The 144179-nt window shown below is 42.3% G+C and overlaps 2 protein-coding genes across 2 annotated transcripts; both read right to left on the minus strand.

The window, feature by feature from the left end:
- Window positions 1–3774: 3774 nt before the first annotated feature.
- LOC126235467 (odorant receptor Or2-like) lies at window positions 3775–82766 on the minus strand. Its single transcript, XM_049944189.1, has 6 exons — window positions 82735–82766; window positions 47703–48469; window positions 36740–36839; window positions 31174–31275; window positions 20604–20759; window positions 3775–3831 (listed from the first exon to the last, which is right to left on the minus strand). Exons 1-6 carry the CDS (start codon window positions 82756–82758, stop codon window positions 3775–3777), a joined length of 1206 nt encoding a protein of 401 aa, XP_049800146.1. The 5' UTR covers window positions 82759–82766.
- Window positions 82767–109546: 26780 nt separating this feature from the next.
- LOC126234732 (dehydrogenase/reductase SDR family member 11-like) lies at window positions 109547–128114 on the minus strand. Its single transcript, XM_049943478.1, has 3 exons — window positions 127989–128114; window positions 120581–120727; window positions 109547–109875 (listed from the first exon to the last, which is right to left on the minus strand). The coding sequence occupies exons 1-3, from the start codon at window positions 128103–128105 to the stop codon at window positions 109834–109836; spliced, it is 306 nt and encodes a 101-aa protein (XP_049799435.1). The 5' UTR covers window positions 128106–128114; the 3' UTR covers window positions 109547–109833.
- Between the last annotated feature and the right edge of the window lie 16065 nt (window positions 128115–144179).

Genomic DNA, 144179 nt, shown 5'->3' on the forward strand with positions numbered 1-144179 from the left:
TCAGTAGATGTAATTGTTTTTGACAACAGGCTAAAGAACACACGTTGTTAGGATAAGGTATATATTGAGTGGTGCATTAGAAGTCAGTTGCAGTTTAGCCAGTGTAATGACGCATAGTCTGTAATGGTTGCTGTTTTATCAGTTATATTGGTAGAAAACGGTTTATATGTGAACATCTTTCTAAATACTTTCGGAAGGTATATCTGATGTTAAAAATATCATCAGTGTGTTGGAAAATATTACTTTAACATCCAAGTTTTCATCACGTCCGAAATCCTAGGTAATCTGGAATATACATTCCATAATGGACGTTATTGGTGGAGCAGAATCGATGGTTCAATGCTAAGTATTCCATTGCAAAAATTATATCACTTCCATACTACAATGGATCCCTCGTAAAGAGAGGTATTTTAAATAGACTGCAGTTGGAGTAAGATCAGAAGGTGCATTCGTTTACATTAATCTTCTTTGTGATGTTTGCGTGTGTGATTTTGTGTTTCCCTTGCACTTTCGATGTCTTTTTGAAGTTATACAGTATTCTGCCTCCTTCATTGCACAGAATGTCACATGCATACAAACATAAGAGAAATTTTTACCTAAGCAAATACACTTGAAAATGAAATAAATTCTCAAAACCTGTTGTGCTAAGCGTGAAAAATAAATAACCGGCGTAATTTTAAGTTATTTAGATAATGAAAGACACAGTTGCAGGCTTTCTAAAAACATCGATTATAATGAACGAAATTAAATTATTTGTGATTTAGTATTTACTATCTCTGGAAGGTTTTTGGAATATCTTCCGTGTAATATTTGTATATTCTGGAATTTCTTACATTTGTGTATATACCAGTGTACTGGAAGATTAGATGTTTCTACAAGTAGCTGCACTCCCTCTCCAGGAGGTCAGTTCGGTTCTAGCTGTACACTCGTGTTCGTAAGAAACTTGATTTCAATGCGAAGTCTTCTATTTGAATGAGGACCCAACTTTCGGATTTGGGCATCAGTGTAGTTAGTATGTATGTATATTTAATCATGCATTTAAGTAGTCCTTAAGTGCTCTTAGATTACATAATTGGTTATAAAACATTATAGTTATTAATGAAACTAAAGCAACCCCTACTTATTGGAAGACTTCTCAGAAACAATTTCATGCTAGACGTTTCTTTACTGAAGCAATTACCACACTATTGGTTTGAAAGTTGTTTCTATTTGTCATTTAAATGCTGTAAAAACGACAGGTTGTTGTCAACATACTTTCTGCATATAGAGAATACGGTAGAATTGCCAGTGCTGGTTGGGTGATTCATACAGCCTTCTTCTTATTCTCATTTAACAGACAAAATAGTTCTCGTGACCTATATTTTCAAACGACAATTTATAGTCTTCTGTAACCGCTCTCTAGTTCATGGCATAAGATAAGAAATTCGAGATAAAAAAAGAATCTGAATTATCACTAGTTGTAAACCACAGTTAATACTCATTTAATTCATTTAGCTTTGCATGAAAATGGTTTACAAAAACTGCCAATGCTATATTCTAGGAATGAGATTCCAGCTTACAATGTAGAGTTTGATAGTAAGAGCTAAGTTGTAAACAATATTTTACATTAGCATAATTCTCGCAAGTTGAGTGATAAATTGGGGGACTGATACATTAGCATGCTCATAGATTCGCTTTACCAATGAAAAATTTATTAAAATGTTAAAATGTTTGTATATGCCTGTGTTAAATCGAAATTATGAAACTCAGTATTTTCTCTATTTAGCACACAAAACTTTTTGTACTAGATTATCCAGCATTCATTAATGTGTTCTGTTTGTTCAAAAATAACCGTTCGTTAAGAAGTTACTTACATTTTTCCTAGAAAAAATAAACATAAAACTCAAAACAGCATTTTCTATCAAGGAACAAAACTGTACTATAAATTACCGAAAGAGATACAAGAAATTGCAAAAATACTCTTATTTAAAAAGGCAGCTAAAACGTAAATGTTATGCAATACATTTTATACACTGAAGGTTTACTTAGATAAAGCAGCACAGGGCTTTGGTAAAAAAGAAATGTTATACAAATACATCCAACATTCCACATAACACCTTCTCACTACGTTTTTTTTCCTTTTCTAGAAAAACTTACCCCAAGCTATGCATTGCGCAATACTAACACCTCTTCCTCTTTCTGAACTCAACGTCTCACTCATTATAGACGGATGCTGACTCAGTTTTTCAGGATAGCAAATGTGAAGCTGTGGTACAGAAAATGGCCCAGAGATCACCAGTGTGTGTGTGTGTGTGTGTATGTGTGTGTGTGTGTGTGTGTAGTGAGTGCAGTGTCATGAAATAATGTGTGTATAGGGTGTGCAGTGACTGATAGAGAGACATGAGTGAACAGTGTGACATTACATTATTTAATAAGTTATTTGTAAAAAAAATTATTGTATACCAGAAGTAAATCTAATGATTGTTTCTAACTAGAAGTCTGTGAATGTATGTGTACACGAATTAGCTTAATTTAAATTGGTCTGTACTTTTAAACACTTTGACATGTCCTATATCCTTTTAAAAAGAGCTCTATGGATGAATAAAGTTACTACTAAGGAAAACTTCCAGAATTTCAATATATATATATATATATATATATATATATATATATATATATATATATATATATATATATATATATATATGGTAACAAAAAGAACTTCACGAAGTTTTCACTGACATTTTCAGTAGCACCAATTATGCCAGAAATATTCAATAAAGAACTGAAGCTGGTCCTCTAAATCACATCCTTTTAACCATTTTACAAGTCGTTATGAATAAAACCTGTTATTTGAGTGTTTATAGAAATGTTATTGAGCAATGCTAAAAGTGATACTATGAAAGCTGCAAGCAGACTAAATGAATGCCAGTTGTGGCTTAATTAAATGACATTGATGATTTAAATGACAAAGTAGTGTTTTATGGTGGAAGAATTATACCGGTAATAATGGTGTTATGTTCAGGATAAGAGTAATTGATGTGACTGTAGGTCTGAAATAATGAAAACATTTTTCTTGTGTAACTTTATTCGAACTACAAAGTATACTGTCTATTTAAATAATGTTATAGAACAACTCTGAACTATTTTTTATGAAATCTAATGTTAATAGTTTTTAGTGGAGCAAAGTGGAAAGTGGCTAGGCTCAAAGCACTAAACAAACGAATCCCATCTCAAAACACAATTGTATAAGGTAACAGTTAAACATCTTCTTGATATTGTGGTGACTCAAGGTTTAGCACACATTAAGTTACATAAGGACAGGGAAGAAAGTCAGCTGTGACCTGTTTAAGTATATAAATTCAGCTTTTTTCAAATTTATTTACAGAATGTTCATGATTGACCAACTAGCTAAAGAAATGATGAGGCGGTTTTCATTAATGAATTGGAATTCTATAGATGTAAATGAAATACGTTTTGTCAAAGTTTTCAGTGTTATAATGTCATTTTAATTTTAGAAATTCAGTTCTTAGACGTCAGAGTGGCCAAAGCAAGACTCTCTGCTGCCATGTTTATTTCCCATCTTGCAGCGTATGTTTCATCCTGTCATCCTGTCTTGCAGTGGGCTCTGGTTGAGGTTGTTAGACTGGCTTACGATCGTCACAGAGTCAGCTACAAGTTGGACCATACATTCTGCATATCGCCGGGTGCTTTGTGAAGGGTGTTCTGTTAGCATTTTGGTTGTGCCATTCTTCCTGCTCCACTTGGTCAGCTGGAGACCTATGGCCGTGTGACTCAGTTGCTGTCCAGTTGCCTCAGCAACGTGTAGTACGAGTAGGAGGCTTTCATCAGCTGCAACACAACAGCACAGGTCATACACCAATGTAAGTTTTTTATTACAGGTCCATTTTCGTTTGTTGATCACATCACTATAGTACAACACAACGTTGACACAGCTCTATCTGTTTATACAGCTTGTAAAACTACTATCGCTGTACTAATAGTAAAACTGTAAAACCATTGTGTCTGTCTGTCTGTTTCAACAAGCTAATCTCCAAAATCACTAGACGAATTTTTATGAGTTTTTCACGGTTAACGTGAGCGTGGCTTGGGTCGACGTATTGGCTTTATTTAATCAAAATCTCAACACGGAAAAAAGGATATCTTAATTTAAAATTTTGTCTAAGTCCATCTGCTCAGCTAAGTATTTCAGATGCTTAAGGATTACAAATCACGGCATAGTACATCAAAGAATGGCGTTGTTAGTTTAGTATTGCACCAAAGAACCACTAGATGGCGCTGTTAATTTTTTTAAACGTAGCGACAGGAATATTTGCGGAAATTTACACCAATGACAGAATTAAATGCCGCAGTCTTATCTTAACGAATACAGACTAACAGAAAATTTACTTGGCTAGGATATATGGATTTACTGATTTCTTTTTGTGTCTTGAAAACTTAACGAAATTGTTTTGTTTCTTTCCCTAGACTTTGTAAATATTATTTGCTAGAAAACCTAATTTATTAAGTTTGCTTCATGATTTGGGTGCCTACTCATCATATTTTGATTTCGTTTTGTTTGCAAATAAAAGCGTCTAGAAAATGGTCGAGTTTTTCTGAACACAACAGAATGGCTAAAAGACTGAGGACTATGCATTCTCAAGAATCCAATGAAAATTGTGAGCCGAAAGTTGGTGTAGCTCGAGAACATCAGGCTTTAACTCGATCTTTGGAAACTCCTTCCAAAGGTGAGGCACAACATTATTTCGCGCCTCAGAAGCCTTAATTCAGAGAAGTTTTAAGCTATTTGTGTGTGATGTAACTTCATAGAATCGAAATTTTGACAGGAAATGGCGCAAACGAGCGTGTTTTTATACCCCGATTCCCACTTATTCCCAGTGAGTTGACGTTGTGCCATAACTATAAACAAAGCACAAGGCCAGAAGCAGCATGTTGTGGGTATGGACTAAAGTGTCAGTTGCTCTTCGCATGGCTATCTCCTCATGCTGTCTCCCACGTCAGTGAAGTAAACAAACTCTTCATTCATTTCCCCAATTACTCTACTTCAAATCTTAAGTCAAAAGTAAATTCCTCTCATATGAAGCCTCAGGCACAGTTATAAATAAATACCTGGGCAATTCCATGTTCCTCAGCTGGTATACAATATTTTGGATTGTTTGGAGGAGGTAAAGAATAATGTCACAAGTGCAACGTTTCCCCTGTAGGAATCCATTGGGTTTTGACGCTAGTGGTGAGGTGGTTTTCAAACTGTTGCGTGATAAATATTGTTTTAGAGATGTTGCTAAAAATATTATCCATCACCATTAATGCACAAATGGCATCTGCAAGCTAATAATTGTATAACACTGTTGGATATTATGCACGACCACCTGACTGGTCCATATGCTCTGCCTAATACGCTCAACAGAGTATATTACCATACTGTGAAGTACTACCAGAACTACAACTGGAAATATTGGAGAATTTACCACCAGTAGTCAGGCAATGATTATGGTTCCAACGTGGGACTAGTCACACTAAGCTGCTGACGTAACAGAATTTTTAGGCAATGTAATCCGCAGTTGTCATATTGGGTGGAGTGGTTCAGTGCTGTGGCCACCATGTTCTCCTGACCTCACTTCTATAATTTTTTTTTTTTTTGAGGTGGAGATGAAGAGTTTGGTGTACGAGACACCAAAAGATATCCCAAAATATTTGCTCGTTTTACTGAAGCCTCAGCCATTGTTTGTGATACACTACGTTGTTTTGATTGTGTTAGACAATCATTAGCACACAGATGCCAGTTGTCACTAAAGTAATGGGCGACATTCTCAGCAATATCTCTTAAACAATATTCATCATAAAGATGTTTCAACACTGTGTCTAAATATCAACACTATCACAAAATTCATAGATAAGTTGTGGAGAAACGCTACAGCTGTGACATTTTGTCACACAAAAGTTTCTATTTACGTCTCCTCTAAATATTTGGAACACACAGTTTTTTTACGTCTTGTTTAATCAATACGATCTGCAGTTATACAAAGAAACAGTATTATACACAGAGCCATAAATTCATTTTACGTTCCAAGAACCAGTATTCAGTCTTTCAATGAAACCACTTTTTGCGTAGGCTTTAACTGTACTTTAAACAAACAATTACTTCACACGAGTGGCCATTTTCAACGCCGATCTCATTTTTCAGTCCACGTAGGTAACACATCAACAAAAATGAAAGCTAGGAGACATGGAACAAAAATATAATGTAATACCAAAGAGTTGATCATCTCATAATGCCTAATTTAGTCTTTCACCTGTAATTTTAATACACAATTTACGTAAAACGTTATGTGACACATTTACTAACATTCTGGGTGAAATATTGCATTACGTGATGATCCAGTTTTTGGAAGAAAGCTGTCTTAAGTAGAATATGTGCCATGGTGGTGCTCAACAATTTTCACTGCTTTGAGAGGGATAAACTGATGCTACACCGTTCATCTTCCGCACTCTAGTGTACCAAAACATGGGTGTGGCAGGATACATTGTGTATTGTAAAAAGTTTGTGAGAGCTGCGTGAAACCCATTTCGTACCATTTAGACAGCAACGTACTTCATTTGTGCTTTCCAGAAATTTTGGCAATAATATTCTCGTTCAAACAATCGGTCCCTTCAAATGTCAGTGAATATCTGATTGATGAAATGTATATTTTTGGAAACTTTCTGATGCTTACAAGAGGCATAAAGAACAAAATGTTTCAAATGGCTCTGAGCGCTATGGGACCTAACTTCTGAGGTCATCAGTCCCCTAGAACATAGAACTACTTGAACCTAACTAACCTAAGGACATCACACACATCCATGCCCGAGGCAGGATTCGAACCTGCGACCGTAGCGGTCGCGCGGTTCCAGACTGTAGCGCCTAGAACCGCTCGGCCACAGCGGCCGGCCATAAAGAACATATTCGTAGCAAACTGACTGCTGTGTTTTACAGTTTCGTACCATAGAAGTTTTAGTAGTAAATTTCTTTCTCCTTTTATTATAGTGTAAGTACTTCCGCGATTTGTGCATTGTTTGTATATTCTTCCGTTCACTGGCCTTCTCCTTACATTCGCCAAACCTCAGGTACTGACTGCAGTAACTTTTGCTTACAAGGACCTGCTCGACCATTTACTCCATTCTTTCTATCTACGCGCAGTCATTCTGCTAGCTGGACTATTGGTAGCACTTTGAAACTTACAAGTGATATCTTCCATCAGTTTCATGCTATTTTCTACAACCACCGTTCACAGTGCCCGACGGTCCCTGTCCATCAGTACATAAGGTCTGCCTGGCCTTTATGTCGCACTTCACAATAACATTACCAATAGTCAACTTGGGTAACTTTAGAAAGGCTGCATTGTCCCCGATGGATTTATTACTCAGGTAACATCTACTGCCCAGTCCACATTTGAAGTCACCGAGGTCTCTGGCCAACCTAATCTGCTGTTACTACTTCTCTAGTGGCAATACAATACGGCTCACATTCTTTTATAATGGCGCGTCCTCCTGTAGTCGTGACATCTAGTGGTGGAATCCGCATTAAACGGGTTTGTCGGGATACTTTTGATCAGATAGTGTTTTGAGCGGAGCATATACAGAAAGTGAAACATTCTAGCGACGACAAGGAACGCAAAAGGGAAAATCCATTGACAAAAGCGACCGTAACAACAGGCAGACTGTTTTGGCCTGGCACCTCGGAACGATCATCTAAGAAACGACGAAGCTGGTCGGTTGTCCTCGTGCTACTGTCCAAGGCACTTACGGAAAGTGGTTGAAGCACAGTGAAACCACGTATGGCCGGCAATGTGATTGACATCCACACCCATCGAGATTGAACCACCGCTCAATTAAAATGTGTCGCATGATTGGATGAATCGCATTTCTTTTTACAGTAGGCCGACGGCCATTCCGGGATACGCCGTCGTCCAGATGAATAATTACTCGAAACACGCACCACCCCACGGAGGCAGGCTGGTGGTGGCAGTATTATGCTACGGGAGACATCCATCTGGTCTTGCACATGTGACAGAAGCCTGGAATATGTTTGAAGAGAAAATGGACGGTCACAGACGCCACACAATTAAGATGCTGTAACGACGCAAAAAAGGGTCTGAGTAGCAGAAGCACGCTAGAGAACAGGAGAATACGAAGGAGAGCTCAAGATCGCGACCTAATTTCCCACTGCTTTCACATCTGTCAACTTCTCATAGGCACTGGAGTCGGAAAGTGCTGGTGTTAACCCCCACAATTTTTCACTTACCTAAAAATTTCGGTGAATTTCGACAACGCATACAAACTACGTTTAAACAATTACCGCGACACCTCCACATCCATAGCCGCCGCATACGGTAAAAAATTTTGAGTTTCAAACGCTAGTAGAGTTCTCACATCAAAAAATGCAGTGACGACCAGTCACATTTAATTCACAGCCCACCGCTTTAAAAACAATTAACACAGGATAATCGATAGTGGATGGCTAAATGTATAAGTAACCCATCATTTAAACAAGTACATTTTAAACGGCAGAAAGCACGGTTCGCTCTGTAGCAATTGCCACACAGGCTTGGAAATTACCGAGATTACCGTCCAGCCACCACAATGATTTAAACAATTCCACCATTCTATTGAAACATTGCGCATAAGTATAAACCATTGACATTGTCAGGTTACCCTCCATTCAGAGGCTGTTGCACGCAGCGTCTGTTATATTGACTTGTAAATAATAGATTTCAGCTATGAGTCGTCCTTTGGAATTTTATTGGCGGATCTAGATTTCAGCTAGAAACTAGCCATTCTTAATTTACTATCATTTTTGATCAATGGTCGGGCTTCATCCACAGTTCATTGAATACTAATTAGTATTCAATGAATTGTGGATGAAGCCCGACCAACAGGCATTACTCATTAGTATTCAATGAACTGTTGATGAAGTCCGACCAACAGGCATTACATGCATTTATCAAAAATGATAGTGCATTTAGAATGGCTAGTTTCTAGCTGAAATCTACATCTGCCAGTAAAAATTCCAAAGGACGACTGATAGCTGAAATCTATTATTTACAAATTGACATTGTATTGTAACAGTACAACTGGCCTATTGCAATATGGTGAGAATTAGGTTAGCAGTTGTTTCACTTCATTTAAACAATTCACTCGTTTTTCCGCATATATACTTCAACCAATTTACAAAGCGAAATTGGACTAGCAACAGTGTGATGTCATGTTTATTTTATACTTTATTTAAACTAAGCATTGTGCATAGTCATGTCACAGGCATATACTTCACGACATAACAGTTCTAGAATTGAAACAATTGGAGTGACAGTGCATGATGGTTAACAGTTAAGCACATGCAGGTGCTACAGACGCACCACATGCACACAGTAAGTGTAGCACCGACCAAGGTAACAAGAGTAAATATAATATATTGCAGCCTCAGAGCAGCCAATAAGCTTTCCCGTGCATCTTCTATGCATGTACTTCCTGACATGACAGTTCTAGAATTTAAAAGAATTGTGGCAGATCTAGTCTTACACGACATGCATCGAAGTAATTAGGAAGCCTTTCACCGAAAAGTATTGAAGTACAAAATTTTACACACTTACTGCATCCACACTAATATACAAAATTAGTAACATTTAATAAGAAATTTTTTAAATCACACAGTTACTGGCATTTACCAACAGCTGTGACACTACGTTTTAAGAATTATTTAAGCTAGTCATTTGGTGTGTACCATCAACTACAAGACCTGCCAGTGCAATGGACTCATGAGTCAGTTGAAGCGACTACATTGACAGGAATAGACTTAATGACTGCTACCATTGTGGCACTCACGTGCGTACTCTTTCACATGAACATAAATATATGACTTTGAAAAGAGACAGTACTGAACGTATTAAAGCAAAATTAATTTAGGGTCGTCTTCATGGGTGAGGTCATTATTAATTTTGTAAATCGTTCACAAACACCATTATTCATACCATAGTAAAGAGCCTTACATGCGTTGAGAACTTCAGTACTGTTTTTTTTTACTATAAAGGTAAATCATTTTATGCTTGCCAGGTAGGCAGTACGTGAGAATTTCTAATGTCTGAGTGGCAATTACTACACAGTTCCATTAACATTTGTAAATAAGTGCAGCGATGCGAGAATTAAATTTTTTAGATTTAACAAGGGCAAATGAGATATTCAGAATACGCATGTGTCACGCTCGCTGGTTATTACATAGCAGACGCTCTTAGGGAAAGAATACTCCCCCTTTCAGAATCGAATTAAAGCATACTGGAAAGCAATAATCCACAGCAGATTCATACATGTAAGATCACACTGCAGTAATCTCGTGTAAAAAAAAAAAAAAAAAAAAAAAAAAAAAAAAAAAAAAAAAAAAGACTCAAGGGAACACAATTTAATATGATTTTTGCCAGGAAAATACACAATTCTGTTACCAGATTGCCTGTATGTGGGTAGTGGACACTAGCTTTCGTATCGTAACAATCAGAATTCGTTACCTCTTGAAGAATGACGCATCATATGTGAGACTTCTGTTGTGTACACCCAAATGTTATAATCCATCACAGTTGTCACTTTATTAATCATGCCCTGATTTATATGTATAGTAAATAGACTTAGGATAAATAATATATCAAAATTAATCAAAATTTTACAATGGCACAAGAGTCCAGTCACAACAAAGAAATGAGTTCTGCGTATAATAAGACTAAGTTCTTTGCAGACTTTGATCATTAAGGAAGGAGTTACACTGATCAGCCAGAACATTACGCCAACCGACCTGCTATCTATAGAAACCCATCCAGGCGATAGCAGCAGCATCTGGCGAGGAACGCTGCTGGTCAGAAACACGCATGGTGCAGGAAGTAACAGTGAGCATGCTGACCACGTGTAGAATTGGGAAGGCGCGCGATCTATCTGTGTTTGATCGAGGGAAGACTGTGTTGGTCTGAAGGCTCGGCACGAGCATTTTGTAAACTGCACGACTTGTTGGGTGTTCGAGGAGTGCTGTGTCGAATGTCTTCAACACATGGCGAAACCAAAGTGAAACCACATCCAGACGTCATGGGGTGGGGCATCCACCCCTCATTACAGATGTCGGACATCGTAGGCTGGGGGAAGACAGGTGAAACAGGACAGGCGGCGAACTGTGGCAGAGCTAACATCAGACTTGAATGCTGGGTGGAGTACAAGTGCGTCTGAACACACAGTGCATCGAACACTCCTAACAATGGGCCTCTGCAACAGAGGACCCATGCAGGTGCCAATGTTATCACCATGACATTAGCAATTATGACGGAAGTGGGCACAAAACCATCGACACTGGCCTTTGGTTCAGTTGCAGAACATTACATAGTCCGATCAATCCTCTTACCATCTACATCATGCCCATGGGATTGCGTGAATCTGTTGTCTTTCAGGGTAACAGCTCCTTGACACCTATACTGTGGGATAGGAACAAGCTGGCGGCGGCTCCGTTACGCTCTGTAACATTCACATCGGCATTCGTGAGTCCAGTGGAGCTTATGCAAGGCACCGAGACAGCCAGGGAGTATTGTACACTGGGCGCAGATCACGAACAGACCTTCAAGACAATCATGTCATAAGGGCTGGCGTATGATGGAGTAGTTGGAGGAACACAGTGGCAAGTTCCAGTTGATGTGTTGGCCCCCCAACTCGCCAGATCAGAACACGGTCGTAGACATATGCGATGTGGTTGAATGTGGCGTCAGACCTCAGCACACACCTCCCCAGAATTTGTGGGAACTATGTGACTTGTGTGAACAGATGTGGTGCCAGATCCCTCCAGCTATCTGTCTAGGCCTCACTGCTTCCATACCATGATGTGCCGCTTCTGTTATCCATGCCAAAGGTGGACATAGCGGCAATTTGGTAGGTGTTCACAGTGATCAGTTTACATAAATTCACGATTATCAGAGAAGCTTGTGTATAACTGAGAGGAATAAAACTCATGCATAAAGACAACATTATCTCCCATAAAGTAACACATCAGTACCACTTATTGCAGAATGCTAGGCAATGGCTACCACATTCACAATGTGAAAAAGTGACCAACACTCTTGAACAAATGCACAAGGTATGCTATAGCTTCCAATCTCAGACAGTATCCAAATTACGAAGTTCATGGGTTGAATAAATGATATAAACACTAGCTGTAAAGCTACAATAATGTGGTATATCATGTCACATATCTGAACCATAAGTAACAAACAACACCAAATTTCACCCATAAGCAGACGTTCTGGAGGAGAGAGTAATAGTATACACGAGAACCTAGTAGTGACAAACTATTAGGTCACCTGAATCATGCGAGGGGGAGGAGGAGATTAGTGTTTAACGTCCCGTCGACAACGAGGTCATTAGAGACGGAGCGCAAGCTCGGGTGAGGGAAGGATGGGGAAGGAAATCGGCCGTGCCCTTTCAAAGGAACCATCCCGGCATTTGCCTGAAGCGATTTAGGGAAATCACGGAAAACCTAAATCAGGATGGCCGGAGACGGGATTGAACCGTCGTCCTCCCGAATGCGAGTCCAGTGTGCTAACCACTGCGCCACCTCGCTCGGTGAATCATGCGTTACAAGTGTGTATCATCAGGTAATATTCCTAAGCATAGAAACTGGTGTTGTATAACATCAGTTGCTAACATCAGTGTACAGAATGTAACTTGAACTATTGTTTTTTTTTATTGTTGAGCGAATCACCGGTGCCGGCCGCAGTGGCCGAGCGGTTCTAGGCGCTTCAGTCTGGAACCGCGTGACCGCTACGGTCGCAGGTTCGAATCCTGCCTCGGGCATGGATGTGTGTGATGTCCTTAGGTTAGTTAAGTTTAAGTAGTTCTAAGTTCTAGGGGACTGATGACCTAAGATGTTAAGTCCCATAGTGCTCAGTGCTATCTGAACCATTTTGAATCACCGGCTTGTGGGCTATTTACCTCGTTGTATAGACATGTGTCTCCTTTCTGTCACCCACTAACCGTGCGGCTACTACGGTCGCAGGTTCGAATCCTGCCTCGGGCATGGATGTGTGTGATGTCCTTAGGTTAGTTAGGTTTAAGTAGTTCTAAGTTCTAGGGGACTGATGACCACAGATGTTAAGTCCCATAGTGCTCAGTGCTATCTGAACCATTTTGAATCACCGGCTTGTGGGCTATTTACCTCGTTGTATAGACATGTGTCTCCTTTCTGTCACCCACTAACCGTGCGGCTACTACGGTCGCAGGTTCGAATCCTGCCTCGGGCATGGATGTGTGTGATGTCCTTAGGTTAGTTAGGTTTAAGTAGTTCTAAGTTCTAGGGGACTGATGACCACAGATGTTAAGTCCCATAGTGCTCAGAGCCATTTTTTTGTCACCCACTAAACATGCTCACATGACATGTCTGAACGCGCAGAGCAGTCCAGAGACGTACCTCACACTCACACATAAGATTTTAAGTAAGTGATCTGCTTCATCCACACTTCATTGAATTCAATGAACAGTGGATGAAGCCCGACCAACAGGCATTATATGCATTAATCAAAAATGATAGTGCACTGAAATGGCTAGTTTCTAGCTGAAATCTAGATCTGCCAATAAAATTTCAAAAAGACGATTGATAGCTGAAATATATTAGTTACAATTCCGGCGAGTGGTCTGTCTACCCGTTTGCTCGACTTAAATCCCGTAGAACACGCGTGGGAGGCGTTGGAGGTGCATTGCAACACGTTCATACGAACCAGCAACCTAGCTGTTGTCAACCGTGGTGCAACGCCTTACCATAAGAACTCCTTAGCAACATTGCGACCAGCATGGTAGCACGTAGCAGAGCATGCACTCCCGTCCACTCACTGTGATCACATACGCTCTTAAGAACCAAGTCCCACATTTTGTAATATCCCTGGGACCTTCATGAATCGCAATGACTTCATTGAGATGATTGCCTTTCAACAAAAGTGTCATTTCTGTTCATCTATAATAATTTCCACAACGAAACCTTGTCCTGAAACCTGGCAGAAAAATCAAAGAGATTCCGATCATATATAAAGTATGGTAGCTGCAAGATACAAGCAATGCCTTCTCTTCACGACAGCAATGGAAATACTATCGACGATAGTGCTGCTAAAGCAGAATTACTAAACACAGCCTTCCGAAATTCCTTCACCAAAGACGACGAATGAAGAACAGCTGCCAAAGCAATTTAGAAGTAGATAGCCGAAGAGTAGGACATCTACTCTAAATCACTTAATAAAAGCAAGTCTCCCAGTGTTGACTGTATACCAATTATGTTCCTTCCAGAGTATGCTGACGCAATAGCTCCATACTTAACAAATATATACAACCGCTCGCTTGGCGAAAGATCCATACCCAAGTACTTGAAAGTTGTCCAGGTCACGTCAATATTCAAGAAAGACCATAGCAGTAATCCACTAAATTACAGGCCCATATTGTTAACGTCGATATGCAGCAGGATTCTGGTACATGTATTGTGTTCGAAGATTATGAATTACGTCGAAGAGGAAGGTGTACTGACACACAGTCATTACGAAATTAGAAAATATCTTTCTTGTGAAACACAACTAGCTCTTTACTCACACGAAGTGTTGAGTGCTGTTGACAAGGAATTTCAAACTGATTCAGTATTTCTAGATTTCCAGAAGGCTTTCGACCCCATACCCCACAAGCGGCTTGTAATAAAATTGCATGCTTATGGAATATGGTCTCAATTATGTGAATGGATTCGTGATTTCCTGTCAGAGAGGTCACAGTCAGTAGTAACTGACGGAAAGTCATCGAGTTGAACAGAAGTGATTTCTGGCGTTCCACAAGGAAGTGTTATAGGCCTTCTGCTGTTCCTCATCTACATGAACGGTTTAGGAGGCAGTCTGAGCAGCAGTTTTAGATTGTTTGCAGATGACGCTGTCATTTACCGCCTAGTAAAGTCATCAGAACATCAAAACAAATTGAAAAACGAATTAGAAAAGATATCTATGTGGTGCGAAAATTAGCAATTGACCCTAAATGATGAAAAGTGTGAAGTTATCTACATGAGTGCTGGAAGAAGTCCGTTAAACTTCGGTTACACGAATAATAAATCAAATCTAAAGGTCGTAAATTCAACAAAATACCTAGGAATTACAATTATGAACAATTTAAATTGGAAAGGACACACAGAAAATAATGTGGGGAAGACAAACCAAATACTGCGTTTTATTGGTGGAACACTTAGATGATGCAACATATCTACTAAAGAGAATGTCTACGCTGCGCTTCTCTGTCCTCTTTCGGAGTACTGCTACGCAGCGTCGGATCCTTACGAGATAGAGCTAACGGAGCAGATCGAGAAAGTTCAAAGAAGGGCAGCAGGTTTTGTACTATCGAGAAATAGAGGAGAGAGTGCCACGGACATGATACACGATTTGGGGTGGACATAATTAAAGTAGAGGTGGTTCTCGTTGCGGTGGAATCTCCTCACGAAATTTCTTTCTTCTCCGAATGCGAAAATAGGTTGTTGACGCCGATCGTCATAATAAAATAAGGGAAATCAGAGCTCTCGTCGAAAGATACAGGTTTCCGTTTTTTCCAATCGCTCTTCGAGAGTGGAATAATTATTGTAAAGATGATTCGGTGAACTCTCTGCTAAGTGAGCTGTAGATGTATTTCTTTTAGTTACCTTCTGTACTGTAGCATTCATTCTATGTGTGATACAAGTTTCATCGAGCTGTGCTACTTGCCAATGACGCATCATTTGAAAGTTATTTTCCTCCTTAGGTTTTCCATACCATTGTACATGCCTATCAGACGAGCATACACAATGAATTGTTCTAGTAAAGTGAAAAATAAACATGATGCCATGCTGTTGCTAGTCCAGGTGTTTGACGTATATGTGTGTAACGATCTATGAAGTGTTTAAGTAAAATGAAACAATTGCTAACCACATTCTATTCCTACCTACAACATTATTGCAGTGGTCAGATTGTGCTGTTACAATAAACTGCAATTGTTTACAGCAATGATCTGTGTTTAAATAAAATGGTGCAACTGTTTAAATGACTGTGGTCGCTGAGTGATAATCTGTAATACCAAAGCTTGTGTGGCAAGAGCTATGGGGTATGTTGTGTGTACAACCGTCTAAGTAAAGTGTAATTGTTTAAATGAGGTGTAGCTATTCACTATTGTGTATGCTGCGTTAATTGTTTAAATAAAATTATGGGTTGCGAAGTGAATATATGGTTTGTCGGCAACCAGTTGCTTAAATTAAGAACTCTACCAGAGAATGCAGCACAAAATTGTTCAAAGTAGGCATGGTGTTAGTGGTGTTTGTGGTGGTGTGGCGATTGTTTAAAATGTAGTAGACATGCTGCATATTGTGTCGAACTTTGTGAAAAACAGATGAATTTTACGAAAATAAAAAATGCTGGGGGTAAAAAACAGAACCTTTCGATTCCAATACCTATGACAAGTGGCCAGAGGGAAAGCATCGTGAAAGTAGGTCAAGGCTCTCTCTGAGGGCTCCTCGTAAGCTACTGAGAAGTATCGACACTAAAGTAGGTCTGGATCCAGTTTCTATGGGAGAAACTAGTGGAAATAACAAAAAAATTGGAAAAATCGGTGAAATGTTTTTTTGAAATGATTTGTCTAAAACTGAGAGATAAAACAGATTAGAGAAACATTATGCGCACCTAATTTGCTGTACGTGACTTCGACCATCATTCAGGAAAGCTCGTCAAACGTTTGTACAATCTGTTTCAATTACCACTTTCGGACAAATCACTACACAAAACATTTGACAGATTTTTCCAGTGTTTCATTTTCAAGTTTTTATGAGAAAGCATGATCGTATTGAGGTATTTGTGTTCCCAGAATCATCTGTTTTTGAAATGTCCTCAATTTAGTACTTGATTCGAGGATAACTATTTTAAACATAAAATATTACACCATGGAACGTCTTTTACGCAAAATAACTACGTCTTGAAGAGACGAATTTATTGACACCTCGTTTGCACATCTCGTTATGCCTTCCTACTGTATTCTGCTCTCTAAATGTCATAAATTCAGAAACTGATTCGGGGGGAAATCTTTTTGCCACTTAAATAGGACACCAATGTAACTTTTTATGCAGAAAATAGCCAGGGGTTGAATGGATGATCTTGACACTTCTATCACGTACGTAGCAGCAATTCTTCGTAAAACATGCCAATTTTCCATCAAATCATTAATTAAATTTTTCCTAATTAGCCTAATTACTTTTTTCATCAAACCTAGGAAGTTTAATATGTAAATCTGCCACTCAGGGCATAACAGTGGTATAGGACACGAGTGAATAACAGCGTTTTGACTTTCCACTTTCACGCATATGCAGGGAAGTTAGCCATCTAGATTTGCTACGAGATGAATTGGATTGTATGGTTAAACGGTAGGGGGCCCAGGTCTCAGGACGCATCGTGGTTGGCTCAGCCAAAACGCCGTTGCTGACCCAGTCGCAGTGACTACCGCTGGCGAGCCCAGGTGTGGGTACAAAGACAAATGTGTAATTTAACAGTGGCTGTTCGCTTAGAGGACGAGAAATTCTGGAATAAAACACAGTTACACAATAAAGCAAATCCGAATACATCTACGATCTCAGAAAAACGAGGCGCATCCAGTGACACAACAATATTTTCAATATCTGTAAAATTACAAAAGTTAATATTTTATGGTGACTAAATATTTTCACAACAAGCCTCAGAATCAACAATATTTAAACGCTTCATGTGATTTCAACAAGCGATGTGTCAGGTGATGGCGTTGGACTATAGCTATCATCCCTGAAAGCTGCCTATGTATCTATTTTATTTCTTTTTTTTTTTACATTTTTTCGTTATGCAAGTGTTCGTTAGAACATCGTAATCTCCACACTAACACAGCAAATTTATGCACCGTGAATGCCTCATTTCTTGTCATGCTTGAGTTTTTCATTATCGAATATGTTGCCATTTTTGCCATATTCTTACTTAAGTAATGATTATAATTGCTAATACATAACATGGCAATTTAAGAAGTGCTCAATCACATGTGTTAGCTGACACCACTGCTAAAGAAAGTGCAAAAGACGATTATCTTTAGCATGCTTAAGTAATTGTTTAAACAACATTTTACAATAATCTGTTGTTATTTAATGTGGGCGCACTTGTGCAAGACTGCCAGCTTATTTAATTTTGAACAAAGCTTTATTTGTAATCACTGTGAACGGTCTCAGTGTGACTGAAGGTTTATAATATTAATCTACTTGAATAATGTCATAACATGTTAGTTTAATGTGAGAAATGTTTAAGTTGAGTCAAATCATGTCTGTAAAACAAAAGAACAACGAATTTTTGGTGGGAATGATGACCATTATGCAATGGAAAGGTAGGCAGTGGCGGAACACCATTGGAGTCAAGTGGAGACAGACACTTTTTCGAGCGGTGTACTCACGGGAGCGATTTGGGGCTTGTAGGTGAGTTAGTGAAGATTATAGACATACATGTGGTAACAAGAGTGAATCCAGAACACACATAATAAGAGTTACTACTTTTTTTATTTCGTGTGTTTTGTAAATGGTAATGCTGAACTCTGAATTACTTGAGCTGGCAAGTATTTCGTGTTTCGTGTTTTGTGATCAAGAAATCGACTTAGTTTGCGCGCGTGTTGGATGACTATTTAGCTTGGGGAGTCTGCTACCATTCTCATAACACTCTCACTGCAACTTTACTGCAATTGACATGGTTATTGTCTGTCTGTATTTTAACTGGATTTCATAGGACCACTTTCCATTTATTTGAGATGTACTTCCTCGAAAAAAAATTATTCAACGTAATTCTCCGTCATCTACATCAATTAGAGATGTTGGAATAGGACCCTTTTTTTATTAAATTATTAATTTATCTTTTATCTTATATGTTTGTGTATGTTATGCATTCGCAAGTCTAACTAATGCATAGACAATGTGACGACACGATCACAGCTATAGTGAGTTAGCTGCTGGCAAGAAAGCAGACATGTGTGGCTCGACCCTATGACTACATCAAGCTACACTTTTTTAACAGAGCCGTGCATAACCAAATTATCTAAGGTGCGAGCAACATCAGTCAAAATAACAACTGGTTTTCGCATGAGGGATGTTGTTTAGAGAGCTACCACTCAGCAAGAAACCCTTTAGTTTACGTCACACTGAAATGCTGATATATTTTGTGGTAAAGTCAGTTGGCGATTTTTTTCGTGGTTCTAGGGAATGTGGTGATGCCAGGATACGAGCTGTTAGCTGTGGTGTATGTCTGCAACTATGGTTAGAGGAAATGGTTCTCGCTGTGTTCAGATCAGCCTTTCTAGCGCAGGCAGATGACTTTCGCTTTGTCAGTGTGAACTGTCGAAGAGGTCATATTGGATTTATGGAAAGGCTGCTGTAGCGCCTAATGTGCTAAATTCTGAGAATTAGCTTTTGTTGTCTATTGTATTCAGATAAATTTGATCTGTCTTTACGGCTGGAGTTGATTGAGTTAATTTTCTCATTTATTATGGGCTGTGGTCTGCATTAGGTATGTTCTATTATTTATGTTTTGTTCTCTTGTTAACTGAGTGTAAAATATTAGTTTAGGAGGTCGGCATTTCACGGTGTACATGTTGGGATACTGTGTTCTGGGCTAAGATTTGAACTGTGTGTCTTTACTGTCACATTATTGTCATACTTTGACGGTTTTGTTGTTATTAATAGTATATTGTTTTGTGACCACTTACTTAGTGCTGAAGATGTTCAAAGGAGCAGATGATTTTACCATGTGATCTATTGTGTTAGCTCTCAAGTTGTGCTTTGAGGAAATGTGAGCGCTGGATTCTTATGTTCTCCTTGCGCATGTGCTCGGGTTTGATGAGGCTCATTAATACATGTAGAAACTGTTAAAAACTTATGCCAGCACAACCCCCAGACACTTTCCACTCCATTGTTTCCTGCATCACAGTATTTACGCAATTGCAAATTGTTGCTACTTCACTAAGTCATGATTTTCTATATATACACAAATTTTCTTCATGCGTCCACAGATTCAGCGTACTATCTCTGAAGTATAGCGTTCAGAGAATCGGATGTACGAATTTTCGTTAACATTGAGAACACACACAAACAGACACACACACACACACATACATGCACACATATACGTATACATGGTAAAAACCTGTAAAGAAGACTGACATGAGCACAGACTTAGTCGTCTTCTTTTCAAAGGGATCATACCAGCATTCATCAAACGAGAGGCCCGTTGGGGGCTGTAAATTAGAATCGCTCCACTGGGATTTAAGCCTCAAAATTTTCATATTGGAGTCAAATGTATTAATCCTAGGGTCATCTTTACGGTTTCCCATGATGTGCCTTCGTCATCAAGGTTGAAAGAGCTGCCACGCAGCTAGGTAACTACCTCAAATTAAATTGCTCAGCAGTGCGTCGCGAAGTGCTCAGTTCACTATCTGATAAAACTCTCAAGAGTTTTGGCAACATTCGTTAGATGAAGAAAGCGTTAAACACAACCAAGAAAATACAGATCGTGAGAATTTGGACTGACCGCTACGAAGGCAGCTGTATTGATGGGGTAGAGGCGGCCTGCCGTGATCACCAGTGGCTTGTGGGCGCGTGCCATCAGAATGGAGAGGGCCTTCTGGAAGCTGGTGCCAGCGCCCACCCAGCAGCTGCTATATGCCGCCAGAGACAGCCCCGCACCCTGCGAAGAACAACAACACAACATGATGCAAAGCACTGTCTCACAGTTTATGCCAATGTTCACCCAGCGCAGCTGCTGTACGCCACCAAAGACAGCACTTCGTGTTACAGTCTACAACAAATATGTTGGAGAAGAGTCTCTGGAAGATGCTGCTAATGCTCACACATCTGGTACTGTACGGCACGAGAGACAGAGCCTCCCCCTGCGAACTATAACAAACACCACTATCGAGGGCACTCTATGGAATCTGACCCAGATGCTGCTGATCGTCGCCATAGACACCACCTACAGGCAACAACAACACTACGAAAAACACTCTCGAGAATGAATCCAGTGCTCGCCCAGCAGCTGCTGTGCGCCTCCAAAGACAACGTCTCACTCCACAAATAACAACATAAAGGAGGGCACTCTCGGGAACCTGACAGCACTCAGTGACTGTTGTATGCATGGAGTATAAAAAGGGGAGTTGTCATGAAGTCACAAAATTGAAGCCGACCTCCATCATGGAAGTGTTTCGATAAAAAAAAAAAAATGTTAGCTTGCATCATTAGCAGGTGTACTAGTCGTTCTGATTATTGTCTAAAGTGTAAAGGAATCACATTTCCTTCGTAAGAGTACTCGTTCAAGCGATATTTTCTTTTATACACATGAATTTTAGCTGTGCTGATTGCTTTTACTGTTGTGGTTTTATTTCTGGTATTTAGATTTCCTATCACTCCAGTTCGAAAATCTCTGTTGCGAACGCTCTTTGAAGAAAAGACTGGAAACCAATGAAATGTGTCAAAATACATTCTCAGCATTTTCGGGAAGACGCTATAAAGGTAACATGACTTTCATCAGTTCGTATTAAGAAAAATGCTGGATAATGAAAGCAGCCTTTTCATATTACATTCTTGGTTATTCGAAACGTATAACAAAAAGAAAGTTACATTAACGGGGCGAAATGCGTCGTATTATGGGATGAAACAGACACTTAAGACACGAAAATCGTCTGATAATGCCTTCCTGATGTTGCAAGACCCACACAAACACTAAAACATTTACTGTTTAGAACAACTGTTGCCTGCACGCGACGGAGATTAAGAACAAGAACCAGTGGTCTGCTAATGTTTTGGAAAAACTAATATAGCAACGCACGACGTAAGGCTTTAGCGTCATCACCCACATCTTACCTCCACGGTTATGTGTCAGCAAACGCAGCAGCTCACCCTACAAACAACGACAATGACACGGTGATGAGCTCTTTCTGGAAGCTGTTTCTTTCGATGACCCAGTGGAAGCTATACGCGGCCAGGGACAGCATCTCGACTTACAAACAACGACAACAACACAATGGCGAACACTCTATTTAAGCCAATGCCACGGCTTACCCAGTGACTGCTGCATGCCGTCAGATGGCGTCAGAGACAGCGGCTTACCCTACAAATAGAAACGACAACACGATGCAAACTTCTCTCTGATGCCAGTGTTCAACAAGCGACTGCTGTTTGCCATCAGAGACAGCGTTCCACCCTACAAATATCAACAACAAAACCCAGTAGCTGCTGTATGCTGCCAAAGGCAGTCAACAATAACAAAACTGTAGAGAACTCCCTGAGGAAGTCGGTGCTAGCGCTCACCCCAGTGGCTGCTGTACGCTGCCACAGACACTGCGCGCCCACACATCCAGCACCACCCACAACACCATCAATAACACCAACACGACACAGAATACCGCTGTTTCCTAGCCAGTACCTGGTAAATGCTGCCTCTGATACTGCACCCTCCCCCCTGCAAACAGCAACAATAACTACAACACTGTACAGGTCTACTTTTAGCAGGGCTGTCATATTCCTTCCCTATGTTTCCACTGAGAAGGCAGCTGTTACATACTTGTCTTCCACTGCATCTTTCTTGTTTCTGAATAATTCATCAGCCCTTAGATGCAGGGACAGTCACTGTTTCTGGAAAAATTTTAAGAAATTAGATATTATAGATGTTAGTTACAATTAAACTTTCATTACTTGAGCCAGTACTCACCGTGCGGGAACCCAGCTCTATACCAATGATGTTCGGACTGTGCACTGCAGGACTTGCGTTGTTGACATTGTCAGTGTCATGACTCGCTCTTAGGCATTGGTACTAGTATAGTGACGCAGGGCCGCGCGGAGTGGACGTGCGGTTTGGGGCATGCCACAGACTGCGCGGCCGCTAGGATCGAGTCGTCCCTCGGGCATGAGTGTGTGTGTTAGCGTGAGTTAGTTTAACTAGTGTGTAAGTCTAAGGACCGATGACCTTAGCAGTTTGGTCCCTTAGGAATTAACATACATTCGAACATTTAGTGACATAGGAGGATCTCGGAGCACAAGGACCAAGGACATGAAGCATGAATGGAACACGTCACTGTGATCTGCTTCGCCAACATATGAACCCTGCTCTACAGGAGAGAAATGCTTTGGACGCAACTGTTTTGATGCACGATGGAGCTCCACCTCACACGGCTCTTGAGACCACTCGGTTACTCTGTAATACATTCGGAGAAAACCATATCACTGGCTGCTTTTTCAAACTGCGTGGCCTCCAAGATCATCTGATTTCAAGCCGTGTGATTTCTGTCTGTAGGGTTACCTGCAGGACAGGGATTATCAACGGAGCACTAACACACATCCCATATGAGATGTTCCGGATACCAGAAGACCAATCTCGAGTGCGGTTCCAGGCTGCCGTTCATGCAGATGGTCATCACATTGAGCAGCGTTTGTAGGCTGGAACTAAACATGTTACGCAGTTAACAAGTTTTATCGTCTATTGTGGCAATTAAAATGATATTTTTTCAATGATTTATTCGTTATTTCTCTGCCACATGTCCTCACAAATGTTTCGACAAAGTTTTATTGTCCTACGATCACTGGTTTCGGCATGGGGGCCGTCTCAAATAGCGAAAATTTAAATAGAAACAGCCCTATATTTCCACTTTGTTTTCTGATGTCAATTTGGTCTTAGCGAATGTCAAGACGACATTGACTGGGACCTGTACTGTTCACAGGTGGTTAGTATTCAGCATCACCATTACTCACTTGCAAAGGACAATGGATCACAGAAGAAAGCGATAGAAATTCGCAAGTAGTATGTTGTGTCGAAAAACCAGCCGGTACTGAGCATGGCTACATCACGGGGTAATGGATGAAGGGAGTGAAGCGGAGACTACTGTGGTTCTTTGACGTTGGGTTCATCTTTTCATCTCGGCACACGCTTCAGGAAAGAAATGAACGGTAGAAACGACTTGGCTCCAAGTAAACTCCACACAGTTTCAAAACTAATTTCTTTACATTTTCTAAACACAGCTTTTCAGTCGATGTTTATTACCTGCTTTCTTTTACAGCAAAGAGAGGAAGATATTTCAAAAACTGTGTGTTATTAACTGATCAATAAGAAGATGCATTGTAACACATCATTTCAAACCTCATTTCTAGAGCCGGCAGCGGCGGCCGAGCGGTTCCAGGCGCTTCAGTCCGGAACCGCGCGACTGCTACGGTCGCAGGTTCGAATCCTGCCTCGGGCATGGATGTGTGTGATGTCCTTTGGTTAGTTAGGTTTAAGTAGTTCTAAGTTCTAGGGGACTGATGATCTCAGATGTTAAGTCCCATAGTGCTCAGAGCCATTTTGAGCCGCATCTCTAGAGACAGCCTCTGACTTCCATCTGCATCCCGCCTGGAGCTGACGCGTCCAGTAGCATATTTCTGTAATCCGTCTGAAGTAGTTTGCGACCAGAGGCTCATGTGCTAGCTTAAGAACTAGACAGCCTTATCGTCGTAGCAGATTATTTCCGCTACCTGTTAGGTATAAACTTGTGGAAGCCCTGGTGGGAAACAGCACTCTCCAGAGAAGTGCTATTAGCTGGAGCAGGAGTTAACGAATGAGAGTGCTTGCATACTGCTCCTGAGGATGAGCACCATGAAGGCCCAAACGTGAAAACAATTTCTTGGAACTGACCGTAGACAGAGAAATCAGAGAGTCTGCAAGGAGCCTTCCTGAATGTAGGTGTCAGGCCGCGGAGGAAGTGGTTTGACATTGTGAGAGTCAAAGCCTGCAAGAATTTGAAAGTAAGTTTATATGCACCGGTGTGAAACCTGGTCGGTTTTCCAAGTTTTCTAGTCAGGTGTTAATATTTATTGTGTGTACATATGAGGCCTCTTATCATATCGTGAAGCTTTCGGCTACTTGGAAGTGATACAAAGAGACTGAGATGACAGTGTAGTGGACGGAGGCTATGTGACAAGACGTCGCAGCATTTCATTTACAAATTAGTATATGTGCCTGACAGAAATGTTAAACACAAAATAACAAGAACTGGATAGTTGTCATGTTACTGACATGTTAGAAGCTCCTCTTGACGTTTTCTTTTTCGTTTTTGCGATTTAGGTTTGGATTTGAAATTCCATCTTATGCAAATCACAATGTATTTCTTTTTGTATTCTTCATTCAAAAACATATTTTGACGCCTATACATCATCCTCACTGGGTTCATTTTATTTCTGTAAAATATTACACAAAACTTTTTTGAAAGTTAAAAAAAATTTGCAAGTATTTTAAATGTATTGATCGCTGAAATATATCATATTACTTTTATTACTAGTATCAGTCGTTAAACAACTATTTTCAGGTCTGAGAGAAATATTAGAAGCAGAAAATTGCTTCAAGTTAAACTGACTTCAACAAACTTCAAGAACATACGTATTTTAAGGAAATGAACGTCAAATAGTGATTACCTACCACTCACGCAAAGACTTTGTGTTTATGCACACTGTAGGCTAGAACGCCATTCTCTGATATTATTTATTGATACTACACGAAAACCGACAAAGTTCGAGAGAACAGTGTGCTGACCGCACGCTGCTTCATACCACATCCAGTGACGCCATTGGTAGATGATGAAAAGGCGGTCGATCGGTCAGGGTCCGTGAACGGAGTCCCAGAGTTGAGGATTAGATCCATGACATACGTTCACATATTTCATTGTGTGATAACAGATTTTTCGCTATTAAAATCGAATACGCTAGCAGTGGATAGCGCCAGGAACGGCCACTCGCTAAAGCTGAAATTGCAGTTGAAAACATTATCCATAGAACGTTGCTGAATAACTCAATGATGAGTGGCACAATACTCTGAGTGACTAAGTTTTATATTCTTGTAATTATAACGGTAGGGAAAAGCGCTACAGTTTGTCCTAGTTGATATATTGGCAACCAATGCTGTACAATCACAATAAAGTCATGAGATGTTAAATTGACTCTTTTATTAGAACATATTACGCGTTCCGGGATTACACCCACATTCAGACGTCTGTTACAAAAAAGTACAAAACATAAGTGAACACCACACTCATCACGTCTCAACGTTACAGAAAATGGGATCGGGCCATATGAGTTACATACCACAAACTTCAACCCCTTCCTAACCAATCAGGTGTACATCCTTGACAACTCAAAGAAAGTGTCCAATAACGTATGGCTATAACTGCGACACAAGCAGTCTTGAAGCAGAGCTTATACTGACGCTAAACAAGTCAACTAGCAGCGAAGCGCCCTCGGTAGGGGGCCCTGCATGGTCATGTGCTCCATGCGTTCACATGTAATTTAATAATAATATACGCAGCATATAACATTTAACAGGGTGTAATTACGACTAGGAACCGGAATAGTGCTTCCGTACACGTTAACACTAAAGGACATTTTTAAAAAAATTTCTAAAAAACTCCAACATTTTTTACATTGCCATAGTATACCTATAGCCAGTAGTGGCACTAAGCACAACTCAAACTATATGTCAATATAAAATAAATAATGGGGGGGAGTTCTTTCATGAATAAACCTTTCAACCTCTCAAATCTCTAAAAGAATACCACCAAATTAAATATAACCAACATTGTCCATCATAAACTAAAACCCTGTGATCAGCTCCCGTACGCAAACGTCTTAGGCGCCATCTGTTAAAGCCAATGGCAACAACGTCGGCAGCAGCCATCTGCCTATCGAATTACAGGCAAGTGATATTCATGGGCCATGATTGCCCAAATAAAAGTCTTCAAACAACTACTTACACCCCTCTATCACGTGGACAAAATTTAATGGTGAGAGGAAGAACATTTTCATAAAATCCCAAAACACACACGTGGGTTATACCTCACACATTCGTTATATAAACTAGTGGTGCGACAATTGCCCGAGTCCTACCTATGCTATCCGGATAGCGGAGAGCTCTAGATTAAAAAAAATAAAAATTAAAAAAAACATTAAAAGTGTTAAAAGTTTAAAGTCTAAACTCAATAAAATAAACCATTGTGTCACCAAGGACCACCCAAAGGGTACGGTAGTGAACAAATACGTATATGCCAACGTATCTAGCCATCTAACTTTCCCCTTATGACGTTAAACTAGCCAACCAATCAGCATATGGTTCAAATGGCCCTGAGCACTATGGGACTCAACTGCTGTGGTCATCAGTCCCCTAGAACTTAGAACTACTTAAACCTAACTAACCTAAGGACATCACACACATCCATGCCCGAGGCAGGATTCGAACCTGCGACCGTAGCAGTCGCACGGTTCCTGACTGCGCGCCTAGAACCGCGAGACCACCGCGGCCGGCCAATCAGCATAAAACCTAGCCTATCACAACGGTACGCACACAGAACAACGCCAGATCCTATGAAATACACTATCATAATTACTTATGAGGGGCTAACAGACACCAAACTCAAATTACTATCCGTTCAAACAAGACAAAAAACCAGTTGTACCCATAGGAAGCCTGTTCATTAAAGACTGGGAAGGCAGCGTGCTGTATATGCGCATAGATCTCCAGATCTTCAAGGTTATCTAAAATCTTCCCTTTTGGTTCTAAATGCAGAATCCTTAGACTATCTTCTATCGGGGCCAGTCTCCGTCATATGGCACTCCAGCCCACTACCCCCTACCCGTCTGGCCAATGTTATGTCCTAGTTGCTCGTGTAGACCAGTTGTGAAGTCGGTGTACAGCGTCGCTATATTAAATTTCCGCTACATAAGAGGTCCCCCATGGAAAACGAGTGATTGAGTGATCGTAGAAGAACCGAACTTTCTTGAAACATTTGTAAGGATATGTGTAAGAGAAACAACAAATAAACCACTGAAAGAAACAAATTTTGATTTCCACATAAAAAGGGTAAATTTGTTAATTGCGTAGCATATTTACGTCCTAGGTTACAAACGTTGCTCAGTGTGACGACGATCTGATTTCACCACAACCAGCATCCGCACTGGAGATTACTCTACCCTTGGGCGAAAAAATTCAGGCGGACCATAGAATGTTTAGTTGTCGTGACACAGCTCATGCAGTGCTTGGAGGACACACTGCGCGGCCAGCACTCTCAACCTTGACAACAGTAACTTCTTAAACAATCTGTGGCGCAATTGTCCGTCTGCCTATCCCAGGAACAATTTTCAAATCGCCAGTTAATTTGAATTTCCGGCTCATGTTCTTCAAGCTCGGTGCGGAAAGACGACGTCTTCGTATTCCTTTAATGCTTTGACACTCACGAAGAGCAGCAGCGCTATTAATATTGTTTAGATAAAACAGCTTTACGAGTATCTGGTGTCAAGACCGATTTCGACTGTCTACAGCTGTAATGCTCACTACTGCTTGTGTTTTAACCCTACGTCGCCGCCCCAGTACCGACGCCATACAGCAGTTCATGACACCAACACTACCAACAATGCAAAGGCTGCAGCACACAGTCTGAACATCATTCCTATAAAGCTTGGTACCTATTTGATAAATAATTTTCCGGCTCAACTAGCGGAAGTTTAATTACAACCACTCTTTATTCTATGTTTCTATGTTAATTAGCCAGGTATCGTAGATGTGGCTTTTCATTTAATTAATTTTCTGGTCAGAGAGACCAGAAAGCGCTATTCTGCTGCCGGAAAATTTTTTCCCAGCTCAGGCTTTTATAACGAGAGTCACTCCAAAAGAAATACACACTATTTTTGGAAAGATACAGTTTTCATTCTGCATGTGTGGAAGTTTTACAGTGTGTAGATACATCCTTCCTGCTTGTTTTCAAACTTAGTTCAACCTGTTCCCGCGAGTGGCGCCGTCACAGCACGTCTTCAAGATGGCTGCTACACTTGACGTTCGTCGAAGCAACATGCTGTCATAGAATTCCTGTGCTGTGAAAACGAGACAGTGGGAAATATCCACAAGAGGTTGAAAAAGGTGTATGGGGCTGCTGCTGTCGATCGCAGTACAGTTAGTCGGAGGGCAAGCAGGTTACGTGATGAAAGAGGGCACGGCAATATTGAGGATTCACGTGGAGCCAGGTCAGGACTATAAGGCGGGTGTTTCAGTGTTGTCCATCCGAGTTTTGTGATGGCTTCCATGGTTTTTTGACTGTCATGTGATCGTGCATTGTCGTGCAACAGCAAAACATCCTGCTTTTGCCGATGTGGTCGAACATGACTCAGTCGAGCTTGAAGGTTGAAAAAGGTGTATGGGGCTGCTGCTGTCGATCGCAGTACAGTTAGTCGGAGGGCAAGCAGGTTACGTGATGAAAGAGGGCACGGCAATATTGAGGATTGTCCTCGCAGCGGCAGGCCTCGTACTGCACACACTCCAGACAATGTGCAGAGAGTTAACGAATTGGTGACTGCTGACAGACGCATCACAGTGAACGAATTGTCACGCTACGTTGGGGTAGAGGAAGGAAGTGTTTGCAGAATACTGAAAGTGTTGGCGTTAAAAAAGGTTTGTGCCTAGTGGGTTCCCAGGATGTTGACAGTGGCTCATAAAGTAACAAGAAAAACGGTATGCAGCGAACTTTTGGAACAGTACGAGAATGGTGGAGATGAATTTCTTGTAAGAATTGTGACGTGATGAAACATGGCTCCATCATTTTTTACCAGAGACGAAGAGGCAATCAATGGAGTGGCATAATGCAAATTCACCCAAGAACAAGAAATTCAAAATCACACCTTCTTCTGGAAAAGTTATGGCTATGGTGTTTTTCGATTCCGAAGGACTCTTGCTTGTGGACATCATGCCAAGTGGAACCACTATGAATTCTGATGCATATGTGACGACACTGAAGAAACTTCAAGCTCGACTGAGTCATGTTCGACCACATCGGCAAAAGCAGGATGTTTTGCTGTTGCACGACAATGCACGATCACATGACAGTAAAAAAACCATGGAAGCCATCACAAAACTCGGATGGACAACACTGAAACACCCGCCTTATAGTCCTGACCTGGCTCCACGTGAAACTGAAAGACTCTCTTCGTGGAACAAGGTTTGAAGATGATGACTCCCTTGTGCACGCTGCCAAACAGTGGCTCCAACAGGTTGGTCCAGAATTTTACCGTACGGGTATACAGGCGCTGGTTCCAAGACGGCGTAAGGCAATTGAGAGGGATGGAAATTATGTGCAGAAATTAAAATATTGTTCCTAAAGGATGTATCTACACACTGTAAAACTTTCAAACATGTAGAATAAAAGATGGATCAAAAAAAAATAGTGTGCATTTCTTTTGGCATGACTCTCGTAATATTTGCGTATTAGTGGGAGCATTGTTAGTGACGATGCTAACAAGTTATTTTTTGCAAAAGTAAGCAACAATTTCTTGATTACTTACGTCATAAAACCACATTTTGTATCGAGATTACTCGTTGAAAATTACTACATGTTTGTGCCCAACTCCTAACTGCATTATAATTCCAGAAATAAAATTGTGCGCTATTTTGCGACTGCTGTCAGTTTTTGCTTTGACTTAGTGGCCGAGTACAAGCCTTTCAGTTTAACGCGTCTTCGGCGATTTACGTGTTCCTAATCTACTCGAGATATCCAGTCGGGAAAACAGGTACTATGGTTTAACGTGAAATACAGACCACGTGTTTTCCTAGCATCGTTAAGAAGTGATGATTAGATTGAAGGCACACTGAAAACTTCTGTTGTCCGAGCGGGCTTCTATTCCGCGAGATCTCGGGTTCCAGGCACGCGCTTTACTGCAGACTAGCAAGTCTGACATTTTTGCAGCTGGCTTCGGAGTACTTTGTCCCTTAGTACGAGTACACGGTAACACTGGGTGATCTAGTTAACGAGACAGGGGACGTCAGCACAACTAAAGTCTATATACACAGATGGCGTTTGCTCAGTCTGAATCTAATCCTTATGCTGGACTATTGACCACAGTTACGATACAGCATGCCGTCTGGACATATCCTTGCACCTGCTCTCAGAAACTGAATAGCAGGACGCATAATAAAGCTTACGCTAATCGCAAACAACTGGCATACTCACGCACTCGTCGCACCGACAACGATGGCACTGCAGAACCAGTGTGGGCATTTAGCCACGTAAACAGGACCAAGATTTGCTCGTAACGTAGTTAAGGCCCACCTGCTGTGTGATGGCATCAGCCGTCCAACAGTAGAAATAGATCTGGCTGCTGTAGAAGGGCAGGATCATGGCGTACTGCATGGCCGTGAGGACGTCCCTTATCTGCACACACGCAACAAACACATATACTTCCTATACTTCTTGCCAGAAGGAAGCAAACGTTAAGGAGTTCCTTGAAACATTAAGCCGATTCTTGTGTTATATTTTTGATTGCATGTACTTAAACTTATGGCTTGACTTTTTTTGAGTTCACAAACATTTTATTTTTATCTGTTATTACTTTTATGTTGTAATTTCATGTACTGACACGTTCAATGACCTTGGAGATTTGCTCTTCAATTTGTTCCTACGGAAGTGGACGTGTACATAAATAAACACATTTAGATAAACGACGCGACGGAAACCACTCGCATGACTACAACTTACATTTTATGGATGCATGCTGTAATATTTTGATATTACTGAAATTTAACACATCAGTGTTTTTCTCACACTTACACCCAAAACGGTACACTAAATTTCGGCGCACCAGACAAACGTGGCATCATTCACAAAAATAATACTATCGGTTATGAAAGACCAATCAAGTAACCAAAGAAATTTAACTACCTCAGCGGAGTATAGCTTGTTTTACAAAGTAGAAAAAGTCGAGAGTGAGCCAGAATAGCTTTCGCAAAAGAGATACTAGACAAAGATAAGCGTCCCACAAATATACAAAGCGAATGTCTTTGACACCCTCGGTCCTAAAATTCTAAAAGGAGCAGGGATCATTAGGAATACTAGCAACTGCAAATGACTGGTTCAGTCTATGTCAGTAATACAGAGTATAGAGTGCAGAGAGAGCACAGGATGCAAATGAAGTACAATTTTTCGAGTAACAAATAAAATACATTAATAAAGAGGTTCCACACCGTAGCGTCTTTGACCGTATTGTTCTTGATGTTCAAGAATAACTTTCCAGGCAATGTTGGTGACAGGGATAAGGCTAAAAATTTTGTTGATAGAATAAACAGGATAAGGTTGGTGCTTCTTAAATAGTCCCAAAAGTTCAGCTTTCCTTAGGTTGGGATCACTATATGGTGAGTTCTGGTCAGCCGCATAATTCAAGCTTTTATCCTCTTGCATGTTCTGATATGGAGCGTTATCGAAGATGGATCTACTTCTAGGAGGTAATCTAGGAATAAGCTGGGTCTACACTTGTTTTGGTTGCGTGTGTGCTTCAGTTTTATTAGGTCTGCCCACATTCGTTGCCTTTAATGTGTGTAAGGGCGCTGATGACCTCGACGTTGAGCGCCCATAAGCCCCAAGACACACACACACACACACACACACTTGTTTTGGTAATTTTTGCTGTTCATATCTGTTTGTTATTATGAGGTTTTGCTTTCATAGTCATACATGAGAAGTGAACCCAAAACGAAGCTCTTATGAGTTTCCTGCATACATAACAAAGTGTACTGGCACTTTTGTCTGACAGTACTCCTCACACACTGTTAGTTTTCCAACATTTATTTATAGTGTAATGTGTACGAACAATCTCAATAAAGCACCGGCCACTCTGATTCTGTTGCTTCAGTATTTCGTAGAATTCTAATGTGGTTTGGAAAATCGTTTTTGCAACTAATGTCCTCTCCTTTACCAATACCGATTGACACCTTTTTAAAAAAAATGGTTCAAATTGCTCTGAGCACTATGGGACTTAACATCTTAGGTCATCAGTCCCCTAGAACTTAGAACTACTTAAACCTAACTAACCTAAGGACATCACACACATCCATGCCCGAGGCAGGATTCGAACCTGCGACCGTAGCAGTCGCGCGGCTCCGGACTGACGCGCCTAGAACCGCATGGCCACCGCGGCCGGCGACACCTTTTAATACGGAATCCCAAAGACAGAACAAAGTTTAGTTTTTTGTCTCTCCTGAAGTGAAAAAAGCTGTGAGGTTTTGTCAAAGATGGTATTTCCATATATTGTTCATAATATTGCAGTATTGGAGCCGATTACTACATTTAGCCTATTGTATAGTAAGAAGGCATCAATCTCATGCTCTTTTAGTGTTCTGGATAAACAATCACTGTTTGCACTACTTATGCGTTCTATGTTCGGTTGGCAAATTGGCACTGAAGATTCAATCTTACAAAGTTGCGGATCCTGAGAAGGATCTTTCTGGGTATATTTCCTCCTTAGATTCTGACCGAGAGTCGTTTAAGACAGTTCGGTCTCATCTTAACAGTAGTTGCTCACTCGTCACCACCCAGAGAACACGGAACACGTCAGGATAATGGAGAGGTAATATCTGCAGATGTGAGCAGCAGTGGTCCATCTGGCTCAACAGCGCTCACGCTAAAGTAATTCACTCACAGCTCAATCAAGTGATACGCCTCATCATAGGTTGTCTTCATCCAACAAACACGCAATTGCTAAACGAGTGGACAAGAATAAAAAACAACCCAGAAATTTCACCATCAGAAACCCAGGAACGGAGGTCGAGAAAACCTTCATGGCGCACAGCAATCAGTCTGAAGGACACTGACTTCAACATGTAAGAAGCCTGGAACAATGAAAGGCAGGAGTAGACGTCCTTATTGCATCGCCAATTAATCAAAACTCCCTGGGAGTGACAGGCAGGTTTTCATTTACCCCGACGACTCTGGTGCATACTGAATCGTATCAGAACTGATATGAGCGGGTGTGGAGCATTGCTGCAGTAATGGAGATGGAAGTATTACCCTGAATGTGACTGCAGTGAAGAGCACCAAACAGTACATTACATAACATTGAATGTTCCCCCAGCGCATTCAAAGAGACAATGGAATACCTTCACAATTTGTCTGCTGAAGATTCTGACAGGATTTTAAACCTGAGCTTAGCCCATTATGAACTTGGGATGGCGTGTAACTGTGTAGAAATGTGTATGTTTGTTGTAAATAACAATTTAGTATTTCTACTGTCATTATACAATAAATAATAATCTTGTTGTAAATTAAACACTTATTGTGGTCTCTTTGCTCCTTGTTTTCTTTATTGCAGGCACTTGAATCCAATTCTGCACTGCGTCGTATGCGCCCTTCCTTGAACTTTAACATTTGCATATTTCATCGCTTTCTCCGTCAGCACTGTCAATATTTACTCCTCCTCGTTGTCAACAAATTTAATACCTGCGAAGCTGCAGGAACACTGAAAACAGCGTACCTAGACGGGAGCATAGGATGGAAATGAAATTTGTTAGACATAATGACAGAGATGAGAGAGTCACTTCATTCCAAAATCAAGATAAATAAACAAACACAATGAGTACAAGTAGACAAATATAGCGCAACGTCAATAACAGGTTCGACCACCGTTTGGTGCAATACACAACGCAGAGCGGTCCGGAATCGAATTGATTAGATGTCTGACTTTGTCTTGAAGCAGACTGGTCCGCAAATTTTGAAGAGTCATTCCATATAATGTACAGAGTGACACAGAGGCAAATGGCGTTTCAGTTGGTCCCACACACGCTCAGTAGGAGACAAGTCGGGGGAGCGTAACATATAAATACATTAAGTGTATTCGCAATTGCGAATATGGACAACAATCAGCTATAGAATGGAATGACGACAATGAAAATTTGGGTTGGATATGGACCTAATACGAATTTCTCACTTATAGCGAGCGATGGCCTTACCATTTGGCTTCCCGCGCATGATTCACGACCAGACCCAAACTTCCATATGTTGTGAACCATGCGTCTACAATCTGTACTTGTACTTCCATTAAGTATATTCCCGTATAGGTGAGACATCTTACTTGAAAGTCGCCTGCTCGGTGACGACGAATAAATACGATTTTGCAGTGCCTGTGTGATTCTGAATTACGGTGTAAAGTTCCTCTGGACATGCATGCATATCCAAAGGAACTTTGCATAGTAATACAGAATAACAAAGGCAATATCGTATAATGTAGAAAGTCTTGGGCAACTCGAGCCGCATGCGGATGAGCATTACCTTATTGGGAAATTTCTGTGGTAGACAGTGTAGGACAGGTCCCGCATGTCGTTGAAAAATGCCATCAGCATAACGCTGACCTGTTAAGTTTCTATGTTCGCAATTAGAGGGGATGGGCTATTGTAGGCAATGGCCTCCCAGACCGTTACACCGGCTGTGCGGGCGGTGTGGCGCGCGAATGCGTGTGTGGAAGAGTACTGTTCACCACGCTGCCTCCACATCCGTATCTGGATGCATGGCTAAACGCCACGTAATGTCACTCTGTGGCAGTCCACGTCGTTCTGGTTTGGCGCCAGTGTAGACAGAGTCCTTGACATCTCGATGTTGACGGTAGTACATGACAAGGGCGCCAAGATTGTAAATTCGCATCCGCAAGACGTCTGGAAAGGGTTTGTGGATCAGCAGGCACCCGCACATCTGCTTGTATCGTGGAGCTAGTCACTGCAGGATCCCTGGTTACTTTCTGCACGATCCTTCCATCATCTCGCCTCGTCGTCTTCCTGGCGCTCCAGACTGGTACGTTGCACCTGGATGCCATCTCGTATCCATTGCCCCCAACATCGTCTGATTGAACACTCCGAACGATCGACCTGACGAGTCACACGGTGTGTTGACCAGCTACGGTTTTCACGCCGAGCATTATGCCCCTCTCAGACTGGTTTAACTGTAACACCTGCTATTCTGCGTCTACTTCTCCTCGATTCAGGATATGGTCGTCACCAGTATTTCTCGTTGACTATGCGCCGTTTAAATGAGGCGGCCTGCCCAATTGCAATGCCACTGCAGGGTCTATGGGCATGCGCATTGACACCAAACTTCTATCACGTACATATGGACCTCAGTAAACTTATTTGCAAAGTTTCGCATTGTAAATTCGCATCCGCAAGGCGTCTGGAAAGCGTTTGTGGAACAGCAGGCACCCGTGCATCTGCTTGTATCGTGGAGCTAGTCACTTTAGGATCCCTGGTCACTTGCTGCACGATCCTTCCATCGTCGTCGTCTTTCTGGCGCTCCAGACTGGTACGTTGCACGTGGCTGCCATCTCGTATCCACTGCTCCCAACATCGTGTGACTGAACACTCCGAACGATCGACCTGGCGAGCCACACGGTGTGTTGGCCAGCTGCGGTTTTCACGACGAGCATTAAGCCCCTCTCAGACTGGTTTAACTGTGACAAATGTCGTCTAACACCTGACATTCTGCGTCTACTTCTCCTCGATTCAGGATATGGTCGTCACCAGTATTTCTCGTCGACTATGCGCCTTTTAAATGAGGCGGCCTGCCCGATTGAAGCGCCACTGCCGGGTCTATGGACACGCGCGTTGCCACTAAACTTCTATCATGCACATATGGACCTCAGTAAACTTATTTGCAAAGTTTCGCATCTGTACCTTTCTTCCTTCTTGGTGCGCTGTTTTTAGTGTTCCTGAGTCTAATAATGTTCACTGCTCTCAATTGGAAAGTGGCTATTTCTGGTCACGTGACTTGGATAGTTTGTTTTGAAAAGTGAGAATTGCGTTTGCTTAAAATGGAAAGCGTATTTGCTTAAGTAGCAGGCCCTGTGGACACTTGTGCTCACCTTGGTCTGGTGGTAGAGTCCCATGCAGAGGTTGAGCATGGTGGATGACAGCTGCACCAGCACCATGGCGCTCATGGCGGACTCCAGGTCTCGCAGGAACCTGCAGCACCAGCCATATCACATCACACTATTGTCCCTGGAAGGTTACATCACCACTTCACTGGCATATGCAGTCGGAGAATGACTTTATTGAACTCTGAGTGTGAACACCGGGTGCAGAAAAATCTTACGTTAAGATTAAAACGTAAAGTAGAGGAGAGTGTAGTACCTAGAGGACAGTGTACCTGCGAACTCACGATGTTTCTTGGTCGATATTTCAATCTGGTGATTTGATAATCACGTGAAGGAATACGCACTAGATATCACCATAAGTACGCCGGCCGGAGTGGCCGAGCGGTTCTAGGCGTTACAGTCTGGAGCCGCGTGACCACTACGGTCGCAGGTTCGAATCCTGCCTCGGGCATGGATGTGTGTGATGTCCTTAGGTTAGTTAGGTTTAAGTAGTTCTAAGTTCTAGGGGACTGATGACCTCAGAAGTTAAGTCCCATAGTGCTCAGAGCCATTTGAACCATTTGAATCTTTAGTACTTTCCGCCATTTTCCATAGTGTTTGTTGTTGTTACTAATGAGATCGTGTTTTTACAAAGTTTGTAAATATTTCAAGTGCAGTATAATACACAGTATTAAAGCTATTACTAAAGCTATTTGGAATACACTTAGTTCTTGAGTTACAGAATATTAGGCCACGAAAGTTCTACGTATTTTTGAAACTGCTTTTATTTCATGTGGACATTTAAGCCGTACTTCGTCGGTCGACTACCATCTAGTATCTTGAAACAGCAGAAGGTCTTTTGCGGTGTATAGTATACCAAGCTGTGCTACGAGTTACGAGTTTTCTGTTGACCAGAGTTCCCGTTATCTGTGCTGTAGTGATCTTTTAAGGGCTTCCAGCATGCTGGCATAACTACAGGTCATCAATTTCTGTTAATCAGTACAGCGGAAAATCAACCAAAAGTTGCAAATTTCACTCTCTTTATTTACTGTATGACTAGTTTCGTGCCGGGATCCATTTACAAATCATCATGCCAGACAGTCAAAACAGTATTTCCAAAAATACAAAAACCATTCCAAAAGTAAATGCTTATTATGAAGTGCAAATGAACAGTTACAACGCATACAGTTATGTAAACGCTGTAACTGTTCATTTGCACTTCATAATACATATATATTTTTGAAATGGTATTTTTGGAAATACCATTTTGAATATCTGGCACTATGATTTGAAAATGGATCCCGGCCGAAACTAGTCACAGAGGAAATAAAAAAGTTAAATTTGTAACTTCTTGTGGTTTTTCGTTGTGGTGATTTTTTTCGTAAAATGCTTGTTATTCTGTCTGCTGCCAGTCTTTTGACTCGTTATCTGTTATCTTACGAATGAATGTAATATTAGGGACTCTGTATGGATTCATGATAGCAGTTAGATGCGAGTAAACTTGGGAAAACACATTGTCACCTAGAGCATAAATGTCTATACTGCCTTATGATGAGACTTATCCCTGTATTGCAGTGTGCACTAGTTACTCTTAGATTGCAAGATTACCTGTCTTTTACTTTCAGGATTAAAATTTAATGGCTTGGTTCTTATTGCCAGCTAAGGGTGCGGCGCTATTGAGAGCCCGCAGTCGGTGGCGAGTTAATTGTCTTGTCCCTACTTACTATTTCGAAATTTCATCCACGCCAACCATTACCTGCATATGTGAGACCTGAGTTTCTCCTGGCGTATACAACTTTCAAATAACTTCCGGGAATTCAGCCAGGTAACATTTTCAGCGACTGCCGATATTTCGGCTGGAGAACACCCCGCCATTTCAGTTTGCCTTGAAAATAGCGGGGTGTTCTCCCGCCGAAATATCGGCGGTCGCTGAAAGTGTTACCTGCCTGAATTCCCGAAAGTTTTGAAAATTACCTGTATAGTCAAGCGAGCCTTGCACTACGCTTCGCTATCTACCACCCACTCACAGAATAATTCATTTAACTTAAAGAATAAAGAAATATCCTTTACATAGAACGTGTGATATTTGCAAATAAACTGAGTCTCGTTAATATCTTAACAGTTTTATGTGTCTCTGAAATGCAAATTGGTGCTAGATTCCATCAGCTTTAGTTATAAAATGTATTTAAGTAGTAAGTAGTTTTTGATAATACTCCTGTTTATGTTGGTTTCCTGACTGAATATTGGTGTGTAGTTGATGAACAACGTAACAGACAAACGACTAAATTCAGTACTAACAAAATTTTCTCGATTGTAACACGTTTAATTGTAATACAATATTTTCTCTATGCTACATGACCATTTTGTACCTTGAAACAGTTTTTTCCAAATTTGGAAAAACTTTAATTTTCGGAAGTAAATTTTGTAAATTAAGAAAAAATTGCAGCACATAAAAATGAATGTTATCACTATTGAAAAAATGCAATAAAAAAGAACATTAAACTTCTGTTGCATGCTCAGGTAGAGGCGAAACTCTGGAAAGTGTTCCAAGCTACAAACTCCACATACTGTAAAGCGAAAATGGTAACTAATTTCTTTATATTAACTTAAACGAGAAGGAAATTATTTATGGTGATGATAATTTGCATCAATTAATTTAGTATTCATAGGAAATGAAATGTCGTGTGACGAGGGCCTCCCGTCGGGTAGACCGTTCGCCTGGTGCAAGTCTTTCGATTTGACGCCACTTCGGCGACTTGCGCTTCGATGGGGATGAAATGATGATGATTAGGACAACACAACACCCAGTCCCTGAGCGGAGAAAATCTCCGACCCAGCCGGGAATCGAACCCGGGCCCTTTGGATTGACAGTCTGTCGCGCTGACGACTCAGCTACCGGGGGCGGACATTTAGTATTCATAGAAAGTTATACTATTGGTCGCAAAAGGCACGTGATGTAATAACTTAAAAATAATATTTGGTGGATAATAACGACATGAAAACGAAACTGTAGTTAAGAACGTAGTGAGACAGGTTTGTAACCCATACCCTTTGTTATTCAATAAGTATGTGCTGCAAGCAATAACGGAAAACAATGACACAGTTGGGATTGGAATTAACATTCAGGGAGAAAGGACAAGAGCTAAGGTTTGGAAATAATACTTCAAATGTTTTAGAAATGACAAAGAATTTACAAAACAAGTTCAACAGAACGGATTGGAGTTGCGAAGAGGTTATAAAATAAATATCAACAAAAGTATAAAAATGGGTGCAGGATGTAGTTGAATTAAACAAAAAAAAAAAAGATGATAGTGACGGAATTAGACTAGCAACTAAGACTAAAATTGATATAGGCTGCAAATTAACTGATGATGGCCGAAGCAGAGCGAATATAAATTTTACCTGCGGGGAGGGGAGGGGAGGGGAGGGGGTGTTGTTCCCCTACTGGGCACGTAACCCGTTGAAAATTAAGTAACACGCGCAGACCGACACAGGACTCAAAATCCTAAAGCGGCTATTCTCAGATTGGCGGCCTTTGGTCAGCGTCTGGTATCCAGGCTAGGGACGCCTGAGAAAAACCTCCAGGGCTGACAGCCGTGGTTGTAAATCAGTGGCTCTAACCACAAAAACCGTCCCAAACGTAACGTTATCATAGAAGAGCTGATGGACAAACAAATTATCCCAGTTGGACAATTCACCGCAACAAACTGGACAAGCAGACAGTAGGTTCAAAATGGTTCAAATGGCTCTGAGCACTGTGGGACTTAACTGCTGAGGTCACCAGTCCCCCTAGGACTTAGAACTACTTAAACCTAACTAATCTAAGGACATCACGCACATCCATAAGCGAGACAGGATTCGAACCTGCGACCGTAGCGGTGGCGTAGTTCCAGACTGTAGTGCCTAGAACCCCTCGGCCACTCCGGCCGGCCAGACAGTCGGATTCTGGGAGTCTGCAGCATATACGGATATGAGTCGGAGCGTATTGGAAACTCAAGGTAGATTAAGTAGGGAAAACAAAGCTACATAGCTATCTTCATCGTAAATTCTCTTCTGCAAACTGGAAAATCAAAACATCTTACAGAGATTATCAAAAACCACAAAATTCTCATAATGGCCCTACAAGAAATCTGATTCATGAATGGATACTGTTTTCATTTGGAGACTTCAGGATATAAAAAAGAAAGATAGCCAAAAATCTTGTGAAAAACACACAGCACCTTGTGACGGGCTTCAGAATAAGCAAAAATATTTTGTACTCCACTATCGACTTTGAACCACAATATGAAAGAATCTCCACACTTATCTCCAGATCTGCTAACATAGTGTTCACTGTTATGAATGCACATGCCTCCGGAAATGAAGACAATAGAAAGGACAAGGAAAAGGTGAAACACTTTTGGGACCAAGTTGATGCAGTTGTTCAAAAAATTCAGGAATAACACAATGTTCTGTTTTTGGGGGGACATCAAAGCCCAGATAGGGAAGGAGAAGAAATACAAAAAATTGTTGGAAACTATGCTGCACTTAACATAAATAACCAAACTGGCATCAGACTAATAGAATTACGCCAAGCATACAACATGATTCTGAAATCCACAGCCTTTAAAAATCTACTTCGAAAACAGAAAACATGGGTATCACCAAACCCATACCTACCCAAATTCCAGCTTCATCACGTTGCAATCAAGTTACATACAAAACGTCAAAAGCCCTCAGAGAGACCAACCTAAACTCTGATTAATACCTTTTAAAATAAAAATTGAACTCATATCCACAAGGAAAAAAGGAACCAAGAACCCCAAAAGATCAAAACACCATCAAGAAAAGATAATAAACACCAAGGAGTTTTTCCTCATGCAAAACCAAAACTGGTATGAATTAAAATAAGTCTAGTAAGTAAAGCTGAACAGTTAGCTTCCATGACCAAAGCCAATAAATATACCTGGTGGACAGAAAAATGTGACAGATTCTATGAATTAAAAAGAAAATCATGGCAAAAATGGCAGTCAACAGAAAAATGAAAATAACAGACAAAACTTCTTAAACAACAGAAAATTAGTGATCAAAAACATCAAAAGAATACAAAAAGCCCAAAAAGACCAAATCCTCTTAAATAATAACTAAGACTACATCAAAAATAACACAAGGGCGATTTGTAAGACTTTTAAACAAAAAATAACCGAATACAGCTCGCCGATCCTATAGTCCCATGACAAAAGCAGAAATATTGCCAGCAGCCATAGGTAGAACTGCAAAATGTTGGCAAAATGTTTCAGAAGCCTTCTCAACTGTGAAGAAACCATAGAAAATTGACTTTATGACCTCAACATTAACCAACCCAAACTCTGAACCATCTTCCACTGTGTAACCAGAGACAGTCATTTCAAATCTCAAAAAATATAAAGTCTCAGGATAAAACTAAACCACAGCTTAACTATGGAAAAAACGTCAACAAAAATGCTATACTCTCCATAACGTCTTTGAAGAAATCTGGTTAAATGGAAGAGTCCCAGATGAGAGGAAGAAGGTCTAAAACCGACCCCAAGAAATGCAGAAGGATTTCACTCCTGGATGTAATAAGTAAGATATCCTCTAAATTTATGCTAAACAGGGCAGAATCCCATCAGACCATCAACATGGAGAATACTAAGTGGGTTTCAGGAAGGGAAGATCCTGTCCGGAACAAACCTCTAGAACCTCATGGCCTATAAAAAACCAAGAGCAACATCATGTGTTATCACTTTCAGTGACGCAGAAAGCGTACGACACAATTGACGAAGACTCCCTCCCCTGTGTGCTAAAAGAATTAAACCTAGACAACAAAACCACAAACCAAATCAGAGAAACCCTTTACGAATACAAACACCAGCCCAACTGATGGGAGGAGACTCTGGTCCTTTTGAGATAAAGGCAAGTGTACGGCAAGGAGACGTTCTCGCCTTCTCTCCCCCCTCTTAGCTAATTGTGCCTTACTAAAAGTAGTCAGAGAGTGAAACACTAAGACCCATAGTGGACTCGAACTGGGAACAAAAAACAAAGGCACCAAAGTCAATTTTCTAGGCTTTGCCAATGATATGGTCCTACTAGCCGAACCTGGGAAGAAGCCAAAGAACAGACGCTCAAACTATAAAAACAAGATGAAAAATAGGTCTCAAAGTGTCCTCTGAAAAGAGCAAGATAATGGTAAACACTAAAAAACCACCAAAACATGTTAAAGTGGGAGAACAAAAAATAGACACTGTCAAATATCTTGGAGGATGAATCAACTGGAATAACCTCGAGAAAAAGGAAGGGCACCTAGAACAGGTAAAGCTGAAGTGGCCTTCAAATTCATCAAAAACACATACCAAAAAGCTCTCTCATGGACTGCAAAAATAAGACATTACTATACAGTAATCAAATCGGAAGCCCTGTATGAAGACGAAACCTTGTATATTACCAACCATGGCCCAGTTGAACGCTGGAGCTAAAAAAAAACGAAGATATTAAGAAAAATTTTTGTTCCCAGGTTCCGCAACACAAACTAATTCAGATAGAAAATGAAATCCTTAACCAAACTACCGAAAAACTCACAGGCACAACGTGGAAAAGAATTGATTTTTATGGACACATTCTCAGAACGAACCCAAATAGATTAACAAACAAATTTTGACTACTTTGGCAACAAACCAAACTGATTTAAGGAAACGGAGAAGGACTTAGGAAAACTCCAGATCACAGAGAATATACTCATAGATAAAACTGAAAAAGATATAAACCCACAGACAAGAAATAGAGATTCCAAGTCAAAATGAAAACCAAACGAACAATCCAAGTCTCTGAAGAAGAAAGGATACCAAGAACAGAAAGAATGAAACAATACCAGGATAACAGAAAGGCGGAGAGCACTAAAAATTTATTGATATAACGCAGCCCAAAGTAGAGTGAAACGGAAGAAGTATAAGAATTTGAACTTAAATCTTAGGAAGTCTTTTCTGAAGGTACTAGTCTGGAGTGCAGCCTTTCACAATAGGGTGAAGAGACGATAAGCAGTTCAGACAAGAAGAGAGTATGATTTAGAAATGTAGTGCTAAAAAAGAATGCTTAAGATTAGATGGGTAGAGCTAGTAACTAAGGAGAAGATACTGAATCACAAAATGGTTCAAATGGCTCTGAGCACTATGGGACTTAACATCTGAGGTCACCAGTGCCCTAGAAGTTAGAACTATTTAAACCTAACTAACCTAAGGACATCACACTCATCCATGCCCGAAGCAGGACCCGAACCTGCGATCGTAGCGGATGCGCGGTTCAAGACTGAAGCTCGTAGAACCGCTCGACCACAACGGCCGGCAGATACTCAATGAAACTGGAGAAAAAAGAAATGTATACGCAGCGTGACAAAGAAGGGATTGGTTGATAGGTCATCTATAGAGGCATCAAGGAATGGTTAATTTGGTTATGGAGGGAAGTATAGGGACAAAAAATATTGAGGGAGACATTAAACAGGCTCAAATGGATGTAGGGTGCAGTAATTGTTCAGAATTGGAAATAATTTTACATGATGCCCTAGCATCGAGGGCTGCTGAAATCCATCTGCGAAATGAAGTTCACAAGAACAACAAATTTACATCAGATAATTAACTAATCAAAGAATGTTATATTCATGGGCGCCAAGGACATGAGAATTGACGAGTTAAAAAAGAAAATAATATTCAGTGAATATTTTAAAAATTATTAAACTATTTGTAAATAACCTTGAACTTAAAGGAAGAGATGGGACCTGTATGACAAAATTCCTCGTTTTAATTTGGAAGAAGCTGAACATTAAACTTCGTGTAGCTTGTACTATGTCCCATCCTAAACACTATTAGAGAATCCAGCAACATAGGGACGTCTGGAAGACCAGTTTACATTTCTTCGTATCTAATACTTTATCCTTATAGAAAAAGGATCTACTCTATGCACTGAGAACATGGGGCTGATTATGAATTGTATGTATCGAAATTTATTAGGAAGTTCTTCTTTGCTTTGAATATTTTCAGTACCATTGCTGCTTTATGCAACATGATTTATTTGCGAGTTTGTCCGCATTATCACTGTATGGATGGTTTCTATCTTTTTGTATTTACATACACCCACATTTTCTAGCTGTTTTTTTAATAATTATCATTGATATGACTATCAGATTCGTCGTATGCATCAGACGTAGCCCTTCTAATGAAAGCACTATTACGATTTCACTAGCAAATTTTCTACAGTTTCCTTGGTTGCGGAACTGTAACTCTCGTTATTTTCACACGATTGTGTGAATGGTACTGTTTAACTAAGCTAAACTTACTTTGTTTTTGACATCTTCTGTTTCCTTATCTGAAACATGTTTACCAAGAGTGAAATTTATCATGTGTGTACCCGCCATTCACAAAAAGAATGGAAAGATACATGTACAATCAAAAGAATCTTGACAATGCGCCTGAATTGGAAATGTAGGTTAATGGCGTGATCACACCAGATGAAACGTCGACACAACGTTACCACACATTACCTCGCACCGAACGGTTAAAGTGCCGAAATCAGAATCGAAAAACCAGGAATTACATAGTGTATTAAAGGCCTAAACAAAACTCAAAAAATACGTCCTTGACAAGGTTTACATAGTAAACTGCTGAGAAGCTAAACAATAGGAAAAAATGTGTCGAAATGATTTAAAACATCGGCAAATGATTGCTAGAAAAAATGTATACATACTCAACCAATACACATACTGAGACAGTAGTTAGAAGGCAATGTAAAGAAACTTTTTACTTTATCCATTTTGTTTTCTCTTTCCAAATCCGAAATACTAAATAAATCTAAAACAATTTCATTTTCTTCCTTGAAAATAACTGACTGTTTCCACTTTAAGGAAAAGTTATTTCATGAAAATGATTTCGTGGTTTAATATTTTTACTAGGCGAGTACCCTGCGTTGCCCGGCTGTGTGTTTATTCCAGTCTTCTATTTGCCCATCTTCTTCTACCCCTTCTCTCTATCCACTTTCTTCTAACGCTCTGTATCCCTCTCCTCGTCCCCCCTCCCACTGTCCATCTTCCCTTCTTCCTCTGTCCATATGCTCCTCCCCCTTCTATCCATCTTCTCCTCCCTCCCTCCTTCTCCCCTCTATCTGCTCCGCACCCCATCTAAGTCCATCTCATCCCCTTTTGTCTGAGTCCATATCCTCCTGCCCACTCTCCGTTTGTCCATATCTTCCTACCCCCTTCTCTCCCCACGTTATCAACCCTATCCCAACAGGATCTTGCTGGTTCTAAGCTCCACAGTACTTCTTTCCAGATGGTAAGTAGTATGTGTAGCAAGTTTGATTTAAATCGACCCAGGGTTTTCGGAGGAGTCTTTCACCCATGGCTTCGCCCGCATGCGCACACGTCACATATATTTAGCATGTTTCACACATATTTGTAAACATAGTTCACCTACGTCCCTAGCGAATTTCGCCCTGCGGTTTCGTTGTAACCCAGCTTCATATTTATGACGTCATATCTCCTGAACCAGTTGTCGTTCAGTGCTAGCATTTTATAAGTACTTTCAGCAGCATATGTGGATACTGTGTGCGAAGTGTTTTGAGAATGCCGTTAGCATCAACGAAGTTATAAATGTAAACTTTCAATGTTTTTGACGTCATATCTTCTGAAATATGTGTCGTACAATGGTGTTATTTTGCAGGTACATTCAGTGGCATATGTGAAAAATGTGTGCGAAATGTCCTGCGAATGAATTTAGTAGAAGAGAAATAACAGATGAAAGCGTCAAGCCTGGTGCGACATTTTTACTGCATAAGTAGCGAAAATGCAATAAGCAATTTACGTTTCTCTTTTGATAATTTCGTGGGGGTTGTTATCGTGAAAGACTTTCACACGTGTTCTCAATAATCTATAAAGTTTGTTACAAGCCACTAAGTGCTCTATCGTCAAATTCCGTATGAGTGAAATCTTGATATTCATGCGTCCCCTCTCCCATTTGGAAGGTAGGTGGGTCTTAACCCCACAGCGATCCTTTCCAGACTCTAAGTGATATGTGTACCAGGTTTGGTTGAAACTGGTTTAGAAGGAGATGCGGGACATACATACAAACGTACTCTTTTATTACATGTATGAATTTATGCCCAGTGAAGGTTTTCACTTTGTCCATGTATTGTAAAACCTCTCATCTTCTGCTTTCAGTCTCCTCTGCGAAAGAATGCTCAAGGAAATACTGTCTAAGTAGCCCAAAAACATTTGCAGTGCGAGGCGGCCGGTGTGGCCGAGCGGTTCTAGGCGCTACAGTCTCGAACCGCGCGACCGCTACGGTCGCAGGTTCGAATCCTGCCTCGGGAATGGATGTGCGTGATGTCCTTAGGTTAGTTAGGTTTAAGTAGTTCTAAGTTCTAGGGGACTGATGACCTCAGCAGTTAATTCCCGTAGTGCTCAGAGCCATTTGAACCATTTGAACCACTTGCAGTGCGGAACGAAAATAAAGCAAATAACGAAGTAATAATTAAGAAGAAAATAGTTCAAATGGCTCTGATCACTATGGGACTTAACATCTGAGGTCATCAGTCCCCTAGAACTTAGAACTACTTAAACCTAACTAACCTAATGACATCACACACATCCATGCCCGAGGAAGGATTCGAACCTGCGACCGTAGCGGTCGCGCGGTTCCAGACTGAAGCGCCTAGAACCGCTCGGCCACAGCGGCCGGCCAATCAAGAAGACATCAGCCCAGAATGCACTACTATGACGTGAGTGAGGTCACCGAGAATAAACTCCCGATTTTATGAGACGACTCCAAAGTGCTGCCTCCCCTCACCATTAGCATCAATACTTTCGACCCTGGAAATCTCGATAGCATTCCTCTCCTTACAGTCATTTGAAATGTACTATTGAACGTATTGCAGTTCCTTTCTATCTCCCAATATGTCCCAGGAGACGTTATCGACCTTTATACAAACTTACTTTGTGATTTTCTGGTGGCTGTTGATGCAGGCACTGAGCTCCGCATACAGCATTTGTCGCATCTTGAGACCCGCGTCGCCGGACAGGTCTGCTGCACCGTCACCGGCGAGCCGCAGACCTGAGACGCGTTGACCCAGCAGCTGCAGCAGGGCTCCCACGTACAGCATGGCCGCCACGAAGAAGCCGTCCAGTCCGATGACGATGGGGACCTGTGTGAGGGGCACGGCACACTGGAGGGCGTAGAGCGCAGCATACGCCCCCGGCCACTGCGACCAGTCCACACCGTGAATCTGTACCATCGGCAGCATCTTCTGGTCGCCGCCGGTCAGCAGCGGCGTCGGCAGCCACAGCAAGATGACGACGAATATATAGGCACTCAGTGACACAGTCATCCGGCGGGCCCAGCGCCGTGCGGACTCCAGCTCGGGGCGGTCCAAGTAGTCGGACGCCATCAGGTCCAGATCTCGCACCAACCGGTAAAATGACCGCCTCTTGCTGAAGAAGAGCCCCGCCTTGACCATTCCGGAGAAGACCTCGAGCGTGTGCAGCAGCGTGTATGAAATGCTGTTGACATCCCCTCGGGCGGTGTGAATGCTGACGAGACCGACGGCCACGTAGGAGACGGCGCACAGCTGCACCAGCGCCACATACAGTAGGTACGGGGTTCCACGTCCGCGAGGCCACATCCCGGCCACCGTCAGGTACAGCACCTGGCCCGCCAGCGTGCGCCCACTGCCATGTTGCCCCTCCTCTTCGGACCACGGCTTCTGCAACCGATGGAACTGAGCAAGTGAGCGACAGCTGCTCCGCACAGCGAAGTGGCGCTGGCATTCATATTGTAAGTGGGCTGCTTCTGTGTTGGCAGAACTGTGTAGCGCTTTGAATTGGATCTCTGACTGCGCTTTCTTTGTAAGAGACTCTGTGGCTGGGTGGACTCGTTGTTGGAAGTTAATCGCCATAGTGTTGGGCAGTTGGAAATTAGTCGTCAGCAGTGATGGATGTTAATTGTGAGAAGTTAGCATTGATGGAGGGTAGAGGTCTGAAGTGTTAGCGTAGGCTAACGATCTGTACATGTTCGACTTGGAGATTGAATATTATTCATGATTATAAATCTTTGTACTGGATGTCAATGACGATTTAGATTCGTGTCTGAACTGGATGTCACATTATTAAGGTAAAAAATACAATATTTGGTTTGCAACCTAATCTTTCCTTTGCTAACCACATGCCTATTAGTAGTTAGTGGCTTTAGTAGTTAGGATCTTTTATTTAGCTGGCAGTATTGACGCTCGCTGTATTGCAGTAGTTCGCGCAATGAAGATTTTTGTGAGGTAAGTGCTTAATGAAATGTATAGGTTAATGTTCAGATTTCATTTTAGTCAGGGCCATTCTTTTGAATTAATTATTTGAAGTCAGGTTGTAATTTTTTTGAGCAGTCAGACTGCGTTGCGGTAGAATATTGTGGGTCAGTGTTGACATGATAAGAATAAGTAAAGAGAAAGTAGGTTCACTTGCATTCAATTTCACTCAGCAGTTTAAGTAAAATATTTTAATAAAGAAGTTTCAATATGTTCTAGACAACTAATAGGGCGTGCTGGAAAGTAACCCCTTCCGAACGTTTTATGTGAAAACTCTTAAAGCTTTTTAAATAAAACTTGATTAACATTCTACATCTTCAGTCTCCTTATCTGCATACATTCAAAGACAAAAAAACGACGCACCAGCAAGGAATTATCCGAATGGAAAGGAAATCAGTGGGTGTAATGTGTATGTACCGACAAACAAATGACTAAAATTTCAGAAACAATAGATGATTTAGTCAAGAGACAAAGTTTCAGGAACTGCGCAAGTCAGTAACCTGTCGTCCACCTCTGCCTCTTATGCAAGCAGTTATTGGCCTTGGTACTGATTGATAGAGTTTAAAAAGAATTTCTGTTTATGTAATTATTGCCTGTCTTTTTCAGGCGGTGGCTGTGTTTCAGATGAAAGACTTGTATGTTTAATGTTGCTTATATAATTTTTCATTTACGAATGCATTTTCCATGCGCGTAATTTACTGTCTGTAAGTCAATTTTGTCACTGTTCAGTTTGTCGTTATTCTAGTGCTCGAGATACTTAACATAGAAAGCATTTTGCTGTAATTGCATTACTACAATCCCATGAGATTTGCATTAACGTAAGTTGCCTTCTGCCGTTTGATATGTAACTATTGATCCCTATGATTCTACAGGTAATCGTGGTACAATAATTCCATGAAAGTTGCATTACCGTAAATCGGCTGCTGCCGTCTGATTTGTAACTAGTATTCACTATAACGCCAAGCTGTTCAAGGAATTGTTATTTAATCCTAGTTTGTTGCTTTTACTGATTGCATCTGTATCAGAATTATTGTCTCAAGGGCAAACTTTGCCTGTTTAGACACCTGGTAACCACCCATTTGGGAAAATGTTTCGTTATGATTGTTATTTGAATTAGTAGTTTACAGAGTTCAACTTTGTGTGCAGTAAAGAGTGAATGAAGTTCTTCCTCCGTCAAGGTCCAGTCCTTCCACTTAGCCCTTCAGGAGCCTTCTATGAGGCGCCGATGAATCTCCTGACTAAAAGTCTACCTTGACTTATTTAATCTTGTTTGAAATGTTATGTAATTGTTCTTTTAAATGACTTTGTGCAATGTTTCTTGTTAGCCCCTAAGAATGTTAACTTGCAATGTTTATGAGGGGGTCGCTCCTATACTGAAGTTTTAATAGTTGGTTTCCTTCAGAATAATATTTAATTGCCTGTTTAAGTATTGCTGTGTATGTTGATTTCTATCAAACCTGTATGCTGCTTGTTGTTTGTTATATGTGGACAGCCTTGTATCGGTAGTGGTTGACGCGTTGTTGCTGTTCTGCTGGTCCAGGGCATGGACGCGTTTTCCCTCCGCTTCGTCGGTTTTCGTGCCATCGCACGAGGTCGAGGCGTTGGCGGTTCAGACGCGCATCTGCGGATCTCCCATTGAGTGGTTTATTTCCATTCTTTTGGTGTCGTGCAGCGGCGGGAGCGTCGCCGGATTTGGACTTAACTTTAGTGATTTTGGGGAAATAATTTACTCAGTGTTTCTATTATTGTAAGATCCTTGTGTGATGAAAGCCTTTGGGCAAACTGAGGACTGAGTTCCTTGATGTATATTTTTTTAAAAAATTAAGGATTTAATTGTTATTATCGTTGTAATAGTGTTTTAGGAGCCCGCTAGTTTATTTAATTATTTAATTTATGTATAACAGCCTTGTGGCCGACCAGTAAAATATTACTGCTTGCTCCGGTTTTTACACGAGGGTAGCGTTTGGCCAGTTTGTCCGTATCTTGTCTATACGGGAGCGAATGATTTTGTCTTATGACACTAAAGTGTCGTCACCTGCCTTACGCTCCCTAGTGTCGTGGGTAAAATGAAAATTTAACATGGTTCTGTACTTCCTAGTGGTGACGTGGCTAATGGACTTCGGATACCAACAGTATATGTTCTTGTGTCTAATTCCTTGTCTCGTAGTAGGCCTGGAGCTTACTGCTGCACGGGAGATATTTTTTATTTAACGTTTGTTGAACTTGTATTCAAGTCCTGCTGTGGGATTAGCCCACAGTTGCGATGCTAGTCCCGTAGACAGAGTGCCGCCGCATGTTTACTGAATCAGTTAACTGTTTGTTATCGAGCCACCATTGTATTGTACAGTTGACATGTTCTTCGAGTACCGTTTGTAATTTTATGCATAATGGATATGTCCTTATACATTCTGATATTAATTTAAAAACCTTAACTATCTGTATGAATTTGGCAAGAATCCTGTTAACTGTTAGTCGGCTTATGATAGAATTGTTGTTAAATAAAAATACTTGTTTGGAAATGATGAATGATGCATCAATTTGGGCCATCCTCCCACGTGCTTTCCTTAAATTAATCCCGATCCTTGTTCTGGGTATCAATGACATCTGTGGTGTCTAAACGACAACTCACCGGGCCAGGGCGCTTGTAGATAACGCCCGCGTAGCAATTAAAAGATAATAAGTCAGCGATTGCTGTAGAACATGCTTCTGCCGTGTCATCTGTAAAAGCATTGCAGCTTAAGCACCATTCGATGGCGCACTCATTAACATAAGTCAGACTACACAATAGGAACACTTGTCTTATGGTCACCAATTGGGCACTGATGCCCACAGGTCGAATTGAGATATTAGCCACCGATCCACTCAGCTACTGCTATGCCCCATGCTGCCAAACATATGTTTTGCGCGTGAGCTCCCTTCTCGGATGACATTTCCATCACTGCCAACCACTGACGAACAGGCTATTCAAACAAGCTACTCAAAGCGTGGCCATGATGTACAGCTATGTCGCCAGCACTTGTAACTATCATGCTTCACTTAAAAGATGAGGAAAATTTTTCTGAATTTTATGTGAATGACGAATGTTTGCACCGTACGGTGGCACAAAGGCCAATCCTTGTCATGGTATCAGTGTGAGGCTCAAAAGGGGATGCACTTTGAGGGAGCTCACTGATTTGTGAAAGTGTTACGGGCGACAGTGCAAAGTTTAAAAGTAAAGCTTACATAAATTATAAGAATGGGTTAAAAGTATTAGACGTCAACCAAGCTAGCAAGTGTTTTAGCTGCTATTATGATCTGTACTGGTTGTGCCGACCGAGAGACAGATCTATCCCCATGAACTAAGATATGGAAAGGAATACGTCGGGAAATGGATTGAGCGATATTCCGAGTATTGGTTCTCACAAAAACATTAAAGGTTTAATTAAATAGAAGATGGTTTATCGAACTACTGACTTAAAAGTTTTGACCCAATTTAACTCCAATCGATTTCAATTATTCCTCATAAGCACATACATAAAAAATAAGAAATAATTACACATTAATGTGAGAAATAAATTACAAAGTAAGACGAACTAACAGTTACAAACATTGAAATGAACTTAAATAAGATTCTGGTTTGGCAAATCCCACAAGGAAAAAGTGGGATGGGAGTGGCCGTCTTCTCAGCATATTATCCTCGAAGAAGTATATCCACGGATGGGTATGCAATGATTGGGCCGATTCTGCCAGTGAGACATATGGAATCTGCATGCAAATTGCAAAGTCTGCTCAGTCATTGATGGACACTCGAATCTCTGAAAACGTGTTGAATCATGGAACATAATCAATTTTAGAAACATCAGACCAAAAAATGTGGAGCTGGTTTCTTTAACGGTTAGTTTCTTTAACGGTTAGCCTCCGTTGCAAAATAATATTACCAAGTTGATGAGTCGGGGAGCCAAATCCTGCATATGGTGGAGTCTGCTGACACCTGCTAGTGATTAAGCCTTGCGTGATTGGCTGATCCTCAGAAATTCAAGTCAAGCTTCTGCCACATGACCGGAGTCTGAATGTTCACTTTTCCATGTCTGCGAGTGCTGAGCAGCCACCTTCGTGTCTCCTGCCACAGTGGGGAAAAAGTCTCTGGCTTCTCTCCGCTCTATAGTAAACCGGTGAAAAAGAATACTCCACTAATGAGAAGGCTCCGCTAAACATTGGACAATGAGATATATTTTCAAACAGTGGTCCAGTACCCAGCAAAGTAAGTGTGTTATAAGTTCTCCAGTGAGTTTCCTAAACTCCACTTCTCAGGTGTATTTTTAATTCCCCAAATGGGCTGTTTTCCCATCCGAAATTTATAGAACACGGCATCCTGAACTCCCACTAGCTGATTTACTTTTAGATCACACAATGAGCTGCTTTCTCACCTTGTGAGAGACAGAATATCTTATTCCACTTGTTCACACATCCTTCCCCAATAAGTGAGAAGAAAAAAATGGAACAATAAACAGCCACCAAGCTTCACATCAGAAAACAGAGATGAATATCCCCCTACCAGACTTTCCAGTTTTCCAGGACAACATTCCACCAGTGTGTTCTTTAGGAAGAGAGATCGAGTTCTAAAAATTATTTATTCTAAACTGGCCGGACATTTGACACAGTTAATTACACTGCTTGATTTTGGGCAGACTCTGGGACCACACAGACCGTGGTCGCCATGGTCAGTACTTTCTTCACCGCTAGTGTCCTGTTGTAGGTGAGCAGAAAATACACGGCTTGAACGCCAGTGTCCAGGTCTCCGTAGCCCTGCTCAATACAGCCCAGTTCTTAGAAGCCGCCTATTCCCCCTAGCAAGGTCTGGGGGCTGGTCGCCAGCGACCTTCAGCCACTCCTTCCCTGAGGTTTCATCCAAGACTCCATAAGATTCATGCAGCACAACAAATACATGCAATTAACTACAGAGATAGAGGGAACTTAAGACGTTTGTTAGTGGCTCGGTCTTCGCAGTCACCAATTTAACCCACCACCATATATTCATGAAGTGGTAGAAACTTCATACGGGTTAGGCTAAAATGTTTCAAAATTAATTGTATATGAGGTATGTTAGTCCACCACTTGGCTGCCATGTTTCAGCACCTCCAGCACAGGGGAAAAACTGGGCAGGGGGTGTCGCATGATCAGACAGTGACATCACCATGCAAATAACAGACAGTTACGGAAATTGTAAATCTGAATTACTATTACTAAATACTGTGTAGAGCATCTGAACGAACTGCAGGCTTTTAGGGGTAAATTATTGTGGAGTTCTTTTTTGCGGGGTGATGACTAACGGAGTGTAAATCTTAAACTGATAGAGCGTAAACCGAAGCAGGGCAAATGTAACTCCAGAGCAATAAGAGATGAACTGGGCATGCGTGATTCATCTAATTTTTTTATATACATTTATTGCTGTCACAGTCTAGCAGAAAAGAAAAACAGAGCACAGAGCTAACATTTCTTCGCCCTAGCACAGCTCCGCTAAGTCTTAGCACACAGTCGTAGTTCACAAACACAGACTCATGTACAGTCATGCTCAAAAGTATCCGAACGACCTGAATTGCATTTCGCCTGATTCTAATGCAACCCACATAACGCAGCTGTCTCGCAGGTCCTCTAAATGCTCCTTGGTACAGTCGTTTGACTATTGAAAACAAGTCACCACTAGAAAACACTGCTCTGTATCGCAATAACTCAAGATGTAAAGTAATACCAAGGTACTAAAAATATCAGAGAACACCTTATCACAGATCAGACTGTCCTTAAGGCTTCTAAGCTAGCATTTATTGCAATAAATTACATACCTGAAATGTTACCACTCTCATTATTACGTCAGATAGGTAATTCACGTAGTAAGTTCGTCGTATTCATGATTTCCTCTTCAAAGTAACATACTGTACTTATTATTTAACACAAAATGACATTAAAAATTTAAGTTATTCACGAGCAGCTAGTTGAGAATATGTATGAACTTCAAATGACACGACGAACCGTCTCGTTCTGCATATGGATTCAAACCCAGGTCATGCAGACTAAGCAAAGACTTCGTGACCGACAGAAACTAACAGTCATTCCTGACTATGCATACAGAGAGTAATATACCTCGACTTTAGACAGTATCAGTTAGCAAATATCAACTTTAAATTACGTAACGTAAATATTTTTAACGGATGCGAATTCCTACCCAGCATCTATTGTCCTTTCAAGGAACTACGAGAAATGTTAAATATTGCTTCTTCACAAGTAACTTACTTGAAATGCCTTGAGGTAAAGCTTTATGTTGGACAGGGATTGGAACCCAGAACCTAATCGGATTGTTATCGAAGCAGAATCAACTGTGACATATCGGATTTTCTCGGCAGTAGCTAGATGTTTTAACTGAAATGACGAGACGAAACATTACTTTTTTCCTTCTCAGGACTCCAACCCGGCACCTATCGCTGTTATATTCTAGAGAAAACGAACGTTAAATATAGGTTTGTGACACCAGCAGCGACATGTGAGTATGTTTGAACTAGAAATAATATGACGCAGTGCTGACTGGGAATCGAACCCTACACATATCGTTGTTGACTGCACACAAAGAGACGTCAGCTACCGAATTTTTTTCCACCAGCAGCTCGGAATAACATCCTTGAACTTACAGTGATCTCGCAAACAGTTCTGTGTCTCACTGGGAGTGAAAAACGTCAGATGTCGTTAGTATTGACAACGAATGAAAATACATTAAAAATCAAAATTATTATCCACCAGGAGATAGGTGTTCTCATGCTAGAGGTTGATACTACATAATGAAAACTTTAGTACCTGGCCAGGATTCGAACACATTCACGCGCAGTATGTGGAGATGTTGAGGAATCTGCAGTTTTGAACAAACAACGATTTGTAGTCGAGCTGTATTGTCACGAAGGGATCAAATTCGGCGTTAAGAGCGGTCTGAGTTGCATTCCCCGTTCAGAACCAATTTTATCGACATACAGAAGCTCAAATAAAAGATGGAATAAGCGTCCTGTGACCCTACATAGCGTTTGTTTCGTCACTAGAAGTAAATAACTAGTATAAGAAAGGTTACTGCTGATAGAGTTTCTACGTGTCGCGACTCCTCACTTTACTGTGGTTCAACCTAACAACTACTTGGTAGAGAAGGAAAATCATGAGTAACGCGAATTTCAGACCGCAATGCCATTATACCTTCTTCACTTGGCGTAGCCAGAAGAGAACAGAATCTGTCTCTCCTTATCAAAAATCATCAGCAGAAGTTGGAAATGTATAAAACTTCTTCTCCTTCCTGACGTTTCATTGCCGGCTGCGGGCAACATATTCTGAGATGAGTTGGCGACTGGCTGCTAGGCGCTGGTGGTCCCACTTATATAGAGCGCTTAGATGGCGCCACCACTCGTCACGTGCTTTCGACTTTAAAACTGTCTCGCCATATCTTGTCTAGTTTTAATCCTTCTTCTTTTCTATTAAAATTATTTCCGTGCTTGTAGATCTCTATAGCTTCTCTATACATGCGAGTATAATAATGTGAGGTCCTAGCTATCACGTTTGTCTCACTAAATTTTATTTCGTGATCACCGTCTTTGTAAACGTGTTCCGCTACAGCTGATTTCTCAATCTGTCCCAATCTACAGTTCCTTTTGTATTCCGTTAGGCGGGTATTAACACACCTTTTAGTTGTTCCAATATAAACCGTGCCACAGCTACACGGAATTTTATTTCGTGATCACCGTCTCTGAAAACGTGTTTCGCTACAGCTGATTTCTCAATCTGTCCCAATCTACAGTTCCCTTTGTGTTCCGCTAGGCGGGTATTAACACACCTTTTAGTTGTTCCAATATAAACCATGCCACAGCTACACGGAATTTTATAAACACCTGGGGTAGCTAAGGGGTGTCGTGCGTCTTTCACTTGCAAGATGAATTAAGCCATTTGCGAACAGCTTTCAAGAGAAATGGGTACACTGACAAGGAAATAGATCGAGCACTCCACCCTAGAAGAAAAGTGTCCGAAAATATACGACAACAACAACCGTCGGCTGGAAAAGATTTTCTTCCATTTATTCATAACATCACGGACCGTACTGGTAAAGTTTTGGCCAAGTTTCAAGTGGAGACAATCTTTCTACCTACCAAGAAAATTAGTGAAAGTTTAAGGTCGGTGAAAGACGCACGACACTCCTTAGCTACCCCAGGTGTGTATAAAATTCCGTGTAGCTGTGGCATGGTTTATATTGGACAAGTAAAAGGAGTGTTAATTACCCGCCTAACGGGACACAGAAGGGACTGTAGATTGGGACAGATTGAGAAATCAGCTGTAGTGGAACACGTTTTCAAAGACGGTGATCACGAAATAAAATTTAGTGAGACAAACGTGATAGCTAGGACCTCGCATTATTATACTCGCATGTATAGAGAAGCTATAGAGATCTACAAGCACGGAAATAATTTTAATAGAAAAGAAGAAGGATTAAAACTAGACAAGATATGGCGTTCGACCTTGTACCAACGAAGTGACAATCGATTACCTGTAATCGAGAGAGATGGCACTAGCCAGAGATAGTTTTAAAGTCGAAAGCACGTGACGAGTGGTGGCGCCATCTAAGTGTTCTATATAAGTGGGACCACCAGCGCCTAGCAGCCAGTCGCCGACTCACCTCAGAAGATGTTGCCCGCAGCCGGCAATGAAACGTCAGGAAGGGGAAGAGAAAGTTTTATACATGGACCACGGCAATTCAGACAGGAAGTTTTAATTAATGCTCCAAATGGTTTAGTTCACGTCGTCACCAGCAGAGGGACCTACCCCCCCGGCCCCACCGGTCAGCGGTAGCCCACGTGCGCCCCCGGTCCAGCGATCAAACCGCCGCTGACGTCACAGGACCACTCGGACGGCGGTAAACATTGGTCAGTCGGTTCGCGATCCACCACGCGGTTTTGTGGGACAAGCAATGCCCCGCCACACGTTTGTCTCCAAAGTAGTTTGTTCGAAAGTGGAATCTGCCCTGACGTCACACCCATCTATAGGCCAGTCGCAACCTGCTTTGCGGGACAGTTGAATCTAGCCACGTATTTCTAAATCAGCACCCGGACATACATTATTAAAAATCTCGTCACTTGTACTACGAAAAGTCACAAGCTGGGGAAAAGGACTCTTTATTTCAGGCATTGCGGTCATGTAGGTGTGTCCCAACTGACTTCGCGATCCTCACACAACGAACTGCAGAGCGCGGCTGACGTACGCACGGCCTACCCTGTTCGGTTGACGCGCGGGTCTCTCTCCGAAGGCTCCGGGGGCAGGTAGGTGCCGACCGGCGTCCTAGCCCGCGCTACCCACTGCTCCAGAGGCCACTACGTAAACATCCTGTCGCGCCCGCGAGCACTTAACGCTGGACAGGATGGAACCTGTCGACCATGTGCCGGACGAAGTACATGTTCCACGCCAAATTTATTTTTCTGAACAGGTTTGAATCTGCCGATACCTACCTCACACAACCGCCCGAGATGTTTGGAAAGTTCTATCACTTGACACGCTAAAACCTATATCATGTTTTGTCTATACAAATAAGCCCTGTTCGAGTTCTCATGGTCAGTTCTTGTTTTGCTACCAAAACAAGAAAATTGTGACAAACGAAGCCACTAACCTAAGTCACCTCTTATGACTCAAAATCGTCCGCTTTGCCTCTCTCACGCACCACGAGCGCGGGTCCACCCATGTGACAGCTTGGACCTTTATACTCGCATCGGACATACTCCTCTGTCAATATTCTAACTAAATAATGAACCGAATACTGTTGTTCAATCCACACGATCTAGGACATGGCCAGAGCACACCCGCAGTGCCTAAGCCGAGAACATCGCTCACCCCACCTGTAGTTAGCCGCTGAGAGACTGACATATGCTGCAATCACATCCCTCGCGTGCTCGTAGCTACTTGCCTCCGCTTTTCGATCTAACAAAACCTCCAAGTAGCAAAAATAAGAATCAAATCTAACTCTCTCATATCATATATCATCCCACAAATACTTAACGTACATTTTATTTAGGCATCGAGTATATCTATCACTCTCATACAAAAAACACTCGTCCTCATGTAGCTGGGGTCATGTTGCACAGTCAGCACACACAGCTCATAATTTCAGTGCACAATATCAACTGCTCCTAAATAATGCATTACGCATAACTGTAAACACACTCAGTACTCCTAATATGTTCAAATAACGCACAGCAAAATAACTCAACAGATGCACGCAATCAACCTGTCCCACACTAAGTCACACGTCTGACAGCTCTCAATTCACTCAAAGGTCTCTGTTCAACCCCTCAAACATGACTTGATGACAGCCACATTCACACCTAACACCGGAGAAATTCATATCACCTAGACGCCGAACATGGCTTTCCAAGTCAGGCCGCGCGCACCGTCTGTCGCCCTCCTAACACAGTGTGGTCCAACACATGGGTTAAGGCCGCATTCCATTGCTTGCCGGCCCATTTGCGACACATCTCCACCTTCACTTCTGTTGTCAGAATATCCGAGAGCGAGTTCACACACACACCGTCCGCACACATCCCAGCGCTGCCCTCCCCTCACAATCTAAAACGATCATCATACTATGTAAAAAAAAATATGAGCCCAGTCAACCTCTCCAAAGGCAACGGCCTTGCCGCAGTGGATGCACCGGTTCCCGTGAGATCACCGAAGTTAAGCGCTGTCGGGCGTGGTCGGCGCTTGGATGGGTGACCATCCAGCCGCCATACGCTGTTGCCATTTTTCGGGGTGCACTCAGCCACGTGATGCCAATTGAGGAGCTACTCGACCGAATAGTAGCGGCTCCGGTCACAGAAAACCATCATAACGACCGGGAGAGCGGTGTGCTGACCACACGCCCCTCCTATCGGCATCCTCAACTGAGGACGATACGGCGGTCTGATGGTCCCGATGGGCCACTTGCGGCCTGAAGACGGAGTGCAACCTCTCCAAAATTGTATAGTGCCCCCCAGAAATAGTTAACTCTCGCTTTCGTGTTTTTTCAGCTTATTTGTAAATCCAAATTCTTACCCTACCAGAACTTGTTCACGAAAATAATACTGAATGCGCTCCTAACCTCCTACCCTTCCAGCTCTCAACATACGCAAATGTTCTCAACCCTCCTATATCCCAGCACAACCGATTAATCATTCTTATTCCTTCTTATCGAATTTACAGGCCTAATTTCCTAAGGACCCGTTATCGAAGTACCATCCTGCTTTTCTTTCTGAGGCTCTCTGTGCTGACTTTACAGAGATCGCTAAATTACCTCCACGGCCCCCTCATCTATACACACACGCACACACACACACACACACACACACACACACACACACACACACACACACACACACACACACACACACACGCACACACCGACACACACGCGGTCATTCTGTCTAATCATCCCATAACATAAGCAATAGTAACTTTACAATCCATTATATACAAACCCTACACAATGTAAGCCACATTAACTTTACAATACCCACTACATGCCCCAATTCTCTCCATTCCTAAGGAAGCACTGTGAACCTGCTCTTTCTTTCTACACAAGCCACACTCAGCGGTAATGAGCCCTTCTACATCAACGGACGGAAGTCCCTCTCAGAACTGTTCCACAAATTCGGCGATCGCTTCCCCTCAACACAAATGCGTTACTCTCTCCTCTTCTTCCTTGCCTGCTCCCTTTTTTTTCTACAAACATATCCAGACTCATAGACTACAAGAACACACCAATTTTTATGTACAGCATTATGTAAACCACTGAACAACTAGAAACAAACAGACCAAAAAATGATATTCGCACTCTCGAATACTGAAGTCATTGATGTCATTATTGTTACAGTTAAATGTTACGTTCGCGGTCTCAATTGATTGGCATTCGACAATGAGCTAAGTATCGGAAATACACTCTCTTGACCCCTGTTACTCTGTAAATATCTGTACCGTCCTTACGACTTCCTCTCTACTCATTACGTAACATAAACAATGTTAACTTTACAATGCAGCATATACAAACGCTACACAATGTAAACCACATTAACTTTACAATACAGTATATACACATTTGACACAAAACAGTGCACTTATCCAGTATATATCTACAGCATGCGAAAAAAAATTTTTTATTCCTACAGCGTCTATATGCCCCAATGCTCTCCAATCCTAGGAAAGCACCGTCAACCTGCTCTTTCTCTCTACAGACCCGACACTCAGAGTTAATCTTCCCTCTTACATCAGCGGACCTAAGTCACCCTCAGAACTCTTTTTACAAATTCAGTATCGTCCCCCCTAAGCAGAAACGCCTTACTGTCTCTCCTTCCTTGTCTGTTCGCTTTTCTACAAACAACCTCAGACTCATAGACTGCAAGAATACATCTACTTTCTCCATAATATTACACGATTTTAGCTGTACTTCTCAATATCATGCACTAGGCTACACCCTACCGATCACTAGTTCATCATAATTCCCAAGATATAGACTTCAAATTAATTCTCTACAAACGCTGAACTTTATCTATGTGAAGCATGCTGTAAACCACTGACTAACTAGAAACAAACATACGCAGAATGATATTTCCACTCTTGAATACCGGTCTCACTCATGTAACATATTCGAGATCTTGGCTATAATTTACATGTCAACTAAGATCTGTCCCAGGTCTAGAGAACAGACAAACGTGTATCCAACACACCACAATCGATCTTCACTCAACCAAATAAAGGAAGCAAATGTGCAGAAGTAGTCAACTGAACAATCTACATCCCATCGAATAACACTCTAACCCAAATCAATCATATTCTCAAAATCTGACTTCGTCACCAAAGCCACCCCACACATACTATTACTTCGCTATTCGGTCTTCTAGAGGACATCAAAGTTAAGTCTTACAGATCGATACACTCCAACAGGTCTCTGCATTCGGACAGCTGCTCCAGTTATTTATTATTATTTATTATCATTTATGATCATTTATTAATATTTATTATAATTTATTATTTATTATTATTTATATCATGCGCGTATATTCGCCACGTGGTCCGGAGTCCAAATGAGTTAGTACACATCGCCACCGGCAGAGGGCCTCATTTAAGATGTCCGATTTTGGTAGGAAGTTTGAATTTTGGCGGAAGATCATACAATTCGTTTACCTAACAAAAATGGCTCCAAGTTCAACTGTGTTTAGCTCCTATCACAACCACCAGAGCGCTCTGTCATCACGTCAGTTGATTACACAATTACCATTATTCAAGATGGCTGCACCCAGTGCGAAACGTGTCACCTTTCCCGAACCTGCATGCTACAGTAAAATTCCAACTTGGCTTTAGTCACACCCTACACATCGTTCAGCTGATCCCATTTCCAGATTTTTGTGCATCTGATATCTGCAATTTAAGTCCGAGAAAGACATATCCATTACCTTCTGCAGCCTGTCTAGAAACAGGACGATCTCATTTACTGCAACCAGACCTTGTCTTGACCATTCGTCGGAAATGCGAGCGCCGTCGGCGGCATTTCAAAGCCACATATCTGTCCATCTAAACAGCCGTCCACTCAGCCACAGGACCAGCATGCCAAAGTGGGCTCTCTCTCTATACCTGCTCTCCAGCTATTGTCTAATCACATACACCGCACAAATGGATTCCTGAATAGCACAGATCTCTATCCTCCCCTGCAACTGTAACTCGACGTCCTCCGGTGGATGAGATACGAACTAAGACACAGTTGGACTCCAGGCCTCGTAGCGAGCACGGTGGATGCTGATGCGATCTCAAAGATGTGTACTAAGTATGTTGGAGAACAAGTGATGACCGTACTGTTTGAAATAAAGACTTGAGTCCATTTCCCACAAATTCACAGGAGGTGATTTAGATTAGTGTAAGTGCAGTTTATTATTATTATTTGACGCGATTTTGATAGCTTATGAGTGAAACGATAAGTGACAGCGAAAAAATTCAAACTTAGTAGGATGAGGTGGCCTATTTCGTATGTGTGACCAATTACCGTTTTGGAATTTGAACTTGTGAGCGATTTTTTGTTATGGATGTAGCGTAAATGGCTTTCTTGCCACCAAAATCAGGCGTATTGAATAAATAATAATAAATGATTGAACTTGGTGCGATTTTATATGTTAGTGGAGGTAGGACAATAATAATAATAAATAATAATAAATGATAATAAAAGATATAAATAATAATAAATGATAATAAATGAACATAAATAACAATAAATGATAATAAATGAACATAAATAATAATAAATGATAATAAATAATAATAAAGAGAAGCCTGCTATTATCCTGTTGGAATTCAAATTTGCCACCGTTTTTTCTCATGCGTTAGGTTAGTGGACATAGCCCAATTTACCTATTTTCCCGCCAAAATTCAAACTTCACGCCATTTTTTCAGAATGGTTAGTTTAGTGGAGGTAGCCCAATTGGCCTATTTTCCCGCCAAAATCCGCCATCTTGGATGACGTCATCACCGCCATCTTGAATAAATTTTACAACAATGTAGAGTGGGGCACAAACCGCTTTGTCCTACTACTAAGACTACCAGTCTGGATGGCCTGGTCTTTGCTTAGGGCTAAAATAAAATGTGCATGAAAAGCGAAAGTGTACTTGCTCAAATTGTAGTACAGCAGAAGTACTACAAGATACTGACCAACACACCGATTTCGGCATCTTTATCTATAACATCTGAGACATAGTCGCAGACATCAACAGCAGAACTGGGAAACCTTCTGCAGTCTTCCAACGAATGCAACCCATATGGCAAGTAGACTCCAGAAATCCAATTTAATTGGATTCCGTACCTTCCGTTGCAATAACAAGTCCAGCATGGCCAGACGACAACTCAACTGAAGAAAACATCTTGTGGTGTCGAAATTTGTAGCATGTTTTAAAAATAATAAACGACGTTAGATCTAAATACAGCCCCTGATTTTGTCATCATTACTCAAGTAATCTGTCCGGCTGCAGTCCAACTTGAAAGATTTCCAGAGAACGTGTATATTTTACTGTGTAGACTAGTGGTTAGAAAATTAATCGTAATTTTTGTTTTTGGGTAAGTCTTGTGAATATCATCGTGTTGGGCGGCTTCCTTAGTGTAAATTCCCTCTTGCCAGAAATTCCGTCACGCCACAGAGTTCAATTTTGTGTTAGTAGATAGCATACAGTTTAGATCAGTGCATCTAGTTTGAATGTTTATCTTGTGCAGTAACTTTTCGGTAACAGGATTTCTAATAACAGGTATCTGTAAATACATCAACTTCAGTCGAGAAATTTATTTCTGTTTAATAGCTTGCGGTCTCAGAGTACAGTGAGAAATCTGCACAGAAATTTTTAGTGTTACTTTATTCTCCTGTGGTATATTTCGCATACATTTCAAACTCAGTAACGCCATTTGAGACATATCTATTTCATACACAGTGCGATATGGCTAGGGACTGTGCTTGCTGTGAGCGGACACAAGGAGAGTTGGCTGCTGTCCGTAAACAGATGGAAGCTGCGTTGGCTACCCGTCGACAAGCTTCCAGCTAATGTGGTGACGTCAGGGCGCCAGTGACGAGACCCGCAACTTCTTTGGTGCCCCTGATATCCCCTGCTGACCCGGACGTCGCCGTGGCTTCTGATACGCAACATGTGACCGGTCCGTCCTCTCTCCAGAATGGGTTGCAGAGAGTGGCGGGTTCGCGTGTCACTGGGCGGAAGTCGAAAGAGGGAGCAGGCCATGCGGCTGGCAAACTAAGTCTTAGCAACAGGTACGAGGTGCTACCCAGTGTTGATGATAACCCTCACCCAGTACGGGATGCCTCTCCTGTTGGGTCAGCGGTCGATTTTCCTGCCCAGTCCGGACAAGTACAGAGGGTGGGTATGCTTGTCTTTGGGAGCTCCAATGTAAGGCGGGCGATGGAGCTCTTAAGGAGATAGGAGGTCAGGCGGGAAACAATAACAGGGTGCATTCGGTATGTATGCCGGGAGGTCTCATCCGTCATGTGGAGGAGGCCCTGCCGGCGGCTATCGAGCGCACACGGTGCAACCGGCTGCATGTAGTGACACATGTCGGCACGAATGACGCCTGCCGCTTGGGTTCTGAGGTCATCCTCCGCTCCTTTCGGCGGCTGGCTGATTTGGTGAAGGCAACTAGCAACTCAATCGGGGTACAGGCTAAGCTGTCTATTTGTAGCATCGTACCCAGAGTTGATCGTGGTCCTCTGGTTTGGAGCAGAGTGGAAGGTCTAAACCAGAGAATCAGGCGACTCTGCGACGGTATCAGATGCGAATTTCTAGACCTCCGCTATCGGGTGCAGAATTGTAGCGTTCCCCGTAAGAGGTCGGGCGTGAACTACACGCAGGAAGCGGCTACTGGGGTAGCGGAGTACGTGTGGCGTGAACATGTTGCTGTTTTGGGTTAGAGAACCCCTTCCTTGGCATCAAAGACGATTTGCCTGTTAAATCATCCACAGTGACCTCAGAGAATCTTGGTCCTCGCAGATCAGACATAAAAAAGATTAATTTGATTTTAGAAAACTGCAGGAGCATTCAAAGAAAAGTCCCAGAATAAGTATCTCTTACTGATGGTTATAATGCACAGCTAGTATTGGGAACAGAAAGCTGGTTGAAACCAGACGTCAATGACAATGAAATCCTAAGTACAGATTTTAATGTTTATAATAAGGATAGATCAGTTTCCAGTAGTGGCGGCGTGTTTATTGCAGTAAAAACTCCATAAAATCTAGCGAGGTTATCACGGATTCCGAAAGTGAATTAGTGTGGGTGAAACTGAGTAGCAAAGAACGGTCAAAAATAGTGACCACCTAGTTCAGGATCTGTAGTTCTAGAGCGCTTCAGACAGAACTTGCAGAATATCATTAGTAATTTTCCTGATCATGCCGTTGTAATAGGTGGTGACTTCAACTTACCAGGTAGAGATTGGGAGTGTTATGCCATCAAAACTGGTGCCAAAGACAGGGATTCGTGTGGCATGTTCTGGATGTCCTGTCCGAAAATTACCTTGAACAGATAGAGAACCAGCTCGTGAGGGTAACGTCTTAGACCTCCTGGCAACAGACGGACCTGAACTTATCGAATCAGTCAACGTAGAGGAAGGTATCAATGATCATAGAGCTGTGACAGCATCTATGACGATGGGTCCTACAAGGAATGTTAAGAAAGGCAGGAAGATATATTCCCTCATCGAGGGTTACAGGATAGAAATTTCAGAGTATCCCAGGAGTCAGCATCAAATATTCGGTGATGAGGACGAAGATGTGGAGAACAAATGGAAAAAATTCAAAGGCATGTTTCAATTTGCCCTAGACAAGTACGTTCCCAGTACGGTTTTAATGAATGGGAAAGATTCACCATGGTTTAATAGCTATGTTAAAAAAGCACCAAGTAAACAAAGAGCATTTTGTAGCAGATTCAAGAGAAGTAAAAACTTAGCTGACAAATAACAATCGATCAAAGTGAAAATGAGCGTAAGGATAGCAATGAGAGAAGCGTTCAATAATTTTGAAAGTAGGATGTTGTCGACCAATATGAGTAAAAACCCTAAGAGATTTTGGTTGTATGTAAATCAGTAAGTGGGTCAAAATCAGCTATTCATTCTCTCAGGGACCACACCGGCACCGAAACGGAAGATAACAGAGAGAAGGCCGAAATACTGAATTAGATCGTAACAATGACCCTCCTTTCAATCGTCGTACGAACGTCGAAATGGCAGATATTCAGGTAACCGATCGTCGAACTGAAAAGTAGCTGCAATCGCTTAGTAGTGGAAAGGCATCAGGACCATATGAGATACATATAAGATTCTATAAAGATTATGAGAAGGAACTTGCTCCCCTCGTAGCAGTAATTTATCGTACATCGCTTGAGCAATGAAAGTTACCTAACGACTGGAAAAAAAACGCAGGACATCAACGTTTTTAAGAAAGACCGTAAGACAGATTCACACGATTACAGATCTACGTCGTTGACATCGCTGTGTTGTAGAATTATGGAACATTTTATACGCTCAAGAATTACGACGGTTTTGGAAAATGAACATCACCTTCATGACAATCAACATGGTTCAAAATGGTTCAAATGGCTCTGAGCACTATGCGACTTAACTTCTGAGGTCATCAGTCGCCTAGAACTTAGAACTAATTAAACATAACTAACCTAGGGACATCACACACATCCATGCCCGAGGCAGGATTCGAACCTGCGACCGTAGCGGTCGCTCGGCTCAAGACTGTAGCGCCTAGAGCCGCACGGCCACTCCGGCCGGCCAATCAACATGGATTTCGCAAACAGAGATCCTGCGTCAGCTCGCTCTCTTCCTCCATGAGATTCAAAGCGCAGTGGGCAATGGCACTTATGTTGATGCCGTGTCCCTTGATTTCGGTAAGCCATTTGACACTGTCCTGCATTGCCGTTTAATGAAAAACAAAGTACAAGTTTACGGAGCTACGGAGCAGGCTTGCGATTGCATTCAAGACTTTCTTGTAGATAGAATTCAACACGTCGCTCTTAACGGAACAAAATCGACAGATGTGAAGATACCTACAACGTGCTCAAATGAGGAAAGTTCCCAACCGATTTCTCATACACAAACTGCAGTTGACCGGCGTTGCCTGGTGAAACGTTGTTGTCATGCGTACCATCACGTTTCCGACTTTGATGAAGGTCGGATTGTAGCCTATCGCGATTGCGGTTTATCGTATCGTGACATTGCTGCTCGCGTTGGTCGAGATCCAACGACTGTTAACAGAATATGGAATCGATGGGTTCAGGAGGGTAATACGGAACGCCGAGCTGGATCCCAACGGCCTCGTATCACTAGCAGTCGAGATGACAGGCATCTTATCCGCTTGGCTGTAACGGATCGTGCAGCCACGTCTCGATCCCTGAGTCAACACATGGGGACGTTTGCAAGACAACAACCATTTGCACGAACAGTTCGACGACGTTTGCAGCAGCACGGACTGTCAGTTCGGAGACGATGACTGCGGTTACCCTTGACGCTGCATCACAGACAGGAGCGCCTGCGATGGTGTACTCAACGACGAACCTGGGTGCACGAATGGCTGAACGTCATTTTTTCGGATGAATCCGGGTTCTGTTTACTGCTTCAAGAAGGTCGCATCCGTGTTTGACGACATCGGGGTGAACGCACATTGGAGCGTGCATTCGTCCTCGCCATACTGGCGTATCACCCGGCGTGATGGTATGGGGTGCCATTGGTTACACGTCTTGGTCACCTCTTGTTCGCATTGACGGCGCTTTGAACAGTGGAAGTTACATTTCAGATGTGTTACGACCCGTGGCTCTACCCTTCATTCGATCCCTGAGTAATCCTACATTTCATCAGGATAATGCACGACCGCATGTTGTAGGTCCTGTACGGGCCTTTTTGGATACAGAAAATGTTCGACTGCTGCCCTGGCCAGCACATTATCCAGATCTCTTACCAACTGAAAACGTCAGGTCGTGGCCGAGCAACTGGCTTGTCACGATACGCCAGTCACTGCTCTTGATGAACTGTGGCATCGAGTTGAAGCTGCATGGGCAGCTGTACCTGTACACGCCATCCAAGCTCTGTTTGACTCAATGCCCAGGCTTATCAAGGCCGTTATTACGGCCAGAGTTGGTTGTTCTGGGTACTGATTTCTCAGGATCTGTGCACCCTAATTGCGTGAAAATGAAAAACATGTCAGTTCTAGTGTAATATATTTGTCCGATGAATACCCGTTTATTATCTGCATTTCTTGTTGGTGTAGCAATTTTAATGACCAGTAGTGTAGTAGAAAGCGTCGGATGCTCGTTAAGCCTATGCGCAGATGATGCAGTTGTCTATGCCAAAGTAGCAACACCAGAAGATAGTAGGAATTTGCAGAACGACCTGTAGAGAATTGTTGATTATAGCAGGCTGTGGCAGTTGACCCTGATCGCAAATAAATGTAATATATTTTGCATATATAAGAAAAGAAATCCACTGCTGTACAGCTACACTAATGATGACAAACAGCTGGAGACAGCACCTGCCGTAAAATATCTAGGCATGACTATCCAGAGCGACCTTAAGTGGAATGACCTCATAAAGGAGATAGTGGCTAAAGCAGACACCAGACTCAGATTCATCGGAAGAGTCTCAAGAAGATGTAACTCGTCCTCGAAAGAAGTGGCCCATAAGGAGCTTGTTCTCCCGATTCTTTCGTATTGTTCATCTATCTGGGATCCCAGTCAGGTAAGACTCATAGAGGAGATAGAGAAGGCCCAAAGAAGAGCGGCGCGTTTCGTCATGGGATCGTTTAGCTGGCGATAGAGAATTATTGACGTGCTAAAAACTCCACTGGCAGACGTTACAGGTGAGTTTTGCATTACGGAGACATTTACTATTGAAATTTCGGGACAGCACATTTCAGGAGAAGCCGGACAACATATTAATTCCCCCCGCCCCCCCCCTCCCCCCCTCTAGCACATCTCGTGTATTAACCAAGAGAAGAAAATTCGAGAAATTAGAGCCAATTCAGAGGCTTACCGGCAGTCATTCTTCCCGCGCACTATTCGCGAGTGGAAAAGGGTTGGAGGGATCATACAGTGGTACCGAAAGTACCCTCCGCCACACACCATTAGGTGGCTTGCGGAATATGATGTAGATTTAGATGCAGATAGTTTCGGAGGTTTTCCGTGGTCACCTCATAATCCCGGCACTGGATAACCCGTCCATACATTCCATTTGGGACCTTCTCTGTTACTGGCGTGCTTGAGATAGCTGAAAGCTTCTAACTTTACAACTCTGGAACAGTCCGCCTTCTCTAGAGAATGTATCCTATCCCTAGATAAATGTTAAAGATCAATTAGAAATGTGCAAATAACTCACAATATTAAAAAAACAATATTAAAGAAAACAGAAAAGAGCTAGTACGACTCGCGCTCTTAGAGTTTCGTATAAACTTAATTATGTTCATTTACAGGTCCTGACGACTGACTATCGAGTATCAGATATACGACATAAATGGCCATATATTTTAACTAATTGATGTTGTACATCTCAAAGGATCCATAGACCATACTATTTGTTATAAATTTCGATTTGATACCTCTACCCGTTCCGGTGAAAAAAAAGAGTCGTAACAGAGAGACAGACAGATGGACAAGAAAGTGATATTATAAGTGTTCTGTTTTTATCTAATGAGGTACGGAACGCAAAGAAAAGGAACAGACTTATTGCCTTCAGATAATCTGCTCATCATAAACAAATTTTATGATCACAAGCAAGACGAAACACTGTGTTGTGCTATTTCTGTTACAGACCTTCCAACGTCAGTAGGTCATTACAATCAGATTAAGAGTTTTCTAACACAATTCTCGCCATAGAGAGCATTAAAACATTTACTTAACTGCGACGCAGTTATGGATTCGCGAAATTGAATTTTTCCAACTATCGAATAATTACACCAGCGTAAGTGACGCCAATAATAAATAGCAGTTCACTATGTTCGGCGGAATTGCACATCCCCAAAACCAGATAAATTCAGATTACATGTAACGAAGTCTATATTTATGCACTGACATTGCACTTTGGTCGGAATAGCTACGGGATCGAATACATTACATTAGAATTACGAGGTTTTCATTTACTGCTAGCTGCAAAATCTTTTATCCACACTTTAACAGTCCTAAAGGTAAGTCTTCGAAGAGACGTTGTTTTTCGTGGGTCCGTAGCTTCGCCGTATTATCTGTGGAGTCGTGCCCTCAGACGTACGATCATTTTACTCATTCTAACTGATTGTTTAAGTGCGAGTGTAGCTCTATGTACAAATTAGAAAAGGACACTCACAGTCTTCCGATCTGAATCGATTACATTCACGTGCACTTCTTGTATAGTACTCCTCTTGATATTTACCTTATAGCTACGTTTCAAGACACGGTCAATTCCGTTCAGGTGAACTGCTACCTCCTAGCTGTCACTGACAGAAATACATTATCGCCAACAAACCTCAAAGTTTTTATTTCCTTTCCTAATTTTAAATTTCGTTTCCAAATTTCTCCTTGGATTCTTTTACTGCTTGCTCAATGCACACTATAACGTGGGGAACGCACTATCCCCTCTTCCACTTCCACTTCCTTTTCAACTACTGTTTCCCTTTAATATCCTCCGTCTCATGTAACTGGCATCTGATTTTATTGCAATATGTAGGTAACCTATTTCTCCATGTATTTTATCTCTGTACTTTTACGCTGTCACTCGAAACACCACAAAAACATAAATTTCCTTAGTTTTTCTTTAAAAACGAAAGCATTGATGCATTGATGATGTTCATAGTTGCCTACTTGAACGAAGAGCAGTGGACACTTGTATATCCCTAGATTCCTCAGGAAATACAGGGTCGTCCGCAGCTCGTGGTCGTGCGTTAGCGTTCTCGCTTCCCACGCCCGGGTTCCCGGGTTTGATTCCCGGCGGGGTCAGGGATTTTCTCTGCCTCGTGATGACTGGGTGTTGTGTGATGTCCTTAGGTTAGTTAGGTTTAAGTAGTTCTAAGTTCTAGGGGACTGATGACCATAGATGTTAAGTCCCATAGTGCTCAGAGCCATTTGAACCATATACAGGGTCGCGAACTGTCGCGGAATATTTGACGTATTTATTAAAGAGTGTATCAGTCGTTGTTTTTCAGTATTTCGGTGACGCTCTTCTATCAGAAAGAAATGACCTGTGACCATTCGTGCATACCTCCCCCCGACTGGTCCCAAATGTGACTCATTGACATTTTGATTTTTGTAACCTGCACAATTCTGCTTTTCTGAACATTTACAAGTAGCCAATCTCTACACCACTTGAAAATCTTATCAGGATCTGCGCGCTTGCAAATCGAGATACCTGTTCCCTGGTCATCGGGGCCCACTTCGAAGCGGGACTCATCACTGAAGACAATTCTACTAAAGTCAATGAGATTCCAAGCCGAAGATGTGTCCGCAGATGACTCGGATAGCGGTTGGATAGCAACATGAACGTTGCTTGCTGTACTGTCCGACAAACAGGAGTGATCGTCTAGGGTCCCATTTCTTTTCATAGCGGGACCTCTGTGGTTGCCATCTGCAGCACTCTCACAGCACGGTGGTATGTCGACGATACTCTACGTCCCGTTTTGTTGCCTCTCCTGGCAAGTCACACTGGGCTTACATTTCAGCAATATAATACCCACCCGCACATGGAGAAACTGCCTACAGCTTGTCTTCGTGCTTACCAAATACTAAAATGGCGAGCAAAGTAGCTGGATCTCTCCCCAGTTGAGAGGGTTTGGAGGATTATGGGCAGAGCACTCCAACCACCTCGGGATTTTCACGATCTAACGTGCCAAATGGACCGAATCTGGCACGATATCACTCAGGAGGATATTCAACAACACAATTAGTGCCAAACCGAATGACTGTTTGATTAAGAGCCAGAGATGGATCAAGGCACTGTTGACTAAATCAGTACGTGACGCACTTTCTCTTGAATAAATAATTCAGTTTTTTTTACTTGTAACGATTTGTTTGTCTGCTTGTGTATAGTATAACTACCAATATCCATCAGATTCGGATAATTCCTCCATGGTTCTTTTTTTTTTTTTTTTTTTTTTTGTCTTACAGTGTATTACGCATCGAGTCTCTCATTTAGGAATCGCATTTAAGTGTTGGTTGGGACTGAGAAGAACAAGTTATGTCCAATGGATGAAGGAAAAACGGCTACCACCACCAGTCGAAATTCGACAACGGCACGAACTGTGGTTTATCGTTCCGCGATACCGCTGCACGTGTTATTCAAGATTACCAGCCGAATGCAGAGTAGATGGTTTCAACGATCCCACGTGTGTAAAGAGAATACGTAATTGTTGCTTTCAGTGGGGCCGTACCGTACCTCAAGCGGGATCTCAACGGAACCACGCGACTAGCGCCTGAAGAGACAGACATATTTTCCTCTGGGCTGTGTGAGGTCATGCAATCAGGTTACTGTCTCTTTAGCACAGGGCGACGACGTCTGGAACAATAAGGGCTATCAGCACGGCGAACATTGTTGCGGCTTTCCTGGATGCGGCAGCATCGACAGTGATGAGCCCAATGACAACAATGGAAGAAGGAGTGGCGTCATGTCGCCTTTTCAGATGAGTCGTGGTCCAGCATACAGCATGACTATGAAACATACCTCCGTGGAGGCTCGAACGACAACTCATGTTGCCAAACTGCGTTCGTCACCCTCATATGTGCCCAGCACACGATGCGAGATTGTTTGGGCAAGACTCAGTATCAGATGAGGGCATAAAATAGTAATTGGATCCTTTTGTCGACCACAAGACTCATCTGAGTTCGCATGTAAGTAAACTCCACAATCAAACAGTAATCATCGGTGGAGACTTTAAGCATCCAGCAATCAGCTGCGAAAATCATCGGTTTGTTAGTGGTTGGCGTGACATCCTATGAAGCATTACCAAATACCTTCACTGAAAACTACGCAGAACTCATGATGGGAATATATTAGATCTAATGGGAACAAATAGATCTGACCTCTTTGAGGACGTCCAAATTCCTGCAAGTATCCGTTAGTATAGCAGCAATGGTAACTGAAGTACACAGGGCTACTAAAGTAAAAAGATTTATATATTCAGTAAATTAGGTAAAAAATGTTGGTGTTATATCTCAACGAGTAATTTGAAACTTTTAGCACAGGACAGGAGCATGTAGAATAGCTATGGATCAAATATAAAAGAATAGTTGACCATACATTGGGCAGATATGTTCCCAGTAGATCAGTTCGTGATGAGAGAGATCCTCCATGGTTTACAATAAACAAACTTGTAATGAAGCAGAGGCTACTGCATAATAGATGTTAAACAAATCATAGGGTTGTACATAGAGAGACGCTGAATGAAACAATTTTCGCTGTCAAGAGCAGCAGATTACTATCAAATCATCTTTCACAAAGCTCAAGGAAATTCTGGTCATACGTAAAGATTGTTAGTGCCACAAAAGTTAGTGCCCATTAACTCGCGAAGCAGACAGGAACTGAAATTGCGAGTAGCAAAACAAAAGCTGAAATGCGTAACTCCGTTTACATATATTCCTTTATCAAGGAAAAGAAAGAAGAATCATCCAAATTTAATTCTCATACTACCGAAAAACTGAGTGAAATAGGATTAGCGCCAGTGGCGTTCAGAAACAGCAGAAATCATCAAAATTCAAGAAAGTTCCTGGGCCCGATGGAATCCCTGTCAGATTCATTATTGAATTTGCAGCAGTTTGCCACTCTTTTAAGTACAAGTATAATATATCTTAGACCCCTTGAACAAAAATTGTGTCCAGTAGTGGGGAGGAAGCAGACGTTACTCCCGTTTAGAATAAGCGTAATAGAAGTGATAAGCAAAACTACCATCCAATATCCTTGATATGGATTTGTTTTAGAATCTTAGACAGGTCAAACATAATGATATATCTAGAACTGAAAGACTTTTTCATGCCAACCAACATAGATTTGGAGGACATCGATCATGTGAAACTCACTCGCCTTTTTCTCTTACGACTCTGAAAACTTTCGATCAGGGAGAGACGGCATTGCTCCACTTCCAAAAAGCATTTGACTCAGCGCCACATGTACACTTATCATCTAAAGTACGATTATATGGCATGTGAAGTGAAATTTGTGACTACTGAAGGTTGTTCGGTAGGGAGGACGCAGCAATTTATCTTGGATGGAGAGTCACCTACAGACGTAGATGGGCTTGCAGATGATATTAATAGTAACTTCAGACTTTTCGTAGATGGAGCAGTTAACTACAAGCACATGTGACTGTAGACACTCCCAGCGTATACAGTTCTTAAAAAGCTAGGTGGTAGTATTATAAAAACGCGACGTTTCGTCGAGTGACATACTGGTTGTCTTCTGACGAAGTGTCGAGATTTTGCGGATGCCGTCCTACTTATATTTGTGGTGTGCCCCCCTCGACTTGGCTTCTGGAGGCTGGGTGAAGGGAGTCCGGTGGGTGGGATGGGGGGAGGGGGGTGAAGGGTGGCCGGCGGGCGGGATTTTGGGGGGGGGGGGGGTGAAGTCGCGGTGGTGGTGTAGTGGTCGGCCGTTCGCATCTCTGTCAGAGGATTTTTTTTATTTTATTTTTTTTATATTTATTTATTTATTGTTCCGTGGGACCACATTTAGGAGAAGTCTCCATGGTCATGGAACGAGTCAATACATGAAATTATAAGACGATTGTAGAAACAGAATGAAATGAAATGTGTTGTGGTCTTCAGTCCTGAGACTGGTTTGATGCAGCTCTCCATGCTACTCTATCCTGTGCAAGCTTCTTCATCTCCCAGTACCTACTGCAACCTACATCCTTCTGAATCTGCTTAGTGTATTCATCTCTTGGTCTCCCTCTACGATTTTTACCCTCCACGCTGCCCTCCAATGCTAAATTTGTGATCCCTTGATGCCTCAAAACATGTCCTACCAACCGATCCCTTCTTCTAGTCAAGTTGTGCCACAAACTTCTCTTCTCCCCAATCCTATTCAATACCACCTCATTAATTACGTGATCTACCCACCTTATCTTCAGCATTCTTCTGTAGCACCACATTTCGAAAGCTTCTATTCTCTTCTTGTCCCAACTGGTTATCGTCCATGTTTCACTTCCATACATGGCTACACTCCATACAAATACTTTCAGAAACGACTTCCTGACACTTAAATCTATACTCGATGTTAACAAATTTCTCTTCTTCAGAAACGATTTCCTTGCCATTGCCAGTCTACATTTTATATCCTCTCTACTTCGACCATCATCAGTTATTTTACTCCCTAAATAGCAAAACGCCTTTACTACTTTAAGTGTCTCATTTCCTAATCTAATCCCCTCAGCATCACCCGATTTAATTTGACTACACTCCATTATCCTCGTTTTGCTTTTGTTGATGTTCATCTTATATACTCCTTTCAAGACACTGTCCATTCCGTTCAACTGCTCTTCCAAGTCCTTTGCTGTCGCTGACAGAATTACTATGTCATCGGCGAACCTCAAAGTTTTTACTTCTTCTCCATGAATTTTAATACCTACTCCGAATTTTTCTTTTGTTTCCTTTACTGCTTGCTCAATACACAGATTGAATAACATCGGGGAGAGGCTACAACCCTGTCTCACTCCTTTCCCAACCACTGCTTCCCTTTCATGCCCCTCGACTCTTATAACTGCCATCTGGTTTCTGTACAAATTGTAAATAGCCTTTCGCTCCTTGTATTTTACCCCTGCCACCTTCAGAATTTGAAAGAGAGTATTCCAGTTAACGTTGTCAAAAGCTTTCTCTACGTCTACAAATGCTAGAAACGTAGGTTTGCCTTTTCTTAATCTTTCTTCTAAGATAAGTCGTAAGGTTAGTATTGCCTCACGTGTTCCAACATTTCTACGGAATCCAAACTGATCTTCCCCGAGGTCCACTTCTACCAGTTTTTCCATTCGTTAGTATTTTGCAGCTGTGACTTATTAAACTGATAGTTCGGTAATTTTCACATCTGTCAACGCCTGCTTTCTTTGGGATTGGAATTATTATATTCTTCTTGAAGTCTGTGGGTATTTCGCCTGTCTCATACATCCTGCTAACCAGATGGTAGAGTTTTGTCATGACTGGCTCTCCCAAGGCCACAGTAGTTCTTATGGAATGTTGTCTACTCCCGGGGCCTTGTTTCGACTCAGGTCTTTCAGTGCTCTGTCAAACTCTTCACGCAGTATCTTATCTCCCATTTCATCTTCATCTACATCCTCTCCCATTTCCACAATACTGTCCTCAAGTACATCGCCCTTGTATAAACCCTCTATATACTCCTTCCACCTTTCTGCCTTCCCTTCTTTGCTTAGAACTGGGTTGCCATCTGAGCTCTTGATATTCATACAAGTGGTTCTCTTCTCTCCAAAGGTCTCTTTAATTTTCCTGTAGGCAGTATCTATCTTACCCCTAGTGAGACAAGCCTCTACATCCTTACATTTGTCCTCTAGCCATCCCTGCTTAGCCATTTTGCACTTTCTGTCGATCTCATTTTTGAGACGTTTGTATTCCCTTTTGCCTGCTTCATTTACTGCATTTTTATATTTTCTCCTTTCATCAATTAAATTCAATATTTCTTCTGTTACCCAAGGATTTCTATTAGCCCTCGTCTTTTTACCTACTTGATCCTCTGCTGCCTTCACTACTTCATCCCTCAGAGCTACCCATTCTTCTTCTACTGTATTTCTTTCCCCCATTCCTGTCAATTGTTCCCTTATGAAATGAAATGTAAGAAACATATTCAGGCGACAAGTCGTTAGTTTAAATAAAGAAAATCAAGAATGTAACACTGGAATTTGCTTAATTTTTTAGCTCTTCCAGGAGCTCCTCGACAGAATAGAAGGAGTGAGCCATGAGGAAACTCTTCAGTTTAGACTTAAAAGTGTTTGGGCTACTGCAAAGGTTTTTGAGTTCTTGTGGTAGCTTATTGAAAATGGATGGAGCAGAATACTGCACTCCTTTCTGCACAAGAGTCAAGGAAGTGCATTCCACATGCAGATTTGATTTCTGCCTAGTACTAACTGAGTGAAAGCTGCTAACTCTTGGGAATAAGCTAATATTGCTAACAACAAATGACATTAAAGAAAATACATACTGTGAGGGCAATGTCAAAATTCCCAGACTATTGAATAGGGGTCGACAAGATGTTTTCGAACTTACACCATACATAGCTCGAACAGCCCGTTTTTGAGCCAAAAATACCCTTTTTGAATCAGAAGAATTACCCCAAAAAATAATACCATATGACATAAGCGTATGAAAATATGCAAAGTATACTACTTTTCGTATTGAAATGTCACTTATTTCAGATACTGTTCTAATGGTAAATAAAGCGGCATTTAGTTTCTGAACAAGATCCTGAACATGGGCTTTCCACAACAACTTACTATCTATCCATACGCCTAGGAACTTGAACTGTTCCGTCTCGCTTATAACATGCCCATTCTGTCTGATTAAAATGTCAGTTCTTGTTGAATTGTGAGTTAGAAACTGTAAAAACTGAGTCTTACTGTGATTTAGCATCAAATTATTTTCCACAAGCCACGAACTTATATCATAAACTACATTATTTGATAATGTTTCAATATTACACACAAGATCCTTCACTACCAAGGTGGTGTCATCAGCAAACAGTATTTTTGAATCACCTGTAATACTAGATGGCATATCATTTATATAAATAAGAAACAGCAGTGGCCCCAGCACCGACCCTTGGGGAACGCCCCATTTAACAGTGCCCCATTGGGACTGAACATCATTACCACTCTCAATATTGCGGAGGACTACCTTCTGCTTTCTGTTCTTAAAGTAGGAGGCGAACCAATTGTAAGCTACTCCCCTTACTCCATAATGTTCCAACTTCTGCAGTAATATTTTGTGGTCAACACAGTCAAAAGCCTTCGTTAAATCAAAGAAAACACCTAACGTTCGCAACCTTTTATTTAATCCGTCCGAAACCTCACAGAGAAAAGAGACTATAGCATTTTCAGTTGTTAAGCCATTTCTAAAACCAAACTGTACATTTGACAGCAAATTATGTGAATTTAAATGCTGCTGTAACCTTGTATATACAACCTTCTCGATAACTTTAGCAAACACCGATGGCATAGAAATAGGTCTATAGTTGTCAACATTATCCCTGTCTCCCTTTTTATAAAGTGGCTTCACTACCGAGTACTTTAATCGGTCAGGAAACCGACCACTCCTAAAGGAAAAGTTACAGATATGGCTAAGTACTGAGCTAACATACGTGGAACAATACTTCAGTATTCTGCTAGATACCCCGTCATATCCATGAGAGTTCTTGGTCTTTAGTGATTTAATTATTAACTCAATCTCCCTCTTGTCAGTATCATGGAGGAGCATTTCAGGTAACAGTCTCGGAACACTTTTTTCTAAGAGCGCTATATGATTCCCTGTTGGGACTAGGTTTCTATTTAGTTCACCTCATCTTGCAAGAAGGACGGTGGTGCGCGCGCTCTCGACGAATTGCCACTATGGCTGGATTCTATGCCGCACTCAGCTGGTATCCTTCATCACTATTTACAAGATTCTCATGAATCCTGATTTCGATGGCGTCTTTTATGACGCTGTCCCAGTAGCTGGCGGCTGCTCGAAGTCAGATTTGTGGTCTTCCTGTGATCTGCTGTTGCTTCATATGCCAATGTATTCCTCGCAGCGTTTAGAATACATGCTGTCCAATGTACTGTTAACCGCATTCGCAGGCGATGCTGTAAATTCGTAGTATGTGGAGTTACAGTAGGCCTTTCACAGAGCCAAGCCACTCATTCGTCTTTGGCGGTGATCAGAAGACAGCATTCATGTTCGATTTTTCCAGAGGCCTAACAGTTTTGGCTGACAGCGGTCCCAAATACGGAAGAAAAGGGTTTCTGTCTTCTTCTCTCTCTTTACCAAGACCTGTCTTGTCTTGAACGCTCTCCTGTAGTGCGCTTCGCTGTACCAATTTTTGCGGAGTACCCCCCTTAGGTGCTGCAGTTCGTCTGCGAGGCTTTCTTCGTCACAGACGACTTGCTCTGTGTGTACGAAGGTGGACAGTACTGTTTACCACTGAGCTGGATGGTGGCAGCTTATTGCATGCCGGCACAACTTTGTGTGAGTCTTCTTCCTACATACTGGTTGGCCTACAGTGCCATCTGCCTTCTTCCTTATTAGTATATCCAGAAACTGGAGACAGGCATTCTCAGTTTACATAGTGAAGGCGATGTTTTCATGGAGACTGCTAAGGTGGTCCAGAAACTCATCCAATGCCTGCCACGCCCACAAACCACAAAAATATCGGCAACATAGAAGTAGAAGTGCTTGATCTTTTAGCGACCAATTTGGAGGGCCACCTCCTCAGAGAGGTCCATGTATAGATTTTAGATCCCTGGAGCAAGAAGTGATCCCATCTGTCTGTTTATAAAACTCTCTGATGCACTTGATGCACGTGGTCGTCAATACGTGTTCAAAGAGATTCACTATTTGATGCTCGAAATGTTGATTCAGTACAGCCAAGGAGTCTTGAAGAGGTGCTTTCGTAAAGAAAGAAGTAATATAGAAGCTCCCTAGAAAGTAATCTCTTTGTAATCGCACGTCCTCAAGTATTCTCACGAAATCCTCCGACCTCTTCATACGGTGACAACAGCGTCCCACAAGGGGTTTTAGGAGTGTCGCCAGATGTTTGGCCAGTGCATACTTGTGCGAAGTGATAGTGTCGAATATTGGACGTAGAGGCACCCCTTTTTTGTGTATCTTTGGGCCCTTCTTTACGTATCTTGGGCAGTCCATATAGGCGAAGTGTCCTTGGCGCTCTGGGATGCAGCCGTTTCCTCACTACATCTGGTAGGTCTGAGTTCTTCTGTAGCGACACGGTTTTTCTGTTCATTGTCGTGGTTAGATCCTTCTTGAGTTTCCTGTAACCCGGGTCTTGTAGTATAGAGCTGATTTTATGCGTACTCGTTGGTGTGTAACGCCACCGTTGCATTTACACTGTCTGCTAGAAGAACCATCGTGTCAGCGTTATCCCTCGGTGCACTCATTGCCTACGTTTCCGCTGCAGTCATGTCCGATTTCGGAAGTCGGGACTTGTCGATGACCCTGTAGGTTCTAATCTTACGGACAAATGGTTCAAATGGCTCTGAGCACTATGGGACTTAACTGCTGAGGTCATTAGTCCCCTAGAACTTAGAACTAGTTAAACCTAACTAACCTAAGGACATCACAAACATCCATGCCCGAGGCAGGATTCGAACCTGCGACCGTAGCGGTCTTGCGGTTCCAGACTGCAGCGCCTTTAACCGCACGGCCACTTCGGCCGGCTCTTACGGACAAAGAACTGGTTGCAGCTACAAATCCTGCCATCGCAAAATGGTTGAACTTTGCACCTATCCCAAGGACCATGCCGAAACAGGACATTATTAGCAGCATGGAGCAAGCAATTTGGGGAAGGGAGACGCACATGAGATCAGCTCATCGACAAGACCCGACTTCCGAAAGCGAACGTGATTGCAGCAGAAATTAGGAGTGGGACATGGAATCCAGGGATAGCGTCAATTCGTCGAGAGCACGCCCTCCACCGTCCTCCTCACGATTCAGGGCTCGAATGCTCTGACAGAGATGCCAACAGTGCACCCACTACCGCCAGCGTGGCGATTTCACCTCCCACCCCGCCCGCAGGTCTCTCTGCAACCAGCCTCCCGGAGCCCCGTGGAGGGGGGGCACTGCAAATATAAGTAGGACGGCATGCGCAAAATCTCCACGCCTCGCCAGAAGATGATGAATAAGTCAATCGTCGATAATACTACCACCCATCTGGAAACTGAGAGATTTTCTTCAAGTCGACATGTTCAGTCTGAAAAATTTTGTATAAATGTTCTGTTAGATCTTGATAAGGTTCGAAAGTGGTTACAAAGATCGGCAACTTGTTTCAAATGTTAAGAAATGTGGAGGCCACAAAACGGAAAACCTTAGTATACTACGACTATATGAGCCACAGTTGGATGTTGTCAACTAGGTATAACACTTTGTATGAATATGGAACGTACTGGTCTTATGGGCTCAGTCGCATGCAAAGCAGGTGGCAGACAGCGAATTATCGGTACAGTACTGTTGAAATGCAGGCACTTTATGAAGGAGGTTATGTACAAGTTGCTTGTGCGACCCATTCTAGAAAATGCTCGAGTGTGTGTGTGTGTGTGTGTGTGTGTGTGTGTGTGTGTGTGAGACCTGTACTAAATAGGGCTAACAGGGGATACTAAACGTACACAGAGAAAGGCAGCACGAATGGTCATTTAGTTTGACCCATGGGAGAGTGTCACCGAGATGCTGAAGAAACTGAAGTGGCAGCTCTTGAAGACAGACGTAAACAATACTGAGAGAGCGTTCTTAAAAATTTGAAGAACCTGCTTTGAATGATAAATTTAGGAATATACTACATCTGCTTACGTATCGCTCCCGTAGGGATAGTGAGGGCAAGAGTAGATTTATCACAGCACTCATTCTTCCCGCGCACCATACATGGATGCAATGTGAATAACCCTGATTTACAATAGGATGTACCATCTGCCATGCACTTCACAGTCGTTTGCAGAGTATATTTGTGTATTTAGATGGTACAGTGTGGCGTGTTCTCGAGGTCGTCGTGACGTTATCTTTCAACAGCGTAATTCCGGCAAGCTGCCCGTGCTTTCCCGACCTACTTCAATGAGACACTGTTCAACTGTCGCTCTGCCAAACACGTTCTCCAGATCGCTCAGCCAATTAAGACATCTGGTCTTATTACACTACATACGTAAAATAAGCAAAACTTCGTAATTTGCTATTCTTTCTGGTGTTGCATATATAATGCCCAGAGATATACATAGGAGCAGAGGTTTTCTGAGCATCACTTCACTGATATCGTTTCGCGTCATCGAACTTCTATAGATTGCGTTACAATTGACTCCAGCCATTCGAGGTAGTTAGTTAGTTAGCTATATGTTCCACAGATCTTCGGACTATTCTTTTATCGGAATTACGTGTAGCGAGTCAAGCCATGGAATTCAGCCCGGGTCGCTAGGAAGGACTAACCGTTCGCTCCAGTGCTCCAGCCATGGTCGCAGCCGCCTCTCGTATCTGGCGTCACTGGACTGCCGACCGGAGGAAACTCAGCTTTCCTCTGCGAGTCTCCTTAGTGGTGACCACCCCAGCCCACTTCCCCTACCGCTGCTCTCAATTATTCAGTGGCATCTCTAACGGTGCACTAAATATTTAAATACTAGTGAGACAATAAAAACATCTCTAAGCTAATTAAATACTTTTGAAAACGGGTCAGCTCTGTCACATAGAAAAGTTACGGTTGTTGAACGTCAACAGAATTAAATATTGAGAAACGAAAACAATCAGGAACTGTGAATCGTTACATAAACGCCATATTTTCTGGAAGAATTATTAAACATCTCGAGTTCCGGATAGTGGTGTGATCTTTAATTCATTTACCGTAATGCAACGTTTGAAATCCCTGGAAATACAAGCAATTTAAATAGCGTGTCTTTGGACAGCGATATGAAACAAAACTCTGTAATCTTCACTACGTAGACGAAACGGTTTAGGACGAATAATTCCGAATCAAAGACCACGTGCGAAGACAACTGATGACCATCTACTTCGATATTCTACAAACCATTCTGAAGTGCTTTGTAGAGGGTACTTCAGATTGTATCGCTTATTAGGACCTCCTACAGTTCCACTCGCGTATTGAGCCTGGAAGAAATGACTGATTAAATTGCTCTGTGGGCTCTGTGATAAGCTTAATCCTGTGTTCGCGCCGCTTGCTGGAGTAATGCGTAAACTGTTGTAGTATATTCCTCCATTACTCCCTCAATGCTGATCTTTGAAACTCAGCCGGCCGGAGTGACCGAGCGGTTCTAGGCGCTTCAGTCTGGAACCGCGCGACCGCTACGGTCGCAGGTTCGAATCCTGCCTCGGGCATGGATGTGTGTGATGTCGTTAGGTTAATTAGGTTTAAGTAGTTCTAGGGGACTGATGACCTCAGATGTTAAGTCCCATAGTGCTTACAGCCATTTGAATTTTTTGAAAATCAGTAAATAGGATTTAGCGACGTGGCGTCTATCTTCGATGGTCTGGAAGTTGAGGTTTTTGCCAGCACCACCGTAAGGCTCTCCCACGGGTCGAATAAACCTGAGACCATATATGATGCCCTTCTTTGTGTGCGTTTAACGTCTCCTATTAGTCCTGTTTGGTATGGATCTCACGCAATTGAGCAGAATACTAAGACAGGCCACATGAGCTTTCTTTAAGTAATCCGCTTTGTAGACTAACTATATTTAGCCAGTACCACCGTCTACCACAGAGACTACGCCATAATTCCATTTCATATCCCTCAAGTTTTGCAACCATGTTTCTTTTTGAGATGGTTTCTTCCAATTGCAAGTCATCGTTATTGCTGTCATAGGATACTGTGCTGCTCTGGTTTGTGAAGTGCTCGCTCATTCATTCGCTCGCTCCTTAACAGCCTCGCTACATTTTTCCAGTACCCTTCAAACGAACCGAAGTCTGCCACCTGCTTTACCTACGATTTATCCTTTATGATTATTCCAATTAATGTTCCCAAAAAATTTTACACCCTAGTGCTTATACGAGTTGCCTGATTCCAGTTTTGGTTCACTCATATTGTAGTCTAGTATACTACACTCATAGCCGCAGACCTGTGTGACAACTGAAATTGTAGAAAAGAAGTCTATTTAATGAAGTTAATGAAATTAGATACGTTTGTGAATGTGTTAGTAAAAAAGGCAAAATTTTATTTCACCTTGTAACTTTGTTTCTAACTATAGCATACACATGTTCAGAATACGTAGTTAAATGTGGTTTCTCTCATATGTCTGAATTTGTAAGTGACTAACAGCTTCAACTAATTACATTGCCTGGAGGTTACTGTGTTAAAGACGTTGCGAGATGTTTTTTTCTCATACGGTTCCAGTGTGTTGTTGTTGTTGTGGTCTTCAGTCCTGAGACTGGTTTGATGCAGCTCTCCATGCTACTCTATCCTGTGCAAGCTTCTTCATCTCCCAGTATCTACTGCAACCTACATCCTTCTGAATCTGCTTAGTGTATTCATCTCTTGGTCTCCCTCTATGATTTTTACCCTCCACGCTGCCCTCCAATTCTAAATTGGTGATCCCTTGATGCCTCAGAACATGTCCTACCAACCGGTCCCGTCTTCTGGTCAACTTGTGCCACAAGCTTCTCTTCTCCCCAATCCTATTCAGTACTTCCTCATTAGTTATGTGACCTACCCATCTAATCTTCAGCATTCTTCTGTAGCAACACATTTCAAAAGCTTCTATTCTCTTCTTGTCCAAACTATTTATCGTCCATGTTTCACTTCCATACATGGCTACACTCCATACAAATACTTTCAGAAATGACTTCCTGACACTTAAATCTATACTCGATGTTAACAAATTTCTCTTCTTCAGAAACGATTTCCTTGCCATTGCCAGTCTACATTTTATATCCTCTCTACTTCGACCATCATCAGTTATTTTGCTCCCCAAATAGCAAAACTCCTTTACTACTTTAAGTGTCTCATTTCCTAATCTAATTCCCTCAGCATCACCCGACTTAATTCGACTACATTCCATTATCCTCGTTTTGCTTTTGTTGATGTTCATCTTATATCCTCCTTTCAAGACACTGTCCATTCCATTCAACTGTTCTTCCAAGTCCTTTGCTGTCTCTGACAGAATTACAATGTCATCGGCGAACCTCAAAGTTTTTATTTCTTCTCCATGGATTTTAATACCTACTCCGAATTTTTCTTTTGTTTCCTTTACTGCTTGCTCAATATACAGGTTGAACAACATCGGGAAGAGGCTACAACCCTGTCTTACTCCCTTCCCAACCACTGCTTCCCTTTCATGTCCCTCGACTCTTATAACTGCCATCTGGTTTCTGTACAAATTATAAATAGTCTTTCGCTCCCTGTATTTTACCCCTGCCACCTTAAGAATTTGAAAGAGAGTATTCCAGTCAACATTGTCAAAAGCTTTCTCTAAGTCTAAAAATGCTAGAATCGTAGGTTTGCCTTTCCTTAATCTTTCTTCTAAGATAAGTCGTAAGGTCAGTATTGCCTCACGTGTTCCAGTGTTTCTACGGAATCCAAACTGATCTTCCCCGAGGTTGGCTTCTACTAGTTTTTCCATTCGTCTGTAAAGAATTCGTGTTAGTATTTTGCAGCTGTGACTTATTAAACTGATAGTTCGGTAATTTTCACATCTGTCAACACCTGCTTTCTTTGGGATTGGAATTATTATATTCTTCTTGAAGTCTGAGGGTATTTCGCCTGTTTCTTACATCTTGCTCACCAGATGGTAGAGTTTTGTCAGGACTGGCTCTCCCAAGGCTATCAGTAGTTCTAATGGAATGTTGTCTACTCCGGGGGCCTTGTTTCGACTCAGGTCTTTCAGTGCTCTGTCAAACTCTTCACGCAGTATCTTATCTCCCATTTCATCTTCATCCTCTTCCATTTCCATAATATTGTCCTCAAGTACATCGCCCTTGTATAGACCCTCTATATACTCCTTCCACCTTTCTGCTTTCCCTTCCTTGCTTAGAACTGGGTTTCCATCTGAGCTCTTGATATTCATACAAGTCGTTCTCTTATCTCCAAAGGTCTCTTTAATTTTCCTGTAGGCAGTATCTATCTTACCCCTAGTGAGATAAGCATCTACATCCTTACATTTGTCCTCTAGCCATCCCTGCTTAGCCATTTTGCACTTCCTGTCGATCTCATTTTTGAGACGTTTGTATTCCTTTTTGCCTGCTTCATTTACTGCATTTTTATATTTTCTCCTTTCATCAATTAAATTCAATATTTCTTCTCTTACCCAAGGATTTCTATTAGTCCTCCTCTTTTTACCTACTTGATCTTCTGCTGCCTTCACTACTTCATCCCTCAGAGCTACCCATTCTTCTTCTACTGTATTTCTTTCCCCCATTCCTGTCAATTGTTCCCTTATGCTCTCCCTGAAACACTCTACAACCTCTGGTTCTTTCAGTTTATCCAGGTCCCATCTCCTTAAATTCCCACCTTTTTGCAGTTTCTTCAGTTTCAACCTGCAATTCATAACCAATAGATTGTGGTCAGAATCCACATCTGCCCCTGGAAATGTCCTACAATTTAAAACCTGGTTCCTAAATCTCTGTCTTACCATTATATAATCTATCTGATACCTATTAGTATCTCCAGGATTCTTCCAGGTATACAACCTTCTTTTATGATTCTTGAACCAAGTGTTAGCTATGATTAAGTTATGCTCTGTGCAAAATTCTACCAGGCGGCTTCCTCTTTCATTTCTTAGCCCCAATCCATATTCACCTACTATGTTTCCTTCTCTCCCTTTTCCTACACTCGAATTCCAGTGACCCATGACTATTAAATTTTCGTCTCCCTTCACTATCTGAATAATTTCTTTTATGTCATCATACATTTCTTCGATTTCTTCGTCATCTGCAGAGCTTGTTGGCATATAAACTTGTGCTACTGTAGTAGGTGTGGGCTTCGTATCTATCTTGGCCACAATAATGCGTTCACTATGCTGTTTGTAGTAGCTAACCCGCATTCCTATTTTCCTATTCATTATTAAACCTACTCCTGATTCACCTGACCAAAAGGCTTGTTCCTCCTGCCACCGAACTTCACTAATTCCCACTATATCTAACTTCAACCTATCGATTTCCCTTTTTAAATTTTCTAACCTACCTGCCCGATTAAGGGATCTGACATTCCACGCTCCGATCCGTAGAACGCCAGTTTTCTTTCTCCTGATAACGACGTCCTCTTGAGTAGTCCCCGCCCGGAGATCCGAATGGGGGACTATTTCACCTCCGGAATATTTTACCCAAGAGGACGCCATCATCATTTAATCATACAGTAAAGCTTCATGCCCTCGGGAAAAATTACGGCTGTAGTTTCGCCTTGCTTTCAGCCGTTCGCGGTACCAGCACAGCAAGGCCGTTTTGGTTATTGTTACAAGGCCAGATCAGTCAATCATCCAGACTGTTGCCCTTGCAACTACTGAAAAGGCTGCTGCCCCTCTTCAGGAACCACACGTTTGTCTGGCCTCTCAACAGATACCCCTCCGTTGTGGTTGCACCTACGGTACGGCTATCTGTATCGCTGAGGCACGCAAGCCTCCCCACCAACAGCAAGGTGCATGGTTCATGGGGGGGGGGGGGGGGGGTTCCACTGTACAATTGAGTAAATAGATGTACTTAATGTAGTTTAGCTTTTCTCTCATTAAAGCATTAAACATGGCTGCATTGTCAAGGTAAAATGAGAACAATTGCGGCCCTCGATCGCGGGAATGAAGTCTTTTGACCTAGGTTTCGGCTACTTCTAAAAGTGCCTTCATCAGAAAAAAAAATTTATAACTGGCATGTTACGTATAAAATAAATATGAAGCGTACAGACTGATGCTGCTGCAGCTCGACATGTGGTATAGCCCTTAGTGGCTTACCTCTTATGTTTTCTATTTTAATATTTTGTGAGTAAAGCTTTATCGCTTCATATTTATTTTATACATGACATGCCAGTTTTAAATGTTTTATTTCTGATGAAGGCACTCTTAGAAGTAGCCAAAGCCTAGGTCAAAAAGACTTAATTTTCGCGACCGAGGGCTGAAATTGTTTTAATTCCTTTTCTCTCACTTTTATTTACTTTAAATGAGGATAGGCCGATTATTATTTGGACTATAATGAAATCAGAAAATAAAAATTTTACCAAGTTGGGAAACTATGTGATACATCTTTTTCTGGGTGTGAATGAAACAAAACTCTTAAAACTGGGCAAATCTGTAACAACCTTAACTGTGTGTCATAAAGATGCACTAAGTCAACCCATTTTTGTGACGGGTGAATTTAACTCTACTTTCCCTGCTTTAGACTTCGTGCTACATTGTTGTGTTCAGCAGGAGGGCGGGGGGAGGAGCGTTACTTTGTGAAAGTTAATCTTCGATATTTCGAATACCTCATGTCTAATAAAAACTTTATTGCTATCATAATTAAAGTATAAATGTTAAAAAAAGTCCACATATGTACAAATTAAATGTCGAAGTAGAGGTTTTGTTTCGTTGCAAAATTGCTCAGTTTTACAGTGCAATACATTTTGTAATCCGAATAAATTGTATAAAAAGATTGCCGTTTTGACACCTTGGATAAATTTCTGCAGGCGCCAAAGGCTACAGAAACATTACCGAGTGCGAGTGTGAACTGAAACTTTTGAGACTGAAGTGCTTTTCAGATAAACGATGACTATATTTTTGTACTTTGCTCGTTATCAATTACTGAATGTAAACCATATCCATACGGCAATCTATTAAACTGCAGCGAATAATAAATTGTGCTTAAATTGAAACTGGAAATATGGGATGGGTACTAGGCACAGCTCTTATCCTGCCTGCCTTTACCTTCATATGAGTCGTTCCTCTCAGCTGTATAATTTATGATTAGCTTTAACTGCAACCCCTAGTGTCCATTTGATATAGCGGATGGAAGCGGGTTTGAAGCTCACATGTAACTAATACGACAAGTGTAACAATGAGATTGAGCGGAGCCTACGTAACAACTTGCTAAGAAAGAGATAATTGATTCTTTCGAGACACTGGCTTAATTTCAAAAAAGTGGTGGGGACCATGACAATAAAATAAAAACACGACTGAGGCTACTTTGTTTCGTTCATAACGCGAAAGAAACAACAAGATCCATTGTTACTACTTGTGCAAGCTATAGTGATTGATATCGCCTTCTGTCCGAAGACTAGCCCGATTAAACTCTTCACGCTAGTTCATCCCGAGTAAGCCCTTGCATTCCTACATAACAATTGCACCCTATATCAGTTTAATCAAGCCTTGGTCTCCCTCTAGAATTTTTATCCACGACATTTACTTTCACTGCCAAAGTACGCACTCTTAACTGATGTCTTAGAATGAATCTTGTTACCGATCCCTTCTTTTACACAAGTTGTGCCATGCATTTACTTTTCCCACTGTTGGAAAATGCTATACATTGTTGAAAGTTGTTATAAAATTGATATCTAAAATAAGAGGATTAAAGCTTGATATTAAGAGTGTATTCAGCATGATAGAAACTAAATCGAAATGATATTTTATTAAACATTAATAAGTGAATATAAAAAAATTTGGTGCGCTGGGTCCTGTGTCGAAAGCCAATCAGATTATCCTCCTGGTAAACTGGTGCAATTTCTAGTGGATTTTGTACTCATTGTACCATCTATTGTCTTCACTCCCATCTCGCAGTCATGCCTCGTCTTCTATAATCTGAGTCAAAATATGGAGTGAATCTTGGAAAGGAATCTAATGACTTCAATGGCAGAAATATCACAACCGACCCCCAGCCATCTGCGTTCGATGCCTAAAAACTAATCTGGGATAGTGCTCCTGTCGTGTCTGTTCCTGGTTTCTACTGCAAATTTCTCTTTCAGACTAGTTCCTCTAATTCAGGGATTGTGTTACTCCAAGAGTTGGGAAGGAAGTAGAAGCTGGTCACCTGTAGTTCGAGGTCCCTCTTGCCCGCCGCAATGAAGAACTCTGTAAATGAGCTGGAGACCCTGGTGTGCCTTATCGGAGCCATAAATTTAAGTTCTACGTTGAACACAAATTATTCAGGTTGGAAACAGATAATCAGCCTTCGACCAAGGTATTGACTAGGCCCTGTAAAACAGGAAGGATCGCCTGCTGGCGGTTAAAATTTCTGCCTCCCATTTTCAAGTAATGCTTATCAGAGATGCGGGCAATCAAGTGGCTGATAGTCTCAGTCAGATGTTCCAGTGTGACCTGGAAGTTGTCGAGACGCCGCAAATAGCTAGGAATCCGTAAGTGTTTCTGCTGTTCTGGGAGAGATACCCTTGCTGCTCAGAAAACAAAATAAGGATGCCCATTTAAGTAATGTCAACAACTGCTTATAGACAGTTGACAGGTGCCAGGATATTCCACTGATAAATGCCTCATGTGTTATTGTAACTGCTACGAGGAGGATCAAGATTCGTCTTCATAAGGAATTGATTCTTGTGGTTTTTGAATACCTTCACCAGTCTGTACATTTACAAAACCATCATGAGGATTGAAGATCGTTTAACTTGGACAAATTTTAATGTCGATATAAGGAAACTAGTATGCCAGTGCCAAATACACAACATAGTTAAACCTAATTTTAGTACCCGCAGTGACAGTCTGCATTACAGTCGGACAGAGAATCCTAATGATATGCTCTTTATCGGGTGCGTGGGGGCTCTACACTGTTCTCAAAGAGGTAAGTGATACATATTTGTGGAGCTACTCGTTTTGTTTGGTTTCTTCTGAGGAAATCTGTGACAACTGCTGTTACCATTTGCCACCTGGTCATCTGCCACCTGGCCAAAATATTTTGGTGTTTTAGGCACCTAAAATTTTAGTGAGTGATAATGAGCTGCCCTTTCTATCCCAGGAATTCAGGAGATTATGTTCTAATAGTGCGATTTCTCAAATGACGACCACGCCTATTACAGGCAGCTGTCATTTCCGGAACGAGTTAGTCGTATTTTGAAATCAGCCATGATCGTTTTTCATACGCAGTCTCAGGGAAAATGGGGTCAATCAATCAGCTGGCTTAGTTTCACATTTATCACAACTGCGCATGAATCCATAAAACTATATACGCCAAACTGTTGTTATCGTTTACATTTAATTTGCTGATAAGGGTCAATAAATGATCTCCTTTCTGGGGATATTAATCGAAAGGTCATCAGAAAAAATTGGGAAGCTGCTAGAAACATTAATCGCCTTGCACACCGGAGGGAGGGTGTCCAATATGACGGGGGCAGGCTCTCTACCTCATTCAAGATTGGTGACGCTGCTTTTTTTTAAAGAATTTCAGTCCTCAGAGAAAGATTGCCCAGAAGTTTACTGTTCATCTACATCTACATCTACATGGATACTCTTCAAAGCACATTTAAGTGCCTGGCAGAACCACCTTCACAATTCTCTATTATTCCAATCTCGTATACTACGCGGAAAGAATGAACACCTATATCTTTCCGTACGAGCTCTGATTTCCCTTATTTTATAGTGGTAATCGTTCCTCCCTATGTAGGTCGGTCTCAACAAAATACTTTCGCATTCGGAGGAGAAAGTTGCTGATTGGAATTTCGTGAGAAGATTCCGTCGCAACGAAAAACGCCATTCTTTTAAGGATTTCCAGCCCAAATTCTGTATCATTTCAGTGACACATCCTCCCATATTTCGCGGTAATACAAAACGTGCTGCCTTTCTTTGAACTTTTTCGATGTACCATGTCAGTCCTACGTGGTAAGGATCCCACACCGCGCAGCAGTATTCTAAAAGAGGACGGACAAGCGTAGTGTAGGCAGTCTTCTTAGTAGGTCTGTTACATTTTCTAAGTGTCCTGCCAATAAAACGCAGTATTTGGTTAGCCTTCCCCACAACATTTTCTATGTGTTCTTTCCAATTTAAGTTGTTCATAATTGTAATACCTAGGTATTTATCTGAATTTACGGCTTTTAGATTAGACTGATTTATCGTGTAAGCGAAGTTTAACGAGTTCCTTTTAGCACTCATGTGGATGACCTCACACTTTTAGTTATTTAGGGTCAACTGCCACTTTTCACACCATTCAGATATTTTTTCTACATCGTTTTGCAGTTTGTTTTGATCTTCTAATGACTTTATTAGCCGATAAACGACAGCGTCATCTGCAAACAACAGAAGACCGCTGCTCAGATTGTCTCCCAAATCGTTTATATAGATAAGGAACAGCAAAGGGCCTATAACACTACCTTTGGGCACGTCAGAAATCACTTCTGTTTTACTCGATGACTTTCCATCAATTACTACGAACTGTGACCTCTCTGACAGGAAATCGCAAAGCCGGCCGCGGTGGTCTAGCGGTTCTGGCGCTGCAGTCCGGAACCGCGGGATTGCTACGGTCGCAGATTCGAGTCCTGCCTCGGGCATGGGTGTGTGTGATGTCCTTAGGTTGGTTAGGTTTAAGTAGTTCTAAGTTCTAGGGGACTTCTGACCTAAGATGTTGAGTCCCATAGTGCTCAGAGCCATTTTTTGAGGAAATCGCAAAGCCAGTCACATAACTGAGACGATATTCCGTAAGTACGCAATTTCACTACTAGCCGCTTGTGTGGTACTGTGTCAAAAGCCTTCCGGAAATCCAGGAATACGGAATCGATCTGAAATCCCTTGTCAATAGCACTCAGCACTTCATGTGAATAAAGAGCTAGTTGTGTTTCACAGGAACGATGTTTTCTAAACCCATGTTGACTCTGTGTCAATAGAGCGCTTCCTTCGAGGTAATTCATAGTGTTCGATAGCAATATATGTTCTAAAATCCTGCTGCATATGGACGTTAACAATATGGGCCTGTAATTTAGTGGATTACTCCTACTACCTTCCTTGAATATTGGTGTGACCTATGCAACTTCCCAGTCTTTGGGTACGGACCTTTCGTCGATCGAACGGTTGTATATGATTGTTAATTATGGAGCTAATGCATCAGCATACTCTGAAAGGAACCTAATTGGTATACAGTCTGGACCAGAAGACTTGCTTTTATTAAGTGATTTGAGTTGCTTCACTGCTCCGAGGATATTTATTTCTACGTTACTCATATTGGCAGGTGTTCTCGATTCGAATTCTGGAATATTTACTTCGTCTTCTTTTGTGAAGGCATTTTGGAAGGCTGTGCTTAGTAACTCTGCTTTGGCAGCACTGTCTTCGATAGTATCTCCATTGTTATCGCGCAGAGAAGGCATTGATTGTTTCTTGCCGTTAACACTTCACATACGACCTGAATCTCTTTGGATTTTCTGCCAGGTTTCCAGACAAAGTTTCGTTGTGGAAACTGTTGTAGACATCTCGCATTGAAGTCCGCGCCAAATTTCGAGCTTCTGTAAAGGATCGCCAATCTTGGAGATTTTGCGTTTGTTTAAATTTGGCATGTTTGTTTCGTTGTTTCTGCAACAGTGCTCTAACCCCATTTGTGTACCAAGGAGGATCAGCTCCGTCGTTTGTTAGTTTATTTGGTACAAATCTCTGAATTGCTGCCGATACTATTTCTTTACATTTAAGCCACATCTGGTCTGCACTTATATTATTGATTTGGAATGAGTGGAGATTGTCTCTCAGGAGGGCGTGAAGTGAATTTTTATCTGCTTTTTTGAATAGGATTTGGGGATTACAAAATTCAATCTCGCTACGACAACACTGGGTCCACTAATCCCTATATCGGTTTTGATGCTCGTTATTAACTCAGGATTATTTGTTGCTAAGAGGTCAAGTGTGTTTTCACAACCGTTTACTATTCGCGTGGGCTCATGAACTAACTGTTCGAAATAACTTTCAGAGAACGTGTTTAGCACAATTTCGGATGATATTTTATGCCTACCTCCGGAATTAAACATGTATTTTTGCCAATATGTCGAGGGTAAATTAAAGTCTCCACCCACTATTATCGTATGGGTCAGGTACGTGTTTGAAATCAAACTTAAGTTTTCTTTGAACCTTTCAGAAACTGTATCATCTGAACTGGGAGGTCGGTAAAAGGATCCAAGTATTATCTTATTCCGGTTGCCAACAATGACCTCTGCCCATACTAACTCACAGGAAATATCTACTTCAATTTCGCCACAAGTTAAACTACTTCTGACTGCAATAAACACGCCAACGGCAACCGTGTTTAGTCTATCCTTTCGGAACACAGTTTGGTTCTTCGTAAAAATTGCGGCTGAGCTTATATCCGGCTTTAGCCAGCTTTCAGTGCCTATAACGATTTGAGCGTCAGTTCTTTCTATTAGCGCTTGTAGCTCTGGTACTTTCCCAACACAGCTACGACAATTTACAACTGTGATACCAATGGTTCCTGTATCTACGTTCTTCCTGTGTTCAGCCTGCACCATATGCGACAGAAGCCCTTCTTGTGTTTTCCCGAGACCCTCTAACCTAAAAAACCGCCCAGTCCACGCCACACAGCGCCTGTTAGCCGTGTAGCCGCCTCCTGCGCATAGTCGACACCTGACCTATTCAGCGGAACCCGAAACCCAACCACCCTTTGGCGCAAATCGAGGAATCTGCAGCCTACACGGTCACAGAACGGTCTGAGCCTCTGATTCAGACCCTCCACTCGGCTCTGTACCAGAGGTCCGCAATCGATCCTGTCGACTATGCTGCAAATGGTCAGCTCTGTTTTTATCTTGCAAGCAAGGCTGGCAGCCTTTACCACTTCTATTAGCCGCTCGAAACCAATCTCTTCTGATCCAAAGTGACACACGGTACCGACGCGAGCAACCACCTGCAGTTGACTGCACCCTGTGCTTTTCATGGCATCCAGGGGACCTTTTCCACGTCTGTAATGACTCCACCCGGTATGACACGGAGTGCACATTGGTATTCTTACTCTTCTTGTCAGCCAAGTTCCTAAGGGTCCCCATTAAGCGCCTAACGTTGGAGCTCCCAACTCCCAATAATCCCACCCTCTGTGATTGCCCTGATCTTGTAGCCAGTGTGGTTTCCTCTGTAACAGGACAGGCGACAGCATCCGGCTCAGCGACAGTGTCAGCCATCCCCACCGCCGGCCCACAACAGTGGCGCCCATCCACTGCAGCCTCAAGCTGTGTAACCGAAGTCATCACAGCCTGAAGCTGAGATCGAAGAGTCACCAACTCGGCTAGCATCCGCACACAACAATAGCAATCCCTGTCCATACTAAAGACCGTGGAAAACTAAACTGTTCAGATAAACAGACTATCGACACCTGCTGCGCAACTCTACAGTAGACCCTCACGAAAACGCACGAACTGTGTCAGATAGTACGCAGATATTCAAAAACCTAACTACCGAAGCACTCAAGTGAAACTAAATAATTTGCCCCTGATTATGAACTTTTAATATGTCACAAAATAGGTTTACTTTCTGACGCAAACGAAAACGCGAGAACTGTGGCTATTAGCTGTTAAATTTACAGGCAGGAACTCAAGAAACTAAACTATTAAAGGACACAGATGATACAATAAAATTCGCTCCTGGTTAGGAACTCATAAATGACACACAAGCGGTTTACTGCTGCGTCTGTCTCGGTCGGCTACTGCTGCCTGATACCTCGATTTTTGGTGCCATACGACGTCATACAAGTGATCTCCACAGTCAGTTTCCTCGTTCATAACTGTGAAAGGCGGCTGTTCTATAAGACAGGCTCCATTTCACTCCTCAGACTTTATTTGCACTATTTTTATGCATTTATTAATCCGTCAGTACGTCCTCAGGCAAGGGTAATAACAATGCATTTTAATAAGAGGTTGACTGTGGTTTGTTTGTTGTAACGAGCATATCAGCATGAGTTAATTTCCCGGCCGGGAATAATTTGTGTCTGATCCGAATCAAGACTAGCTCTAAGTTCGCTGATGGGTGGTAGCCTGGCACACAAAGCAGACGTACAGGCGGGTTTTTGGAGAATTGGCCGTACTGGACGGCAGGCTAAACAAAACTTTCGCCTCTCGTATGACAGACTGGTGCCGCACCCATCAGGCTCGGCTCTGAGCACTATGCGACTTAACTCCTGAGACCATCAGTCGCCTAGAACTTAGAACTAATTAAACCTAACTAACCTAAGGACGTCACACACATCCATGCCCGAGGCAGGAACCGGCCGGCGCACCCATCAGGGAGGATGACCCTCTAATAGTGTGCATTTGTCATGCCAGGGGTGGTATAACTTGTTGTGAGCCAGTGCAGAGCACTGACCGTGGAGAGAATGATGTGGTTGACATCATAGCTACGTGGGAGAAACAGTGGCTTCGACGACAGAGGGACATCAAAATATTTTGTGTCACGCACCCCAGCAAAATGCATTTCTCTCAGACAACGGTGAATTCATTTTCATTGGCTGTGCGGTTGATTACATCAGAAGCAATCGTAGAGATGCCGGTTCTTCGCGCGAAAATTTCAGATTGGCTGACACTGTTGCATCGAAGATGGAAGGTGTGTATGTGATAGTATAATGTGATTCAGTTCGTGCTGAGAAAGCATAGTTACGTTGATTTGCTGAAGACATATTTTAGTGTGATCTTGGTGGAGGACGCGGGCGTGGAGCGTTTTGGGGAGGCAGATGGTGGATGGACTGCAGACAGAGAGACAGGCGCGCCGCGCCGAGTGGGACCGTTAGGTAGAGACACGAACGCGGCGAGGTGACAGCAGTTGCCGGGACTAAGAAGGGAGATAAATAACAGGTGTTTATAGCAACATTATTTCTGACAGACGGCTTTGTCTTTTGGTAAGAATATTTGCAGCTTTGCAGTTAAGGAACGTCGAATGTCAGTTTAATGTTTGCGGAGAGCTTATATTCACGAGTTTTGATTTGAGCAGCCAATTATCGCTAGGGCATTCTGTTAGTTCACAATCATAGTGAACTTCTGAAATCTATTTACAGTCAGATTGCGTTATCCGGAATTTCTATTCATGGAAAGAAAGGGGATTTGTTTTTATTTCTCTCATATTGAGCCGTGCTGTGGCTCGCGTTGGTACTGTTTGTAGGTTTCCGCCCTCTGGTGGAGGCCAGACGGTATCTTTTAGTTGGCATGGTTGCGGTTGTCTTCTTCTCGTATTGACTGGCGCCACTCAGTTCCGCAAGCGTTGCCTTTCCACTAGTGGCAGCAGCGGCGGTTATTGATTTGTAGTAACTGTTGCCCTATCTTTGGGCCGACGTCGTTGTTTTTTCCGGGCCGTGTTAGTGGGCAGTTCGGCTGGGGACTCACATGGGAACCTCCCCATCGCACCCCTCTCAGATTTAGTTATAAGCTGGCCCAGTGGATAGGTCTTGAAAAACTGAACACAGATCAATCGAGAAAACAGGAAGAAGTTGTGTGGAACTGTGAGAAAAATAAGCAAAATATACAAACTGAGTAGTCCATACGCAAGATAGGCAACATCAAGGACGATGTGAGGTCAGGAGCGCCGTGGTCCCGTGGTTAGCGTGAGCAGCTGCAGAACGAAGGACCCTGGCTCAAGTCTTCTCTCGAGTGAAAAGTTTAATTTTTTATTTTCAGGGAATTATCAAAGTTCAGGCACTCACGCATAATCAACTTCGCTCTCCAAAATTCCAGGACATGTTCAGATTTGCTTGGACATATGCAGGATTTGACGGTCTACACACGGAAAAATCTGAAAACGTTAAAAACATATGTTTTGACAGAGCACAGGGAAAACTGTGCGACTGTGAAACTGTTGCATTCATTTGTTGCAGTTTATGTGACAAACTCTTATGTTTTCATCACTTTTTGGGAGTGATTATCACATGCACAAGAAAACCTAAATCGGGCAAGGTAGAACAATCTTTTTACCCATTCGCCAAGTGTTCAAGTTAGGTGGGTCGACAACATATTCCTGTCATGTGACGCACATGCCTTTACCAGTGTCGTATAGAATATATCAGACGTGTTTTCCTGTGGAGGAATCGGTTGACCTATGAACTTGCCATCAAATGTTTTCGGTTCCCATTGGAGATGCACGTCTTTTCGTCTACTAATCGCACGGTTTTGCGGTGCGGTCGCAAAACACAGATACTAAACTTATTACAATGTACAGAGACGTCAATGAACGAACGGACAGATGATAACTTCGCGAAAATTAAAAAAGTAAACTTTTCAGTTGAGGGAAGACTTGAACCAAGGACCTCTAGTCCCGCAGCTGCTCACGCTAACCACGAGACCATTTTTTTCTTTTTTTTTGCATTTTGTTCTTTATTGATCGTTTTGTTTGGTCGTTGCGGACGTCGCAAGACATCTTGTCCAATGTAGGTGGTTGGTCGTTCCACTCAGTTTTTTATTACAGAGGCCAACCGCCTCTCTGAGCGAACACGTGAGCTACCATGCCGGCGACCACGGCGCTCCTGAGTTTACATCATCCTTGATGTTGCCTATCGTACGCATGGACTACTCAGTTTGTATATTTTGCTTATTTTTTTCACAGTTCCACACAACTTCTTCCTGTTTTCTCGGTTGATCTGTGTTCAGTTTTTCAAGGCCTATCCACTGTGCCAACTTATAACTAAATCTGAAGGGGGTTCGATGGGGAGGTTCCCTTGTCAGGAGGAGCCAGGTCCGCGCTGGCGGCGCGCATGGACTGCCAGATGGAAGGGCTGTGGTCACGAGGGTGCACGACCTCGTCGTAAGCCGGATCCTGCAGGCTTTAAGATGAGTGCATTTCAAGTAGAGAAACCTCTCGCGATTCTCCAGTGACTTGGTTTCGTGTTGCTGCTGGTAGTGTCGCCGAGGCGAAGCGCAGCGAGTGGAGTGCTTGGGAAAAGCGGATCTGATTAGCTTTCCTCAACTTCTTCTTCCTATTTACTGCGTTCAGCTTGTTACAATTGGTTAAGTTCAACCAGCGGAGTTTTTCCTGCCTGGTGGCCGCTAATGCCCCAGTTACCTGCCCTGTGGGTTAGTGTATGTAACGGCAGTGTACGTTTCCTCGTCTTGCCGCTGCTGTCCGGTAAGGCGTGTAGTTTTGACAGCTTTCTTGATTGTAGGCCGTTTGTGATTCTTTTACTCTGGTCGTTGGTGGTAGTGATTCCTTTCTCGTTCCGGGTGCTCTAAGCACAGTATTCTGGGAGCGTAGTGCAGTCCGCCGATTCCGGCTTTGGCGTGTTGTTCCATTCTTGCATTTGGTTTATTGGACGTCAGGTAGCTTCAGCAAGATTATAATTAGTCATTCGTTAGACTGCCACTAGTCTGAGTTACCATCTTATGAAGTGAATGCAACTCTTGGCTGCCTATCTCATCGCTCGCGAAGGTGTTTGTTGCTGGATCTTCTCAGAGGTCGATTCCTGGAGCACCGTCTGTGACTGATTCTTGTGCTTTATTATTGTATTATTTATTACCATACCTTGTAATTCTAATCGAGCAAATTTGGGTAAAACATGAAATACCAGAGGAATGGAAGGTAGCTGTGATATGCCCCATATATAAAAAGAAAGACAAATCCGTATGTGACAACTACAGGGGCATAGCGCTACTCAACACCTGTTATAAGATCTTCTCCAACTGCCTATTAGAACGAATAAAACCTATAGCAACAGACATAATTGGAGAATACTAAGGAGGTTTCCAGGCAGGGCGATCAACCACGGACCAGATTTTTGTCCTAAAACAGGTCTGTGAAAAAATGTACGAATACGGACGAGAGATACATCTCCTGTTTGTAGACTTCAAGAAGGCTTACGACAGTATACATAGACCTAGCCTGATTAGAACTATGACAGAGTTTGGTATACCAAAGAAGTTGGTCAAACTGGTAGAGGTATTCCTAAATGACACAAAACTTAAGGTTAAGGTAGGCAATCAAATGACAGAAAGCTTCCAAGTTGTAACAGGATTACGCCAAGGAGATGGGCTATCACCTGTCCTCTTCAACCTGGCACTTGAGAAGGTAATGCGGGATTTCAACAGAGAAAACATCAAGGGCATTCAAATTGGTAATGAACACATTACATATCTGGCCTATGCAGACGACATTGCACTATTAACATGCACACAAGAAGATCTGAAGAGAAGTATCCAGACCTTGGAGTTATTGGCAGCTAGGATCGGTCTACAAATTAGCTCCGAAATGACAGAGTATATGACCATAGGAAGAAAGATCCAGAACTCTCAAGATTTAATTGTGAACAACACCTGGTATAAACATGTGAAAGAGTTCAAATACCTTGGATCATTTTTTACAGAAGTAACATCAACTGAAGCAGAGATAAAAGCACGACTACACGCGGGAAACAGATACTATCACTCTCTAGACCCTATATTAAAATGTAGAAGTGTCTCGCAACAACTGAAGCTACGGTTGTATAAGACATTAATAATGCCAGTAGTACTTTATGGTTCTCAAACCTGGAGCACTCGAAAACAAGACCTTAAGCGACTGCTAACATTTGAAAGGAAAGTCCTCAGGAAAATATTTGGACCAGTCAGAGATCAGACTACTGGAGAATGGAGAAGACGCCATAACACTGAATTAGAAGAGCTGTACAAGGAGCCTAACATCGTGGGAGTGATGAGAAGCAAAAGACTGCAATGGGCTGGACATGTTGTTAGAATGGAGGCAACAAGATGGCCCAAAATCACAATGGACTGGATCCCGTCAGGCAGCAGACCAGTGGGAAGACCTAGAAAGAGGTGGATCGATGGAGTGAGAGACAGATAGCAGAAGACAGAGACGGATGGAGAGCTCTAACTGAGGTGGCGCGCGGTCCTCTGGGCCTGATCGCGTGAAGAAGATGTAATGCCTACATTAAAGGTTATGTATGTCTAATTAATAGTTCCGGTCGCCTTCTGGAATAAATCTAGCAGTGTAAGGGTTGTGTTACAAGGTTATCATCATCTTATTTCACCCGTTTGGTAGTCAGTTGCTTGTTTCTTTTAATTAACCTTTGCTCGTATTTGCTGTTTTACAGCAGGTTTCTAAATTTTTTATATAATTGCCGTTCCTGGCATGTGTGGCCTTTAGCCATGAGGGTGGTCTTTTGCTTTGAAAAAATAATTCGATATTTGTATTTTAGCAGTAAGCCTTAAAACCTTATTTACTGCCGTTCCTGGTGTCTGATACCTTCTGCTGTGTTTGTGGCCCCTTACTCTTTAGTATTTAAATACCTGTAAATTGTAATTGCAGCGAGTTCTTAAACATTCTTAATTTATTGCCATTCTTGGTGTGTTAGGCCTTCAGCCATGATCACAATGGCTTGTATTTTTTTTTCAACATTAAGTGTATCTATATTTTATGGTGATTTGCTAAAATGTAACGCACTGAAAACACTATTATTTACACAGTTGCTGATTCCTTCATTAATAACGTGTGATATTTTTTATTTATTGTTGAGTCTGAAATTACTGTTTTAAAAATAAATGTGTGTAACTGTAAAAGGGAACCAGTAGTAACTGATTACGGCCTCGTCCACAATCGTAACAGAATCCTGCCTTCCCTTGACTATCAGGTTTCAACTGCCTAAGGGCCCCCGACAGTTTGTGGTGCTTCTTATGCGCAGAGTTTATTCTCACCCATTGAATTTTTGATCACTTGTTTGTGTTGTGCATTCTGATCTCTAGGATAATAAAGACTTTCGTTACCCGATAGCTTATGTGTGATTTCAGTAGTGTGAGACTTCTGTTTCATTATTTTGGATGGGTTAATTGTTTTTCGCATTGACTATGACAATCGGAGCTAGTGCACAGCTACATATTGGAATGGGCCATCTATAGTTAGCGTTATCCTTGCGCGTAAATCTCAATAGGTTTCTGAAGGGAGTTTTCCTGTGCCAAAGGAAAAGTCTGGGGTAGGAAGCAGTAATAAGTATACAGAGGGTATCATTACAACACTGCACTCTGCATAATGAGGAGCCGTAGGCAAGATCACACCTTTCAGTGTACATATAAAAAGAAGATATCGTTCTTGAGCCAGCTACTCCACTTATATTTTCTCTTTCCATCAGGGGTTTGAGTAGCTGGTAGTGGACAACATATTCCAACGGAGCCAGTCAGAGACAGCTGAGAGTGCATTTAAGTCAGTTCAAAATAAGCTCTGGTAATCAGGATGCTGAAACATAGGATGCCCTTAAATCTCGGGTTCTTTTCATTCGCCCCTAGTTACTTTCCTTTATTTGAGAGAGAATTGAGCTGTACACAAGCTCATACCATTGACTGGAGATCGGCTTTGGGTTTCAAATGGTTCAAATGGCTCTGAGCACTATGGGACTCAACTGCTGTGGTCATTAGTCCCCTAGAACTTAGAACTACTTAAACCTAACTAACCTAAGGACATCACACACATCCATGCCCGAGGCAGGATTCGAACCTGCGACCGTAGCAGTCGCACGGTTCCGGACTGCGCGCCTAGAAGCGCGAGACCACCGCGGCCGGCTGGCTTTGGGTTTCTTTGCCTACAGTTTTTCTAGTTGTGTGGCAGCGGCCCCTCAAGTGTGATCCTAGCACATGTGCACCTCACAATGCAGGTCTGTCTGTTGTGGGTTGGGCAGGCCGGGGTGGCCGAGCGGTTCTAGGTGCTACAGTCAAGAACCGAGCGACCGCTACGGTCGCAGGTTCGAATCCTGGGGCATGGATGTGTGTGATGCCCTTAGGTTAGATAGGTTTAATTAGTTCTAAGTTCTAGGGGACTGATGACCTCAGATGCTAAGTCCCATAGTGCTTTTTTCAGTGTCCGTTAATCTTGAAATTGGCAGATTTGTCTTTCCTGCACTACTCGTGCACGTATTTTCTAGAGTAAGGTGTCTTTAAAATTTTTGCATTGTCAGTCTACTTTGATCTAGACAGAATTGCCTTTACCTCTGCTCAAAAAATGGCTCCAAGCACTATGGGATTTAACATTTGAGGTCATCAGACTTAGAACTACTTAAACCTAACTAACCTAAGGACATCACACAGATCCATGCCCGAGGCAGGATTCAAACCTGCGACCTTAGGAACAGCGCGGTTCCGGACTGAAGCGCCTAGAACCGCTCGGCCACAGCGGCTGGCTTACCTCTGCTACTGGTGCTTGTCCTCTCTGTGTTATAAGTCTTTAATATTTTCCTTGTCAATAAAGATTAAAAGACCCATATGTTTACTGCTGTTTATTTATATATATTCTGCTGCGCTACCCCAAGAAATTGTGGGCCAAATAGACCCAGTTTTCCATCCTCATTTTCTCTGTCATGGTTGTAAACCACTATGCTATTTGCTATTTGTATGTTACGTAAATTTAATGTATTTCCTCTATGTACGTTTTAGAAAGCGTACTGATTCCGGCAATCGTTTTGGTGTGGGCTGAGGTCAAGCCAGCGAATCCATTGTGTTTCAGTCCCTTTATTATATTTGGATTTGTCCGTGGTTGCTCTTGTGAATGTTTGTCGAGTATGATTTTAACGCCTGTATAGAAGCTACATATTCTTCTATCTTGAAAGTATTTTTTATGTCTAAAGTATATGCACAAGTATTGATTTCCAAGTATCCACAACTATTGTTAGACCCAATAAGTACCTCTGGGACGACTTTATAATATTTACAGAGTTCAAAGAGTTTGTTTGATTTTGATTAAAAAAAGGATTTCTCTGTACTATTATAAAAACTGTATTTTAAATGGTTTTATGTGGAGTGTTCCCATGAGCTTGATGGCTCGTAATTGTTTATATTAAACTCAGCCTCCATGGCGAATAAGTATTGCTCATCTTTACTAATGTTAAATGCGGCAAATAGATACGATAAACGGGTTATTTTACTTGTGCTCAGCACCTTATCAGTGCCAATTTCAACCCACTATTCGAGACTGTAAATATGAGACTTTAAATGCTTAACAACTACTGCAGTCCACTGTTTAAACAAATTGTTCTGATATCACATGTATTAAACAATTGACAGCCTACTGTGGACTTGGAAATTAATGCCTAATATCGATTACATGTGTACTAACTTGGTGCTTAGGCACGTGCGAAACAATGACTCGCCTAAGAGGAGTCTAACGCCATAATATTATGGTGGACCTGTAAATAACTGTGGGAACTCTTCTACAGTTATGTCACACTCGGCTAGCCACAGACATAATACAGGGCTATTACAAATGATTGAAGCGATTTCATAAATTAACTGTAGCTCCATTCATTGACATATGGTCACGACACACTACAGATACGTAGAAAAACTCATAAAGTTTTGTTCGGCTGAAGCCGCACTTCAGGTTTCTGCCGCCAGAGCGCTCGAGAGCGCAGTGAGACAAAATGGCGACAGGAGCCGAGAAAGCGTATGTCGTGCTTGAAATGCACTCACATCAGTCAGTCATAACAGTGCAACGACACTTCAGAACGAAGTTCAACAAAGAGCCACCAACTGATAACTCCATTCGGCGATGGTATGCGCAGTTTAAAGCTTCTGGATGCCTCTGTAAGGGGAAATCAACGGGTCGGCCTGCAGTGAGCGAAGAAACGGTTGAACGCGTGCGGGCAAGTTTCACGCGTAGCCCGCGGAAGTCGACGAATAAAGCAAGCAGGGAGCTAAACGTACCACAGCAGACGGTTTGGAAAATCTTACGGAAAAGGCTAAAGCAGAAGCCTTACCGTTTACAATTGCTACAAGCCCTGACACCCGATGACAAAGTCAAACGCTTTGAATTTTCGGCGCGGTTGCAACAGCTCATGGAAGAGGATGCGTTAAGTGCGAAACTTGTTTTCAGTGATGAAGCAACATTTTTTCTTAATGGTGAAGTGAACAGACACAATGTGCGAATCTGGGCGGTAGAGAATCCTCACGCATTCGTGCAGCAAAATCGCAATTCACCAAAAGTTAACGTGTTCTGTGTAATCTCACGGTTTAAAGTTTACGGCCCCTTTTTCTTCTGCGAAAAAAACGTTACAGGACACGTGTACCTGGATATGCTGGAAAATTGGCTCATGCCACAACTGGAGACCGACAGCGCCGACTTCATCTTTCAACAGGATGGTGCTCCACCGCACTTCCATCATGATGTTCGGCATTTCTTAAACAGGAGATTGGAAAACCGATGGATCGGTCGTGGTGGAGATCATGATCAGCAATTCATATCATGGCCTCCACGCTCTCCCGACTTAACCCCATGCGATTTCTTTCTGTGGGGTTATGTGAAAGATTCAGTGTTTAAACCTCCTCTACCAAGAAACGTGCCAGAACTGCGAGCTCGCATCAACGATGCTTTCGAACTCATTGATGGGGACATGCTGCGCCGAGTGTGGGAGGAACTTGATTATCGGCTTGATGTCTGCCGAATCACTGAAGGGGCACATATCGAACATTTGTGAATGCCTAAAAAAACTTTTTGAGTTTTTGTATGTGTGTGCAAAGCATTGTGAAAATATCTCAAATAATGAAGTTATTGTAGAGCTGTGAAATCGCTTCAATCATTTGTAATAACCCTGTATATCACTAAACTGCAGTTGTCACTATGATGGGAATGGAAGAGGAGATATGTACTTCTTAAAACAAGCGACCAAAAATTTCTTCCTTGAACCACACTATTAAGCATGAGCGGCCAGGGTACTGCATGAGCCCAGCCGTTACCACAGCGAAAAGCCACTGCATGCCGCTGTCCTCCAGCTTGGCTGCATATGAAGTGACCAGAGATGCATCCCAGCTGCTGCCACATGTGTCGATCCCAAGGAACTACACGCAACACACTGCTATAATGAGAGATCACCTTTTCACTCCCTCTGCTAACCCACCTAACAAAATAAGACCAGTCACAGCAAACAGGCTACGTCCGAGGGCGGCGAATACATCCTCCCTATTAGCGCTGAGCAACACTGCTACGGTTCCCTCAAATACTGTTCTTTCAACAGGTCCTGAGAAAGAGAATCAGTGTACTGGAATGGAATAAGTTCGAAACCTATTAAAAATATTACTCCTTAAAATGCAGTTAATGTTGCAAAAACTGGAAATGGACTAGACTGATGTCAGGAAACGAAAAAAGGACCTGCTGTATTTGGCGAAAATGGTTGCCACAAAGGAAAAATGGAGACTGTTATTGGAAAAGGATCAGACTGTTGCCTATGTGTAAACAAGGCTTACTTTAAGCAGAGTAAATGGGTGAAGAAACTGCGTATATGAATGGGGGATTCGCGGTATCTGCAAGCACTAGAAATACTGGTGGAGGATTCTCACATGTTGGTAGACTTGTCGAAAATGGTAGTGTTTACTACTACATTAGGAGGTACACCAAAGATCTGGGTATAAGCTTGCTTTCCCATTCGGATCTGCGTAATAAAGGATGCTTATATGTATCAGCTTGTGATGAACTGGATGATGCTCAGTTTTTTATTCCATGAACTGATACTGTCCCCCACAAATACTTTTATTCCATGCGAGATAAATAGGCGATTTTTATATTCCACATAGCTTGCACTGCGTTAGGGATATACAGTCACACACACACACACACACACACACACACACACACACATATTTCCAGTTGATTCTATATGTTTGGATTTCCAGAAAGCTTTTGACACCATTGCTCACAAGCGTGTTCTGATCAAATTGCGTGCCAATGGAGTATCGTCTCAGTTGTGTGACTGGATTCATGATTTCCTGTTAGAAAGGTCACAGTTCGTGATAACTGATGGAAAGTCATCAAGTAACCTCCAAGGAGGTGTTGTACGGCCTCTGCAGTTCTTGATCTACACAAGCGATTTAGGAGAGAATCCGCATAGCTCTCTCAGATTGTTTGTAGGTGATGCTGTCATCTACAAGTAAGTCATCAAACCGAAATGCAAAACGATTTATGCAGTATATCTCTATGGCGTGAAAAGTGAAAATTGGCCACAATGAAAAATGTGAAGGCATCCACTAAATTACAGTCACATGAAAAATCACAAAAATGTCAACACATAGGGATTGTAATTACAATTACTTTAAGGAGGAACGATCACATGGATAATGTTGTAGGGAAACCAAACCAAAGACAGATTTATTGGCAGAACACTTTGAAAGTCTACTAAAGAGACTGCTTGCACAACGCTTGGCCTCCCTCTTCTGAAGCACTGTCATTCGTTGTGGGATGCACATTAGATAAAATTGACGGAGAACATCGAAATAATTGAAAAAAGGGCATCTAGTTGGGCATTAGCTCCAAATAGGGGAGAGAGTGTCACGGATATTATACACGAATTGAAGTGGCAGTCATTAGAACAAAGGCGTCTATCGCTGCGGCAGCTCTTTCTCATGAAACTGCAATCACTAACTTTCTGCGCAGAGTGTGAACATATTTTTTTGGTGTTTGCCTACACAGGGAGAAATGATCATCATAGTAAAATAAAAGAAATGAGAGCTAGCACAGTGAAAGATTTAACTTCTCGCTTTCCCGCGTGCTGTTCGATAGTGGAACGGTGAAGAAGTATATTGAGGGTGGTTCGATGAAGCCTCTTCGGGACACTTAACTGTGAACTGTAGAGCAATCGTGTGGACGTAACATCGAACTGCGACTTCTGCGTGCAGGAAGAATACTGCCACGGGAATAATAGCGATATTATAAACAACGATAAGACTCATGGAATGCAGGGTTACGCGGCTAGTACCTGCGTTATTGCTGATATTTGCTTTATGGGCGTTAGCCCTTCGTCAAAGGCACAATTCTTTGTCTAGCCTTTCGTCATTCAACGCTGGAGACATCTTCAGAGGCTTTAACGATTCGGAAGGAAGTTACGGCCTCAAACAAGCTCAGAAAGCCGAAATGTTTGTATGTGTCCACGCAACAGACAGTTCGTTACGTCATCAGACCGCTGACTACGATCGCTGTCTCACTGGCGAATTTTATTGAGGTTGTAGAGGGAAGAATTGCCACTGTTGGTTTTATTTAGCATTGGGGGCCTCAACTTGCCTATTTTCAATCCTTCTTCCTTTCTGTTAAAGTTGTTTCTGTGCTTTTGAATTTCTATGCCCTCTCTGAACATCCTAGCACAGTATATATTAAATCTTGCTAAAAGCACAATGTTAATGAAATGAGTTTGGCCAGGTGCCTCTTAACACGTACGCCAGCGACTCCACGTGTCACCAATGGAAGTACAGAATCGTATGAAGATGATCTGACTGTGAGTGCAACCGGTTACCGGAGAAGTAAACCCCATTTGCTATCTAGACTGATGATTGTTTTTGTTGAATTACGATAGAAGATCGCAGTTCTTCCAGTTATAAATTCAAAACTTATTATTCTATAGTCCATATTTCATTAATGAAGTTTAATTCTTCCAATAAATGTACTAAATGGAGTGTATAAGTTGCGTTAATTTCTACCATGAAGACACTAGAAAGAAACAACAGTGGCATTTGTTTTGATGAATTAATGTGTATTTTATGCTTTGTATTTGTAGTTATGTAACTGAATTACAGCTTTCTTAAACTTTGAGATAGGCTTTGAGCGTTGCTGCTAGTCTCGTCTATCTAAACGAACTGTGGTGTTTAGTGATGCTTTTCTTCGAAGTTGGTGCATGGCGTCTGAGTCATTTGTCGTGAACATTATGGTAGAAACATCTTGATTATGTTGCAGTGTAGATGTGTCAATAACGTGACTTATATAAAACTCAGGGTGCTGCGGAGTAGATATATCAATAACGCGACTTATATAAAACTCAGGACGGTGTTTAAAGCACCGCTTGTCGGACTAGAACAAGGACAGTCTGCTTGAGACACGGATATTTTCTTTTCTTTTTTTGTGTGGTTTACCCGAGGCCGCAACGTGCGTAGGCGCATCCAAAACAAAGAATCGAGAGTTTTGTTGGTCGTCGGTTGTCTTGTCTTGTCTTAGAAAGGACGACAGGTGCCACAGTTGAAAGAAACAGAAAACTCGCGCAAGGACACTCTGTGAAGATGTACATTGTAAATGGCATTTCTAGAGATGAATACGGAACGAAGTGCCATATGGTCTCCAAAGTTTACTTTTTCCGAGTGTTCTACTGTAATTGCTTCGAGAAGGTCTCTCCCCATTTACCACTGTATGGGAAAGCTCCTTCTCCAAGGAACTATAGTAAAACATACGTTGAAAATATTAGAGTACTTTCACGTGCAACATTCAGATAATGTAATTTGGAAATAGGAGAAAGTCCCATACATGTATAGGATTTGCACCATATCGTTAGTTGGGAATTTAAATAATTAGTCCCCACCTGTTATTTTCTAACTTATTTGTCAAAATTTCTAACAATATGTGAACCATTGAAGAGGATTATGAGAGTCTAACTATTCTGTTTCACAATTGAAATACATCCTATTTTATTTTTATTTGTTTATTTCCGGTAAAACTCGGCAATTAGACATTACATAGAATGAAAAATGCACACATTTTGTGTTGATTGAGGTTGCAGGTACAGCTCAGCTGCGGCGTTTGAATATTCTCAGTTGTGCCTTCATGAATGTTGACTCCCGAACAATCTAACAGTTTTCAGTCGTAGAGTCGAATGTAAATAACCGAGACTAAAGTTCTGGTTTGATGTGCAACTGATAAATTATCCACACAGCAACACTGTCACCCAGTGATGAGAATCCCGTGTAAGTTAATGAAGTGTTTGACGTTATTCAGGAAACTGGTAGCAGCTTCAGTGAGCACTGCCCGTGGGATGCATGATGACATCATGAACCTGCAACAACAGTATTCTTATGTAATAGTTAGCATAAAAAGAAAAATTGTACATGTAAAAATGCTAGAATGTTAGATATGTATCTTGCAACAACCATGTTGCATTTTAACCTGGGTGCCCAAGCTTACAGGTCTGAACATAATCTTCTGTTCGTTTTCCCCAGTCTTGCGTCAACATACACTCCTGGAAATGAACACATTGACACCGGTGTGTCAGACCCACCATACTTGCTCCGAACACTGCGAGAGAGCTGTACAAGCAATGATCACACGCACGGCACAGCGGACACACCAGGAACCGCGGTGTTGGCCGTCGAATGGCGCTAGCTGCGCAGCATTTGTGCACCGCCGCCGTCAGTGTCAGCCAGTTTGCCGTGGCATACGGAGCTCCATCGCAGTCTTTAACACTGCTAGCATGCCGCGACAGCGTGGACGTGAACCGTATGTGCAGTTGACGGACTTTGAGCGAGGGCGTATAGTGGGCATGCGGGAGGCCGGGTGGACGTACCGCCGAATTGCTCAACACGTGGGGCGTGAGGTCTCCACAGTACATCGATGTTGTCGCCAGTGGTCGGCGGAAGGTGCACGTGCCCGTCGACCTGGGACCGGACCGCAGCGACGCACGGATGCACGCCAAGACCGTAGGATCCTACGCAGTGCCGTAGGGGACCGCACCGCCACTTCCCAGCAAATTAGGGACACTGTTGCTCCTGGGGTATCGGCGAGGACCATTCGCAACCGTCTCCATGAAGCTGGGCTACGGTCCCGCACACCGTTAGGCCGTCTTCCGCTCACGCCCCAACATCGTGCAGCCCGCCTCCAGTGGTGTCGCGACAGGCGTGAATGGAGGGACGAATGGAGACGTGTCGTCTTCAGCGATGAGAGTCGCTTCTGCCTTGGTGCCAATGATGGTCGTATGCGTGTTTGGCGCCGTGCAGGTGAGCGCCACAATCAGGACTGCATACGACCGAGGCACACAGGGCCAACACCCGGCATCATGGTGTGGGGAGCGATCTCCTACACTGGCCGTACACCACTGGTGATCGTCGAGGGGACACTGAATAGTGCACGGTACATCCAAACCGTCATCGAACCCATCGTTCTACCATTCCTAGACCGGCAAGGGAACTTGCTGTTCCAACAGGACAATGCACGTCCGCATGTATCCCGTGCCACCCAACGTGCTCTAGAAGGTGTAAGTCAACTACCCTGGCCAGCACGATCTCCGGATCTGTCCCCCATTGAGCATGTTTGGGACTGGATGAAGCGTCGTCTCACGCGGTCTGCACGTCCAGCACGAACGCTGGTCCAACTGAGGCGCCAGGTGGAAATGGCATGGCAAGCCGTTCCACAGGACTACATCCAACATCTCTACGATCGTCTCCATGGGAGAATAGCAGCCTGCATTGCTGCGAAAGGTGGATATACACTGTACTAGTGCCGACATTGTGCATGCTCTGTTGCCTGTGTCTATGTGCCTGTGGTTCTGTCAGTGTGATCATGTGATGTATCTGACCCCAGGAATGTGTCAATAAAGTTTCCCCTTCCTGGGACAATGAATTCACGGTGTTCTTATTTCAATTTCCAGGAGTGTAGTTGCGGCATCGACAGTGTGCGTTTATTTATAAAAGGTTAATGTTAATGAAACAGACAAATTGCAGGGACGTATTCCTGACTGGAAACGGAGTAGAACACGTGTCCAGGAATGCATCATTGTCATTGTAGGTGGCGCTAACGAATCAAAGTTCCTGTGAGTGCGTGCCGTGTGTTCCTTGAGTGTTGCAGACTGTGTGACTGACGCATCGTATTTAAGCAGCGGGATGGTCCGGCATTCATTTCTGCAGCAAGCTGAGATGGTATCTGTGTAAGGCCAAGCAGACAGAAACGGTCGAGAGGCTGCACAGCTTTACTAAAACACGTACCTTCACAGACACCAACCACATCACATAACATTTCAAGCACTTTTTGGGCGTTTGTGTGGTCATGAGTCCTTCGAGATAGACGAACGTGCAGGAAGGCGCAGGACTGTGCGTGCATCATATTTAGAGAACGATGTTTTACAGGATATCCTAGCACAAGACCAGGCAAGTGGCCCGCTAACATGGTGTTCAAATGGTTCAAATGGCTCTGAGCACTATGGGACTTAACATCTGAGGTGATCAGTCCCCTAGAACTTAGAACTACTTAAACCTAACTAACCTAAGGACATCACACACATCCATGCCCGAGGCAGGATTCGAACCTGCGACTGTAGCGGTTGCGCGGTACCAGACTGCGCCTAGAACCGCTCGGCTACAACGACCGGCGCCAATATGGTGTAGGCCAAAGTACGATTATGTGTATCCTGCATCAACTGCGACGAGTGCAAGGAATATCACTAGCGTATTTTCCTCTATGGGGAGGATTCTGCAGACGATTTTTGCACCAGAACATGAAAATTACTGAATTCCTGTCATGAGTTCTCTATACCGACGAAGCGAACTTTACCACAACTGGCATCATCAGTCTGTATACCGAGCGAAGTGGCGCGGTGGTTAGCACACTGGACTCGCATTCGGGAGGACAACGGTTCAATCCCGCGTCCGGCCATGCTGATTTAGGTTTTCCGTGATTTCCCTAAATAGCTCCAGGCAAATTCCGGGATGGCTCCTTTGAAAGGGCACGGCCGACTTCCTTCCCCGTCCTTCCCTAATCCGATGAGACCGATGACCTCGCTGTCTGGTCTCCTCCCCCAAACAACCCAAAACCCTGTCTGTATAATCGTCATCTGTGGGCTGCAGACTATGATTGAGGGGTCTCATCAGCATCGGTTCAGCATCGATGTGGGGGGGCAGGGATTCTTGGCGACCACATACTTGGCTCGGTTATTACTCCACAACGCATCGGCGGAGGAACGTACCTAGACTTCCTGCGGAATACGCTGCCTGCGTTGTTTGAGAATGTGCTTTTGGTAATACGGGAGTTTATGTGGTTTCTGTATGACGGAGCACCACCACACTTGCGCGTTACAGTTCACTAACACCTCAAAAACATCTTCCCCGGGCATTGGATAGGACCCTGAGGCCCTGTAACTCGGCCTGCTAGATAATCGGACTTAAATCTCCAGGATTTTTTAAATCGCTGCGGCATCTGAATAGCGATGTGTATGTTAAATCAGTTCCTGGTATGTATACCTTTCAACAGCGCGTTCACAACGCCTGTGACACTACTCGGAGAAAGGTCAGAACGTGAGGGAGAGTACGGCAATCCATGTTGCGACACGTGAGCGCGTGCATTATATCCCATGTAGACAAATCTAGACATCTGCTGTGGCGTGGATGCGATGCAGCTCTGTAGTGTGTTCCGGGACGATTTGTTGTTGTAGCACGCACACCGTCCATTTCCGGATACAGGCTCATACGAACAATTTTCCTCCATTTCCAGTCCCTGCAATTTTTCAGTTTTATTAATGTTCACCCTGTGTATAAACCGATACGGCATTTAGTATCTCTTGTGTCTGGAACGCTTCTGAAGCTACAGGAAACAAAAATCATTAATATAAGAAGAGGAAATAGCGACTACTATCGATGTCACACCTCTTGACAGGATAAAAACAAACATACAATTGTGACGTTGCAAGAACGCGAATCCGGTCCGTCAACATCTTTTGAAATGACTAAAACATTTGAAGGAATATCCTCAGAACAGAATGAATTCTGAGAATCTAGAAGGAATTTGACTATCACTTTTGGCAATAGTTCGGGGCTTGGCAAGGGCGCCCAATGGGGGTCACACCCTTCTGTCTCCCCTCCTAGGTCTCAGAGAAAGGGGAAAATATGGTACAGTCAGAGATTTTTCTTTAATAAAAATGATTTAAATGTCGGTGTTACGTAGGTTTTTAACTGGGTCGAAGCTGGAACTATTTTATGGCTAAGTAAAAGTCGCCATTCGCCTTCCAAAATATTAAAAATACTCCATATCTCCAGGTCTAGCTACCCCATAGGAATTAACATATGAGTTCCAATGTGCGTTTGCTAATGGAAGTGATCGCAACAAACCAGACGGTCACAATGGGAATCTTCATTCGGAACTGTCGCAAAAGAGGGTTGGATTGCAGTCCCTCTGTTATGTCGAGGTGAACGATGATATGCAGAGCTTTTGTTTTCCATCCTTGATTTGCTGCCCGAGAGGGCTTGGCGGGCTGTTGTATCACTTGGTTCTTTTGGGCTAAATCACAGCAATCTGGGGCAAAGAGGTTCCCAATTGGAGGAAGTGGATTTTCAGTACTACCATTCGTCTTATAACTAGGGGGAAACGCCGAAACATTCAAAACTAAAGCATTGGAACAATTTGTAATTATGAGTCTTATTCTTCACTATAGCTGTCACCTTCCTGTACAGCGACCACAAATAAGTTCAAGCTATGATGTTCTCGTTTCAAGATAAAGAATAAAGGAAGTGAATATCATTGAAGAGCATGAGATTTCGACAAAATGTTTCAAAATTTTTAAAAGCCTTTAAACCCAACAATGATACTAATCAACAGTGATTCAATTGCTGCTAAACTGAATGATAAGTAGAGATCATCATTCTAGAATAACGCAGAAACTACTAACGCTTCGATAATTGTGGAATTCTTCAGCACGGACAAATAGCAACAAGTCAGTGGTTTTATTGTAGCTGTTGCCTTTGGCGTGCTTTAACATAGATCTACCAAATCCACCTGACATATATCTTTCTGCTAATTTTCCTATGCCATGGTCCTCTCGAAAGGAGGTGTGTCGTTTCTTTTCTTTATTGTATTACTTCTACTTGTGCAACCTAATCAATCTCATACTCATGTTCCACAAAGCAAGGGAACGTAAATTTTTGTAAGAGCGGTCAGTAGCTGATTGTCTGCAACTGCAGTTTTGTCAATAGCTTAGTGTAAGTAGAAAGGCAGAGTTTTTTAGCTGTCATAAAAGATGGCACATAGCATGTTAAGATAGAGTTACATTGGCAGGTAAGCACCTTTCCCGTCTTCGGTGGCTAAAACACCCTCCCCCTTCCCCCTACCCCCTCCCGCCACCCCTCTCCACACAAACACGATAGCGGAAGCGGTTAGCAGCTTTGTGCTGATAGAACACTAACTATTCTGTTGGTGACAGGTGAGTACGGACATATTAGTGGATAACCCACGGATGGAGGCATTTGTGTTATTTAGTGTGTGAAATTGAATCATTTTTATGTCAATTTTTTTAATAATCAGGGTTAATAGTGATATCATAGCAGCAATTTCGTGTGAGAATTTACCATTGTTCTCGATTTTCTAGTAAGAATTACTTTGTGTGTGGGTGAGTGTAGGCGTGTTGAATAACTGCAGTGTATAGGTGTGCTGCTGTCACACTGTTGGATTTGAAGCAAAGATGTGTAAGTAGGCTATTTAGGTTTTTATGTTGGTAACGTCACCTAGCGCTCTGTATGAAAATCACTGACTGCGCTGTGTGCAGTCTGTGGCTGGTTTGCATTGTGGGAATTTGCTATTGTAGTGTTGGGCATTTGGCTGTTAACAGCGCGTAGCGTTGCGCAGTTGGAGGTGAGCCGTCAGCAGTGGTGGATGTGGGGAGAGAGATGGGAGAGTTTTGAAAGCGGATGATCTGGACGTGTCTCCATCAGACACAGTAAATTTGTAAGACTGGATGTCATGAACTGATATATATATATATATATATATATATATATATATATATATATATATATATATATATATATATATATATATATAATGACTTTTGAACACTATTAAGGTAAATACATTGTTTGTTCTCTATCAAAATCTTTCATTTGCTAACTACGTCTATCAGTAGTTAGTGACTTCAGTAGTTAGAATCTTTTATTTAGCTGGCAGTAGTGGCGCTCGCTGTATAGCAGTAGTTCGAGTAACGAAGATTTTTGTGAGGTAAGTGATTCATGAAAGGGATAGGTTATTGTTAGTCAGGGCCATTCTTTTGTATTGATTTTTGAAAGTCAGATTGCGTTGCGCTAAAAATATTCTGTGTCAGTTTAGTGTTGATCAGAATAAGTAAAGAGATTAATGTCTGAGTACGTTCAGTTTTGCTCAGCTGTTTGAAAATAAAATAACGTAAGCGGTTTATCAGCACAGTAATTCATTAATTTTTGTAAGGGGACGTTTCAGATGTGCTTCCACTTTACTTACTGTACATTGATAAGGTATCTCAAAAACGTTATTTTTCAGAACAGGGGATCAGTAAATTAGTCTATCTTTTGTGTTTCGTCTCGGTTCATGTTTTAGAAATATTGGAGATGAGAGAAGAAATTTTAATCTATTTGCCTCTTCTTCCCAATACTGAGAACTCGTCACCTTCTGGCAAGGGGTGGTAAAATGTATGCTTCCTTTCTTTTAAAAACTTTTAGTTTTTAACATTTGAGTAATCAAATCTAATTGTAAGAATAGTTTTACTCATTCTCTTTCTTTTTGCAAATCACACTTAGTTTTCTAAGAAAATGGTTTCCTAAGTATATTGTGTCAAATTCATAACATGACGATAAATATATATAGCAGGGAAAAATTATAAATGATGGCATCAACAGTGGTACAGTTATACTATTAATAATAGATATATACTGATTTTTAAGAAAACTGTAACTCTCCACATTTGAGTTTTTAGCCTCTGCTTTCTTTTTTAACACATTAGATAGACAACACAGTTTTAGAGTTGCATATACTGGTAGTTCGAAACAAGGGATTTCCCTTGGCTATCCAGTTGTGTTCCCTGATTGCGTCTTCAGTACTCGCCTTCCAGGTGATTACGCAAGCTCCATTAGATACTGAAGGCACTCGAGCAGATGTTGCGTCTTCTGCTCCGATGCTCTTAGTGTCCTACGATCACAGCAGCACATGCGCAGAGATGAGAAGCTGGTGCATCTAATACATGACCAACTGTACTTCGTTCAGTGACGCGGGAGGCAGGTATCATTCTAATGGGTTCAGGGGCCTGTGGAAATTCGGGGAAAAGAACAGGTAGATCAAGCCGCCAAGGAGGCATGATGTGACACAACAGGCTGTCACTTCGCTGTTATGTCAGAGGTCCAGGCGGTTGGGGACGGGGGCGGGGGAGAGGAAGAGTGTTTGGCAGTGAGAGACTTCGGTTTGTGAAGCCAACTACTACTCCGTGGCATACTTCAGGCCAGTCACTATGGCGGGGTGACATGTCCCTGACCCGTCTCCGAGAAGAGCACTGTCCTTTTAACACATGGCTTCAGACTCCGGCAAGGGAACGCACCAATCTGTTGTTCTCGTGTTGTAAAATCACTATACGCCACATTTTCACTGAATGCATTTTATATTGTGATGAGACTGCAGAGAAGAATTTCGGTGGGGATCAACTCTCTGCTTTAGCTGATGCCAAGTATTGTGAAGGTTTTAAAGATATATCAAGTCTCTGGACTCCAGCCTAAGCCTCTAGGTTGAAGATTTTAGTGTGTTGCAGAGTGGCTGGCTCATGCTTTTTATTTTAGTGATCAGCTAAATCTGTGCAGTATTCTTTTAATTCATTCCCCTATTTTTTGTTTCGTTTTTGTATTACGTTTTCAATCCGACGACTAGCGCGGTTTTCGAAGTTTTGTCTGTGTGTGTGTGTGCGCGCATTTGTGTGTGTTTGTGCGCGTGCTGGCGTGTTCTTAGGGGTCATTTCTATTTTTTCTTATAGTTTAATCTTTGTTTACCGTTTACCCACACTCCATTCCATGAAGAAGAACACAGGTCATTACAACGAAATTTGTTCCGTAGATTAGGGATATGGCAATGCACAAATTATTAGGATTACGGAACGGTACATGTACTCTGACCGCCAGAATTCAGTACAAAATTAAGCAACCATGTGCTGGAAACCCCTAGGCGTCATAGCAGGGGATCAAACATGACCTGTATACGGTGCTCTAGAACACATTGCCAGGCGATTTGTAGGCGCGTCCACAAAGAATCGGCGGTGGTTGCAGCAGGACGAAAAGCTGCTGACACACCGTATCTCAAACATGTTCGATGAGCGAGATGTCAGGAAATGTGAAGGCCAGAGAAGCAGTGGTTCTCGTCGTTAATCGAAAAAGGCTTGCACGTTCCTTCCATGTGTGGCCGGATGTTGTCCTGTTGAAATATGGCATTTGGAGCATCCTGTAGGAGGGTCAGTGTCTCGGGATCTAAAATCTTCCTGATGAAACGATTGCTGTTGAGGTTGTCCTGAGTACATCGGAGTTGAAATCACATGCTATAGCCGATGGTTACCCAAGTCATGACGTATGCCGTCTGCTTGCTGTGCCTCTCAACAATGCAGTCTGCACAGTTGCATTCACAACGGCAGCGTCTAACAGGTACGCGTCCTATTGCAGCCCTAAGCACAGGAGCCACTTGTCCAGCACCCAGCAACGGCGTCGAAAGTTTGTTGCAAACGTGTCCACATCCGTTACAGTGTTCCAACATTGTGCCAAAACTGGGGATGAATCTGCTCTGTGTACGGTTAGGCGGATTAGATGTTGGTCATCCTGTGCTGTGGTCGTACTGTACGGTCCGTTGTCCACTTGTCACTGTGTACGAGCCCTCTTCTATCCGTTGTCTCACATACGCATCACTGCCTTAGCAAAACGCTACATATACAGAAATGGCAATGTGCACAAGGTGCTTTTTGATTGTAAACGTTTTGCTTCTGACAAATATTTCATTAATATGCTACATTTTATCAACTAATATGGCAGCTTTACATGAGGTTCCAGTTCACAAAGAAGAAGTTTTGCAACGAACATTTCTGAAGAGCGGTAGATGACAGCAAAGCCTGTCGAAACCGCTTGTCAAAAATAAAAAAAAAGTATTTATGTGGTTTTGACTATAGAAAGATTTTTACCTAATGAAACAGATCACTCCTTCTCGTCTCTCAACATGAGTAATTTCAATCATTGTCTTAGCAGTGTGCCTCACATGAACCACTATGGCACGATACAACAGACTCGTTTCCTGGGTACTACTCATTCTGCTCCATTCGAACTCGCCCACATGCCACTTTCTCCTGAGGGGTTTCGTTAAAGACAACGCTTATCTACCACCAGTCTCACAGAACGTGGAAGAGGTGAAGAAGCTGATCCGTACTGCCATAAAATCAGTTCGAAGGACATGCTTGCCCAAGTATGGAATTTGAGTATCGATTTGATGGTGTTCCTGATAAATATATGCATTCAAAATACGTATATCCTGTAGTTGTTTGTGTATATCATTCCATAGGAGTATGTACTCTCTCCATCCCACTGTTTAAAGAAGGTTTACACAACGCATTATCATATTGCACCACATGGTATGCAACGGTTTGAATATTGTTTAGCAATTTAATTTAAAAATAGAGATCTAGACCTTTAAACATGACTGTGTTTTCAGCGACCGTTACAAGGTAAAATTAAAACAGTGCAGCCCTCGATGGAGAAAATTAAGTCTTTTTGACCTAGGTTTCGGCAACTTCTAAGAATTCCTTCATCAGAAATAAAACATTTAAAACTGGCATGTCACGTATAAAATAAATATGAAGCGATACCGCTTTAGTCACAAAATATTAAAGTAGAAAACATAGAGGCAAGCCACTAAGGGCTGCACCACATGTCAAGCTGCGGTAGCATCGGACTGAGGCGCCCGCGTTAGCAATTGCGGGCAGGTAAACGTTATACCAAAAGTACCATCTAGTAGTTGCAAATACAAACCGGCTACTTAACATTCCAAATATAGACAGGTGAAATATGTAATACATGAAGTGAGAGGCAATATTTTACCTGATAGCATCAGCTATGGTAACAATCTGTCTACATGAGAGCTTAGAAGTACAGTTTAAAGGCTGAAAACGTCATTACAGAATTACAAAAGGAGCTGAATAACTTAGCGAATAGAAAAACAATATAACAACAAATGTGGTTAACATAAACTATTTAATGAACAAACAGTTATGAATCAACTTTGAAGAAAGATTTCGGTAACTGCATGAGGGAACATGAAATCAAATATCAAGTAACGGCTTTATACCGTTGACGAAGCTTTTATTACGTAATTGTAGCTGCTCATTAAGAAGGAGGCCATCATTTCGAGAAAGATGTTTAAACATCAGAGGTTAACATACGAGTAATATTTGGATAACATCTTCTGGGTACATAGTTCTGGTTATACGTAGACCTTTTATAGAGTGAGAGGTAAATTTTGACTAAATTTCTTAGTGGGGAGCTTACACGGTTAACTTCGTGCTGGGAGCAGCAAGTACGGGGATAAATATGCGGGACAGACAGAGACTAGCATATGGAAAACACATTGAGAAGACGTTGGGTGTAACAGTTAGAGCTGGGAAGATTTGCAGAGGTCAGGAAAAAACAGAGTACAGATCAAACTGGTTCAAAGACTGGCTATTTAAAATGATTCTTTACTGGTTTGTACGTTTGATTTGCCACTAGATACTACAGTCAGCTGTGGAAGAGAGTGCGGAAGCCTGCGTACAGGTGTGAAAAAGTAATGGTCAGTACGCTGAATCATTTGTAGGTACTCCAGAAAGTTCATTTTAAACGATGTATTTCGAACAAATGATGTTGAATTCAAAATAATAGAAATAAGGAAAAAAGATTATATCACGATATTTAGGAAATGCGGAGCATGTTAAATGGAACACATTGCAGGCTCTGATGAAATTTTAGAATTAATCAGTGCGGGCTTACCTGGACTCGCGGATCCTGAGAGAGCATGCAGATGACGATCTCCGCTACGTCCTCCGACTCATGGAGGGGTATCAGCTTCAACATTTCCGAATTGAATTGTTTCAAGTTTGAGGCAAACTCCGTTTTGACAGGTCCCGGAGAAATTTCCTATTGTCATAAAGCAAGAGCGTTAATATGTAAGATGCATATCTCCATGATAAGAGCCGGCCGGGATGGCCGAGCGGTTCTAGACGCTACAGTCTGGAGCCGCGTGACCGCTACGGTCGCAGGTTCGAATCCTGCCTCGGGCATGGATGTGTGTCATGTCCTTAGGTTAGTTAGGTTTAAGTAGTTCTAAGTTCTAGGGGACTGATGACCTTAGAAGTTAAGTCCCATAGTGCTCAGAGCCATTTGAACCATTTGAACCTGATAAGACACACACACACACACACACACACACACACACACACACACACACACACACACACACATATATATATATATATATATATATATATATATTCCTCTATCTAGAATAACGAAACATAGAAACAAATATCCATTTAAGAAAGCTCCAGTCACAAGCTGCACGGCAAAATGTCTGAAGATAGAAATTCTTTTATGTAGCTAACTCAAATTTTTTTGCTCACATTGAAACAGGCTATAGTGGGTCCACAACCGATTATATTGAGACAGGGAACCAGAAATGGATATTTATTGTGTTATAGACAAACTCAGCGTACAGTGCATAGCAACAATGGAGCTCATAGTAATGTTCAGAACTACCACCGCCAGTCTCAGCGCATGTACTGCAATAGCGCATGCAGTTCTACCCCACTCTCACAGAGATCCCGCGTGTCTGTTGTACACAGGAACAGGCAGCGTGTGATAAACGTCATACGCTCCTGATCACAAAAAAGACGTACTGTACATAACTTAGCTAATAGCACGTGTCCCATGTGACGCCCGCATGCATCGCATCGGTGCATTAACTTGTGCCACACGCACACCATTATCCCTGGTGTCACTTGTCTGTTGCATCAGACAGTTTGGGATGTGTCCGAGGTAAGGTCTGTTACTGTGTACAGTGCATGACGCGAGGTCAAAGATTGAACATTCCTCCCCACGTAAATTGGCAGGCATGCAGTTAATGTGCGGTGCGGCAGGATGTAGTACCCGTAGAGCAGCACGAATGTACAGAGACAGCTTTCCCAACGGGCGTCATTCTAACTGGAAGATGTTTATCTCCGTGGATACCAACTTACAAGGGACGAGGTCATTCACGCCACAGAGAGCCGGCCAAAGTTTCCGTCAAAGACATGTTCGAACACCATACTTCGAGGAGATGGTGTTGGATAGTATGGCCGACCACCCAGCAATAAGCACCCGTCAACTTGCCCATGAAACTCAGAAGCAAACAGTGTGAGGAGTACTAGTGAAACAGGTATTACACCCCTTATCATGAAAAATGTGTGCAAACACTGGGACTAACGGAATCTGAGTACCGATCCACTTATGTCAACGGATTATCCACCGCATTGCTGTAGTGCGGAACTTCATACAGTTTCTGTTGTTCACGGACGAGGCTCATTCAGCCAAATCAGCCATATCCAGAGTGATAACAATCCCAACGTCACTCACTACGGTGACCGGCAGCAACGATCCTCTGTCAACGCATGTGCAGGTATTGTCCAAGATCATCCAATAGTACCTTATTTGCTGCCTCCACGTTTGACTGGTCCACTTTACATCGAGTTCCTGAGAGATGTACTGCCACATTTCTTGCAGACTGTACTTGGTGTCCGCGGAAGGATGTCGTTCCAACACGACGATGCACCAGCCCATTTAGATGACAACGTCCGCGATCACCTGAACAACACGTTCCCTCATTTTTGGATCGGAAGCGGGGGTCCTGACCCATGGCCAGCCCGATCGCCGGATCTCACACCTCTAGACTTTTTCCTCTGGGGTTACGTCCAGATGTTGGTGGATGAAACCCCCGTAGAAACGGTGAAGACCTGCTTACTACCGGCAGAGTTGCCTGTCTCCTGGTACAACAGACACCAACGACTTTTGAGAGAGTGCAACAGAGCGTCAAGCGCCATTTCCATGCATGAGTCTAGATTGGCGGTCGTCAGTTTGAACAATTACTATGAGCTACGTTGCTGTTATACAGTGTACGCTGTGAATGTCTACAACCCTATAAATATGCATTTCTGACCATTGGTTCCCTATCTCATTGGTTATGGACCCAATATCACCTGCTTCAAGTTGACCCAAGAGGTTTGACACAACCTGTATGCACTTGCCTGAGAAAATAAAGAGTTCACCTTCAGGTAATGATTTTAAGTTATCGCTCCTAACTGTTTAACTTAGTCGTCAGTCTCTTCTCGTTACTGAGCTATTCTACTGGTTAATATATGTCTTCTAGATCCAACACCTTCACTAATCTAAATTAAATATCGTACTTTTTTTGTCAATCAGCGTTTTCGTTCCACTTCTACGTTTAAGTTCACTATAACTGAATGCTTTAAACATTTTTCATCCTCTCGTCAACTTTAAACATTCTAAGTATATCCGGTTCTCTCCTCAATTTGTCCACTGACCATTTATAATTTCTGTACAATGTACTGCTGGGGACGCATAGTGAAAGATAAATACCAATAAGTTACCGTTCTATGAACCGAAGTGTTGAATGTCAGAACAATGATTCATGTAGGGATGGTATTATAGTTTGTATTACTAATCCAAATGTAAGCACGTCTTCATCTTTCTTCAATAAGGTGTTCTTATTTAGTTTGGCCTCCAAAACAGGTTGTTATGAAGTCTCGACTTCAAATGTTCAGCAGAGATGTACGAAATTGCAGTATAGCTGAGGCATTCCTGACAAGCACAGTTACAGCATTTGGTGATCAGGACATACAGTGTCATCAGTAACGGCCTTCTGCAAATAATGAGTATTAATCATCAGAAAAACTAATGTTTATGAGAATTAAATGCTAATGCTACAGTTTACAAGAGACGTTCATTGATTTTCAACGGTGTTACATAGTCAGGGAGGGCCTTAAAGGCGTATTCTGGTCAGGAAGCATAGTCAGACGAAATCCTATTACAGACATTTTGCTGCTTCCACATTCATAGATGCAACATCTCTATTTTTCACGCTTCTACATTTTCAATTGTTGGCTCATCTCATTTTGTGTAACCTTCTATAGCACCGCGTTTCAAGGTCATCGATTATTTTGTTTATGGTCTATGTTTCAGATACATATAGTTCTGCAATAAAAACATGGAATACGCACTTCTATCACAATTTCTTAACAATATTTGATATAATACCTACGTTTCCTTGGAGAGAACTTTCTTTGGCTGCACCAATTCACGCTGGTACATTGAAACTTTGAACAGAACTGTGCGTTGGACGGTACTCGAATTCGTATGGGCGATATTATTACCGAATTGACACGTGACAGTAATTCGCTATCCAAACTCATTTCAGAACATAATTGTGTAATCCACTAAGTTATAGGAAAGCATAAATTATTGTATAATAGATTGTATAGTACGCTGCAGGAAAATTGCAGTTTAGTGGTGTAATCTGCATCTAAACCTAACATTTTGTTTGGTTGCTAACGAATTTTCAGTCGAGTAGAAGATCAGAATTCAGGAAAGTGTAAGGCAAGGATGGCTGGCCATTGTTATGCAATGAAATGAGGAACGCCAGCGTTAGGAGCAAGGCCGCTAAACTGTCATGGTGAGAGGCAAAAGTGGCGTCTCGATTGTTACAGAAGGCTGGTACCTGTAGCGAAACTAAAACATAAGACACAGTTTGAGTGGAGAGACACCCTTTGGCCCTTCGTCCCTCTCGCTGAAATGGGGAGACACTAAATATCCCCGTCAGGCAATATAATGCTTGAATAAGAAATATGTATGCGAAAATTCTCGTAATAGTTGCTCCATATGAGTATAAGTGTTAGTTACCGTTGACGCTAACAAGAGTATATTAAGTTGTTATGAAGAGAGACACAACTGATGTCACAGGTGGAGAAAAGTTTCAAGTAGGAGAAGGATGCCATTACTTGATGCCTTTTTTGATGGGGATTGGCTGAGAACATATCACATCGCTGGTCCAATATCAGTAGCACAGTATGCTGAATTTGTAGTTTGTCTGATGTTGAAAAGTAAAACCGGGTACAATCACGTGAAACGTTTCTTTGATTGGTGTACAAAAGCTGTATTTTGAATAGTCGAAATAGCTACAGACTTAGATGGGATTAGCTCAGGTGATCACAGCTTATTACACTCCACTACATCATGACTTCCCACTTCGCTGGTAAGCAGGGCTGTACTCACTATCTTTCTGTGTATATTCTTTGTTGTACATAGTCAGGCATGGTCGTAAGGGGGTACTCCAGTATGTATTCAAGAAGATGAAAATACTGCTGCAGAGTTGCCTAGTGTGAGATCGGTAGCTCATGTTATAATAGAATCAGCTGCTCTCGAGCTGAGTAAATCAGCAACTACTTGTACTACTGACATTCCCATAATGGCAGAATGAATAGTGGAGAGACTGTCTGCTGATGTGAAAACTGATGGGTAATATGTTTTGATATTGTCAGTAATGGGTTAGCAGTTACAGATTAGAAGTGGATGCTTTCAATGATGATAATTGAGAAATTACGATGCCACTTCATGAATTCACGATTCAGCTGAAATCTCTACGTTGAAGTCGGAAGCGAAACACGACACTGAAAACAGTTTGCCAACTGTAGAGTACAACACGAGGAACATGTAAACTCAGAATTTAATGTTATTACTTATAATTTCAATTACAACGTTAATTCAGTGATAAATTGTGTAAAGCAAATGCACAAGGATCCAAGACTAACTTCAAGAGGAAGTAGGAACTGAATGAAATTGCTTGTCCCATTTTCACTGAACAGACAGAGGTAAATCAAGTAACACTCAGTGAAAATGTGTGTAAAAGTTATCTAGTATAAGCGCTAACATTATACAAGAGAAGTTTACTAGGTTTAGTAACTATAAAATCGATAAAATCGTATGCTGGACACTGAGTGCAAAGCACACGTCGTATGGAAGTGTACAGCTGTCACATGATAGTGGTTTGGATGAAAAATTGGTTAAAACTCCTCAAGAAACTCAACGTCTGTTCTCACAGACGATACAGTATTCATTGGTTGCCTTGGCAGAAGCTACATGTATTAGATGACATCAATGCAATCTTTTGATTCACAAGGAACAACGCAGACACGACAAAACTGTTTATACAGGTTTTTATGAGTGCGTTACTGATATCTTGGCCACTGCAGGAACAGACTTGTTTCATAGTGGGACATCTAAAAGGCGATGCAGTTGGGGGAGCAAGTCAAATTTAGCATACCTACACGTATCTTAAACAATTTTGTAAAAAAATTATGTATAAATGTTGCCCTGCAGGCTTTCCGTGGTAATTGTTACTTGAATCTTGGAATGGTAAAAGATAACATTCGATCCATGGCACAATGAAAGGTTATTGTGAACGTTAGTGGAAGAAGCTTATGTACATTGAAGTGGGAATAGACTTTGAGGTGTTTGAGGCTGGTATCAAGATACTATTACCTTTCTACATCTATTACAAGTTAATGTCATCACTCTGAGATAATTGTGACAATTATGTCAGATTCTTGAAATAGGTAGAATGTTTGCATGGATATGACAGTGGCAGTAAGGACTTTTAACAAAGGCAAGATGGCAGTAAGCCTATGCATCTTTTGTGTAGCCGTGGTAGCCTTCTAAACTCAGGTGTTGCACGAAGTAATGAGAACCAATATATAATGTTGGATTTTGGAACCATTGCATCCCACCTGAATAGTTAAACTACATAGTTTCTCCGTATGGGATCGACTAGAGACAACAGATTTTGATATCTGAAGATTTATTTTAAAGTTAAAAGACGAAGAAAATTCATTTAAAGAGAAAGAAAAATAAGAGCGGAATGGAGATGCTATGGTTAACCTTGAAGTATGGAATGCTGTTTAATGAATCAGAACAAAGTGTAATAGGAGGACAGGAGTCGAATAATAGAATATTTGGTTGGCACATATGTGATATCTGGGCTCCGAAAAATAACTTAGAACAAGATGCTGTCTTCAACGCGCTCGTGGGGCGTAGTTAGCGGCTTAACAATGGACAACAATTGAAATGTATGTAAGTGCCATATAACGAAAGAGAGAATTAAAAATTCGTATTCCATAGGAAATCCGAATGCAAACTGCCTTTAAGGGTGGATGATGTTGCTACTTTTCTTTTAGACACGCATAAAGAGTGATACGAGGCACAGCGTTTATATGACATGTGTCTTGACAGGCGGCTGAAACACTTCAGTGTTTACCTTCGATGCGAGCGCAAAGTGGAAGTTCTTCTGATGACAAGGATTTGGATATGTAGAATCGTTGTTGAAGATTTTTTGGACGAAGATGGTCATATGTGAAGTATAAGTGATATCAGTGCTACTGAAGACGCAAGATTCCGAAATCCGAAGAGATAGTAGTCTGGAAATCTCTACGGTAGTGCAAGAGTATTTTCACGCTTTTGCTAGTAAAGAAGGAATGGTCGTGTTGCTTGTGTCTGTCGTGAAAGTTTTTGGAGGTACTGTTGACTTTGAAATTTAATGGTGCTGAGATGGAGCACCATGAAGAGGGATAATTTAATTCCTCTTTGTAGTGTTTATATGGTAGAGAGTAATGATTTCTTGATTTATTATTCCTATGAGCTAGTTGATACATTCCAACTTTTAAGATAAATAAAGGTGAAACTCACCTGCTAATGTCATTTGTAAATAATGAAGACCTAAATTTCGGTATCTCACAAATCGATAACACAGCACAGCTTGATGAAGGACCAGAGCTAAGTGTGATTAATTTAGAGTGATTAATTTCATGGGCTTGTTGATAGAAAAGAATGACGAGTAAATATAAGTAGTCATCTGGCTGACGAACAGGAACAAATTAGGGCAGAGATAGGTTAAAGAATTCATGCTATAGACATGTTTTCATGGCAACAAAAACCGACTTTAAAGGAAGTGCTCCGGCGAAATTGTGAAGTATTTTTCGGTCTCACATGGAGTAGTCAAAAACGTTTGGTGGTGTTTGACGACCAAGCCACATGACAAGTCAGAAACACATCCAGTAACCTTCGCACAAAGAGACGCTGTACAGAAGGAAATAAATATAGCAGAATGAGATTCTATCATAAAAATGTGCTTGAAATGAGTGTATCAACCACACTGCTTGGCGTTTCAGAACAATTCTGAATCCTGTTACAGCGTAATTCCCTAGCCTCATACTCTTTTTTGTGAAAGGCATATAGCTACATTACACAGCAATTACGACACATCTTCAGTATCGTCAGTGTGTCAATGATGACTTACTCCAACGCGTATCTTGCTCTTCTTTTTAGCGAGGTCCTTCCGCAGTCCGTCGAGCAGCGTCTTGACCATGTGCTTGCTGGCAGTGTACATTGTGATGTTGCCGGGGGAAGGCGACATGTGGCCCAGATCACTATGGACAGACAAAACGTTGTAGATAACCTTAATATTTTCTGTGGCAGCGCTACACAGCCACTGCAAGGTACCGAAAAACTTCATGTCTTATCCCTCATATATAAGGGCAGTCATAAGTTCCGGATGGAGAAAAAGTAAGGAGACTGCTTATTTTTCGAAAGAAATCGGAATAACTGTTAATACATTTATTCCACCGTGAGACAACACAATCAGTCCTTTCATGGAAAAATGTTTGTAGTTGCCTACGGAACCATGATGGAACCAAAGCGTGCACCCCTTCCTCCGAAGCGACTCGACGGCCACTAATGTCTTCCTTCGGGGCTCTAAAATCATGGAAATCGAATGGGGAGAATAGGGTCTGTATGCAGGATATTTAATGGCTTTCCAGCAAAACTTCTGCAGCGTAGTAGAAACAAGCTTGGCAGCTTGGTGACGGGCATTATACAGCAACAGAATGATGCCGGCCATCAACAGTCCTGGGCGTTTGGACTTGATGCTGCACTTCAATTTTTGCAATGTGTCCACATACTGCTGTGCTTAGATTGTGGCTCTTTCTCGGAGCTGGTGTGCTTGTTGTTACGACTACACTGCAGAAGTTTCGCTGCGAAGGAATTACACATCCCGCATACTGTCTCGATCTCTCCCCATATGTGTTCCATATTTATCGAGCCCTGAAGAAAGATGTTCGTAGCCGTCGATTTGCTTCGGTGGATGAGGTGCACGCCTGGGTACAATCATGGTTCCAGAATCAACCGCAAATATTTTTCCATGAAGGCACTGACCGTGTTGTCTCAGAATGGGCTAAATGTAGTAACAGTTACACACCTTTCCCTTATTTGTTTAGTATTACCTTGCCGTCTTGATATTCATATAGATGCTTCCCTTTTCTCCGAAGATCTGTTTAATTTTATTTTCTTTCTACCAGTCTAGCCATTCTTGCCTAGACATTTTGCACTTTCTGCTAATCTCCTTTTTTAGCCATCTGTACTCACTTTTAGCTGGATAATTTTTTTGTATGTTCTTCTTTTGTCAGTTAATTTAAACATTTCGAGCGTTAACTAAAGATTTCTGCGAGGCCTTGTCTTATTGCCTCTTTCACCCAACACAGCCGTCACTATTTTATCTGTGATACGTACTCATTCGCCTTCTGTCGTATTCCTTTTCCCTTTTCAATCAATCGTTTCTAAGGATCCGTTCGAAACTCTCAACAGTCTCTGGTTCTGTAAATTTACCTAAGTCCCATCTCCTTAATTTACTAGCGTTCTGTAGTTTTATTTAGCTTTAATCTCCATTAATCACCAATAAATCTGGTTAGAGTTCACATCTGATTCAAGGGCATATTCATGTTTTACAATTTAAAATTTGGTTTTCAAGTGTGTCTATTATCGTGATATAATCTATTTGAAACATTCTGGTGTCATCCGGTCCTTACTGGGTATACAGCTATTTTTGATAATTCTTAACCTAAATATTAACAATGATGAAATTACGTTCTGTGAAAAATTGTAATAACTGGCTTCCTCTTCGTTACTTTCCCCCTCCCAGTTCATGTTCACCGTCCCTTCTACTTCTCTTTCTTTTGGTTCTATAGGATTCAAGTTCTCCATCGCAATTAAATTTTCGTTGCTCTAATTTTCTAAATAATTTAGTTTACTCCTGATACATCATTTCAGTTTCATCATCTGCCGAGTTATCAGACAAATGTGTGTTACTGTAGCGCGTTTTGACTTCATGTCTAATCTTGGCTACGCTAATGCGTTCACTGAGATGTTCATATTAGCTTAACAACATTCCTATTTACTTATTCGTTGTAATGCCTACTCCTGAATTTTATATCTTTAACCCGTACCGACTTGAATAGAAATCCTATTCTTCCTGCCGCCGCATTTCGCTATTTCTCACTGAAGCTCAAGCTATAAATTTCTGTCTTTAAATTCTCTGGCGTGCCTTATCAGTGATAAGAGTCGCTGACATAATTACTATCTTGAGTGCAAGTTAACAATGACGAGACCTATTGAATAGAATGAACAGTCTAATGAGTACAGAATTTGGATTGAGAGCAAACCGAAGAAAGGCAAAAGTAAAGAAAAGTAGCAGAAAGGAGAACAGTGAGAAACTTAATATCAAAATCGGTGATCACTAAGTAGACAAAGTTATGGAATTTTGCTACCTTGGAAGCAAAATAACTCATAAAAGACGAATCAAGGAGGACATAAAAACTAGAACATGCAAAGAGGGCCTTCGTGACCAAAAGAAATCTACTAATATTAAACAGAGGCCTTAATTTGAGAAATTAATATCTGACAATATGCGTTAGGAGCACAGCATTGTGTTGTAGTGAATCATGGGCTATAGGAAAACCGGAACAGAAGAGAATCGATGCGGTAGAGATGTGATGCTGCAGAAGAATGTAGAAGGTTCAAGTGTGTGTGAATACCTAAGGGACCACACTGCTGAAATTATCGGTCCCTAGACGTACACCCTATTTAAACTAACTTAAGCTAACGTGACAAATAAATAAAAACACCTACAGCCATCCTTATGATTTTATTTTATTTTGTCGCTACCAGTTTCAACGCTTCAGTAGCGACAAAATAAAATGAAGTCATAACGACGGCTGTAGGTGTTTTTATTTATTTGTCACGATAGTAAACAGCCGTCGTCCCAGAGACCTCCTGCTAAAAGGATGGACGTACAAAAACTTGTGCTAGGAACAACACACACACCCATGCCAGAGAGAGGGCTCGAATCTCCAGCGTGAGGAGCCGAGCAATCCGTAACACGGCGCCTCAACCGCGCGGACACTCCGTGTGCCAAGAATGTAGAAAATTAGGTGCTCTCAGGAGACAAGGAATGAGTTGGTTCTCCTCAGAATCGGTGGAGAAGGAACACATGGAAAAAAACTGGCAAGAAGAACGGCAGGATGACAGGAAATGTGTTAAGACCATGGAATAACTTCCATGGTACTAAAGGGAGCTGTAGAAGGTAAAAACAGTAGAAGAAGACAGCGATTGCGATATATCCAACAAATAAATGAAGACGTAGTGTGCAAATGCCACTCTTTATATGAATAGATGGCGTAGGTGAGGTTGAGGAATTGTGGCGGCCGCATCAAACGTGTCACAATTCAGAAAAAATAGAAAATAAAGGCGATGAAGGGATCTAATGTTTCACTCCCCGCCTGTAGACACCAGTTTGTCACCTGTTTTCGACATCCTGCTTGTAGTCCCCGACGACTACTGAGTGGAAGACTATTTTACCTCCGGAATATTTTAATTGAAGCCTGTAGACTTCATGAAGCCGTACAGTACAATTCCACGTACGCTGAAAATGTAACGACTGTGGTTCCCTTTGCTTTCAAATGTGGCGCAGTAGAAACGTACTGAAACTATGTTTGTTAGTGTTTCAGAGCAGATATCTCAATCATCCAGACTGTTGCCCTTGAAACTATCGGAAAGGCTGCGGCGCCTCTTCAGGAAGCACACGTTTGTCTGGCTTCTCCCTAGGTCACCTTTCGTTACGGTGCACCTAGGATGCGTTTATACATTACGTCTCTCTGGTTACTTCTTAAATGCCAGCCGTTGCAGTTGTTACGAGATGAATCCTAGTTAAAAGATATCTCTTCTTTTCATAAAATATATCTTTTTTAGTCAGAGATGTGCGTTTTAGTTAGTCGTTTGTTACAGGTGAATGCTTGTAAAATGTCTACTTAAATATTCCATCATTTGTAAGTAAATGAGAAGAAGGGACAGGGTGGAGCAGGTAAGGGCTTAAAACACGATCACAAAGCATCTTAGATGCCACGTAGTTTAGTGCTGCAGAGGAAAATACATGATACTGCTAATGCATTCAGTAAATTTTGTCACAAGGCTGTCAATAAAACAACATATTTAAAAAATGAAGCAATCATAGAAAAACAAAAAAATAATGTCACGTCAAAACCTACATGGTTTTATAGATTTTTGAGGAATATTTCGAACCAGTTCATAAAAAAATTGTGAACAATAATGAGTGACAGTGGCTATCCAACACACCTCATAAGGGCAATGTAAAGCTTATATCGTGAAACAATTATAGTGATAAAATAACATAACGGATGAGATAAAAATCAACCAAAGTGTGAGGCAATGGTATTCTCTCTCAGCCAGTCTTTTACAGCATTTATGTTGGCAATGTTCTTGAACGCTGGAAATCACATAATCGTCCAGCAATTAAATTACATTAACACACTAATGTAAGTGCATGAGTATTTACAGATGACGATGTAAAAATACAAAATGTGCAGGTGACCTCCAGTTAGCAGTACACCAAATATATGCACAATACCGTCTTAAAATATCATTAACAACGTCAAAGTTATGGCCTTTAAATATAAATACACAGTGGTATGGTCTAGGGTAGTAATTAACAACTAAATACCGGTGACACATTTTAAACATGCATGCTGTGACTCGCTTTATGTTTATGATCATGATGTGGATGAAACACAAATTTCAAGCAATATGTCGAACAATAACCGTAACTACAAAAAACGAAAAACACAAAAAATTATTTTTTTGACTGTGGCAATACCTTTACTGTTGAAAGAAGTGACTGTTAAATAAAAAGAAACATGACAGCAAAATACAAGCTGCCGATATGAGATTCTTGAGAAGAGTGAAGGCCTGCTCACAAAGAGATCTGGTTGAAAATGAAAATGTTCAAATTGAGGTGTTTGCAATTTCTGTTAATGGGGAAATAATTGAATACAGAGGTGATATGTTGAAATTAGCTTGTAAACAGAATAAGAAATGTCAGACTACCCGAAGCCTGAATTGCTATCTGTAAGGAAGAAAAGAGACTGGTCGACCAAGGAAACAGTGGACATAAATGTGAGAATGTCGCAGAAATCAGACGTCTAACTCCTGTGTGTAAGTGTATGACGAACGAGACACCCTGTATGTAGACCACAATGAGACCAATAAGGTAAACATCCTGCACTGTTAGACGTAGCTGCCTACCTGCTGATGTGGATGATGACGCCGTCGTCGATTCCCCTGGTCATCATGTCCTGCACGGCCTCCCTGGCACGGCCTCCCTGACGGACACACGTCTAGATCGTCCGCTCTCAAAATTCTGCCATCTCTCTCTCCCCATATCCACCACTGCTGACGGCTCACCTCCAACTGCGCAACGCTACGCGCTGTTCACATCCAACTCCCCAACACTACACATACGAATATTCCAACAATGAGTCCAACCAGCCCTAGACTGCACACAGCGCAGTCAATGATTTTCATACAGAGCGCTACGTGGCGCTAACAACATAAAAACCTAAACAGCCTCCTTACAGCTCCTCTCGGCTGCATAATCTTGTGTGAGGCCTTGGGTTGTCATGGACAAGGAGAAGTTAGTTTGCATTTTTGTGGTGACGAACACGCTGAAGTCGTTTCTTCAATTTCCTGAGGGTAGCACAGTTGAGCGTTGCACCGTGAGAGAAGACACCGAAGAGGACAACCCCTTGAGACTCCCAGAAGGCATTCTCCGTGACTTTACCGGCTGATGGTGGGCTTTGAACTTTTTCTTCGGGGGAGAGATGTTGTGGCGCCACTCCGGGGATTGCCGTTTTGTTTCCGGTTCGAAGTGATGAACCAATGTGTCGTCGACTGTGACGACGTTTGACAAAAATTGCCACGATTAACCTCGTAACGCACAAGCAATTCCGCATAGAAGGTCGTTCGTTGCTCTTTAGAGTCTTCTGTTAGCCAATGAGGAAACCAGCGGGCAGACACCTGGTGGACACCTGGTGGACGAGTGTGTCAGCACTACCAACAGAGACGTCCAACTGAAGAGTGATATGTTTGTTAATCGTTGTCACCTCGATTGAGAGTGTCTTTATGTTCCAGCATTGCATATGTCACAGCCGTGTGCTGCCGGCCGGCAAACGGGAGATCGGAATTGGTGCTGACATCTCCTGGTAATTAGTCAAACTTCAGAGGGAGTCACTCTGATTCAAGTTCTTTGTGCTTTTCCAAACGCTCTTGAGTCATCAAGTCATTTGTCTCCTTCTGAAATAACATATTCGACTCTCCCAAACATCGTAGTACAACTGAGATTCAGCTGTCCGAGGTGACGTGGACAGTACGTATAAATGTAACTTTACATAATTTACATACTGAAATCACGCTCGTAACGAACTGTGTACATTCACGCGTATTTCAAATATATATTTTACAGTGAATATCCTCCAACAACCAGGCCCATTTCACCTTCTCCCGTCTTGACACCCTCGTCTAAATCCCTGTCATGGCGCGACAGCAACGTATCCTTTTCAACAATATCCGCTCCCTTCCCGCCAACAAGAACCTCTTCCTGCACACCCTTGCCACCCACCGCGTGGGTACCTTCCTCCTCAATGAAACCTTCCTCCAACCCCACCACACCATCCACACTTCGCCCTATCTCCTCCACCGCTCCGATAATCCCCTCCCAATTGCGCGTGGCGGAGTTGCCATTGGTCACCACCGCCAGATCCCCGTTCGGCTCCAACCTCTTCTTCCCGACCCCACCAAACACCTGATCCTTAGTCTCTTCTTCCCCGGCCTTACCGTTACCTGCGCCACCATCTATGTCCGTCCCAACGCCCCTATTCCCTTCGACTTCCTCTCCCACATCGACCGTACCTTCTCCTCCTACGTGATCGCCGCCGACCTCAACATCCATAGTCGTTCCACTGCCCAGTTACGGCGGTGGCATCGGTTCCTCTCCTCCCTTCAAGGCGACCTCATCCCCATCCCCCAGCACACCCGTCCCGAATCCAACTCCAATCCCAATGTTATCCTCTCCTCCCACAACCTCCTTGGCCACATAACGGTGGATGTCCTGGAGCCTATTGGTAGCGACCATCTCCCTGTCCTCCTCACCGTTTCAGACGGTCGTCGCCCCTGCCCCGACCCTCGTAATGACCCTCCCCCTAAGCACGTCCATGACTATTCCTGTGGCAACTGGAATGCCTACCGGGATACCCTCTCCACCCAGGTCGATAGCCACCCTTTCACCTACCACCACCCCGACGATGTCACCCATGCCGCCTCCTTTCTCCAGCAGACCTTGTCTGAGGCCATGGAGGCCCACGTCCCTACTGTCGCCATCCACCCCCACCGTCCTACCTTACCCCCACAGGCCATCCTCCTCCTCCGTGAATCCCGCCGTCTCTACCATGCCTTCCTCTGCACGCGTGACCCGGACACACTACGACGCCACTGGCAACTCCAGCGACACATTCGTAATTTGCTCGCGGCTAAGAAACGCCGGGACTGGCGACAGACATGGACCCGTTTAAATGCTACCCTACCTATCAACTCGTCCAAGTTCTGGTCAGCCTTCCGTCGCCTTACCGGAACTAAACCCTGCCCCTACTATCCTCTTCTCCATGATGATCACCCCTTCCCTGACACCCTTAGTAAGGCCAATCACTTTGCCTCCTACCTCTCCGGTGTATTTTCCATCCCCGATGATCCCCAGTTCGATTACTCCCTCTTGCCGGATGTCCGCGATCGAACTGACACCTCTGTCCTTCCCCTAGATCCTGGTTTCCAGTACTTGGACAACATTGCACACACAGAACTCAATGCCCCTAGCACTACACAGCATCTCATTGCTACACTCCGCACAAAATGCAACACCGCTCCTGGTCACGATCGTGTCACCTACTGTCACCTTCGTGAAGCTCCTGTCTCTTTCCTCTCCACCCTGGCCAGGCTCTACAATGTAGTCCTGTCCACCGGTTACTACCCCGACCTGTGGAAAACCTCCCGTATCCTCATGTTCCTTAAACCTGGCAAACCGCCGTCCGCCATCTACTCCTACCGTCCCATCAGCCTTACCTCGGTCTTCAGCAAGGTCCTGGAATCTATCCTCACCCGACACATCCACCAGCATCTCCGCCAACACCGCCTCCTTCCCATTACCCAGTGTGGCTTTCGGCCGTCCTTCTCTTCTGGCGACCTTCTCCTTCACCTCACTCATCTCCTTTCTGACCAGCTTAATTCCCGTTGCTCCACAACCTTCCTCTCCCTGGACCTCGAACGTGCTTATGACCGCATATGGCATTCTGGTCTCCTCTTCAAGCTCCAAAGCTTCGCCCTTCCCATTAACTACGTCTGTCTGATCGACTCCTTTCTCTCCCACCATCCTTCCTATGTCACCATCCATAACACAGATTCCTACACCTTTTTCCCCTCCGCCAGTGTGCCCCAAGGCTCCGTCCTCTCCCCCTTCTGTACCTTTTGTACACGGCGGACATGCCACCGCCGTCACCCCCCGTCCACCTTCTCCAGTTTGCCGATGACACCGCCTTCCTTGCCCTTGCCCCCACCCTGCAGCGCTCGCAACACCTTCTCCAATCCCATCTTGACCGGTTCACCGCTTGGTGCAACCAGTGGTTGCTCAAGGTCAATCCCTCCAAAACCCAGGCGATCATAGTAGGCAAAACCACCCCTTCCTTCCGCCTCCTTGATTTCTATCTCACCATCTATGGCCGTCCTATCGCCCTCACTCCCACCCTTATGTACCTTGGCGTCACCCTCGACCGTCGCCTCTCCTGGACTCCCCACCTCCGGACAATCCAAGCCAAGGCACGCTCCCGACTCAGTCTCCTCAAGCTCCTCTCCGGCCGTACGTGGGGTCCGGAACCCTCCACCATCCTCCACACCTATAAATCCCTCATCCGCCCTATCCTTTGTTATGCCCATCCGGCTTGGATCTCCGCCCCCCCCTACCTTTTATAAATCCCTCCAAATCCTTGAACGCCATGCTCTCCGCCTCGCCTATCACATCTGTCTCCCCTCCCCCATGCGGATCCTGTACGATCTCATCCCCTTCCCCCACTTCCTCCTTTTCCTTGAAAGGATACAAATCCTGTACACCTCCCGTAAACTCGATCCTCCTCACCCGCTAGTCTCCCCGATCCTCTCCCACCCCCGCCCGCTGCCACGCCTGTATTCCCACGTCCCACCCGGTCTCCATGTCTCCACCCTCCTTACCCTCTCCCAAGGTGGCTTCCGCCAGCTCCCCCTCCCTGATGATGTCCTCCTCCCCTCCATCTACCCCTCCTATCAACTTTGACCCTGCCCCACCCCCCACTTCCGGTGTCCTTTCCTTTAGGCACCCTCCCTCCCTTCTCTTCCCTTCTCTTTCCTTTTCCCCCGTCCCCTCCCTCCACCCCTCTTCCCCTGGGCTTCCCCTCCCCATTCCTCCCTCCCCCTATCTCCCCTGCCCGTGGCATCTCTGCTCTCCCCTCTCGCTCTCCCACTCCCCTTCCTCCTCCTCCTCTCTTGGCAGGTCCCCGGACTCGCACACGCACAGTGAACATTCGCGCGCCGGCGATCATCGCCATCAGTGTCTCATGTGTGTGCCTTCGTTTATGTTTAGTGTTTGTTCGCCGTCACGCCGCCACTGTTCACGTGTACCGTCGCCATCATCCATGTTATGTGCGCCGTGTCAACTAGTGTCAGTGATGTTTTCTCGTCCAGCGTGAACGGCTCCATGTTTTTTGTTTTTTAGTGTCCACATTGTTTTGTCCGCCGTTTTGATTGTATTCTCTGTGCCCCCTCTATGTATTACTTATTGTAAAACTCAAGGATGAAGAGCGGCGTACTCTGCTGCTGACAGCCCGCCTTGTGTAAGGTGATAAAAATAACAATAAAAAAAACAGTGAATATCCGCACTTGTATATTTTTATTTTGTAACTGAAACAAAGATTTAGGATCTCTGCGACGAGTTCGGGAAATATACCGTGTTTTCTGGAATTTTTACCAGTTTTCTGAACATGCTGTGTGGACTGAAAGAGGCATAGCAGCATGTTCGTGGTCCAAGAGTCACCAGCAAGTGTCTGTAGTGTGTTAAGTGATAAACGATGCTTTATATTATACGTTATCTGGTGCAAACTGTGCACGATCAAAAGAAAATTATAGTGATCAACAGATGAGGCAGTATACACGGTGGTCCATTGATCGTGATCGGGCCAAATATCTCACGAAATAAGTCTCAAACGAAAAAACTACAAATAACGAAACTTGTCTAGCTTGAATGGGGAAACCAGATGGCGCTATGGCTGGCCCGCTAGATGGCGCTGCCATAGGTCAAAGGATATCAACTGCGTTTTTTTAACTCTTATATTGTTGCGAGATGAGCCCTGGATAAATAAATAAATAGACTCTGTTTACTTAGTTAACGATAGTGCCTTTTGAAATCAAATATAACAGCGAAGTTCTGGTGCAACTGTGATAACAGGTCGCAATCTACGATTGTAATAACCCTCGATGACTGGTACTTAAATACTTAGAACAATGCTACATATTTATGGGTATGCATTATAGGAATGATTTTGGATACTTACAAATCAGATCAGCGTCATTGCCAACACCAGCGTTGTTAATCAAAATATCAACACCTTTCAAGTTCTCTCTGACCCATTTGAATGCCGCCAGGATGCTTTCCTCATTGTTGACGTCACACTGAATAGCGTGAAGCTTGACAGGGGCGTCCTTCAACGCGAGGGCCTGAAATGAAAGCGTAAATTAAGCGCTTAAAAAAAGAAAAAACGAGTCCAGAACCAAAATCAGTCCACCACTGCACATCACAGCCCCTTGTATGTGAGAATCAGAAAATGTGTGAGAAACATAATTAGTCAAATACGTGAAAGGGAAGAAAAACACAGCTGTTATGGAAGAGTAGAGTGGAATAAGAATGTTATGGAAGAATACAAGGAAAGGGACAAGGACGGGAGTTCGATGGTTATATGAACCACGTTATTAAAAAGCTACAAGCCATATGGATCTACATTATTAAGTAAATAGTTACTAGTCTGCAAAATTCAAAGTCATACAGACGTGAAAGCTTATTAGTGACGAAATAGACTCAGATATTGAATCGAATGTTAAATTTTTGGGATGCTCGAATTGAAAATTGAGTGACCGTATATGCAACTGTGAAGTGATAAGAAAATTTAAAAAATATGTTTCACAGCGGCGGGAAATAATTGTAGCTCTTTGAACCTTGGCCAAAATGAGAAACGAGGCACAGAAAAAGGGGAGAAACTAAGAATACTGGTAGTAATGTAAGAAAGCGTAAATTTGTAAGTACCAAGTAGAATGAAACTAAATTCTGATTGACTTGGCGAGAAATGTCGCGAAGCTGAAGGGGGCGGAGCCTTATGGAGAGCTACTAATGCAGCCGGATGCGTTGTAAGAGAAGCAAATCACGTAACGAAACGTTAATAAACCCTTACTGAAATGCAGATGACATACTGGAAGGCAGTAATTATAGCTGTGCTGAAAATATCAGACAGCCACGTGAACGTCAATACACAGTACTAAGGCATATATTTATTATAACTGTTAATATTTCTATAGGTACTTTTAATAATGTAAATACTTTAAGCCAAAAACTGTTATGTATTACAAGGCTCTAGTTTTTTTACGCTTAATTTACCAGAGAATAAATAAAGCTACTAAGATGGAGAAAGCTCTTCTAAACATTTGTGGGAACTAACACAAGATAAATTGTGGTTTGCTCATGAATGAACCACATTTCCTTATTAAAAATTCAGGATACTTTCCTGCGGATAGTAGCACCGTCAGAGAAGAATATTATTGTTGCTCATATCTCGCATGAATATTGAGATCTGAGATCGTATTATCCTTGTCTGAGACACACACATTGTTGTACCCTTCTTTCCGTGAAGCATTAACCGTTCAGATCACTGTTCTGAGCTTTACTAATCAAATATTCATCGAGGCAGTCACGTATGTGCGATGAGTCTCCATGTAACAGTACACTGGTTAGTAATCAACGATGTGAAACTTGCTTCTGAATGTTCCCCGCTATTAAGACCGCCGTACTGAGTTCTGTTTGCTCGCAAGTCCCCAATGAATTCGCAATTCTCTATTCGTATATTCGGTATACACCCATTTTGTTTAGTCGAGTTCTGTACATAATTGTGTCTACAGATTTAAACGTGCCACTGTGGTGTATAGGCCGCCGAGACGAACAATGTGATAGAGGTCATTTGTCGTCTACCTCAAACCGGCTTACAAGAACCTTCTAAGCTACTACGCATGCGCGCCGCGCGGGAGTTTTCACTCTCTCGTCTCTTCGCGCATATTTTAGTTGTAGAGAAAAATTAATAGATTTTTGTAGGGAATCTTGTAATAGGACACGTTTTCGCTAAGGCCCGCACGCTTAGAGTCATTTACGTTAAACATATGGAAGTGTCCTTCAAACGAAATCTCACCGGCACAATCTCTTCCACTGGTCAGGACGTTTAGTATGTTGTTCATGGCACTCCATCCTATCAGGGTATAAAAATTTGCGACCACATCAATTATATCCCATATTCGACCATTTCTGATTTTCACTGACTGGTCTATTACGTCACCGGTTTAGTCGTGCACATACAAATTCTAAAATTTATCTTCGTGTGAATTTTATAACGAAACTACTGTGCCTGTAAGGCTAACGTTCAGATCAAATTGTAAATGTAAGTAGTCTTTGGATGAGATTCACAAGAGTTTTATTTCTTTCATTATCTTCACGGGAAACTTAAAATCAATAACGTTAACGAAATAGCCATTAAGCCGATGGCTTAATCATAGTTCAGACAATGAACACCAAAATACCAATATGAGAAATAATTCATCTAGTCTCTATATTTTGTACAGTGGTAGGAGGGAGTGCCATGAACAACATACTAAAAATCGTAAATAGGTGAAGGGTCGGGGTGTGTGTGTGTGAGTGTGTGTGTGTGTGTGTGTGTGTGTGTGTGGGTCGCTTATATACGTTTATCTCGAATAGTTACAACCGTTTATCTAGAATAACTGGAAAATCGCAGCCTCTAGCGGAAACGTATTCGGGACCTTTGCCTTTCGCGGGAAAGTGCTCTACCATCATTTTTTAAAAATCTCATTTTGTTCGTTTTCTTTCGTTGTATCTGCTCGGGTCGGACGTCGCAAGACACCCATTTCAGTTCGTCGTTGTTCCATTAACTCAGTTTTTTTTATTACAGAGGGCAGCTAACCCTCTGACCGAACACGCTGAGTTACCGTGCCACGTTTAAAACTGTGTGCCCGACCGAGACTCGAACTCGGGACCTTTGCCTTTCGTGGGCAAGTGCTCTACCACTGAGCTACCGAAGCACGACTCACGCCCGGTTCTCACAGCTTTACTTCTGCCAGTATCTCGTCTCCTACCTTCCAAACTTTACAGAAGCTTTCCTGCGAACCTTGCAGAACTAGCACTCCTGAAAGAAAGGATACTGCGGAGACATGGCTTAGCCACAGACTGGGGGATGTTTCCAGCATGAGATTTTCACTCTCCAGCGGAGTGTGCGCTGATATGAAACTTCCTGGCAGATTAAAACTCTGTGCTGGACCGAGACTCGAACTCGAGTCTCGGTCGGGCACACAGTTTTAATCTGCCAGGAAGTTTCAACTTTTGTAATGTTATACGCTACAATTCGGAACCCTCCAGCAACAGAGGATTGCAAGTTGTGTAGCGAAGCGGGAATGTCTATCGAGTATTGTGAATGACATGTAACACCTCAACCGATATTCGAAACTGAGTATAAAATTCTGATACTTTACTTTCCAGCACGCGTTCGTATTTTTCCGACTTGACAGACCACACATGAACTATATCAAAACGTTTTTGTCGGCTTCCTCTACACCTGCAGTTTGCATGAAATGTTATGAGACTGATCTGTTGGCCGGCCGCGGTGGTCTCGCGGTTCTAGGCGCGCAGTCCGGAACCGTGCGACTGCTACGGTCGCAGGTTCGAATCCTGCCTCGGGCATGAATGTTTGTGATGTCCTTAGGTTAGTTAGGTTTAAGTAGTTCTAAGTTCTAGGGGACTAATGACCACAGCAGTTGAGTCCCATAGTGCTCAGAGCCATTTGAACCATATGAACTGATCTGTTGGCCACACTTATCATTTCCGAAATCGCCTTACGCGTTTCGAAAATTCAGATGGTTCAAATGGCTCTAAGCTTCAAATGGCTCTAAGCACTATGGGACTTAACATCTGAGGTCATCAGTCCCCTAGACTTAGAACTACTTAAACCTAACTATCCTAAGGACATCACACACATCCATGCCCGAGGCAGGATTCGAACCTGCGACCGTAGCAGGCGTGCGGTTCCGGACTGAAGCGCCTAGAACCGCTCGGCCACAGCGGCCAGCATGCTTTTCAAAAGCTTCAAAATACAAATCAAAGCCGGCAGCAAAAGGATTTTTCTACATGTGAAGATTATTCTTGTTTACCCTTTAACCCTGGCCCCCTCTTTAATTGCGCCATAGTATTTTACAACGTTTGCTATTCGCAGAAAATTTTCTAATGGTCGTAGGACCACAGAAGATCTTATGTACGTTATTAAACATGTGCCATTTCTACACCTATTCCCTTCATAGACCCTGCTAAACCCTATAATTTAAAATTTTTCAATTGCTATATGTACACTTACAGCTTATGTTCGCTATACATATTTCTGTAGGAGTTATCTTTGATTCTCGGAAAAACTGTGACATGTAACATAAGTAAAGGGGAACAAGTTATCTATGGTAGCACAATTGCCAATGAACCATTTGCAGTAAAAATGCACTGGTTTCGATATGATTGTGTTTTCAGTTATGCTTTAGCTACACTGATGTTTCGGGGTTACCGAGTTTCATTTAGGTAAGGCGATCTTGGATGGTTACCGTATACTATTGATGGAAGTGATGTAAGAGTTCCAAGACTGCGCCTTCTCAAATTGTTTGAAATTCCTGTATGTACATGCATTTGCTTCCATTGGTCGAAATAGCAGTACATGAGTGCCACCTTCATAAGTGAACGTCACATGCCTCAGCTGGTACTTCTAGACTTGGTAAATTCTTATAAAATGGTTTTTATGAATTTTTATAGTAATTTTACGCTCTGAGTAGTCAAAAGCTGTTTGTTAATCGACAGCTAGCCTCTGTACCCTAACGCCACTAAGAGGGCTCTTCCAATGTATTATTTTCGACATTGTTTTGTAAAGAAACGCATTTTTATAAAACATTGTAAAGTGATGTCCATGAAACGTTTACTGGTGAAATTGTTTAATACGGTGTGACGATGAAAATGTAGCTGTAAACAAACAAATGCAGCATATACCACCCATCGAGCGCCGCCTATCGGTTTGGTCCAAATGGGTTCAAATTTGTCCCTTCGTAGCAGTTTGCACTTTCTCGTGGTTGAGAATGTTGACGAGATACAATCCATCTAACGAAAAGTTTCATATGATTTGTATAACAATGGTAAGCTAGAAAGCCATATTTGCTCATTGTACTATGTCTCTAATCCATGATGAAATGAAACATGTTTTCATATCTCTTGGTACCAGTTCTGCGTTGTATTTGCTAGTCTTTGAAAATGACGGAATGTCGAAATGCGTAGGGCAATTTCGGAAACAATAAACAATGTGGTCAAGACATCAGAAAGTTATTAAAGTTGCTCTACACCAACGTGCTACTTTGTAAACAATTACCATTTACACCAGGGTCGGCAAAGATATCGCCTCACGGGCCATGCCCTGACACGAGTACCGTAGCGCTCAGCATTGCTGAAAAATTTCCCGCACCACCACGGCACGCTGTCTGGACGCTCGGAGGGCGGAAAGAGGGAAGCTGCGAACGCGCCGCATTTAAATTGCTGTGCAGTCACACTGGACGACTTAGTTATATGTTTCACATTTATCAACAATATATATCCCAAACACAATAAATTTTCAGTTTTAAATAATTATTTATGGAGCGGTGAAAACAATACAATTTTTATCTGTTACAAAATGTCAGCATACAGACAGATGCAGAGAATTTCAAAGATTTTTCCCATTCAAGGTACCACGTAATCCTGACTTATTTAGCCTCATAATCGACTAAAGGTCGTCCACTCCCATATATGTCAACTGAAATACGGTAGCACTGATGCAACCTCATTATGAAGACGTGGAAACTCTACTTGAGGAAAGCACTGTGGACGTCGTGCACAGTTTTAAAACGAAAG

This window comes from Schistocerca nitens, chromosome 2 (genome assembly GCF_023898315.1).
Source record: "Schistocerca nitens isolate TAMUIC-IGC-003100 chromosome 2, iqSchNite1.1, whole genome shotgun sequence".
NCBI lineage: Eukaryota > Metazoa > Arthropoda > Insecta > Orthoptera > Acrididae > Schistocerca > Schistocerca nitens.

Bases quoted from the DNA above. Each gene is read 5' to 3' on its own strand.
- LOC126234732 (XM_049943478.1), bottom strand. From the start codon at position 128,105: ATGTCGCCTTCCCCCGGCAACATCACAATGTACACTGCCAGCAAGCAC. The intron at 120,728-127,988 runs GTAAGTCATCAT...TTATGACAATAG, and splicing joins AGAGCAAGATACGCGTTGGA to GAAATTTCTCCGGGACCTGT. The intron at 109,876-120,580 runs GTAAGCCCGCAC...CTGTTGTTGCAG, and splicing joins CTCAGGATCCGCGAGTCCAG to GTTCATGATGTCATCATGCA.
- LOC126235467 (XM_049944189.1), bottom strand. From the start codon at position 82,758: ATGGCTGGAGCACTGGAGCGAACG. The intron at 31,276-36,739 runs GTGAGCACAAGT...GCGTGTGTGCAG, and splicing joins GACTCTACCACCAGACCAAG to ATAAGGGACGTCCTCACGGC. The intron at 20,760-31,173 runs GTGGGCCTTAAC...TGTTCTTCGCAG, and splicing joins CTGATGCCATCACACAGCAG to GGTGCGGGGCTGTCTCTGGC.